The 144,179-nt window shown below is 42.8% G+C and overlaps 2 protein-coding genes across 2 annotated transcripts in view; one reads left to right on the top strand and one right to left on the bottom strand.

Moving 5' to 3' along the window:
• The window catches only part of HBEGF (heparin binding EGF like growth factor), a 20,942-nt gene extending 4,168 nt beyond the window's left edge, over nt 1-16,774 (bottom strand). Inside the window, exons 1-4 of the mRNA XM_034411668.2 lie at nt 14,284-16,774; nt 13,042-13,221; nt 8,178-8,343; nt 2,417-2,572 (exon numbers count right to left, since the gene is read on the bottom strand). Of these exons, the coding sequence (XP_034267559.1) occupies nt 2,417-2,572; nt 8,178-8,343; nt 13,042-13,221; nt 14,284-14,311 (530 nt within the window). The 5' untranslated portion in view covers nt 14,312-16,774. The remainder of the gene's footprint in view (nt 1-2,416; nt 2,573-8,177; nt 8,344-13,041; nt 13,222-14,283) is intronic.
• A 62,406-nt stretch (nt 16,775-79,180) lies between these two features.
• SLC4A9 (solute carrier family 4 member 9) lies at nt 79,181-139,638 on the top strand. Its single transcript, XM_034411669.2, has 21 exons — nt 79,181-79,555; nt 85,280-85,440; nt 87,773-87,922; nt 88,578-88,639; nt 89,249-89,406; nt 100,331-100,418; nt 105,628-105,782; nt 107,144-107,260; nt 107,493-107,667; nt 107,892-108,025; nt 110,514-110,785; nt 112,524-112,579; nt 114,432-114,626; nt 116,870-116,983; nt 126,647-126,808; nt 127,810-127,988; nt 128,363-128,435; nt 129,218-129,286; nt 130,298-130,471; nt 138,208-138,363; nt 139,464-139,638. Exons 1-21 carry the CDS (start codon nt 79,242-79,244, stop codon nt 139,515-139,517), a joined length of 3,018 nt encoding a protein of 1,005 aa, XP_034267560.1. The 5' UTR covers nt 79,181-79,241; the 3' UTR covers nt 139,518-139,638.
• The last annotated feature ends 4,541 nt before the right edge of the window (nt 139,639-144,179 follow it).

The following is a 144,179-nucleotide window of genomic DNA, read 5'->3' as shown; positions in this document are numbered from 1 at the left end:
AGGTGCAAAACTGCAAACAATGGGAAATTTAGGGCAAAAGAGGAGAGTTCAAGATTTTAAAACACAAAAGAAAAAAAGCTCTATTTAACTAGGGAATTGTAATAATTGAGATACTATTAATTGTATATTGTGTTGAAAGCAGAAATGGTTAAGTTGTGGTTTGGAGGAATATATGGGGGAAATTATTTGGTTTATTATTATTGGTAAATATAATTAATTGATTTGTAAGAAATTGGATTGCATGGAAATAATTGGAATATTCATGTTCATATTGATTAATATACAAAAAAGATAGTTATATAACTAATTGATTTATATTAAAATGTTAAATTTGTATTAAAACAACTGTATTACATAATTAACCAATGTGAGGATGGATATAAAAATAGATGACAATGGGAAGGGGTATAATATAAAATAGAAGGGAAAAATTGAATTTGATTAAGATTAGAGATGAGGATGAAGGGTAATATTGTTTTTTTAAAAAAATAGATGAGGAATAAATATGGTAAAAAGGAAATATAGAAATTGTAAATTTAATTGAAATGACTAAATACTGTGTTGGAAGAAATATCCTTCTGGGTTCTGCTCCAAGTGGGGAAAAAGACACTGGAAACATGGAGACTGCTTGGAAAGATGGTTTAATGGTGGACAGGATCACATGGCTTGATGGGGCCCATTGTGTTAGTTTCTGTTGCTATTGTGTTGCAAATGTCCTTTGACAAAGGATTGACTTTCTGCCTCTGGCCCATTAACAAAGGGTGGGGGGCAGGAAGTTGGGAGCTGCTTTGTCTGTAAAATATGCTTCTCCATTTCTCATCCAGGTAGGGAAATATAATATTCTGCCTTTTTAATATTTCCCAAAATATTTCATTCTTCTAGGAAAGGGGTGGGTGGTAACCTCCTACAACTGTTTAAATTTGTGAACCGGCCAAATACTCTGTTCAAAGAAAATACGTTGTATGTTTGTATGTGTGTTTCTAATTATTGCTAATTATTGCTATTTGTTCTCTTTTATTCTTTAAAGTTTAACAATTCATTCTTTATCTTAATATCTTAATATTTGTTTGGGGTTGGCTTTCTTCCCTTTCATCTTTTTTATTGTACAGCAATCTTTCTCCTCAAACCTACCACCTCTGTCTTTTCTTTCTTTTTTACTTTCTCTTCCCCCCTCTTCTTCTTCTCCCTACTTCCTCTTTCTTCCTCTTTCTCCTCCTCTCTTCCTCCCTCTCTTACCTTCACTCCTACTCTAATTTCCCTTCCCTTCCTTCATCCCTCTCTATTGCTGTATCCTTTTATGCATATGGACTACTCAGAGGGCTGAAAAAGTTATTTTTGACTGGTCCTCGCACTTTTGACCAGACCTCGAATTTACGACTGTCCTCACATTTTACGTTTTTTGCCCTATCTTATACCATGTTGAAGAGAAGCAGTTGTGAAATGAGTGACATGTTGTTAAGAATGCTGCACAGGCATAAATGTGAGGATGGTCATAAGTGTGAGGACCAGTCAAAAGTGCGAGGACCTGTCAGAAATGACTTTTTTCAGCCCTCTGAGTAGTCCCTATACATATAGCCATGGCCACCTGGTTACATGACCAGCTAGCCACGCCCACCCAGTCACATGACCTCCAAGCCACACCCACAAAATAAGCCACGCCCACAGAACCAGTAGTAAAAAAATTTAGAACCCACCCTTGAGGAACTGTATTAAAGGGTCGCGGCATTAGGAAGGTTGAGAACCACTGCTATAGATAAAACATAAACCTCTCAGAGAGCCTTAGAAAAACAGAGATTATGCATACATTCTTCCTTCATGAGACCAGATTTCCAAATCATCATAAGTTGAAGGCAGTTCTATGACTCTAATGTAAATGAAGCGGGCTCTGATAGATGACCACTGGATAACTTTCTATTCACTCTATTCTAAAAAGCAATGCATCCGGTTGGAAAAAGTACAAACTCAGCCAAAATCCTTTTGATACTTTTAGGAGGCCTCTAAATTGTCAGAAGAAAGGAACATTCTAATGACATACATCTTAAAGGTTGGTTAGGTCAAGGGTATCCACATGAGCTGTAAGTCATTTATCAACAGAAGATAATTTGAATCTATGCTCCAGTAATGTACAGAAGAATTATGATTGTTTGGCAAGAATAATATGAAACTTTAGTAATTAGGAAATGTCAATTAAATATAACAAATGTATATGACCATATAAACTTCTGAGTTAACAGAATCCTTTGTTTGAAAATGTATAAAACTGGGGTCTCAGGATCATAAAGTTGTTCAAAGCATCATGTAAAAACTGGCTCTGAGCCTATTGCGCAATAAACTGTCTCTGACTAACCTAAGAATGTTATTTGGTCTCACCATTCCACAACAACTCCACACGTCTCAATCCTATTAAACTACTTGCCTCAGCATCAATAATACTGCAATGATGATAAGACACAGGGATGACAGAATCACTGCTGTAACTGCCAGGATAGTTGTACGATCGTAACCATCAAAGCGGTTTTCCACTGGAAGGCTAAGAGCATGGCACCTCTCCCCATGGTAGTCTTCCTGGCATCTAGGAATTAAGAATTTTAAAAATCAATACATGAAGCTTATTCCATAGGGCTGTAAAAACATGTGTTATTGATACATTTTGCTACTTTCATTTAAGTTCAATGAAAGAAAAGCTTTGTTCCCAATGTATAATCCAGTCTCTTCTCCACATTTTTCTTGTTGAGATTTTCAGTTCTGACTGTAATGCACACCCTATGCAGATTGTTTTATATATTGACGCCCTAAGCATACATATTAATTCATTCAAGAGTGAAAAAATATTTACAGTCAACAAATTAATTCTACAAAAGTTTTTTTTCCAGAAGATTTCTGAAAATCTAATTAGGTTTTAACCAGGCCTAGCTGTAGAGGATACTCTTATAAACAGAAGTAATTTGTTATTATTGTCATTTAGAATTGTTATTGTTTTCTTTATTTTATGTGTGTCATTTATAATTCTGTAGAACTGTTATTGTACAAGGAATTTATAAAACTACAGTACAAATGCCAACTTGCAGCTCCACCAGAGGGACAGGAAGTATCAAAACCTTTATAAGGCAGAGGTAGACAATGTGATGCCCATGAACATTAATGTGCCCCAGACACCTCATCGCTTCCCAATCTTTTTCAAATATTATTTTAATATCAAAATATCACGCAGGCATGTAACAAAATAAAGTATTTGCCTCTAGTATCTTGTTAATTGGCAGATAGGATCTGAAGAAGCTAATTCACCTTCCAGCCAATGCCTTTTTCCCTCTGCGGTTAGTCACTCATGATTTTCTCAGAAGCCTGTTTCTCTGGGAATTGGCCACCTCATGAGTTCAACTCTACCTGTTGCATATCCCCCCTGCTGTAAGACCTAAACATTTATTCTCCAATGATCAAAGAATAGGCTTAGCAAGGTTCATAGGTTCATAGGTTGCTGATTCATACTTTCTCACTGATTATTTCTCACTTTATTACTTTCCATAGTAAGAAAAGTTAAAATATTTCTTTCAAACAGAAATATGCTTCCTAAAAAGAATGTATTTGCATGACATGCTAAACCATATTGAGAGTAGACTTAGTTTCAAAGTCACAAATAATATGTCTGTAAATACTTTAATATTTTAAATTCTATTTTTATGGAAATGTTCATGCATACATAAGCAGACACACACGTCAAATTCACATTTGCAACTAGAATGTGAGTTTGCATTTACATACTGTAACATAATAGCAGTAGTAGGGTGATTCATAATGCTGCTTGGTGAGTTTTATAGCATTGTTTGTCCTAATGAAAGGTGTACATTTACATAGAGAGCTGTTGCAGAAGTTTTTCTTCTGTTTTAATTTCATTGTGTGTATTCTTACGTCCCTTTCAAGGTAGGCAAGGTCAGGAAACTGGCGCTATTAAGAGTCTTGGATAATGGTTAGGATATTGTAACAGAATCCTGAAAGCTGTCAAAGCTTTCCCTACTTCAACTTACTGTATACCTGACACAGTCAAAGTGAGGGTAGTTTTAAGATTCTTTCTCATGCTTTCTATTGTTCCAGGACTTGGAAATGAGATATGAGAATATCAAAAGTGGTTTTTATTTTGAAAAGTGACTGGATTGATTTTTGAGGAAAAACAAGATGTTTCGCTTCCTATCCTGGAAACCTCATCAACTGTATTGGATGGTGTTCGAGATGGAAGGACAATTATTGACAATTGAGATTGGGGGGGGGAATAGGTGCTGACAGGATGGTGTGGGGAAATGGAAAGATTGTATGTTCTTTGCAGTCAACTGGTCTTACTCTCTGACAATCATTGTGGTTACTTGGGGTTTTAACTGAGTCAGATGTGTAGAATCTTCTTGGAACAGTCAATAGGATTGTGTTGTAAACTGGGGATAAATTGAGAGTGTCTTATCCCTCCTCCTCTGTTGAGAGAGGGCTGCTCAATTTTAACATAAATGGCCCCCTTTACCCCTCTTTCAAACCAATTGTCCTCTCTATCCAAATGTGGACTTTGCTGGCTTCAAAAGAGTGGCCCCTATTTTCCAAATGCAGATGGACTGATGACTCTTGTCCGGATGGGTTAGATTTCTTATGTTGTGCCATGCACTTGTGAAGTGCTCGCTTTGGTTCAGATGTACAGATCTGCACACGTCTCACTGCATTGCATTGCATATAATACATTGCTCTCTTTGTGTCTAGCTGTTTTATCCTTGGGGTGGACAATGTATTCTTGGCCTTAAAATGTACAGGTATGTGATGTTGATTGAAAATCCTCCAGGGCTTTTAAGATATTCCAGCTACATATGGAATGACAATTTGCTTTGGTTGTTACTCTCTTCCTTGTGTGTAGTAGAGCTCATGCTGGGTCTTTTTTTAGGTTTGATGAAGGCCAATTAGGATATCCACAAGTTCCAAGTTCTCCTTGGTGTGTTTTTCAAAGTAAAAACCATTTTTGATACAACTATGACCAGGATAATTGAGACTCCTCATAGACACAGCTCTGATGAGAGTTAAACAATGCTTTATTTCATCTTCTGGTTCTAGGTATAGAGGTGCAGTGGCAAAACAGACACAATTGTTCCCATTACAACATTTTAACAGCTCCTGGGATAGCTAAAGAGGAATTAGCAGTGGTTCTCAATTTATGGCCATTTATTTAGCAACCCTTCGAAGTTATGATGGCACTGAAAAAAAGTGATTCATGACTAGTCCTCACACTTACGACCAGTATAGTCACAATTGAGGAGTTTGGCAACTGGTATTTATTCATAATGCTTGGAGAGTCCTAGATTCATGTGATACCATTTGCAACCTTCCCAGTTGGCTTCCAACAAGCAAAGTCAATGGGGGAAGCAGGATTTACTTAATGACTGTATGATTCACTTAACATCCATTGCAAAAACCACATTAATAACTACCTTATTTAGCGACTGAAGCTCTATCCCAATTGTGGTCTATCTATATTTATAGTAAAATGTGGCTGAGCAAAGGATTTGCCTGGCCACTATTCATGTGATTTGTGCAGTGACACCCAATAGGAATTCACTACTTTTGTCAGAGTGATGAAAGCTGCATCACAGTATCATACCAGAATTTCAATCCCTCCTATGTGTGTACATGATGCATATGTGGCTTAGAATTGCAGCTTTCTCTGACATTCAAGTCAAGCACTATATAGCTCCAGACATCACTTGTCCATGTTTGTTGCACCAAACCATCTATCTTCATGTCATCTGGCAACCTAAATCAACTGTCATTATAGAATGGCAGAATAATAGAATTGGAAGGTACTTTGGAGGTCTTCTAATCCAACTCTCTGCTCAAGTAGGAGACCCTATACCATTCTGGACAAATGACTATCCAATCTCTTCTTAAAACCCTCCAATAATGGAGCACCCATAACTTCTGAAGGCAAGTCATTTCACTGATTAATGTTTTCACTGACAGAAAATTTCTCCTTAATTCAAGTTTGGATCTCTCTTTGATAAGCTCTTATCCTGTCCTCAAGTGCCTTGGAGAATAGGTTCCCCCTCTTCTCTGTGACAGCTGCTCAAATATTGAAAGACTACTTTCATGTCACCCCCAGTCTTTCTTTTCATTAAGTTAGACATTCCCAGTTCCTGCAACTATTCATTGTATGGTTTACGCCCCTAATCATCTTTGTTGCTCTTCTCTGCATTCTTTCTTGAGTCTCAACATCTTTTTTGTATCGTCATGACCAAAACTAGACACAATACTCCAAGTGTGATCTTACAATTGCAATATAAAGTAGTACTGACACTTTGTGTGATCTTGATACTGTCCCTCTATTGATGCAGCTTAGGACAGCATTGGCTTTTTTAGTAGCTGCAACACATTCCTGGCTCATACTTAAGAGATTGTCCACTAGAATTCCTAGATCCCTCTCACAATTACTCCTGTTGAGCCAGTTGCCACCTATTCTATACTTGGGTTGGCTATTTCCCCCAGCTTGATGGTGTCTTCAAATCTGATGACTCTCTTTCTAACCCTTCATCTAAATCATTTATGAAGAAGTTGAAGAGTATTGGGCCTAAGACAGAATCCTGTAGTATCCCATTGCATGCTTCCCTCCATGTAGATGTAGTTCCATTGAGGACTACATGATGGAACCCTGACATTTGGTTGGATAGCCAATTGTGAATCCATCTGATGGTGGTATTGTCTATCCCACATTGTTCTATCTTAACAAGAAATAGGCTGTGGTCTACTTTGCCAAATGCCTTACTGCAGTCCAAGTAAAGTATATCCACAGCATTTCCCTGATCCACTAATTTAGTCACCTTATCAAAGAAAGCAATAAGGTTTGTCTGATATGATCTGTTTTTAACAAACCATGCTGGCTTCTAGTGATTGTTTTCTTCATTTCTAGGTGCTTACAAATCCACTGCTTCATTATTTTTTCTAGAATTTTCCCAGGTATTGATGTCAGGCTGATTGGTCTGTAGTTTCCTGGATCATTTTTCCCCTTTTTTTGAAGATGGAACATCAGCTCTTTTCCAGGCCTCTCTTGGTTTCCCGGTGCTTCAGGATCTTTGAAAGATATGTGTCAGTGGTTCCAAAATCATATCTGCCAGCTCCTTCAGAACCCTGGGATGTAATCCATCTGGTGTTAGTGATTTAAACTTATCTAGAGTGGATAGGTGTTATGTTACCATTTTCTTGCTGTATTAGTTATGTGTCACTCTTTCCATATTTTATACTTGTCATTTTTGTTTTTCAGTTTATTAGAGAATTCCTTATGCAACCATGCTGGTTTCGTCTGGGGGTCTCTTATTGTTCTTCCTCAGTGGCAATATTGTGCTAGACTGGGATTTTATGATCTCATTTTTCAGAGTTTCCCAAGCTTCTTGGTTGTTTTCCCCTTTAAGATTTTCATCCATGGAATCTCTCCTAAACTCTCTCTAAGTTTAAGATACTAGTTTGACTTTGTTCTATTGCTTGAGTCATCTATCATCTTGGGGTGAGGGAAGGAGGGATAGGGAATATATTTTTCAAATAAATCCAAACCATTTCAGTAATATGTAATCAAAAGAGCATCAGGTTCAGATCCTCTAACTTACAAGGCACCAAAACAGTGCTAATGAAACCCAGATACAGAGACCTGTATTAATATTCTGACCAGTTTCATGCGTACCAATTTTTCCATTCTGAGTAAAAATGTTTCTGGTACTTCTGGTTCCTAATTTCTAAAATGGCTAAGATTGTCCTTCTGAAAGCAAAATTTCTGGACATATTGACAGTTTTTAAAAATCTAGAATCTACATGGCCCACATGATATTTTGGGACCTAATATACAATGAATAGGAAATATAGATCTCTTCTATGGAAGAAAAAAAAAGAATATGACTTTGCAAAGAATACCAAGAAAAACTTCCTGTGCTTTTTCTCAGTAAAACTTTAAGTACTAGATGATACTATAAATTACAGTATGTAAAGGAATATCCTGCTATTCTTAATCTTTTTTTTTTTTTTTAAAAAAGAGTTTCAGTATACAACTTTCCTCTCTTACTATCGGTATGAACTTCTAATTCATTTAACTGGAAAATAAATCTGCAATATAGCTATTGTTTTCCCTGTATGCAATTAACTATTACAGGATATAAATAGTATCAATAACTTACATACAAGATGGAGATTTAAGTTTCTTAATATATTTGCATTTTCCATGAATACAATAATCCTTGTATTTTCCCAAGCAGGGATCTCTTTTCTTTCCCTTTCCTTTTCTCCTTTTCTTCCCTCCGTTATTTGGAGTCACAGGTTCTTGCGGCTTGGACATGAAAGCAACTGGAAAAAGAAGGAAAACACTAATTTTACATTATGTGTTAGAACATTGAAGCATATCCCAGGTATTATAGCTCAAATTAGATTAGGAATATTAGCGCTTGCATTTTTTTCTAGAAAATTAAGTTATGTACCTCTCTCCCTAAAAATGGAGTTTCATCTAAATATTCATGGTAAGATGAATAAGCTATAATCTTGTGTTCTCCCCAAACACATTTTGCAAAATGTCCAAGATCCATGTTGTCATTTGGATACAACCAATATTGCCTGAATGACAGCTGAAGAATTCAAGTAGAAGAATCTGAGACTCACATAAGCACAATGATTCCTATTATCTCTAATCACAGTGCAACCTCAAGAGCTTTCTGGCATTATTGCAATTTTCAGTTATACATTTAGGATTCATACACACATTCAAAACATTCAGAAAAGGCATACAGAATTACATATGCCAAGGTTTGCTTTGTTCATGCTGATCACCACAATGCAAAGAAGCAAGAGATTGTACTGCTCTTTGCCTTTAACTTTTCTGGTTTTTTTCCTAATGCTGTTCACAGTCTTCCTAAAGCAGGTCTACCCCAGTTAACCAATGGCTGACTTATGGCATGCTAAATTTACAGTGGAGTCATACATAAAGTTAAGTTGCTTTTCCCATGCAACATGTTATCAAAAAAAGGACAACATGCATCAAGAAAATGGCAGGACAAGATCTAAAGGAAAATAATTAGTAGGAAAAAAAAGATTAAGAGCCCTGTTTATAATGTTCCTTCTGCAACAACAAAAGTGTATCATTGTGTAAAATTACAATTAAAGTGTGTTGATTTTCATTGTGTAATGGTTCCATGAAACCAAGCTTGAGGCAGAATAGGCATAACACATTCAGCAACATAACTGGCAAAGTAAATAGCTAAGTCATTTACTACAACAAAAAGAAATCATTCTTATTGAGCAAACTTGCAATTGCTCATAACTCCCAATAGGTAATAAAGGTAGGAGGCATGATAAAGAGCAGAGGTGGCACAGTGGTTAGAGTGCAGTACTGCAGCTACTTCAGCAGATCAGCAGATCAAATCTCACCGGCTCAAGGTTGACTTAGTCTTCCATCCTTCCAAGGTGGGTAAAATGAGGACCCAGATTGTTGGGGGCAATATGCTATTTAGTATACTGTCTTTGGTGTAAGCCGCCCAGAGTCCTCGGAGAGTGGGCGGCATAGAAATATGAATAATAAAATAAAATAAATAATAATGATTACCTAATTACCTAATCTCAAAAACACTAAGCAGAGTGGGACCTGGTTTGTGTTTGGATGAGAGACAACCGGGAAGCCCTCAGAAGAGGGAGTTGAAAAAACATGGAAGAAAGCAATAGCAAAGCATTTCTATGGGGTTATCAAGAGTAGATGAGCTTCACTTGAGGAAGTTTTTATTTATTTTTTTAAAACAAGTTTTATTGATTTTTCCTTTCACATACATATTTTATGAGCAGAGTATTTACCGAATCATATCTTATACAACTTGTCACATCCAAATACAATTTACGTATTTCAATTTCTGCCAAAATATTCTTTTTCCCTACTTTTTTATCTTGTCTTAATACCTTATTATACCTTAATACCTTATTATAAAAACAGTATCACCATCCACCCTTCAAATCCTAATTTCTTAATATTATTTCAAGTAATTATCTTATCTTATCCATTGTTAATCATACATATTCTCTTTTAACTTTCATATTAGTTCATTCTTCATCCTAATAAGTTTGAGTATACTCAGGGTTGCCCTTCTACCATTCCATGTCACTTATTTTACAACAATCCTTCTTCTCCTCTCCTCTCTTTTCCTTCCCTCCCTTCTTATATCCTTTTCTACTCTCTTCTTTCCTCCTCTCCTTTCCCTTCTCTCCTTCCCCTTCCTTTCCCCCACTCCTCCTTTCTTACTTGAGGAAGTTTTTAGAGTATAGATCACGCATGTCAAACTCGTTTGTATCATGTGACATATCGTGATTTTTTTGCTTTTGCAGAGCTGGGGTAGACATGGCCTGCACGTTATGCATCCGGCCCTTGGGTCGCCAATTTGACAGGACTGGCTAGATCACTGCTTATCATTCTGACCAGTGGTGAAATCTGAACTGGTTTGCCACCGGTTTGCTGGTTACGCATGCGTGGTGTGCGCCAAGCGCAGGTGCATGTGCAGTGCGCACCAAATGCATGCTGCACACATATTCGCAGTACGCGCCAAACATGATCTGTGCATATGCATAGTGCACACCAAATGCACGCTACATGCATGCATGCACAGTGCACACCAAATGCATGCTGCGTATGCGCATGTGCAGTTTACACCAAATGTGTGCTGCGCACGGAAAAAGGAGACTTGGGAAGGTAAGTAGAACAGTGAGGGGAGGAAACAGCTGTGCCGTGTGAATTAGATTCACTAGTAAGCAGGATTTCCTGCTTTCTAGCAAATATAAATCACACGGCACAGCTGATGGTTGGAAATACCGGTTCGAAGGAACCAGTAGCTTTTTTTTACTAACAGTTCACCCGAACTGGTAGTTTTTATCACTACCAGTTCACCCGAACTGATGCGAACCGGTAGCATTTCACCACTGATTCTGACCCCAGCTATAGATCATTACCTAGTTCAACTAGGAAAGGGTAGGGAAAAGTGGAAGTATTGAACTATTCTATTATCCACTATATATCTATTAGATCTCCAGAAATGTAAATGAAATATATAGCACAGTTCTCAAAAATCAGAAGGAAAGCAGGAGCACTTTGAGTGATTTTTAAAATCTCTGTATGTACACACACACACACCAGGAGTTGAGGACTCTTAATGACTAAAACAAACAGGTCAGCTGAGTAGACAGTCTTAACTATATGGAAAGACTGGATCCAAAGATATGCTGAATAGTCAACCTAGTTAAGAAGAGCAGCTCAGTGTTCTTCCCACACATTTGCTATGACTATTTCATGGGCATCACTATTTGGCAGAAAGCATGCTAGGGTCTCAAGACATAAATAGGCAAAGGGGATGAAATGGAAACCCAAGCTAGACGCCCCCAGATGGTACAATTTCGCCCTAGTGACTAAACTCAGTAAGGTAAGAAGAGCCACACTGTGTGGGACAGGAACTGTGAGTCATTTGTGGATCCTCTCATCAATTGACAGCATTTACAGACTGGAAAATTAATATTTCTGTCTGGACAGACCCACACATAAAGTAATTAACATGTGGGGATAAGCAATAGGTTCTATATGGCCAGGACCATTATTCACCAGCTAATCCTTTCTCAAATTTCCCAGTGACTTTAATTCTATACAGTAGTGAAAATGCCAACTAGGCTTACTTATTTTATTATATTTAAGAATACTGTTGCCATGGAATTTCAATGCTAGAAAATGTTTCCCTTAGATGAAGGAAATTTTGTCAATAGGATGAGGAGGGGGAAGAGGGAGGGAAATACTGATGTCACCAAGTTTGTAGATCCTTAGAGGAAAATTAGTGAAGGAGAAAAAATAAGCCCAAAACATATTACATCTCTATAAAAGTGAGAGCACCAACTAGCAGTAGATTATATATTGTTCTGCTATTAAAAATGCAGAACAACATATATGCTACAAGTGGCAGGATTTGTGGAAAATAAGTGGCAATATTTCACTAGAGCATATAAAGCTGTGGGTGGGAGAAGTAGCAGGTCTAATAACAGATAATTGAAATGTGTGACTGACTCAAATTAGGGCCTCTAGGGTAACAGTTCGGAACATATAAATGAGAAATGGGTATACTGTGTATATACGTAAATGACAATAAACTTTATATATTATGAAATGACTACATTATCAATCCATTCTGACATCAAGCAAATTTCCATGGAAAATTTCATTGCAGTTCCCATGCTTGTTCTTAGGAATCATTCCTGTTGCTAGATTTACAAACATTTAAAGCAGTTCAACAAACATGTCTCATGGCTATCACTGAAATACAGATGCTTTAATTTCTATTATTCTATTATAAAAGTGCAACATATGGACTTGTTATATAGTCCATCCCGAAATATATTTACTTATGTTTACAATTCAAACACTCCCTAGAATTTCCTTGGCTTTTTTCCAGTTCTTTAAACAGAGATAGGATCAAAGACATCATCCACAAAAAATAACACAGTAACATATTTCACTTATTTATTGAATTTATATAGCCTTAAAATGTATTTATAAATTTCAGGTTGCCTCTGCTGAAATCCTGTCTGCCCTTCCCTTTTCATCTATTTAAAACTGAATGAGGTTATTAGGAGCCAATGTTGTCCTTTATAGTAAAATCGTATTCCATAAATTGGAATGATGTCCCAAGGCTTTGAAGATATTCACCAACCAGCATCAGCAATCCCAATTTCTGTCATTCAAAAACCACAAGGGTTCAAAAGTAGGTATGATTATATATACTGATATAAGTAAGCAAAATCAGTAACTGCCAGCCTATGTAAGTAAAATCAGTGATCTCTAGAAATAATAGATATGCTCCTTCTTCAGAGAGCATGCAAGGTTAACAGTCTTTACCAATAATTGGTCGCAGTGATCTTCCATGTACATACATACATACATACATACATACATATATATATATATATATATATATGCTGCTTACAGCTACAGCCATTTGTACAGTAATAAGGAAATAGTACCATTCTGAGCCATACCTTGAGGAAGATCGCTTAAGGTATCTTCTTTGGATAACAAAACATTTTTCTGTCTTATATGTTCCAAAGCTTTTGGGGATGGGCGGAGATGGAGATTTGTCAAGTCATCTCTGTTTTCTCTCCTGGGAGTTTCATTCTGGAGTATGCCAGTCCCCTCCCCATTCACCAGGATGGCACAAACTACAAGTAGAATTAAGGACATTTCAGTACTCTCCGGAAAAAGAAAAAAAAATTAGACATTCTAATATTACCAAATGTTGGAGTCAAAATCTAAAATGATTTAAACAAAGCTGAAATTCATCATGTAATTCTCTCACAGAGCAGCACAAATCAACTTAACATTGCAGGAGGGGCAAAGATATTTATAGAACCATAGTGCAACACAAAAACAAAGGTATGAACAAAACAAGATATAAATGAAGGCCAGATTCACTTACATGTGAATGGCACACAAATGCACTAAGTATAGTAGGTGTTCTCATATTTTCAAAACCACATGCCCAGCAAATACACATAGACAAACATACTCTGCTCCTAGTCCAATTTTGTAACACAAGGACAGCATAGACTGGGATGCTTCCATTCCTCTGGGCAACAATTTGCCTAGTAGACTCAAAGACATAGCAACTAGTGGAAAAACATTCTGATCTGAAAATACTTCCAAGCACCTTTTTAAAATTAGGATAAATTTAACCAACAGAGAATCAACGCTGTTATAAAATTCGTGTAATTTAAAAATTACATTTACATTTACTCTCAATTGTTACATTTACTCTCAAATGTTACATTTACCCTCAAAGGTTCCAGGGAATTCGATAAGGGTAAGGGGACTCAAAACGCATCCCTTTACTATATAAATAATACACCCATCCCAGCGATTCAATGCTATCATATAGCCCCATATTAGCTATCAAAACAAGCTAAATATGGCAGTGGTGGAAAGAAACTCTGACCCGGCAGGCAGCTTCTCAGAAAACAGCCAAGCAACTGTGTGAATGGACTACCAATCATGTTTTATTTTATTTTCGGTGCCATTACCAGGCAGAAATAAGTCTCGTATTCGCTTAGGCGAGAGCATGTATTGCGACCAACGCAACTTTGTAACTTAGAGCTCCCAGCTATTTCGTCCACGCAGCGACCCTTTCACCCTCCTTCCAGGACAAGGCGCGTTCTCGAACATTCACGACCAGGATTTGTGTTTGGGTCCATTCGGGCGCAAAGTCATCCCGTCCCCCTGCTTACCTGCCGCCAGAACAACGCTCGAGATCATCACCGTTCCTGACAAGGCTTGCCAACGCCGCTCGCTTCGCTCCTATCGGGCCCGACGGGGGGCTGTAAAGGCGGGCCTTTTCCTGGACTCGCTTCTTAAGGCGGAGTACGCCAAGTAGCCGGGGCGGGCTTGTCCGGATATTGCGGCGACTGTTCCCGGGACCAAGACAAAGCAGACTCAGCCCCGTGCAGCGCCGACCGCCTAACTGCCAGGCTGATTCGAAGTACAGTCACCCAGCGCCACTAGGAGAGCAGCTCCCAGCTGGAGGGGCCGGGCCAGCCCAGGCAGGGCTCGACAGTGGACGCCACGCCCACTCCCTGGGCGCGAGCGCGGGCCCTCCTGCGGTGCGGTCGCCGGGAAGGAGTTCCTCGCCCTGCCCTCGGGCGCGGCTGCTTCCTCGCCCGGTTCCATTTCGTCTGGGAAAATGGCGCTTCCCCGACTTTTGGGAGGGCCAGAGTCTATCCTTCGCTCTTTAGTCGGTGATCCTCTGAATAGTAGGTGCTACAGGTGGAACTGTCCGCGCCCGCTCGGGTTCTGAGACATTAGCAGTTTCAAGAAACCACACAGTTCAGTTCCCTCGCGGATGTGTGTATCCCTTTTCCCGATTGCTAATACACGTTTAGGTTTTGGTAATTTAAAAATACACTATGCTCTTCAACGACGTCATCTACCAAACCTGGAACGGTCATGGCCTACCTTATCGGGATATTTTCAGCAAAGTGAAATCAGAAAATGTTGGTTACAGACTCTCTAGTCCGGAGTGGTATTTTGTACTGACTTTTAAACTGCTAAGCCAGGATAAAATGACTCAAAGTAATAACCCTTTTACTACAACCTTATAAGGCAGGTCCTGTATCACAGATAGGGTAGCAAGCTTCTGCTGCCACCTCTGCCCCTTTTGGTAATAGTGGGGTTGTGGGGCTGAGCGGACTGGGATTTGATGGACTCATGGGAAGAGTCAGAATTGGATTATTTCTGTGTAACAGAAAAGTGTAGGAGCTTGAAAACACAAGGTAATTTCTTTTACTTAAGATACCTTCTTTTTACTTAAGATACAACCCACTTGTCGCTGGCTGGGGTCATCACACATTTTTCTTCTTCACAGCATGATTTTAGAAAGCCAAGGATATAGATTAACGTTCCTCTGTTCAGTTCATCTTGGATACTTAAGTGTCTTGGCATTACATTACAGGTTTTATAACCACATGCCCAGCAAACTCACACAAACAAACACTCTGCTTCTACTCCAGCTTTGGTAACACAAGTACAGCATAGGCTGGGATGGTTCTATTCCTCTGAGCAGCTATTTGCTTACTCGATTCAGGGACTTAGCAAACCAGGTTTACATGATTCTTGTCCAGCATAGCTCCTTAATGCTGAGGCAGCTAATAATGAGGCAGTCTAATTGGATTTCTCTAGGAAGAAATTCAACACCTCTTTCAAAGAAATGGTTTCTATTCTTCATAAGTAGGTCACAGTGATGTCCTTTTAAAGTAAGTTGTTCTTGAATTAAATGATGCTAATAATTATTATTATGGACCAGACATTCCTTACTTAAGTGGGAGATCATGGTGGGAGGTCATGGTATGTGGATATTCCTTCTTGAAAAGTTATTCTCAGAAAGCATTGCTGGAAGCCTCAATTTCAGTTTCTAATGACTTCTGGCCTGAAAGGTGACTGAGGACTTCTTTGCTGTCTCCATGATACTATGGATGACTTCATCTGGAATTTTGGACTGTTAGCTCATCAGTCTGTGAATGACACACTACCTCTCCAAGCCTAAAACAGCAGGGGAAGTGATTAACTGAGGCAGTCTAGGAATGGTTGGGGGACATACTGACAGGTTGGAGATGTCAAGGATGTTGACCATCTAAAAATTAATTCAATTACTGTTTGATTGGATAAGGTACCACTTTTCAAAAAGAGTAAAGGCTGGCATGTCATGTGTGTATGGTCTGAATTAATTTTTTTTCTTTGCATGCTTAAGTGGTAATAGTTGGAAAGGGCAACTTTTACTAACATTTAATCAATTGCCAACTCTGAGTCATTCAGAAAAAATGTGGTCACTCTGATCAGCCTTGTTTCTGTGCTGACATGGTTTTGTTTCCTTAGCATTCTTCTAATTCCTTTCAACTTTATTGAAAACATTTATTTTGACAGCAACAAGTTTAATTAAAGCACTGGAGAACTTTTACAATCACACATCTTTGTGGCATTTAGGCTGCTTCTAATAATGGTCTTGTCCAGCTCTGGGCTTTCAGTTTCCTTTCCTCATGAACTAACATGACAATGTTTACTTTTTATCCATGGTGAAGTACAATATTTATTAAACCAATTAGATTGTTACACAATTTCTTATTTCCAAGAATTCTTTATCAGATCTGGTGACAAAAACCCAGGAGTTGAGTAGCTCCTTTCCCCACTAACCAATTTTATTAAAAGGCTTTCATGATGTGAACCTCACTTCATCAGCATATTCTAAAATGTTGGAATGTTTCTGAAAAAGAATCTTAGTCAACTGGACAAGTTTTGCTTATCCTATCTGGTGGCGATGGAGGTGGCGAAGCGATCATACTTCTCCGCCCTCATCCCCCTCTCCGCCCTCATTGCGTCCGCAGATAATCGCCCGGTCGCCCTGTTCAGGGTGTCCCGCTCCCTCCTAAATCAGAGGGCGGGGGACGATCCTTTGCAGGGACGCGCCGAGGAGTTTAGTCAGCATCTGCTGGATAAGATCGCTCGGATTCGGGATGGCCTGGACTCTGACTGGGCAGGGGCTGATGGTGAGGAGGCAGCTGGTCTTGTGATTTGGGAAGAGTTTGATCCTGTCACCCCTGAGGAAGTGGACAGGATCATGGGAAGCTTGAGTGCCACCATGTTTGTACTGGACCCGTGTCCCTACTGGCTTGCTTATGCGGCCTGTGAGGTGACACGGGATTGGATCCAGGCAGTAATAATGGCATCCTTGGATGAGGGGATCTTCCCTGCCACCCTGAAAGAGGCGGTGGTGAGACCCCTCCTCAAGAAACCTGCCTTGGATCCAACCAAATTGGATAACTTTCGTCCGGTCTCCAACCTTCGCTTTGTAGCGAAGGTTGTTGAGAGCGTGGTGGCACGGCAGCTCCCATTGGCCCTGGAGGATACAGACTACCTGGATCCATACCAATCGGGTTTCAGGCCAGGGTACAGCACGGAGACGGCATTGGTCACACTGGTGGATGTTCTTTGGAGGGCTCGGGATGGGGGATATTCCTCTTGGATCTTTCAGCGGCGTTTGATACCATCGACCATGGTATCTTGCTGCGACGGCTCGAGGGGTTGGGAGTGGGAGGCACCGTTCTACGGTGGTTCTCTTCCTATCTCTCGGGCCGTACACAAGCTGTGTTGGCAGGGGGGCAGAGGTCGGCTATGAGGCCCCTCACTTGTGGGGTGCCCCAGGGGTCGGTCCTCTTGCCTTTCCTGTTCAACATCTATATGAAGCCGCTTGGGAAGATCATCCATGGTTTTGGGGTGCGGTATCATCAGTACGCTGATGATACCCAGCTTTTTATATCCACCCCAAACCAGCCCAGTGATGCCCTCGATGTGATGTCCCGCTGCCTGGAAGTGGTACAGACCTGGATGGGGAGGAAAAGGCTTTGACTCAACCCTGCCAAGACCGAGTGGCTGTGGGTACTGGCATCTTGTTCCGATCGAGATGTTCCATCGTTGACCATCGGGGGTGAGGTGTTACCCCCTGTGGATAGGGCCCGCAACTTGGGTGTCCTCCTGGATTCACGATTGTCTCTGGAAGACCATGTGACGACCGTGACCAGGGGGGCATTTGCCCAGGTTTGCCTTGTGCAACAATTGCGCCCTTACTTGGACCAAGATGCCCTACGCACCATTACTCACGGACTGGTCACCTCCCATCTTGACTACTGCAACACTCTCTACCTAGGGCTGCCCTTGAAAACCACTCAAAGGCTTCAGCTGGTGCAGAATGACACTCCCATGTTACACCCCTCCTGCGTGGCTTGCATTGGTTACTGGTTGCCCTTCGGGTGAGGTTCAAGGTGCTGGTTATCACCTATAAAGCCCTTCATGGCCTAGGCCCGGGATATCTGTTGGACCCCTTGTAGCCAGCACCCAGTGCATTCCCACAGAAAGGGCCCCCTCAGGGTGCCGTCGGCCAGACAGTGTCGGTTGGTGAACCCCAAGGGGAGAGCTTTCTCTGTGGGCACACCCACCCTTTGGAACCAACTTTCATTGGAGCTCCGGATGGTCCCTGACCTTCACTCGTTCCACTGCGAGTTGAAGACCTGGTTGTTCCGTAGCTTGGACTGATGGGTTTTTTTTAATGAATTTTAAACTGTTTTAAATTCAATTTTAATTTTATATCATTTTAATAAGGAATTATGCATTTTACCATTGTGAGCCGCCCTGAGTCCTCGGAGATAGGGCGGCATATAAATTGCATAAAATAAAATAAATAAATAAATAAAATATATAATATATAATATAAAATATATAATCTAGAAGAGCCAGATAGAAACGGAGATCATTACTTTATATCAACTAGCTAGCAGATTATTGGTTTTTAGACTTGTCTATATTAAAAGATAAATATTATTTATCATTCTCCTCCTCCCTCACCTGACAGAAATTATACTTACCACATATTAGAAGAAATTATTAAACCCTATCAGACTAAAAAGACCATAGTCAGTTTTTATAAATACCTGTTACCAATTAAACAATCTGATATGCAGATTTTAAAGACAAAATAGAATTAAGGCCTGGAGATCCCCAACTTCTATATACTATTAAAAGATTACTGCCTGTAACCTTTAACTGAGTAAAATAGTGCATTGCAGGGCAAAATGTTTGAACCAAGGTATCTCAAATGGATTAATTTACAGAATGTTTCCAAAATTGGGAACCCATGACACTCATAGAATTGAAATTTGGCAAATTTTATAACACATTTTATGATATAAAAAATATCATCAAGCATGTTATGACATAATACAAATGGTCATTAAATATTTTCTGTGATCAGCTGCTGATGTTTGACGGCTATACAGTTCAACACAGGCTACTTTCACGGCAGACGCATCTCTGAATATCTCCCTTAATTTTTAAGAACCTTTCAAGTACGTTAGAAAATCTTCCATTGTTGAAGGCACTGAGGAATCTGGTAAGGGGAGATCTCTGAAACAACCCAAGGAGTCATGGGTTGCCTATGGTAGTTTTATCAAAACAATGAAAAAATGTTTAAATACTATTACCAAAAACCTCACTAGATCTTAGAGTAAGGCTTATACAACAAAAACAGTATTTCAGAATTATTGGACCCTATTTTGTTTGTACAAAAAAAAGGAATGAGCAAAATTATTGTGTTGTTGAAGATGCAACCAGAAAGGTGCTTCATTAAAAAAAATATTTTTGCAATGTCCTAAAGTTATGATGTTTGGTAAGAAATGATTACATATACTAATTTGACTCTGAAATAAATTTTAATATTTTGGGATTCATACTATTCCTTATTTCTTTCCGTGGTGCTTTTAAATCAATAGCATGACTGAAAGAAATCCATAAATTCTTAACCCCCATTTGCCAGATCCAGAAATACTTCCTTTCTTCCAGCTGGATATTCAGGCAATAAGATTGAGATGACTGCTGGGATCGGAGCTTATCACCGACTTGGCTAAAGGCCATCTTAAAATGACTTGCAGCAAGGAACAAAGAAATAGCTATAAAACATTTGTATTTCCAAATCTGGGGAAAGTTCTTGGCAAGCTCCACCCAATACCTACCCTGAAAGAATGTTCCATCACACTTACAGGTATTGACACATAGATAACAAGAAGGTGTGGGAAAGTCCTTTTTATATTGATTAAGTATTCCTCAGGAAATAAAGTATGTTTGAAGTGCTTTTGAGAATACATTAATAAAACAGTACTCTTCCTGCATGTCATATTTGTTGATATAACAAATTATTAATCTTACTGTTAATATTGCTAGCACTGTATTTATATTTATTTATAAAATGTAAAATATAGAAGCAATATAAAAGCATAAAAACAACATAAAAGCTATATATAATTTACATAGAAAATTCCCAATTTCCTAAACACCCAAAATAGTGAAAAGATAAAAGTTTTACAAACGAGAGGTTGAAAGATTTCAATTTGAACAATTCAATTCAAACCTTTATTATCAGAGTACAACATGTGTACAATGAGATTAGCTGAGCCTCCCTTCGTGAACCCCCCCCCCAACACAATACATCTCACACAGGGGTGAAATGTAAAATTTGTTACTACTGGTTCTGTGGGTGTGGCTTGGTGGGGGGGTGTAATGTGACTGGGTGGGCGTGACCAACTTTTTTTTTTATTTTAACTTTTCAAAGCATTTTTTCTGCAAATGCAAAAAAATGCTTTGAAAAGCCTCTGCTGATCAGGAACTCAGCTGGGATTGTCAGAGCCTTTTCAAAGCATTTTTTAAACCACCTCTTCCGCTGAAGAGGTTGCAGAAAAAAATGCTTTGAAAAGTCTCTCTGACGATCAGGCAACTCAGCTGGGATCGTCAGAGAGACTTTTAAAGTATTTTTTTCTGCAACCTCTTCTGGGGAAGAGGTGGTTTAAAAAAATGCTTTGAAAAGACTCTGACGATCCCAGCTGTGTTGCCTGATTGTCAGAGCCTTTTCAAAGCATTTTTTTAACCACCTCTTCCCCGGAAGAGGTTGCAGAAAAAAATGCTTTGAAAAGCCTCTGAGATCCCAGCTGAGCTGCGCGATCATCAGAGGCTTTTTTTTTACTTTTAAAAGCATTTTTTCGGCAGAAGAAGTTGTAGAAAAAAAAGTCTCTGGTGATCGTGCGGCTCAGCTGGGCATGGGGGGGGGCGGGGTGTTATGTCCTTATATGGGCATCCCCGCCGGATTGGCTAGTCCACCAGCGGGAGATTTGAAGATCTGTCATTGGCCGGCTTGCCTGCCGACTCCCTTCATAAGGCGAGCCCGGCAGCACAGCCGGGAGTTCTGTTTTCCATCTTAATAAAGTGCTGGATGGACCACTCGTTGCTCGCGTATTCTTTTCCCTGCGCCAATCTAACGCTGGCGACGAAGGAGCTCTAGAACCACAGCAAAGAACCTCGTGGCACGATCGCCACCCAGCCCGACTCAACAGAGCAAGTCACTGAGCTGGAGTCACTTAGAGCTGATAGCACTAGAACCATGGCAGCACCACAAATCTCGCTGGCACCGTTCAACCCCGATCAGGAGAAGTGGAAAGCCTACATGATTAAGTTCCGCCAATTACTGACCAGCAACGGCTATGAAGACCTGGAGGACAACTGCAAACGAGCCTTGTTCCTGGCACATTGTGGATCGGCAGTCCTGGAGATGGCCATCGACCTCGTGGAACCCCAGGACATTGAGGCCATGGCGTGGAGCGACCTCCAAGACGTTCTCCAGAAACACTACGCTCCAACTGGCACGCCGACGGCGAACAGATTCACCTTCAGCCAATGGAGCCAGCAGGAGGGCAAATCCATAAAGGACTTCGTGGCAGCACTACGGAAGTTGGCTGCCAACTGCGAGTTTGACCACGTGGACAACGCCATCCGAGATTGCATCGTCTTTGGGATGTGGGACATTTCCCTGCAGAGAAAGTTGCTGAGCAGGAGAAAGGTCTCGCTAAAAGACGTAATTGAAGAGGCCACAGCCGCAGAAACATCGGAGGTGGCAGCGATGCGGAAAACCAAGGCAGTCCACAGAATTAAGAAAGCTCCCCAGACCTCATCCGAGGAATCCACCACAGGATCCGAATCGGACGAGGAACTGGCGGTCCATAAGGTCTCCAGACCACCCAGACATGAGACCACTCAAAATGGCTGAGGGGAGAGCTGTGCCAGCTGCAACGGCGACCACGTGAGAGCCAGATGCCGGTGGAGAGATGCGACCTGCCGCCGTTGCCAGCGAAAAGACCACATCGCGGAGGCCTGCAGAGCTCCAGTCTGGGAGAAAGCCAAGCCGGAAAACCGCGATCACCAGAGGACATCCAGACGGTCCTACCAACCAAGGCGCGAGGGAGACGGGTACCCGCGAAGCAGAGCAGTCCACCAAACCACCATTGCCCACACCGATGACCACAATGCCACGAAGTTCATCATGACGGTGCACGCGGAAGGGACTCCATGTGCCATGGAAGTAGATTCGGGCTCAATCTACTCCATTATGGACTGGCAGCAGCTCAAAAAATTGAAACCGCGAATTTCAAAGAGCCAACTGCAGCCGCTACATGCAAGGCTCGTCGATTTCAGCAGAAACCCCATCGGGGTCCTGGGGAGAGCTTAACTGAGCGTCAGCTACCACGGCTTCAAGGGTGACCTACCCATCACCATCGTCAAGGACAGCCGCCCAACCCTGCTGGGAGTGGAGTGGTTCGAGCCTCTAGGGCTCTCAATCAGAGGAATTCATCAAATTTGGCAGGATGAACTCGACAAGCTTCTTGGAGAGTTCAAGGATGTCTTCGATGGCAAGCTTAGATAAATTTTTGGGGAAACCCATTTTTTTCAATTTAGACACCTCAATCACTCCAATTCGGCTCAAGCCTCGCAGGGTTCCATTTGCAGTTCGGCCTAAGGTAGACGCTCAGTTGGATAAATTGATCACCCAAGGCATATTTGAACCGATCGATCATGCTGCATGGGAGACCCCCATTGTGACCCCACTGAAGCATGATGGGTCTGTGCGCATCTGCGCACAGACTATAAATGCACCATTAACCGGGCATTATAGTAGAGCGCATACCCAGTTCCAGTGGTGCAACATCTGTTGCATTCACTCGGGAGTGGGACCATATTCGCGAAACTGGACCTGGCCCAGGCTTACCAGCAACTGCCAGTTGACCAAAAAACTGCGGAGGCTCAGACTATTGTCACCCACCGGGACGCATTTAAATGCAACTGCCTCCAATTTGGAGTCAGCGCAGCCCCTGGCATTTTTCAATCAATGATGGAGCCCCTTCTACAAGGCATTCCAGGGGTGGTGCCGTACTTTGATGATGTACTAATCTCTGGCATCTCCAGAGTTCAACTCTTGGAATGGCTTAGGCTCACCCTGAAGCGGTTCCAAGAGAAGGGCCTGCGTGTGAGGAGAGACAAATGCATCATTGGGGTCCAGGAGGTCAAGTTCCTGGGCTATTTAATAGATAGCACTGGCATACACCCCACAAAAATCTAAGTCAAGGCAATTCATGAAGCTCCGGCCCGCAAAAACAAGCCAGAGCTTCAGGCTTCTTTGGATTGCTAAATTTCTATAGCATTTTCCTCAAACAGAAAGCCACGATTGCTGAGCCACTCCATCGCCTTCTGGGAAAAGCGGCCCCTTGGAAGTGGGGCAGAGCCGAGGAAACCGCTTTCAATAACGTCAAAGGGCTCCTATCCTCGGACAGTGTGCTGATACAATATCACGAGACGCTTCCGCTGGTATTGACCTGCGATGTGTCTCCATATGGGGTTGGGGCTGTCCTCAGCCACCGATTGCCCAACAACACGGAAGCCCCCATCACCTTCTCTAAGACTTTGGCGGCAGCTGAGCGCAACTACAGCCAGCTGGATAAGGAAGCCTTGGCCATAATGGCTGGCATCAAGCGCTTCCATGAATACCTCTACGGGAGGGCATTCGAAATCGTCACGGACCATACACCACTCCTCGGACTATTCGCAGGTGACAAACAAACACCGACATACATGTTGCCCAGGATGACGCGCTGGGCCATTTTCCTCGTCGGGTATTCATACATCCTCACGCACAGACCTGGCAAAGCCATCAGCAATGCATATGCCCTCAGTAGGTGACCAACACAGAAGCCGGTGGAAGACCCCGCACCCACCCTCGGCCTTTTCCACATCAACGGAGACCTGCAGTGCCCGGTATCTTCCACAGACGTGGCAGCCCACACAAAGAAGGAAAAGACCCTCAGACAAGTCATGTCCTGGGTCCTGAGGGGTTGGCCAACAGAAAAAGTGGGCAAAGAGTTCAGCCTGTTCTCAAGGAAGCAGCAAGAACTCTCAACAATGAAGGGCTGCCTACTCTGGGGCGACAGAGTAGTGCTACCGCAACCGCTGCAGAAGAGGACCCTGGAGATCCTTCACAATGGACATCCAGGGATCGTGAAGATGAAGGTGCTGGCCAGGAGCTACGTCTGGTGGCCCACCCTGGACAAGGACATTGAGCAATGAGTCTCCAAATGCACCCCGTGCCAGGAGGTCAGACCAGCGCCAGCACAAGCCCAACCCGCAGAATGGGAGACGCCTAGTGCCCCCTGGTCCTGCATTCACATTGACTTTGTGGGGCCTGTGGCGGGCAAATACCTCCTCATCGTAGTGGATGCATTCTCCAAGTGGCTGGAGGTCATCCAAATGCCCACCATCACCACCAAGGCAACCGTCTGGGCTCTGCGCAGACTCTTCACCACCCACGGCATTCTGGACGTCCTGGTGTCGGACAACGGGCCACAGCTCACCACCAAGCCGATGGAATCGTTCCTGGCCGAGCTGGGCATCCGCCATGCCCTCATTGCCCCATACAGATCGGCTGGAAATTGGCAAGCTGAGAGGATGGTGAGGCTCACCAAGGAAGCTCTCACCAAGATGGGCACTGGGGATTGGCAGGAGAGAATCGATAAATTCCTCTTCACACAGCATATCACCCCGCACGCCACCACACACAGAAGTCCAGCCGAGCTACTCATGGGGAGGAAGCTGAGGACACCATTGGACCGGCTACACCCGCAGTACAACCCCCAAGAACCAGCGAGCGCAACCCGACCGCCGCACACCTTCACCGAGGGAGACCCGGTCTATGCTTTCAACTTCCGTGAGCCTCCGAAGTGGCTGAAGGGCGTAATCAGCCGAACAACGGGCCCGAGGTCGTACCAAGTAGAGCTGGGAGACGGGCAGATCATCAAACGCCATGTTGACCAGCTCCGGGAAAGGTGGAGGGAAAGCAGCGGAAACGGCGGAAACCAACCTGATGAGGTAGGCCTACACCACCCAGATGAGATAGGCCTGCGCTGCCCCGATGAGGTAGGCTTACCACAACCAGATGAGGTAGGCCTGCGCCACCCCGACGAGGTGGGCCTACAACACCCAATCCAGGAAGACCTACCACACCCTGACGAAGTAGGCCTACAACACCCAGACGAGGGAGGCCCCCAATACCCCGGCAAGGTCAGACCGCTCCAAACCGGCGGGGCAGGCCAACTACCACCACCAGAGTGCGGGGACCCCCAATGACAACCACAACAGCCCCAGTGACAACCGAGACCAAGGACCCAGATAAATAAAATAAATAAATAAATAAATAATTTTATTTCTATACCGCAGTTCTCCCGAAGGACTCAGGGCGGTGTACAGCCTATTTAAAAACACAAAAAACACGACAACAATTTAAAATTTAAAATCATTAAATAATTAGGCTCCAATTAAAATCCCAGAAATTTAAAATACCCCAATTTAAAACGTTATGTTAATAGCCCTGCCTGGCGGAACAACAGGGTCTTCAGAGCGCAGCGAAACACCCGGAGGTTGGAAATCTTTCGTATTTCGGGGGGCAGTTCATTCCACAGGGCTGGGGCTCCCACAGAGAAGGCCCTCCCCCTGGGTGTCGCCAGCCGACATAACTTGGCTGATGGCACCCGGAGGAGACCCTCTCTGTGGGAGCGGACTGGTCGGTGGGAGGCTATTGGTGGCAGAAGTCGGTCTCGAAGGTACCCGGGTCCTATGCCATGGAGCGCTTTAAAGGTGGTAACCAACACCTTGAATCGCACCCGGAAGACCACTGGGAGCCAGTGCAGCTCGCGCAGGAAGGGTGTCACGTGGGCGCAACGGGTTGCACCCATAACCACCCGCGCGGCCGCATTCTGGACCAGTTGGAGCCTCCGAGTGCTCTTCAAGGGAAGCCCCATGTAGAGAGCATTACAATAGTCCAATCGGGAGGTGACAAGGGCGTGAGTGACCGTGCGCAAGGCGTCCCGATCCAGAAAGGGCTGCAACTGGCGAATCAGGCGAACCTGATAAAAGGCCCCCCTGGCCACGGCCGTCATGTGCTCTTCTAAAGACAGCCGTGCGTCCAGGAGGACACCCAGATTGCGAGCCCTCTCTGTGGGGGGCAAGGATTCACCCCCAATAGTCAGCGATGGCACCTGCTGACTATATCGGGGCGCCGGAAGCCACAGCCACTCGGTCTTGGAGGGGTTGAGTCTGAGCCTGTTCCTCCCCATCCAGGCCCGTACGGCCTCCAGGCAGCGGGACATCACGTCAAGGGCATCGTTGGGGTGGTCAGGGGTGGAGATGTACAGCTGAGTATCGTCAGCGTACAGATGACACTTCACCCCAAAACCACGGATGATCTCACCCAGCGGCTTCACATAAATGTTGAACAGGAGAGGCGAGAGGACCGACCCTTGCGGCACTCCCCATGCGAGATGCCTCGAGGTCGACCTCTGTCCCCCTGCCAACACAAACTGCGAGCGGTCGGAGAGGAAGGAGGAGAACCACCGCAAAACGGTGCCCCCTATTCCTAACCCCCTCAACCGCTGCAGCATGATACCATGGTCGATGGTATCAAAAGCCGCCGAGAGGTCTAATAGGACTAGGACAGAGGAGCAGCCCCTGTCCCGAGCCCTCCAGAGATCATCCACCAACGCGACCAATGCCGTTTCAGTGCTGTACCCCTGCCTGAAGCCCGACTGGTACGGGTCCAGATAGATAGCTTCATCCAGGTGCCGGGGAAGTTGTCGTGCCACCACGCTCTCAACAACCTTCGCCACAAAACGAAGGTTGGAGACTGGACGATAGTTGGCTAATTCAGCCGGGTCCAGGGAAGGCTTCTTGAGGAGGGGCCTCACTACCGCCTCTTTCAAGGCGGCAGGAAAGGCACCCTCACTCAGAGAAGCACTTATAATCCCCTGGAGCCAGCCTCGTGTAACCTCCCGGGAGGCCAGCACCAACCAGGAGGGACACGGGTCCAATAAACACGTGGCGGCACTAATCTTACCCAGAACCCTGTCCACATCCTCGGGAGTCACAGGATCAAACTCCTCCCAGGTAACATTCTCAAGACCTGCCCTTGTCTCCTCCCGTGGACTCATCCAGTCGGAGTCCAAGCCATCCCGAATCCGAGCGATTTTATCGTGCAGGAATTGCACAAAATCCTCAGCGCGACCCTGCAAGGGATCTTCCCGCACTCCCCCCCGGAGGAGGGAGTGGGTCACCCTAAACAAGGCGGCTGGGCGGTTCTCTGCAGATGCGATAAGAGCGGAAAAGTGGTTAGACTTTGCCGCTTTTATCGCCACTAGGTAGGTCTTGATATAAGACCTCACCTGTGTCCGGTCGGAATCGGATTGACTAGTCCTCCAAATGCTCTCTAGGCGTCTTTTCCGACGCTTCATCTCTCTCAGCTCCTCAGAGAACCAAGGAGCCAGTTGAGATCGGCATCGGGTCAGAGGCTGCAAAGGCACAACGCGGTCCAAAGCTCCAGCGGCCGCCCTTTCCCAGGCGGCCACCAGCTCTTCAGTCGAGTCGTGTGTTAGGGTCTCAGGGCACGGCCCAAGCTCCGTCAGGAACCTTTCGGGTTCCATCAGGCGCCTGGGACGGAACCATCTAGTTGGCTCTGTCTCCCTGCGGCGGGGGACGGCGGTAGGAAAGTCTAGTTGGAGGAGCGAATGATCTGTCCATGACAAGGGTTTAATATCTAGGTCCCCTCTACCAAGATCATTCAACCACTGACCAGAGACAAAAATCAGGTCCAGAGTGTGTCCCCCTATGTGAGTTGGGCCTTGAACTAACTGGGTCAGGTCCATGGCCGTCATGGAAGCCATGAACTCCCGAGCCGCCTCTGACGCCTCACCCGCGGATGGAAGGTTGAAATCCCCCATGACGATAAGTCTGGGGGTATCAACCGCCACCCCGGCAATGACGTCGAGTAGCTCGGGCAGGGTCGCTGCCACGTGGCAGGGAGCCAGGTACGTAGTCAGCAGACCCATCTGCACCCCACGGCCCCACTTTACACAGAGGGACTCACATCCGGCTATCTGAGGAACAGTGGTCTCCCTCGGACAAAGACTTTCCCTAATAATCACCGCCACTCCCCCACCCCTCCCCTGGGCCCTTGGCTGATGAAATGCACGGAAACCTGGCGGGCACATCTCAATGAGGGGGACCCCCCCCTCCTGGCCCAACCAGGTCTCCGTAATACCTGCCAGGTCCGCACCCCCCTCCGAAATAAGATCACAAATGAGGGGGGCTTTATTAACCACCAACCTGGCATTACACAACATCAGCCGCGGACCCAGGGCCTGAGACTCTACACAACCCAGGACACGAGTCACGCATCGGGGGCCGGAGTGCGCAATCGCTCGTAAACAGCGTATGCGCACCCCCGACACTTGATATGGCCCCCTGCGTCCGTCATACCTGCCCCTCCCACTCATTATTTCAATTTCACAGCCCTTCCTGTCATCCCCCTGCTTCCTGGTTAAATTCCCTTTCGCGACCCTCCTGCTGCAACTAATCGACCCATCATCCCGCTCAGTCGCTATCTGGACCCCCCCAGGTCCACTTTTACAACCCCCCTCCCTCCCGGGTCCCCTTAAAATTTTTTTAAAAAATTTACCTAAAAAACCCCTCAACCCCCTCTTCGCTACATGCCATCTCTCGGGGTTCCAAAGCCCATCATCAAGATAGGCCCTCGATAATGTGGAGGGCCAGGCCTGCGAGAGGGGGGAGTCTCGCAGCGCAAGAAGGTCGGCTTTTTGGAGCATCAACCGAACCAAAGATGGGAAAAAGGCCAGTCCGGGGGTCTATCATAGTCCAAAGGGATAACTGAACATAAAGATCACAAAATGTCCATTTGTAGAGCTGGACTCCACTGTCCTCTCACGACAGGGAGAAAGTCCAATGTTCTTTTTCTCCAACGGAGGCTAATAGCTAACCGTCCTCTCACGACGGCCGGTCCCGTTACAAAAGGTTAACGGGAACAATGTTCTATCCTCCCCGTTGGGATACAAAAATCTCTCAGTTCTTTCAAATGGTGTTCAGTCTCTCCTCCCAGCGAGGGCATGAGTGGAACATAGTGGGGGGGGAGTGTCCAGAGCGTAGTAGTTCGTAAGCCCCTCCCCCCATAAAAAGGGGAGGGGCGGGAAGGCAGGGGGAAGGAGGGGGGGGAAACAATATCCCCAGAGGAGGGTAACATCTCTTCCTCTGCTGATCTATAAGTCCAGGCCTCCTCACTTCGGCTTCTCCTCTCCACTCTCAGCAAACTACCACTGCAGTATTCTGCGGCAGACGTCGCACCGGAGCCAGTGTCACCCCCCACCCCAGCACCATAACAGATGCATGGGGGGGGCAACCAGCGCCGCCAACTGGCCTCCACCGCCAGCACCACCTTGGCTCTGTTGTTTTGAGTGGGGGGGAGGGGAGGAGGGGGGGCATCGCCCCACGGCCGTTCGCACCGCCGCCGGAGCCACCGTCCCCCTCCAGCCCCTCTTCTCCGATGGAAAACAGGACCGCAGCTAGATGACTCTTTGCGGCCACGCCAAGCTGCTCCCACCATCGCTGCTACCGCCATTCCCGCTGCTGCTGCCGCCGCCATCACCGCCATTGCTTTCTTGGCGCCCTCAGCTGTTCTTCGGCGCCCTCAGCTGTTTTACGGCACCCTCACCGCCGCCACAACCTCGCGGGGCTCCAGGCAGTTCCATAGCACCCAGGATGGCCTCACAGCGTCACCACCGCCGCCGCCGCCGCCGCCGCTGCCGCTATCAACCCTGCGGCGCTCCGCGGCATCCTTGGCGTCCCCAGCACCCTTCAGGGCCTCTCCCGAACCGCTATCCCCTCGCTCCAACCACGATGTCACAAGGGGAGCGAAAATCCTCCCCAGGTTGGGCAGGGGCTCTCCTCACTGGGGCTCGGGGTCGCAGATGGATTTAGCGACCCTACACCCCCCGAAAGATGACGGCGGACGCCCCTAGCACTGAAACCCAGCCACCGGCGGACAGGAAAAGAGCCATCGGCTTACCGAGTTCCGGGCGTCCAGTCCTGATCAGCAGCGAGTTGCAGCGGCTGAGGCATCATTCCCCGGGGTCGCCGGAGAGTCCCGAGAACCCAGCCGGAGGTGCTGGGCCTGAGCCCGCACACTTGATGGCTGAGTTCCAGATGGTTCCAAGGCGGGAACCGGGAGAGACAAGAGCCTCGTCTACATGGGTCGATAACGAGGCAAGAAGTGATCTGCGCAGGTCAGATAGGACGGGGAGGTGCTCCTCCTACCTGCGCGACTATGTCACATATGTGGCAAATGGAGAGATGGACTAAGAACTAGGAGGGGAGGGGTGTTATGTCCTTATATGGGCATCCCCGCCGGATTGTCTAGTCCACCGGCAGGAGATTTGAAGATCTGTCATTGGCTGGCTTGCCTGCCGACTCCCTTCATAAGGCGAGCCCGGCAGCACAGCCAGCAGTTCTGTTTTCCATCTTAATAAAGTGCTGAACGGACCACTCGCTGCTCGCGTATTCTTTTCCCTGCGCCAATCTAACACGGGGCACAGGGATTTTTGCTACTGGTTCTCCGAACCACCCGCCGCCATCACTACTGGATCGGGCGATCCGGTCCAAACTGGGAGCATTTCACCCCTGATCTTACAGTGAAAGACAAAAAAAAAAAAAAAAATCCCTAGCCCAGTAAATCCTACTAACAAACACTCAGTCCTATTGCACCATGTGAACTTATTGCACATTGTGCCGGCCCTGCAAGTCAATCATACTATGTTGTTGTAGAATTATTTTTCATTCAGGAGTCTGACAGAGACAAACACTGTGTATAGCTGTTCTAATCAAAGTATTTGTCACCATCCTGCATTGCGGAGGGGACTCAGTCACTTTCCGAATCCATCTCGGCATACTGATAGTGGCTAGCGCGATCAGTGCAGATCCAAGCCGCCGCAGCAGTTGTTCTCCATGAACCAGCCTGCATTGATGAGCTGGAAAATAGTGGCTTCTGTGCCCTCTACCAGCCACCAGCCTCAGTAGACAAGCAGGGACAATAGGGATTTCCCTATTCCTTCCCCAAGCGGCAACCAGGGCTCCTTCAGCTGTCAAATGAGCACAGCCCAAAAGCTGCTTTTCAGCCTATGCGAGTGGCAGGGGCTCTAGGGCTGCAGAAAAAGACACCAGAAGGCACCAAAAGGCCATTGAGAAAGAAATGGCCAAGGCTAAGAAGGCTGCAAAATTACAGGGCTCAGGGAATGCTCCCCAGGGAGGAGCTGTCATTTCCCACCCATTTGAAGAGCAACCGTTGCAGCCTTGCAACATAACAAGCCTCTCGCAGCCAGCCTGCTATCACGCCTGGTCACCAGATGGTGCTTTCTCCTATTTCAATGGAGACATTTGGAAATGCTGAGGTTTCTACCAATTCAGACTCTAATCTGTCTGCAACAGGTACAGGAAGCCAAGTTCCTTCCTTGAGGTCAAGGCTAACCCCTGAAGCAACTTTCACCCCCACTGGGCGGAGCTTTGCCCAAGGGAGGATAATGGATCAGAATTATCTGATCATTTAAGAATGGTTATCTCTCAGGCAATAGCACAGGGGATAGCGGCAGGTCTGCAGCAAAGGAGTCAGCCCTCCTCCTTGGCCCAAACCATCCCCCATGGCCAGATCCAGCAATTGGCACCCATGGCGCAAGGGCCCTGGAGAGACTATCAACATGCTCATCCTCAGGATCAATCCATCTGGAGCGCAGACTCATCCTGTGAGGAGAACCAGGTTCTGACTTTGTCAGAGGAAGAAGGGATGGCTCCTGAGCCATCACCCTTCACTGGTCTCGTTCAGCCTGACTTATTCAAGTCATTATTGCACAAGGCCAAAAACACAGCCAATCTGGGAGCTGATCCTGCCCCAGAAACAACGATGGCGCCAGTGGATTCAGGTCATATGCTCTTCTCAGAGCCGACCATTATAACAGATAATTCCCTCGCCCAAGCTCTTTTTGGATGTCATCCAAAGGCAATGGGCCAGTCCAGGAGCGGGACTTCCCCCGACTGGGACTGAAAGGAGGCTCTACAATGTAGCCCCTGATCTTTCAGAGGTCCTGCAAATCCCGACAGTAGATGGCCCAGTGGCTGCCCTAGCTTCAGCCACTGTCATACCCACAAACACAATTGACTGCCTCAAGACAGATGACAAAAAAATGGAAATGGCTCTCTGTAGAACTCACCAGATGGCGGCCTGGACTATAAAAGCCGCAACTGCCGCTTCATTTTTTAATAGACCACCTTGCTCTGGCTTTGCCAGATGCAAGCAAGGGTTCCTCTTGAGGATGTCAGGCTTCACCAAGACATCAGTAAATTGGTGGTTGCTGCTGAGTTCTCAACCGATGCCACCCTGAATGCAGCAAAGTTCGCATCTAGAGCTATCATTTCCTCAGTAACTGCCCGTCATCTTCTATGGCTTCAGCATTGGCAAGCTGATAACAAGAATAATTGGAAGTTGGCATCTGCTCCCTTCATGAGCAGCAAGTTATTCGGGGAGGCTGTAGACCCCATCCTGGCTGAGTCTAAGGACAGGGGCAAGGCTCTGCCTTCCCTGTATAGGCAAATCAACCGGTGTCCCTTGCCCTATTTTCGAAGGCTGCCCCTTCAGCCTTCAGACTCGATTTCAATCAGCCCCAGAGGCTTTACCTTGGTAGACAAAATAGACAACCTGACAGGTCACAATTTCAAAACACAATATCAAATGGCTGGAGCCCAGCGTGGCACACCTGGCTCTCAGGCGATTCTAGAGTACTGTGGCTGGGCAACATGTTCTGGTCTTGACAGACAACGTGGCCACCAAGGCCCACATCAATCGCCAGGGGAGTACCCATTCAAGGTCTCTCATGGAAGAGGCCGAACACCTGGGCCTCTGGGCGGAGACACACCTTCTGTCCATAAGGGCAGAACACATTTCGCGCAGGAGTGGGTTCTACTTACTGTACCTTTACTACCAGTTCACAATGGTAGTAGCTTCTGCGCATGCGCAGATCGCCAATGATGACATCTGGGGCAGTAGGTGGGGCCTCCCGCTGGTTTTACTACCAGTTCTTGTGAACCGGTCCGAACCGGGGGCAACCCACCACTGATTTCAGCAGAGCAACAATGGACCATTCAGAATGGTGCCTACACCCAATCCTATTTCAGGAACTGACAGATCGCTTCGGCGTTCCAGTCCTAGGCCTATTTGCCTCACCTTGCAACATTCAACTGCCAAGGTTCTTCAGCAGGTTTGCGTCACCGGTGGCGGAGGGAGTCAATGCTCTCTGCAGTCTCTGGCCCCGGCCTGGGGGCTTCTGTACGCCTTTCCTCGCCTCCCGCTAATTCCAGTGGTAATCAGGAGAGTGTTGATGGAAAGGGCAGAAATCTTATTATTGCCCCCCCCCCACATTGGCCCAGAAGACCATGGTTTGCCAACCTGGTCAATCTGTCAGTGGCTCGGCCCTGGAGGATACCTCAGGATAGAATCTTCCTCAGCCAGGGAGCCCTCATCCATCCGGATCCACAGTGGCTCCAGCTGACCGTCTGGCACTTGAGTGGAGAGTCCTGAGTCAGGACAACCTTTCTTCCAGGGTCATCTGAACCATACTGGCCTCTAGAAGGCCATCCACCGACAGGGTATATGATGCTATCTGGAACGCCTTTTGCACCTGGTGCTCCAGGACAAACACTGATCCTTCTTCGGTGCCAGTGGCTCAAGTCCTGGAGTTCCTCCAGGAAGGATTGGACAAAGAGTTGACACCTAATACCATCCGTAGGCAGGTGGCAGCACTGTCTTTGGTCTTGTCATGTGGGAGTCTGGAGTCTCTCACCAAACATCCTACCATGCACAGGTTCCTCAGGGGTGCTACGAACTTTCCCATCAAGTTTTTATTTTTTAAAAATTTATACATATCATTATTTATTTTATTTATTTTTATTTCTTAGATTTCTATGCCGCCCTTCTCCTGTAGGACGTGGGGCAGCTCACAGAATAAAAAACATATAACAATAAATAAAAACTAAAAACATCCAAATGTAAAAACCCCAACAACTAAAATCTCATAACAGATCAGGGAATTTGCTGAAAAAGCCATGTCTTCAGTTCAGCGTGGAAAGCGCGGAGGTCGGGGGCTGTCCGAAGCCCAGTGGGTAATTTATTCCAGAGGGTCGGTGCAGCCACCGAGAATGCCCTTATCCTGGGGGCCACCAGCCGACATTGTCTGGCCGATGGCACCCGGAGGAGGGCAATCCTAAGTGACTGCACTGGGCAGTGGGAGGCTGGTAGGAGGTGGTCCTGCAAGTACCCCGGGCCCATGCCACGTAGGGCTTTATAGGTCAAAACCAGCACCTTGAAGCAGATCCGAAGGGCCACCGGTAACCAGTGCAGCTTGCGCAAGAGAGGTGTTTCACGGGAGTAACTGGAGGCTCCCCTAACAACTCGCGCGGCCGCATTCTGGACCAGTTGAAGCCTCTGGGTGCACCCCAAGGGCAGCCCCATGTAGAGGGCATTGCAGTAATCCAACCAAGAAATAATGAGAGCATGAGTGACTGTACGAAGGGCATCCTTGTCTAGGAAAGGGTGCAACTGGTGCACTAGGCGAACCTGTGCAAAAGCCCCCCTTGTCACGGCTGTCAGATGATCCACCAGGGACAGCCGAGGATCAAGGAGGATGCCTAGATTATGAACCCTTTCAGAGGGAGTCAGCAACTCCCCTCCCATCTGAAGTGGTGGGGGTACTAGATCAGGAGACGCCGGCATCCACAGCCACTCAGTCTTGGAGGGGTTGAGTCTGAGCCTGTTCCTACCCATCCAGACCCGTACCGCCTCCAGGCACTGGGACATCACGGAAAGGGCAACACTGGGTTGGTCCGGGGTGGAGATGTAGAGCTGGGTATCATCAGCATACTGATGATACCTCACCCCGAACTACGAATAATCTCACCCAGCGGCTTCATATAGATGTTAAAGAGCAGGGGGGAGAGAACCGACCCCTGCGGCACCCACAAGTGAGGGGCCTCGGGGAGGATCTCTGACCCCCCGCCCAAACAAACTGCGTACGGCCCGAGAGATAGGAGGAGAACCACTGTAAAACAGTGCCTCCCACCCCCAGCCCCCGGAGCCGTCGCAGTAGGATACCATGGTTGATGGTATCGAAAGCCGCTGAGAGGTCAAGTAGCACCAGGATGGAGGAATAACCCCCATCCCGGGCCCGCCAGAGATCATTCACCAGGGCGACCAATGCCATTTCCGTGCTGTGTCTGTGCCTGAAGCCCAATTGGTATGGGTCCAGGTAATCCGTTTCCTCCAGGAATTGTGGAAGTTGGTACGCCAGCACAGACTCAACAACCTTCGCTATGAAGCAAAGGTTGGAGACAGGACGAAAGTTGTTCAGAGAGGCCAGATCCAGAGCAGGCTTCTTGAGAAGGGACGAACCACCGCCTCCTTAAGTACAGCAGGGAAGACCCCATCCCTCAAAGAAGCGTTGATAATTGCCTGGATCCAGTCTCCAGTCACCTCCCTGGTTGCCACAGCAAGCCAGGAGTGACATGGGTCCAACAAACAGGTGGCAGACCCCAATCTACCCACAATCCTGTCCACTTCATCAATGGACACAGGGTCAAAGTCAACCCAGATGTTACCTTCAAGACTTGGTCCCACTTCCGCATCGGATCCCGCCCAGTCAGAGTCCAACCCTGTCTGGATCTGAGTGACTTTGTCTTGCAGAAATTGTACAAAATCCTCAGCTCTGCCTTCTAAGGGCTCCTCCCTCACTCCCTGATTAAGGAGGGAGCGGGTCACTCGAAACAAGGCTGCTGGGCGATTTTCTGCAGACGCAATGAGAGCAGCGAAATAATCACGTTTCGCCGCTTCCATTGCCACAAGATAAGACCTAATATGGGTTCTTAACTGTGCTCGATCAGATTCGGAACGAGACGATCTCCAACAGCCCTCTAGGCGTCTCTTCCGACGCTTCATCTCCCGCAGCTCCACAGAGAACCATGGAGCTACCTGGGATCCGTGTCGGCGGAGAGGCCACAGAGGGGCGATTCGATCCAGCGCCCTGGCGGAAGCCCATTCCCAGGCATCCACCAGGGCCTCTGGTGAATCACAGGCTAGGTCAGTGTCCCAAGCTCTGTCAGGAACCTATCAGGGTCCATCAGGTGCCTGGGGCAGAACCAACGAGTCGGTTCCGCCTCCCAGCGGTGGGGGTTGGCAGATGGAAAGTATAACTTAAGGAGGGAATGGTCAGTCCACGACGGGTTGGATAGAAAGTTCACCCCTACCCCGAGCATTTATCCACTGCCCAGAGACAAAAATCAGGTCGAGTGTGTGACCACCATTGTGAGTTGAGCCCTGTACAACTTGAGTCAGGTCCATGGCCGTCTTGGAGGCCATGAACTCCCAAACCAACTCAGAGGTCTCACCGGCTGACGGGAGAATAAAATCTCCCACAACCATCAGGTTGGGGAGCTCAACCATCAGTTCGGCTAAGACCTCGAGCAGCGCGGGCAGGACTGAAGATACGCAGCTGGGAGACAGGTACGTAATCAACAAAGCCGACTGTACCCCAGGATCCCATTTCAACAGGAGTGATTCACACCCGCCTATCTGAGGGACAGTGACCTCCCTAGGTCTAAGACCTTCCCTTATGTGGATGGTGTGATGTTTGAGTAGCATACATTTCAATACAGATAAACATATTCATAATTATTACATTCCATTTTCCTTATTCCATAATATTTACCCCTATCTTTTACACAAAATTTTTATTTTCATATAAATATTAACAAATATACAATAACTTCTAAACCGATATGCTTTAACGTCCACTGTATTATCTTTCGTTATAATTTAAATAGAATAACCCTCAAGTAGAAAAAATACGAAATTGCTCATCTGTTTTCTCCTGTGCACCATATTTCACCCAATTTTACAACAACAATCCAACTCCTTTCCTCTTCTTTCTCCTCCCTCTCTTCCCTTCTCCCCTCACTTTCTGTCTACTTCCCTCCTTCCTTCTTCTCTTTTTCCCTCTACTTCACTCTCTCCTTCTCCTCTCCCCTCTCTATTTCCCCTCTCTCTTGTTTTCTGCTTCCCTCTCCTTCCCTTTCTACTCTTCTCCTCCCCTCCTCTTCCCTCTCTTCCCCTCTCTACCCTTACTCTTTCTCCCCTCTTCTCCTACTCCCTTCCACTCCACTCCATTTCCCTCTCTCTTTTCGTTGTTGTATATAATATTCCCAATACCTACAGAATATGGTGTATTTTCCAATTAATAGCTCTTTCAACTATAACAATTTCTTAGTTACATTCAAAAATAAAAGAAACAGACTTAATCACTTAAACGTGTAATTGATAATAATAATCATAATTATAATATCATAATATTGATTAATCTTCATGTTAATTTTACACACATCATCATTCTAATATGCAATTACAGTATTATTCTTTTAATACTAACATCACTTCATTGATCAAATAATATACTGTCTGAATAGTAGTTTCTTACATCCTAACATTTCAAGTTTACCACCATTTTCATTCTTTGTATCTATTTTTCATGTTTCTTTTCCTAACTTATTTGTGATACATTGCTTTACACCCTTCCATTTTAAACTTCCACTAATATTCCCCCCCCCTCCACATTATTATATTCAAGGACATGGTACTCTGTTTTGTTATTCATATTCCCATTATTTAACTCTTCCTCTCTGTATATTTTAAAGTTTATTAATATACATAAATATATCTACTTTCACATTACCTACACAATAGTCATATTTTATACACTTTTAATAATACCATCATTCAACCTCTCATTTCCAATTAATAATGAATTCTCATTCATAATTTTCCAGTTTCATATCTATTTGTGGTAATGTTTATCCTAATATTTATATTAAATACCAACTAATTGTCAAGCCTATATCATTCTAATTTTAATACAATTATTAACATATAATCATGACATAACTCTTTTTCTCCCCTTAACTATGATCTCTTATCCACATCCCATCCTTTAATCCTACCTTTCTTTTGACTTGTCTTCCCTGTTTTCCTCTTAAGTCTTTTATACCATCTACTTTGAAGTTTATATTCTGAATTCATAATTTAATTTTTTCTCCTTGCCCTGTATTTTCCCACTATTTAATTTGAAAACCTTCTGCTCTAAATCCTATCATTTCCCTCCAAACCTCTTCCCGTTCCTCCCATTTTAAAAAAAAACCTTTTAAAATGTTTCCCCCGTTTTAATTCCTCAATTCTTATTAATTTTAATAGTGTCTCCTCCTTGTTATCTTCATTTTGCTGGTTTCTCAGTTCTAATTCCCCTTCTGTTCCAACTGATGATTCCATTCTTTCTTTCTTGTCCTGGTCTTTGCTCCTTGTCTCTTGTATACAATTTTCCTGTCTTCTATCTATATGTTCAAATCAGGGATGGGTTCCAAATTTTTTTACTACCGGTTCTGTGGGTGTGGCTTATTTGGTAGGCATGGCTTGGTGGTCATGTGACTGAAGGGGCGTGGCCAACTTAAAGTCACTCACAGCAAGGTAGGGCGGCACCTTGCTGTGAGTGACATCAAGTTGGCCATGGCCACTCAGTCACATGACTGATACTGCAGACACAGGGTGATTTCCTACGTACCTTCCCCCCACCTTGGGCTGACAAAATAAAAGCCTGCCTGCCGAGCAGCCCGAACTGGAAAACGGGGGTGACCCTTCATGTCTAGAAAAACAGCCTTTCTTTTAATCACCTCATCAAACCACAAACGCCTCTGATCAGGACTTTGGTCTCTGACTAACAGCTGGAGGTTCCGGGCCCCCTGTATCTGGAGGGCCATCTCTTGTATCTCTCACAAGGTAGACAAAACCTCACCTGGCCCAGATGTTGCCGTCTGTGGTTTGGGGGTCGAAGACGGCCTGAGTTTTCACCATCCCCCTGCAACTTCCCTACAAACAGAAGATCCGGGTATTGGGGGGGGGGTTTGGGAGTTAAGGGGCCTCAGCGAAGCCATTGACAAAGGCAGAAAGGGGACTTTTCAGTCCTGGGGGGTGGGCAGTGCCCCTCGGCTGCCCTTCCATGGGCTTCTTGGCAAGCAGCTGCCAGGCAGGAGGACCACTGCGATAGGAGTGCTGGGTCGGACGAAGAGCGGAGAAGTGACTAAGGGGGGGGAGAGGAACAAAGCCCTCTCTACGTGGATGCACATAAAAAAGGGGTGAGATTTTGACAAACTTCCCCCCGCCCCAGGGCCAAGAAGAGATTCGCTTCCCTCTCGTCCTCGCCCTCCCAATTTCCAAGAGCCTCCAACTTTGTAGCTACTGATGCTCCTCGCCTCTCCTGTCCTGGAAGTGGAACTGGGTGCCGTTTCCTCCCCGCTTGATGGCTGCAACCTCAGAGCGGGGAGCCAAGCCCTGTCACCCAGGAGAGGACCATGAAGGGGCAAACACACACAAGCCCCTGTTGCCTCCGCTGCCGCTTCTTTTGCGTTGGCTTCTTGCCCCTCTTAAAGTTGATTGTGAAGAGCTGGAAGACACTTCCTTAGATCTCCCCCAAGTCATTGTTAGACTATCAGAGATCTATGAAAACGTCTTCCAGCTCTTCACTATCAACTTTAAGAGCTGCGAGAAGCCAACACAAAAGAAGCAGCAGCAGAGGCAACGGGCTTGTGTGTGTGTGTATTTGTTCCTCCATGGTCCTCTCCCAGGGAACTGCCAGGGCTTCACCGCCTCCTTTTCCTCAGAGGGACTGTCTCTCAAGTCCTTGCGAAGGGACACACACACACACACGAGACGCCCTATCCTGTCACCTCTACTGCTGCTTCTTTTGCGTTGGCTTCTCACCGCTCTTAAAAGTTGATCATGAAGAGCTGAAAGACATTTTCATAGATCTCTGATGCTCCAACAATGACTTGGGGGAGATCTAAAGAAACATTTTCCAGCTCTTCATGATCAACTTTAAGAGCGTTGAGAAGCCAGTGCAAAAGAAGCGGCAGTGGGGGCGACGGGCTTTTGTGTGTGTGTGTGTGTGTGACATCCGGCCACCCTCGCCCAGCACTGCCACTGCCGCTGCCCCTCTCACCTCCAGCACAGCGGCTCTGTCTCCCCGAAGGGCCACCCACCCACCCACCCACTGGTCGGGCCGGAAGCATGGTAGGGCCATGGGGAAGGGAGCTAGCTAGCTGGGACATGCTTGCCTATCTTCCCGGTGGCCCCTGTGGCCAGGCCTGCTTGCCTGCCTTCTTCCCCTACCACTGCCTCTTTTTTCGTCTGCTTACCTTCCACGGCGGCTGGTTCAGAGTTGGGAAGGCAAGCTGACTTGAGTTTTTGGCAGCCCCCCAGCCAGCTGGTGCTGTGGAAAGCAGCTGGCCAGGAAGCCTCCGAAAAGGCTTTTTTGCCAGCCACTTTTTCCGCATCTGCCGTCGTCGCCATGTTCTTTGCGCATGCACATCCCATTGGACTTGCAAGGCAATGGGATGCAATGCACAAAGAACATGGCGGTGATGAACATGGCGGCTGGGTGACCGGTTCAGGGGTGTGGCCAGCCAGCCATTACTACCGGTTCTCCGAACGATGAGATATTTTTACTACCAGTTCTCCTGAACCGGTGCGAACCGAGAGCAACCCATCACTGGTTCAAATATTTCCACCATGTCCTTGTGTAGTTCCAGGATAAGGTCCTTAATGTCCTTAATGTTTTGAATCATTAACTCCATTTCGTTTGAGTCTCCACAATCATCAGTTCAGAAACCAAACCTCCAAGTCAAATTTAAATGTCTCATCAATGTTCAATCAAATCAATTAGTTACTTCAGGGATCCTCCACTCCTCAAGTCATTTTTGTATATCCAATAGTATTTAGGGGTCCCCAGACACAAATTATTTTTTAATATTCCAGTCTCCAGTGATTAGAAGGTAAATATGTATAGTTCAACAGTTATTTACCTTCATTTCAATATTTACTCCCAAGTTGCAAAAGTTCACTGTCATCAGCAGATGGCGATCTTTACTTCACTCTGCTGCCTCTCTGCTTTTATTTTGACTCTGCTGCCGCTCTCCTTTTATTTTAACGTCCAATTTATTTCTCTTGCTTAGTTTAACTTATAATTCCATTACTTATGGCAAATTATTTGAAGAAAAGGTAGGTTTATAGTTCCAGCATCTTAATATGCCTTCTTATTATCATGCCTTTTGTTTTGGGGATTTCATTTCCAACTTAATTTTCTTTTTAAACAAATATTTACTTCTTTAAATTTCTAATATGCTTTTTCACAATAGTTACACACCGCTGTAACAAATTGTTCTAAAAGGTATTCCCCTTAAATTTTAGGAGGGTCTTGCTTCAGCTGTAAATCTTTTCTTACCCAGACGACACACCATTCATTGTTTTTCTGCTCCTGCACAAACTTACAGTTTCTGGATGTTCCCCAGCTTCATGGCAGCCATTTTAACTGATGCTGCTCCTAATCTTCGGATGCTACAAATTTGAGGCCCCCTGTGGTCCACAGGTACCCTACCTGGGACCTGATGAAGGGTTTGAATGCCCTCACTGAGGGACCCTTCGAGCCACTTAGATTGTCTAGCCTGCGCTTCCTCACATGTAAGGTGGCCTTCCTTGTTGCCATCACATCGGCCAGATGGATCTCAGAACTGGCGGCCCTTTCTGTGAGGAAAGAACTATGTATTTTCCACCCTGACAGGGTGGTCCTGCGGTTGGATCCCTCCTTCATCCCCAAGGTGAATTCCTGTTTACATAGGGCCCAGGAACTGATATTGCCTGACTTCTGCCCTGGGCCAAAACACACCCTGGAGAAGAAATGACACACCTTGGATGTGAGAAGGGCCCTCCACATTTATATTATGAAGACTTCTCCCCTAAGGAGGACAGAGTCCCTGTTTTTTTCCTTCTAGCCCTCTACACTGGGACAAAAGGTCATTCCATCGACTGAGGAACGGTGGATTTGGACATGCATTGCCAAGGCGTATGAGCTTCAGGCTCTTCCAGTGCCTCTGAATGTGATGGCCCATTCCACCAGGAGTGTGGCCACAACAGCAGCGTGGGCGACACAGGCTTCTATAGAGGAGGTCTTTCGAGCAGCGACATGGTCCTCTCCATCCCCCTTCATCAGACATTACAAGTTGGACGCCTTTGCTTCGGTCGAAGCGGCCTTTGGACAGCAAGTCCTCCAGAGGATCCACACTAGAGGGGGACTGAGGATCAGACTACTTCCCACCCATAAAACAGGCCGGCTTTGGTAAGTCCCATTCCTGGATTCTCTTTCCCCAGCACCATGGAGAAGGAGCGTCGGTCCTACCCAGTGGTGAAATGTAAAATTTGTTACTACTGGCTCTGTGGATGTGGCTTGGTGGGGGGTTAATGTGACTGAGTGAGCGTGGCCAATTTTTTTTTTTTACTTTTAAAACCATTTTTTCTACAACCTCTTTGGCCGAAGAGGTTGTAAAAAAAATGCTTTTAAAAGCCTCTGATGATCCCAGCTGAGTTGCCTGATCATCAGAGGCTTTTTTTTCTTTTAAAAACGTTTTTTCTACAACCTTTTTGGTGAAGAGGTTGTAAAAAAAATGCTTTTAAAAGCCTCTGACGATCCCAGCTGAGCCACACGATCATTAGAGGCTTTTTAAAAAAAACTTTTAAAAGCATTTTTTCGGCCAAAGAGGTTGTAGAAAAAATGCTTTAAAAAATAATTTTAAAAAAGCCTCTGATGATTGTGTGGCTCAGCTGGGCATGGTGGGGGGAGGGATTTTTCCTACCGGTTCTCCAAACCACCCGCCATCATCGCTACCGGATCGGACGATCCAGTCCGAACTGGGAGCATTTCACCCCTGGTCCTACCTGAACGCTCCTTTTCATGGCGCTGGGAGAGAGAATCCAGCTCCACCCTGACTAACATCTGGTCCACACTCCAGGAGGGGCTCATGTTTTCACAGGTCACAAGCCTTATCATTGCTACGCCTTCGCCAAACTGGTAGGTTACCAGGCAAGGGAGGTGTCACCAAAAATGATAAAAGGCTAAGTCTCCAGGCAGAAGAGAAGAGTAACACCCATTCCTGGATTCTCTCTCCCAGTGCCATGAGAAGGAGCATTCGGGTAGGACCAATGCCCCATTTCACCCCTGCTTTAGGTAACCCTAACTGTAACTGTGCCAAAGTGAAACTAACCTTTAGATGACCCCAACTGTTTTGGAGGGAAATTTAAAACATATTTGGGTGGGCTTTTTCTAGTTCTATGATTGGTTAAGGCCCTGAGGGCCTAGAGTATAAATAACAGGTATTTGGTTCTTGCCTACTGAAGCCCACTACACAATAGTGGTGATGAAGGTGGGATCCTGCAGGGGAGAGAGCTGCTGCTAACTAAGAGACTGAAGTCACTGGGTGATAGGCTGGGTAATAAAGCCCCAGCAGGACTAGTCCTCACCCCCACCTGCCAGCAAGCCACACTGGAGGCACGCTGAAATCACTGGGTTTCATACCAGGTAAAAAGCCCTGGTGAGACCATGCTCCCCGCCCTGCCTTCCAGTAAGACACACTGGAGGCACAGACGCACCTGAGGGATCTGTCCCCAGGACTCCTAAGTGCAGCCCAGCTCCACCTGCAGTAAGACAGACATTAACCAACCACAAGGGCCTTCTCAAAATGGCTAAACTGGGAAGACTTAACGAGTTCAACATTACTCACCCAGAACAGTGGAGCTCATACGTCTCCTGAGTAGACAACTATCTCTGGGCTAACCAGATCATGGACGATGGCCTGAAGGCGGCAACCCTGTTATGTGTCTGTGGACAAGCCACATTTAATATCGCTGAAAACTTGGTAGCACTGGCAAGCATAGAGACAATGGCCTATGCAGACCTCAAGAAAAAATTAAAGGAACATTTTGAGCCTAGACTCTCGGTCATCGCCCGGCACCATGCATTCGAGCAACGAGAACAAAGATCCGGGGAATCTGCAGCAGAGTTTATGGCAGCCGTTCACCAAGCTTTGTGCCAATGTGAGTTTCCTGATCTGGAAGACTGTTTCAGAGACAGGTTCATTTGCGGCCTCAGTAATAGTGAATTACAGCAGCATTTATTCACCATGGAGAAACTGACTTTACAAGATGCATTGAAGGAAGTAATGGCAGATGAGGCTGCTGGAGGGGCCATAAAGACTCTCTGGCCACCAAAAACACACACCAGCCCCACAGCGATCACCAAGAGACTGCAGAAGGCTTGGAGGAGGTCAGTGAGAGTGACGAAATCGACCGCTTTCAGAGAAAGACACCCAGATGGTCATGCTCCACAGAGCAAGTAATTCCCCCACAGAGCTGCGCAAGCTGCGGGAGAAAACATGAAAGAGCAGAGTGCAGATTCCACACAGCTATATGCCGTGCCTGTGGGAAGCAAGGGCACATTGCCAGAGTTTGCAGAGGTTGTCAGGGGGAAACAAAACCTGCGACACAGCAGCACAAGTGGAAAAGGCCCCCAGGACAGAACCGAGTTGAATACTGCTCGGGAAGGTGTAGCATCCAATGCACAGGGGCCCAACACTCCATCAAAGAAAAGATAAAACTCCAACTAAAACTTAAAAGGGTCCCATGCTCCTGTCCATTATATTGTCCACGACTTTCGACCACATTTGCAAATGTAGCCAATGGCGAGTCCCGCTCAAATCATTGAGTTTAGTGCTAACAGACTTCCAGAGTCGCCATGTTCCTGTAAGGGATGAAGATACCATTAGGGTACAATTTAGAGAGTTTGAGATAGTGGTTGTAGGGGCCGTGCACCAGCCTCATAGGACTGGACTGGTTCGAGGCCCTGGGCATCAGGGTAACGGGCATTCATTGAAACCAAATAGCCGATCTAGAAGCGGTATGCCAACAATACCCTGATGTATTCAGTGCTGAGCTGGGACAATACAGAGGGGCATCCATTTCACTCAACCTCGATCCAGCAGTAACTCCAATCTAATTAAAACCGTGCAGGGTTCCCTTTGCATTGAAGCCTAAAATTGATGTGGAACTAGACAAGCTGGTACAACAGGGAGTGCTCTAACCTGGGGACTGTAGCCATTGGGAGACTCCCATAGTGACCCCAGTTAAGCCTAATGGGGATGTTCGCGTCTGCACAGACTACAAGTGCATCAAAAATAAGGCACTACAACAGCATATCTACCCTTTACCAGTGGTAAGCCACATCCTCGCCTCGCTCCAGGGAGGCAGAATCTTCACTAAGCTAGACCTCACCCAGGCCTACCAGTAGCTGCCGGTGGATGACGCTACCACAGAGGCCCAGACAATAGTCACACACAGAGGTGCATTCCAAAGGTGCCGCTTGCAGTTTGGGGTAAACGTAGCACCAGGGTTGTTCTAAAGTATTATGGAACGAACACTGAAGAACATTCCCAGCATCTGCCAGTATTTTGATGATGTCTTGATCATGGGGGAATCAGCGGCAGTCCTGGTGGAACATCTCCATGCAGTACTCCAACGTTTCCATGAGGCAGGCTTAAAACTCAAGAAGGGAAAGTGCCAGATCGGTGTGGAATCCACAGTATTCTTGGGTTTCCGCATCGATGCTGCTGGAATCCACCCATCTGAAGCAAAGCCCCCACACCAAAATCCAAGGGGAAACTTCAAGCATTCCTGGGCTTGCTCAATTTTTACCACTCTTTCTTACCGCATAAGGCTGCTCTGGCAGAACTGCTACACTGCCTACTGGACAAAAAAGAACCCTGGGTCTGGTCAAGCACTCAAGACAAAGCATTCAAGGCAGTAAAATTGTTGTTATCCTCGGACTCCGTACTAGCTCATTTCAACAAAACTCTACCAGTAACACTAGCCTGTGATGCTTTGCCATACGGCATTGGGGCAGTACTAAGCCACAGGATGCCAGATGGTAGAGAGGCCCCCATTGCATACTATTCTAGAATGTTATCATAGGCTGAAAGGAACTATGCCCAGATAGACAAGGAAGCCCTCGCCATAGTGACTGGCATTAAGAAGTTCCACAATTTCTTATATGGATGAACCATCACCATCTTTACGGACCACAAACCTCTGCTTGGTCTCTTCACAGCCGACAAACAGACATCACAGGTCCTGTCACCATGAATGCTACAATGGTCAATTTTCATGGTGCATACTCATACCGGCTAGTCCACAAGCTGGACAAGGAAATGGGCTATACCAACACTCTTAGCCGATTGCCTCTACCACAGACTGAGCCAGATCCGGCCCCAGCTTGTCATAATCTGGTGATCCAGGACCTGCCTGAAGCACCCCTACATGCAAGGGATGTTGCAGCTGAAACAACCACGGACAAAACGCTTAGCTGCATTTTCAACTGGGTATTAAGGGGATGGCCAGAGGCCCGGCCTGGCCCTGAGTTCCAGCACTATGCTTCATGGAAAAATGAACTGTCGGCCCACAAGGGATGTGTGCTGTGGGGCAGCAGCGTCATCATTCCACCCAGTCTTTGCTCCAAGGTGCTGGATTCCCTACATGAAGGGCATCCAGGAATTGTTTGGATGAAGGCTCTAGCCAGGAGCTACTTGTGGTGGCCAGGCCTGGACAAAGACATTGAGAATCAAGTAAGGTGTTACCAGGCCTGCCAAGAAACCTGACCGGAGATGCCACAAGCACATGTGTACCGCTGGGAGACCATGCACATCCCATGGTCTCGCGTTCACATTGACTTTGCAGGCCCTTTCCAGGGGCAGGTGTTCCTGATAGTAGTGGACAGTTATTCCAAATGGTTAGAAGTGGCACCAGTCTCATTGATGACAACAACCAGAGTCATCCGAGAGTTGCACCGGCTGTTCGCCACACATGGTCTGCCAGATGTGATCGTGTCTGACAACAGGGCACAATTCATGGCAGAAGAGTTTCAGTCATTCCTCAATACCAACATGATTCGGCACATAACATCAACTCCATTCCACCCCGTGACCAACAGTCAGCCCGAACGAATGGTCAGGACCACAAAGAAGGCGCTCAAGCAGATGACGACTGGGGACTGGAATCACTGCCTGGCAAACTTCCTCCTGTGTCAGCACATGACTCCCTCTACAACATCAGGTCGCAGCCCAGCGGAGCTGAGGTGGGGCTGCCAGCTCACAATGAAGCTCAACTGACTTCACCCAGACAGAATAGTGGCAGAGATGACTCAGCCAATCCCCCACAGTACTTACAGCTGGGTGACTTGGTCTGGGCCAAGAACTATGGGAGTGGGTCATCTTAGGTGGCAACAAAAGTAACTAAGGTAACGGGTCCTTTGTCATACAAGGTTACTCTGGGGGATAATCATACAATCAGACACCACATTGATCAGTTACGGCATTGGCAACCCAGGGCAGTCCCGGATGAGGATCCCAAGGTTTTATCAGATCCAAGAGAAAACTGTTTCCCTCTGAGTCTGCCTACACCACCTGTGGCCACCTCCAGAGAGACGGAGATACCAAGGGCCATAGAGCCGCCACCACTCACAGGCGACCAAAACGGCCATCAAGACTCTGTCCAATTGGAGATGGACAATACTCCAATTCAATGGGACTTTCCAGTAACATTGTGATGATCCACCAAGATCCGTGGGCCCTCAGCCTATCTCAAAGCCTATGAATGGTGAACAGACTGAGTATATGAACTATCCTAGGGGCAAGGGGTGTTATGTATTGAATGTATATAGTTGTGTTAAAATGAAATTAATCTTTAGATGACCCCAATTGTCATCTAGGGAAATTTAAAACATTTATATTTGGGTGGGCTTTTTCTAGTTCTATGATTGGTTAAAACCCTGAGGGCCTAGAGTATAAATAACAGGCATTTTCCTGCAGTTCCTCAGTTTCCTTTTTGAGTCAATAAATACTGTTGCAGCTATGCTGGTCTGGTTCTTGCCTACTGAAGCCCACTACACAATACCAGGTGCTTGTTATCATCTTTAAAGCCCTACATGGCATGGATCCAGGTTACCTGAGAAACCATTCCACCCTTATCAGACTGGCCTATTCCAACCATGCTAGCAGAGGAAGCATGCTGCATACCCTGTTGGTCAGGGAATTCTGGCTGGTGAAGTCCAAGAGAACAGCCTTCTCTGCCAAAGGTTCCTGCCCTTTGGAACATCTTGCCTCCTGAGGTGAGATTGGTTCCTACCCTTCTGTAAGGGCCTGAGTTGGCTTGGCAAATTTAATAAATAAATAATAAACCATAGAGGCTACTTGGTCATTTTAAACTTTTTGGAGAAGGTGTCGTTCCTTCCAGGGTGATCCTCCATTTGACTAAACAGATGAACCACTCACAAACAGTGTATCTGACTGAATCTCAATTTATTTTCCCTTATTCAACCCATTACACTGCCCAGGCATTGGTTTAAAATGCTGACTCCCTCACCTTTATTAAAAGAAGAACAGGTAAAGCTAGGTATCATCTGCATGTTACTAATAGCTCAGCCCACATTCTTCATAATTTCTCCCAGTGACTTTATGCATTTTAAAAGAATTGAGATTTCAAAAACAGCCCTCAGCAATACCAAGCCATAATTATCATGGATAATATAATCATAATCCCACTCACCGGGAGCTATGCTGGTGGATGTTTAGCTACTAACAGGTTCAACCATACCAGTCTTAGAGAAGAGGCCCAAAAATATAGTCTTTACACAATCCATTTTTAATAGTGAACACACAAAAGAAAAATTCCATAATGGATTGCTCATTCATTGCTCAATCCTTCAATTGCAAGAATTAGGAAAAAACATGAGAATGAAGAATACCAAATAAATGAAATTTTTGAAGAGCAACATAAATTTTTATTAACTTCTCAGTCAGATAGTTATAATGAAAGATATGAAAACATTGAGCAAAAGAAGAAAACATCAGCTCTGGCAGATAAACAGAATAGAAAAAGTTTTCCACTATGAAAAAAGATGAGTACAATATATATTAACTACCATAGTTCAGCAACAATTTCAGGCTATATAATGATAGCCTTCCTCCAGCTATTATCTGATTTCAGCATCTTGCCAATATGATGAAAATTAGTGAAATGCCATATATAAATACAGGCTACAAACCAAATTAGAAATTCTACATTTCCAATCAAGCAATTATATAAGAAAAACAACATAGTTCGGTGTATTCTTAGTGAATTATCAGGGTTTGGCATTATTTCATGCTTCTCTAATCACAAAATAACGAATAAAAAGTTTTTTCCAAAATTAGCCACTCTTAAAAACAGCTATAGAATCCTGGCTTCCATGAAAAACATTTGATTCATCCTTGCATCTCCCTAACGTCAGCATGGATATATCCCAGTGTTTTTAAGTGACACTACCTCATGACATGCTTTCAGCTCATCCCCATTCCAAATCTGAGGCAGCTTGAAGTCACCTTAGCCATTCCAAAAGTAGCATTCTCCCTCTTCCTGCACAATGTGGATGTGATCCAACATGTTTCCTTGATGCTGCTGCTGATGGAGACAGGTCCAGGACTCTGCCCATCTCTCCTTGGTCACACTGGGCTGCTGCAAATGCACCCTCCTGTCTTTAGTTGCTAAGTACTGCCCTCTCCTGGCCTGCAGGAGAGACTGGGTGCCTAGCTTTGGCAGAGACACCTGCCCACCTAATTCCTAGTAAGGTTTTCCCTGGGCTCCTTATTCACACAGCTTTAATGCCTTTGTGAAAGAGTGCCAGGGCTAAAGGGCATAAAAGGTCAATCTAAACTAGGAAACAGTTTCTGCCAGCTGTGTGTCACTGTTTCTGTCACCAAGACATGCATTACAGAGGTTTTTGCTGTTTTTGGCAACAAGGTTTTTTTTTAACTTTTTCCTGCCTTTGTTATTTTTGTAGAGTGGGGTAGCCCCATTTCCCCACTCCTACACCATTTTCCCTCCCCACAGATTAGCAGTGCTGCTGCCCACAGCCTTGTGATGCCAGCATTACCACTTCTTTGTAGCATTTGTTTCCTCACACTTCATTCCATGCTTCTCCTTTATGCCTATAAACTGTTAGCCTGGCTATTTCTGGACAGGATCTTAGTGCTCTTTTAAATGAGCACTAGACCTATGTTCAGAAATAGTCCAACTGACAAGTCACAGGTGTGTTACTGGGGTTTGACAGAGGGCTAATTCTGGTTTTGAAATCACCAGCCTACCCACTCGGCACACATTAAGGAAAGTGATTGGCAAATGTCTTTTCCAAAGCAGCAGCTCACTCTGATCTCATTAATGGAGCAGAGTCAGGCTCAAGCTTTGGGGTGGAAACTTTTATGCTGAAATGAGAGGTTGTACTTTATCTGGCTATCTGGCTGTTCCCTCAGTTTCAGTCTATTTCTGAAGTATCACAAGGTACTAAGATAGCCAAGCAGAGCTTTCCAAACTGAAGACAATGGGAATGTTTAGGACTATAGACCTTTTCCACATGGAAAGCGAGTGCCTGTTACCTCTCTACCAAGCTTATCTGGTGTCAAGCTTCAGTTACAGAAGCAAGAAGTGCAAGCAGTGCAAGCCACATCTTTAGATCAGGAGAAATCCCTAGGGCAATCACATAACAAATTGAACAAATAGTGCATCATTTTCTCTGCAGAAAGGAGAGAAAGAGAGAGAGGGGAGAGAAAGAAAAGGGGCGGGGGAGGATTCTACCATAATTCCTACTTCTTTTTTTTTTTTATTGAAAAAGTTTTAAAACAAACACAATTTCCCCACAACCCCCCTCCCAACCCCCCTCCCCCTCCCCGACTTCCCAGAGCAGAACACAAGGTATTTCTATTGACCTTTAACAATAAACTAAATTGCATAACCAATCATTAAACTAACACCCCCTAAAAAAAATTCTTAACCCCCCATATATAAAATCCTATTTCTTAAACATAATACTTCTAATATCACTTATATAACGCTTATACAAATAAAAGAGATCATTCATAAGCTATTTGATATTTTTTGGTCTGATACTTATTTTGTATATAATCAATCCATCTTCTCCAGTCCTGTATATACCTTTCTTGTGTGTGATCCTTCAGATATGCTGAAATTTTAGCCATTTCAGCTAAATTAGTTACTTTCAATATCCAATCATCAATAGTAGGCAAAAAGTCCTTCTTCCAGTGTTGTGCTACCAACAATCTTGCTGCTGTTATCAAGTTCAAAATCAATTTAGTCTCTGCAACTGTACAGTCCGTAGTTATACCCAGTAAAAACAACTGTGGAGTAAATTTCAGTCTCTTTTTAAGAATATTCTGCATCACCCACCAAATCTTTATCCAAAATGCTTTGATTTTTCTACAAGTCCACCATATATGATAATAAGTTGCATCATCACAGTCACATCTCCAACATTTAGCTTGCACATTAGAATACATACATGATAATTTTTTAGGATCTAAATGCCATCTATAAAACATTTTATAAAAATTTTCTCTTAAATTTTGTGCTTGTGTAAATTTCACATTTCTAATCCAAATCTTTTCCCAAGTCTCCATCATTACTGGCTCTTGAAAATTTTGTGCCCATTTAATCATGCAGTCTTTAACCAGTTCCGTCTCAGAATTTATTTCCAATAAAACATTATACAACCTTTTAATATGCATTTGTTTTTGATCTCTAATTTGTTTTACCAAATTCTCCTCATTTTGCACAAAGCCAGTTTTTTGATCTTCCTTCCATCTAGCTTGAAGTTGACCGTACTGAAACCATGTATAAATTATACCTTCTTCTCTCAGTATATCTAAAGATTTCAAATACATTACCCCCCTTTCCATAATAAGAAGCTCTTTATAGGTAATCACCTCCTGTTTTTGTTCTATACTTATATTTTCTATTGCATGTCTAGGATTTGCCCATAAAGGTATCTTATAATTTAACTTATATTGATATTTTTTCCAAACCCTTAACAAAGCATTTCTTAATATATGAGCCTTAAATACTTTATCCACTTTTTTTGTCATATAACAAATAGGCATGCCATCCATATAACAAATCATAACCTTCTAAATTCAAAATTCTCCCCTCAGTTAAATTAAACCAATCACTAATTTGTGATAAAACCGCTGCTTCATAATATAATCTTAAATTAGGCATTTTGAGACCCCCTCTTTCACGTGTATCTTGTATAATTTTCATTTTTATTCTGGGTTTTTTCCCAGCCCAAATAAAAGTATTAACACCTTTCTGCCATTCTCTCAGATTTTCATCTTTCTTAAGCACAGGTATCATTTGGAACAAAAATAAAAATCTAGGTAAGACATTCATTTTAATTGCTGCAATTCTTCCCAATAAAGACAACTGTAATTTTTTCCAATTTTCCATATCCTTCTGTACCTTCTGCCAAAGAACCTCATAATTGTTTTTGTATAATTTTGTATTTGAAGCTGCAATGTATACCCCTAGATATTTAACCTTTTTAACTATTTCAAAATCTGTTAATCTTGCTAGTTTATCTCTTTCAAGTATAGTCATATTTTTAACTATCATCTTTGTCTTATGTGAGTTAACTTTAAATCCCGATACTTTCCCGTATTGTTCAATTATATCCAATATATATGGAGCCGACTCTATAGGTTGGGATAAGGTAATAACCAAGTCATCTGCAAATGCTCTTAATAATTAAATAAATAAATAATTCCTACTTCTAAATTGACATAGATGTATATTACAAACTATTCTAAAAATACGAATTCCAGGTATATTAGTAAAGAAAGAAGCAGACATCCTGCGAGCTCTGGAACTTAAAAGTTTACTAAGCTTTCATCAGCCATCTGCTGACATCATCAGAGCATTAAACTATCATTACAGAGATTCTGCCTTTATATGCCATTAATCAATTTGGCCCTTGCACGTGTAATAGGCCCTTCCAGCCGTCTCCCACTTGTAATCAGCTGTGTTGTTTTTGCTGTCGTATTGCTGGATGATGGAGGCTTAATTCCTACTGTTTCCTCCCTTCTAGCTTGCTTATCAGAGGGGGATGATGTTAACCTGTCAACCATTGCGATTTGCTGCCTAGTCTGTGACCTCGTGGTCGGCCAGGTTCGTTTCTCATTAATCCTATCTGTTACAGCTTGAGACAGCCCTGCCAGGTTGCTCTGTGTTTGGTCAGGACTAACTATGCTTTCACAGGCTGAGTCTGCATGCTCAAAGGTGGGGGGGGGTGTGTGCCTTTGGTCTCTGCTTACTGATGGAAAGCCCTCTCTGTTCCTCCTGCAGGGTCTTTCCTGGTGTCTCAAAGCCAGGAATAGAAATAGATGTATATTTATATTCACTTTTTTTTTAGGCTTTATATTCTTATTTTCCAACCATACGGCTATAATAAAATTATTTAATTTGATCTGATCAGCTTTGTTGTTCACACAGATAAATCCCTTCACACAAGTTTTCTCCAGTGAATAAAGCAGGCAACACCAACATAGCACTCATGTGCAAATAATCCTTTTTATGCAGATGAGTCTTGTACAGGCTACAAGGCTTACTCACACTTTCTAATCTAGAGAAGCTGGATGAAAACCTGGTCAGTCAAGTCCACATAACAGCTGTTAAAGAAATGTTTAATCACAGTAGATAAGACAGAAAAGGAGAGCATTTTAAATTCCAAGTTAAACAAAATGTGTCTTGATCCACTAATTATTTCTGATATTCAGAATTAGAATCAGAATTGAGCTGGAAGGAATCTTGGAGGCCTTCTAGTCCAACCCCCTTGCTCAAACAGGAGATCCTATAATTTCAGACAAGGGATTGTCCAGCCTCTTCTTAAAAACTTCCAATGATGAAGCACTTACTTTTTGTAACAAAGATTTCCTTGCTTGCATTTTTTAAAAAACCACCCTCAAAACTGAGACACACATCAAGAGGTAAAGTTTTTCAAGTTCCTAATTAGGCAATAAACAATTATTGTATTAGGAAGGGAACATAAACATTAAATCCGTTTGTAAGAACCTCCCTCATTTCTCCTCAGTGTTAAAGCACCCAATAATATAAACATAAGGTTCATTCATGTAGCAATGATAATCTGCTTTTTTCCCATCCTTAAACTGAGAAAAATATATTGGTATAAAATATGAGAGCCCCCTACCTGTGAGTTTATCAGTTCTTCAGCTCTCACAGAATATAAGACTGACTAGTTTCAGGGTAGCAATTGGGGTTTTCTTGCCATCCTTTCCTAACCTGGTCACCACCAATCATTACCCCTCATTGTGAGAGAGAGATAAGGGGGCAAGCACAGCAGACAGGCAGTCTTCCCAGCTTTCTGGGATTCCTTCTTTCCTGTAGATTCACTTAGCTTGAAGAATGTTGAGCAATTAAGAACACGTCTCTAATCTGTTGACTTGAATCCCTGCCAGTGGGAGTCTGGCTCTGCAACAAGCAGCTATCAAAAAGCCAGAGAAAGTTTCCTATTAATAACTCTAAAAAACTCTTTTAAGAGCCACTCCAAGATCATGGATGTGGATATAGTGTGAATATAGTCTTCTTAGACTTCAATAAGGCATTTGACAAAGTAGACCACAGGCTACTTCATGGTAAAATAGAAAAATGTGGGAGAGACAGCTTCACCACTAGATATTCAGTAGTGAGAAAAGTAAGGTCCTACACATAGACAAGAAAAAACAAATTCACAGGTATAGAATAGGTGTTCCTTGGCTCAACAACAGTAACTGTGAGAGGGATCTAGATGTCCTAGTGGACAACCATTTAAGTATGAGTCAGCAGTGTGGAGCAGCTGCCAAAAAAGCCAAATGCAGTTCTAATCTGCATCAACAGAGAGATAGATCATGGTGATAGTACAGCTTTATATCACACTTGTGAGGCTACACTTAAGACTCTAAAACTAGAGTGCAGAGAAGAGCAACAAAGGCAATTAGGGTTTGGAGGCCATTTTGGGTCTAGCACAGCTGCTCCTACATTGTGGGTGAGCCAGTTGTGTTGTATTGTGTTGTGTATGTGTAAAGTGTGAAAGTTGGTTCTTTGGGCTTTTTGTGGCTGTATGAGGTTCCTGCTTGTTGCAGGGGCCATTTTGGATCTAGCACAGCTGCTTTTATATTGTGGGTGAGCCAGTTGTGTTGTGTTGTGTTTTGTAGGTTAAAAAAGGGCAAAGAAGTGACATTGACTTGGCCACACCCACCTGACCAACAAGCCACGCCCTCCCAGTCACCTTACCACCAAGCCCCACCCACTAATTAAGCCACGCCCACAGAACGGTAGCAAAAAAATTTAGATTTCACCCCTGGAAACATATGATAAGAAGCAATCATAAAGGAAATTCAGGGTATAAATATTCACAATATAGATGAATTCAGAGGCATGCACTGAAGCAGTTTCTCACCATCCATCACTTTAAGGAAAGACGGAGCAGCGCAGAACAACTGGAGTGGCGGGCAATGGATTGGGAAGGGAGAGGGAGGATATGGGTTAATTGGATAATTGAGTGATTGCACTGAGGTGGAGCTGTATGCTGCTTAAAGGGTGATGGGGAGCATGGAGCATCAGCTCCAACAAAGATTCCTTTCTGTAACACTTTAAGGTGGTCAGTTAGTACCGATATCAGGATAAACAAACTTGGTTACTGCTTTTGCGTGCTGGGGTATGTGATCTAAGAGCAAAAAAGATGATAAGGAGTTTGGAGGCTAAACCAAATGATGAGGGAACTATGTAAGTCTAATCTAAATGACTAAAGGTGATATAGCAGTCTTCCAGTACTTGAGAGAAAGCCAAAGAGAAGAAGGGGTTGATCTATTCTATAGATAATCAAAAAACAGATCTGCAAACAACTAGACTCAAATAAAGTTATAAGTTATAGTAGACAGCATGGGTTTGTTAAAACAGATCATACCAAACCAATCTTACTTCATTCTTTGATACAGTGACTAAATTAGTAGACCAGCAAAATGCTGTGGACATAGTATACTTAGTTTTCAGTAAGGCATTTAACAAAATGCCTACTTCTTGGTAAGCTAGAAAAATGTGGAATACACAACATCACCACCAGATGAATTTGTAGTTGACTGACAAACTGTACTCAATGAGTAGTCCTTAATGGTACTACATCCACATGGAGGGAAGTAAGCAGTGGGGTACCACAAGGCTCTGACTTAGGCCCAGTACTCTGCAATATCTTCATAAATGACTTAGATGAGGGAATAGAAGGGGAACTCATCAAATTTGCAGATGATACTAAGCTGGCAGGAATAGCCAACACCCCAGAAGACAAACTCAGGATCCAAAAAGATCTTGATAGACCTGAACAATGGGCCTTATCCAACAAAATGAATTAATGTGGAGAAAAGCAAAGTTTTACATTTAGGCAGGAAAAATCAAAGGTATAAGTACAGATTAGGTGAGACCTGGCTCTAAAACAGTAACTGTGAGAGAGACCTTTGAGTCCTAGTCACTTGAATATGAGCCAGCAATGTGCAGCTGCAGCCAAAAAAGCTAATACAATCCTGGTTTGTATAAACAGAGGCATAGAATCAAGATCACATGAAGTATTAGTATTGCTTTATAAAACCCTAATAAGAGCACACCTGGAATACTGCAACCAATTCTGGTCACCATATTACAAAAAAGATGTTGAGACTTTGGAAAAAGTTAGAGAAGAGTAACTAAGATGATCAAAGGGCTGGAGACTAAAACATGAAGAACAGCTGCAGGATTTGGGTTTGGCTAATCTAGAGAAAATAAGAATTAGGGATGACATGATAGCAGTATTCCATTATTTGAGAGGCTGCCACAAAGAAGAGGGGGGTCAAATTATTCTCCAAAGCACCAGAGGGCTGGACTAGAAACAATGGATGGAAACTAATGAAAGAGAAGCAACCTGAAATTAAGGATAAACTTCCTAACAGTGGGGACAATTAACCAGTGGAACAGCTTGCCTTCAGAAATTGTGGGCGGACTGTTACTGGAGATTTTTAAGAAGAGACTGAACAGTCACTTGTCTGAAATGGTATAGGTTCTCCTGCTTGAACAGGGGGCGGACTAGAAGACCTCCAAGGTCCCTTCCAGCGTTATTCTATTCTATTCTATTCTATTCTATTCTATTCTATTCTATTCTATTCTATTCTATTCTATTCTATTCTCCAAAGCACCTAAGACCAGGACAGGAAGTAATGGGGAAAATCTAGAACTAAGAATAAATTTCTTGACAGTGAAAAAAAATCATTGGAAAGGCTTGCTTCTGGAAGTAGTGGGTGCTCAATCACTGGAGATTTTCAAGAAAAGCTATTTGTCCAGAATGGTATAGGGCCGTGATAGCGAACCTATGGCACGCATTCCAGAGGTGGCACACAGTGCCCTCTCTGTGGGCACGCGAGCCGTTGCCCCAGTTCAGCTCTGCTGTGCATGCACGCACGCCTCCTGCCGGCCAGCTTGTGTTCAAGTTTCTGGCGTGCATGCACGTGGGGGCTGTGCGCAGGCATGCGTGGGGGTGGGGTGCATGTAGGGGGGACACGTGTGCATTGCATTTTGGGGGTTCGACTGCACTTTGGGCACTCAGTTCAGAAAAGGTTAGCCATCACTGGTATAGGGTCCCCTGCTTGAGCAGTGGGTTGGACTAGAAGACCTTCAAGATCTCTTCCAATCCTATTATTCTACATTCTTTGTTCTAAGCATGTCATTGCTGTTTTACGAGGACAGACTGACAGAATCTGTGAGAAGAGGTACTGAATGATAATATCAAGAATGTATTTTGGGGGAAAATGGACACAAGAAGAAAAGTGAAAGGAATAGGAGTGAAAAATTGCAGGAAGAGAAAGTATGAAGAAGTGTTCAAGGATAGATGAAAGCATATTACATGATAACAAATTCACCATGGTCTCAGTAACCAATCTAACCCCAGATTGGGAATTCAAAGACTTGCAGAACTCTTGCAGGGAAAGTGAAATATTGTATGACAGAAAAGGGTGTGAATTATTTGAAAGCTCTACCTAGAGCAGGGGTATCCAATCTTGGCAACTTTAAAACTTGCTGGGGAATTCTGGGAGTTGAAATCCACAATTTTTAAAGTTGCCAAGGTTGGAAACTCCTGATCTAGAGATAAAAACTAAAGCAGATAGATATGTCTACGCAGGCAATACTTGATAGGTTGGCAATAGTTGAACAGGTGAGACATTATTGATATCATGTTAAGCTGTACAAGTGCCGGTAGAAAAAGGGTTGGGAGCAGTGGTGAAATCCAATTTTTTTTTACTACCGGTTCTGTAAGCGTGGCTTAGTTGGCGTGGTGTGGCTTGGTGGGCATGGCTTGGTGGGCATGGCAGAGGAAGGATATTGCAAAATCTCCATTGCCACCCCACTCCAAGGGAAGGATACTGCAAAATCCCCATTCCCTCCCCACTCCTGGGGGAAGCATATTGCAAAATCTCCATTCCCACCCCACTCTGGGGCCAGCCAGAGGTGGTATTTGCTGGTTCTCTGAACTACTCAAAATTTTTGCTACTGGTTCTCCAGAAACTGTCAGAACCTGCTGGATTTCACCTCTGGTTGGGAGTATGTAGTTTGTTATGAAGAATGGATATTGAAAGTACCGGTAGCACAAACGGCTAAGATAACACTTCTGCCCACTTGGTTATAGAGGAATGAGAGTTAAGAATGTCAAGAGAAACATAAAAGTAATTCGAATGCAGTGGTAATAAGATAATGTATCTGACAAAACAAGCAACAGAGTCAAGAATGAATAAGTGATGAGGAATGTGGATTGAAAACAAAAGTGAAAGACAAAAAAAAGGTACCTTGGTCCTAATGAAAGAATAGATTCACAAAGCAAAAAATAGGAAGTAAGAGAGAAAATGGAAGATGGAGAAAGTCAAAGTTGGATAGAGTTGATGAGAACCTCAGAGAAAAGACAGGTAACACTTGTTACATATACTGTATGTAACAAATAGCACTATATGGAACCGTGTATGGAGATGGTGGCAATAGGAATGTGTTGCAAGGACAGAAAGGGGTGGAGAGGCATAATTAATGTTGCTGTCATAAACTTATTTCATACCTTCCTTTAGCTTACTATTTCTTACTCCTTTTCTGCTGCATAATGGGAAGTCTTAATGCATAATTCCTTTTACCCTGAAAGGGAATTGGATGTTGAGTAACTAGCTGTACAGATATATGTTTGTCACAACATATTACTTGGATTTTCAAATGCTATGAAATAGTATTCGGAATAACTCTAAGCAGAAAATATGAAAAATATTTAAGAAATGACAGAAGCAATTCCTGAAAAGATACTAATACTTGTAAAAAGTTACTTGGGGAGGGGGGGAATTAACACAGATATACAAGTGTGTGGCATTGCCCTGCCATCTTGTGGTTGCTATAAAATTCAAACTCCCTTTTAGTGATTTTGCTAGTTTAGCATACATTTTTTTCTTTAGTAAAACTTCTTTAGTTTTAGAACAAAGAAATTGAAGATAATTCTTCTCCAAAGACCTGTAGCAACCTCTCAGCTTTTCATGAACAGTTTAATAACAATGGAAGACAACAACAACAAAATGTTCTTGTTACTTTCAGGGTGTGGCATAAAGCATTGCCTATACATTGTAGACTATGCAACTGGGAAAGGGGAAGCAATGGGAGGCTGCCCTGGGCACATAGGCATGAAAGTCTCTGATTATCTCTTGCAGGTCTCTCTAAGATAGGAGATAAAGCTGTATTCCATGAGTATGTTTGAACAGCAGTTTCCAGAAACTAAATCAGGATATAGAGTCTAATCAGGATATAGAGAAAGAATGAGTAGACTGCCACTTCCATCTCTCCTCCAGATCAGCCAGCTGTTGCTAAGGGTGACAACCAGAATAGGAGGTCTTTTAAGTTGGTACCCAACTTCTAATCAAGGCTAGAAAGCTAATATTGATTTTTCCAGTGTTCATGACTCTTATCTTCTTGCAACAAGCAAAGTAAACAATTTGTGTTGGGTGTATATTTCACATTGGTTATATGCATACAAGATAGGCAATCCATCTATGCTGTTGCCCAAAATTGTGGATATAAAATGTTTGTGGTTTTTAATTGCTATTTTGTCATTGTTTCTTCCCTTGTGCTGCTGATCCCAGACTCCCCTTTTGATTTCACACATCAAACATCATACTAATTTCAAATCCAAGTTTTGCGCAATATGTGAACCCAGAGTTGGTAAATATGCTAAGCCATAATGTGATTCACTTGGGTTGTACAAATTTAGCTAAGGTGATTTGGATACATATTGATTATTCTCAGTGCAATTCAGGGGTGAAATGCTACCGGTTTGCACTAATTTGGGTGAACCGGTAGTAAAAAAATGCTATTGGTTCATTCGAACCGGTATTTCCAATGATCAGCTGTGCCGTGTGATTTATATTTGCTAGAAAGCAGGAAAGTGTTCCCCCACCCTCGCTGTTCTACTTACTTTCTTAAGCCTCCTTTTTCTGCATGAAGAATGCGTTTGGCACACACTGCGCATGCGTGAGCAGCAAACCAGTGGCAAACCGCCGAGGATTTCACCACTGCAATTTGTAAACCAAATAATAGAGGACATGGAGATAAAGCTTCTCTGTATAGTGATATTATGAAAAATTAAGTAAGACATGGGGAGGTTTTAATCAGGTCCATGGCTTCCTATTAATAATGGCTTTGAACCTGTATCACCTCTGATCTTCTCTCTACCCCCAAGTCCCTTGGGTATCAGTCAGATGTTTTCTACCTAAATCAAATGTGTTAAGTATTTGTCCAATCACAGCTTTGTTTACATTATTCTTGATACAGTACAGGATATGGCTTCATTCCTACTGACCCAGAAAATGGGATATAAGAGTCCAAAAAGAATCCATTATGCTCCCCTTCCTTTCACACTCATATGCTTACTTGCCAGCCTCTTCAACACAGATAGAAGAATGCCTTCAGAACTGCACAAGTTTGATTTGATTCAGACTTCTTTCCTTCAACATGGCCCATATTGTAAAATACCACATAATCCTATTTATATACAACATGGCATAGGACAGTACAAAACTTTTCAGGGGAAGATTTTAAAAATGCTTATGGGTCAAAGGCCAAGAAGTAGAACTCTTCTATGTAATGCACTTCCATGGGAAGTAGCTGATATATTCAAGGTGCATTCAGTGAAGGCTAGGAAGAAGAATCTGAGAAAACAGGAAAATTGTATCTCAAAAGCATTTGGCAGAAGGAGGAAATATTTAGGCTGATAAAGAGAGCCAGTTTGGTGTAGTGTTTGGGTGCTGGCCTAGAAAACACTTCTAGTCCCACCTTAGGTATGAAAGCCAGCTGGGTTACCTTGGGCTAGTTACTCTCTCACACTCCAACTCACCTCACAGGGTTGTTGTTTTGGGGAAAATAGGAAGTATAAGGAGCATTATGTGTGTTTGCCATGAGTTATTTATAAAAAAAGTAAAGATGGGATAAAAAATAATAAATAAAATAAAGACAGATTAAGGAGATTAAGCATTGTGTAATTTGTGAATTGCCCAAGACATAAGACTACCAGACAGAGACTGAACAATTGTTATAAATCATCCTGTCTCACTTCATCTTACATTGTTTTGTATAGGATCTGTTTCATGCTAGGTGAATTCAATGCATTATTTAGCAGCTTAAGGTCATCTTAGAATTTGTTTTTGTTAGCTTTGTGACATTTGAGTGTTTTGAAATTGTCAGCTGAATTAGTAATTCTGCTGCAACACCAAACAGAAATGTTCTTAATAGGTTATTACTTCTACTTTTTTCAGGTGCTCATGTTTAGCACGTAATAATGCCATTATGTCTCACAGTGAAACATGTTTGTTACATTTGCTGGACACTTTCCATCTTTATTCTTAACCCCACCCCACTCCATGAGATGTATATTGTTTACAATAAAAACACCTGATATTTTGGTGCATGCAAACATATTTGAACTATACACATATGATGGTTTCTTTACACTATCCCTTTGTAGCAATCTTTAGCATTAGCCCAGAGCTGTTTGTTATGTCTGCCTTTGTAGGTGTGTTGTAATTGCACACAGAAGTAAGTTGTTTTATTTTTGGTCCCAAACCAGCAACATCATTTTCAGTACATAAAATGTATGAAATGCAGCTACAGAAGAAAACATCTATTTAATAAGTAAATCTGTAAGAATCTTTTAGTGGATTTTATAAGCCAGCACACAAAATGTAACTATTTTGTATACTATAGCAGATTGCTTGTGTGAAAAAAATGTAAGAAACTTTTAAAAATGTGAATAATCAGGAAGAGCCAATAAAATAAATCTCTCTTTTTCCCCCTCCACCTCAATCTCTCCCAGATGCTTTAGGAATATAGATAATAACCTTTTTACTGTAATATAATGAACTGGATAATGAACTAAATGTGTATGGAGGACTCAAGATGTGAGGAGCATTGACACAAAATACAACTGATCACTTAATTCATTTTATGAAAATATTTTGGAAGAAAAGTTCAAGTGGTAAATGCATAGGAATACTTGCATTTTCTTGTAGATATATCAACAGATCTTTATATATTTATGCACAAAAGACACACACCTCTTATTGAAACTATATATTGTAACTTCACATTGTCAATTTTGGCTAATATGCCACTTGAAACCCCATTTAGCCCAGATGGCTTAATGAAGGTGACTCATGTCCTGATTGCATGGTTGGAGTTGTGGTGGCACAGTGATTAGAATGCAGTATTGCAAGCTAACTCTGCCCACAGCCTGGAGTTTGATTCTGACCCGACTCAGGGTTGACTCAACCTTCCAGCCTTTGGAGGTGGGTAAACTCAGATTGTTGGTGGTAATATGCTGACATTGTAAACCGCCAGTAGGTTCTGTAAAGCACTATGGCGCAGTATCTAAATTCTAAGTGCTATTGCTATTGCATTATTTCACTGGAGCTCACAATGGGGTTGCCCTTGGAGAGGACTTTTAACTGCAGCTGGTACAGAATCAGAGGTGGGTTTCAGCAGGTTCTGGCCAGTTCTGGAGAACCGATAGTGGAAATTTTGAGTAGTTTGGAGAACTGGTAGTAAAAATTCTGACTGGCCCCGCCCCCATCTATTCTCTGCCTCCCGAATCCCAGATGATTGGGAGAAAATGGGGATTTTGCAGTAACCTTCTCCTGGATTGGAGAGGGAATGGGGATTTTACAGTATACTTCCCCTGGAGTGGGGTGGGAATGGAGATTTTACAATATCCTTCCCCTGCCATGCCCACCAAGCCACACCCACAGAACCGGTAGTAAAAACTTTTGAAACCCACCACTGTACAGAATGTAGCAGCCATCCTGTTGATTGGACAACCTGCTGTTTCAGGATAACATTAATCCTTAGGTTGCTGTCTTGGATCCCAGGAGGCTCTCAGGCTTAATTCAAAGTGCTGGTTTATCAGGTAGAACTAGATCATAACATCTACCACCTTGGCAGATTTGAACTTGCTCATCTTGTCTGAACATCTCAAGGTGTTATGGGGAATTACCCTCCCCCAAAGATTGCATATGTGTGTGCACAAGGCTGCATGCCTTCTGTGTTGTAGTTCTCATAAAGCAGAATACACTTTCAGAGATACATTTGGCCTCTTTCCTTTTTGCATTTCACAAGGCCTTTAAAGCCATATTATTCCAATGTACCTTCAGCTTGAATGGTTTGATTCTAAGCATTCCTTGTAGGTGATATGGTATTGCTTTTATTTTATAGATCATTTCTTTTACTACTTTTTTGTTTGCCACCTAGATTTGCAGTTGGTTTGACTGGTTTACAAATATGATGAGTAAATAGAGGGAAATTTCTAGCGGCCTTCTCAAAAAAGGCTTCCCCATGTTTAATCCAGAATATTCATCCTCTCCAGGTTGCAATACTAAAATATGGGTGTTATGTAAATAGGTTTGTTTGGCGGGAAGTTTGAATTAACTGACCCTCAGCTGATTGGCTGACCACTACTGTTGTAAGGTATATAAAGGGAGCTGGCTCCCAGGTTGAGTTGCTGGAGTCTCACCATATAATAAAGAGCTGTGTCACGAACTACTCTGGCTTGCTGCGTCCTCATTCACCCCACTTAACATTGGCGACGAAGGTGGGATTTTGAGGCCAGAAGCAGAGGAGAGCTGAAGCCACACTTGAGAAAGAGCTGAAGCCACGTTCAGAGAGGGGACCGGAGACCACAACAGAATCCAGACAGGCGAGCGAGCGGAGCACAGGAGAATCCCCGAAACGATGTCTGTGTCAGGTTTCGGTGCTATCTTGAATAAACTTCATTCTCAAGCGCAAGCTGTCTAATGAATCATTTTATTTTTAAGAATAGCAGAATCCGACATTTCTGATTCAAATTGCAGCCAAACTGGCCCCTCCTTCCAACCCCCTCCTCTTCCGCTCTCCAACCCCAATGTCCCATTGGCCATCATACAGATCCATCTCTACATCCCGGCACGTTCTTTTCACAGGAATGCAGCCCCCATCCTCGTCTCCCAGGAAACACTATCTGTACATACAAAACTAGGTAAAAGTTCATCTCAGCAATAAATCAAGCTTCCGCTCTTTCTGCTTCAACTTGTTATGTCAGCGCTGGAAGAAAGCCTAATTTGGAACGCTGACATCCGGCCCCTCTCCCTTCACTTCTGTGACATCACCTATCCCATAGGGAAAACACAACAAGATTAGTCTCATCAGCCCCTCCCTGGCTGTGCACCCCCCCTCCCGGCTTTCCCGGGTGGTCTGCATGGAATTTTGCTATAAGGCGATCAGCTTGAATGTTTGCGCTCTTCACCCAGGAAGCCTCTGACAATGGGTAACCCTTCCATTTAATTAAGTACTGAAGGCGCCCCCTGTGCCATCTTGAATCAAGAATCCGCTGCACTTCGTAGTGTGTTTGGCCCCCAACAACCAGGGGCCCAGGGGGTTCACGTGGCATTGGCCTTAAAGTAGACCCTACTACAGGTTTTAGAAGGCTACTGTGAAAAATGGGGTGAATTTTACCCAAAAGCCGTGGCAACTGCAATTGCACTGTAACGGGGTTGATTATTTTTATTATAGGAAATGGTCCTATAAATTTTGGGCCCAATTTCCTGCTCGGAAGTCTAAGTCTCAAGTACTCAGTGGAGAGGTAAACTTTCTCTCCCAGCTGAAATGGTCTTTGGGGAGTTCGGTGCTTATCTGCTTGTTCCTTATAAGATTGAGCCGCCTTTGCCAGCGCCCTCTTAACATTTTCCCAAGTTTGTCTCAACATTGCCATCCAGTCGGTCAAACTGACTGAGGAAGGGGCCTCCCTCGGGTATTCTGGCATGGGAACAAAATCCATACCACTCACTATTTTGAACGGGGTTAGCCCCGTGCTGCTGTGGACAGCATTATTATATGCAACCTCCGCAAAAGATAGGAGGTCTGCCCAATTGGACTGCTGGTAGTCGACGTAGCATCTTAAATACTGTTCTATCATAGCGTTCAGTCTTTCTGCCCCCCCCCATTGGTGCTCGGGTGAAATGCTGAGCTGAGCCCTTGGGATGAACCTATGGATCGTAGGAACTCCCTCCAGAACTTTGCTGTGAACTGGACCCCTCTGTCGGAAATGATTCTGCTGGGGACTCCATGTAGGCGGTAAATGTGTTTCAGGAACAGTTTGGATAACTGACGGGCTGAAGGCAGTCCACTACAAGGAATGAAGTGTGCCTGTTTGGAGAATAAGTCTATTACAGTCCAGATCACTGTATTTCCACTGCTCCTCGGTAGGTCTACTATAAAGTCCATTGCAATCTCCTCCCATGGTCTTGTTGGTTCAGCTACTGGTTGCAACAATCCAGGCGGGCACCCTGGCCTTGTCTTCATCGTGGCACAAATGGTGCAGCTTTTTACATAACTGTCTACGTCCTTTCTCATGTGTGGCCACCAGAACTGCCTTCGTACTAGGTGCAGAGTCTTTAGGAACCCGAAGTGTCCTGCTGGTTTAACGTCGTGGCTCCTCTTGAGAATCAGGATGTGTAAACTCTGTGGGACAGAGAGCTTTGTCCCCCTCCATGCTAGTTCATCTCTTTTTGTCAAGAGATGTTGATTGTCCCGATACCAGGGGTCGGTCAGCGTTTCATTTTTTAATTTTGCAGTTAAGTCACTTGCAAGTTGGCCTTGCTGGTCACGTTGTTGCCATCTGGTGATCACTTGGGCCGCAGCTTGGGTGGAGGGGATGATGGCATTCACTACCTGCTCCCGCTCACTGTTGTATTGGGGCATCCGGGAGAGGGCATCAGCCAGGAAATTTCTCCCTCCTGGGATGTGCTTAAGCTCGAAATTGAAACGATTGAAGTATTGTGCCCACTGCACTTGCCTGGGCGACAGTTTTCATGGGGTTTTTAGAGCCTCTAGGTTTTTATGATCAGTCCAGACTTCAAATGGTTTCTGGCCTCCCTCTAGAAGGTGCCGCCAGGTCAACAAGGCCCACCTTACTGCAAACGCTTCCTTCTCCCACGCCGCCCATCGCCTCTCCGTATCGGTGAGTTTGCGGGAGGTGTAGGCGCAGGGTTGTAGATCACCTTGGTTGTTCTTTTGGAGTAACACAGCTCCTACTGCCACATCACTTGCGTCTGCTTGGATGACAAAAGGCTGTTCCGGATCCGGGTGTTTTAAGACAGGTTCTTTCGCGAACAGTCCTTTTAGCATCTCAAATGCCTGTTGGCAGGTCAGGTCCCACTGTAGGGGTTGTCCTGGGCGAGGTTTCATCGCTGGGCTTCCTGTCTTTAGGAGGTCCATCAAAGGTTTGGCAATCTTCGCGAACGAGGGGATGAATTGTCTGTAGAAATTCGCAAAGCCTAGAAAACTTTGTAGTTGTCTGCGGGTGCGAGGGGGCTGCCATTGTAGAACTGATTGGACCTTGGCTGAGTCCATCTCTATCCCCTCATTTGATACTCGGTAGCCCAGGTAGTCTAGTCGTGATTGGTGGAAATCGCATTTTGGCAGTTTGACATATAGGTTTGCCCGTAGCAGTTTTTTCAGTACTTGGCGGACGAGGGGTATATGTTCGTCTATGGTCTCCGTGTAGATAAGAATATCATCCAGGTAGACGAGGACCCCTTTGTAAAGGTGTTCATGTAAAACTTCGTTTATTAACTGCATGAATACTGCCGGGGCTCCTTGCAATCCAAAAGGCATTACTTTAAACTGGAAACTACCCAGGGGGCAGTTGAATGCTGTTTTCCATTCATCTCCTGCCTTTATGCGTACTCGGTAATAAGCTTCTCGAAGGTCTAGTTTGGTGAAAACCTTCCCTTTAGCTAGGTGGGCTAGCATGTCTTTCATGAGGGGGAGGGGGTACAAGTTGTGTACGCAAACAGCGTTGATACTTCGAAAGTCGACCACCAGTCTCATGGAGCCGTCCTTTTTCTCTTTAAACATGACCGGCGCCGCTACCCTTGGTTTCACTGGCTCAATAAATCCCCTTTGTAAGTTTTTGTCTATGTAGTCCCGCATTTCCTGCATTTCTCGGGGCGTCATGGCATACATTTTAGGTTTGGGTAGTTTCGCTCCTGGGATAATCTCGATGGCACAATCGGTCTCGCGGTGGGGGGGCAGAATGTCACACTCGGCCTCACTGAATACCCCCGCAAGGTCTTGGTACTCCCTTGGGATCTGGTTTGCGTTATAAGCGGTGGTGGGTGCGGCTGCCAATTGCTTTGCTGCACCTTCTGGGAGGGACCCTTGTGTTGGTGGTGTTTTCTTCTGTAGTGGAGGGCTGCTTTGGGGTTTCAGCGTGGGAGGGAATTCTTCTGGTCGGGGCGGCAAGGGTTGGGGCCCCTTTGCTATTCTCAGCCTGCGGGTTCCCTCTTGCCACCAAATGATTGGGCCCCATTTGTCGAGCCATGAGAGTCCCAATATGACTGGTTCTGTCATCTTGGGGGCTATTATGAAGCGGATCGTCTCCCAGTGATCTGCGAGTTCTAGTCTCACGGGTTCAGTCAAGTGTGTGGCGTATGTCCCTCCCACTAGGGACCCATCAACTTGCTCGAAGCGAATTGGTTGTTTGAGCTGTTTAGCTCGGATTCCCAATTTTAGAACTGTGGGTAGGTTGATTAGGCACCGTGTGCTACCCGAGTCTATTAGGGCTTGGAAAGTCTCTTGGGCCCCTGTTTTGGGGGCTGTTAGGTGTATGGGGAAAAGAAAAGGATGGACGGGTCCACTCACCATCGGGTCATCCTCGCCTTCGTCTTCCGTGTCATAGGGTTTGGGGGACTGATCTCCCTCCTCTGGGATTCCTCTGGTTTCGGTCAGATGAGCGAAAAACTCAGGGATTTGGGGAGCTTCCCGCGGTACATGGGTGACGCGCTTGGGCCCTCGTTCCGGTCATGCTTTGGGTGGTCCCGGTCTAGGTGTTCCACATCTTGCTGCTATGTGGCCGCTTCCTCCACATCTGTAGCATTTCAATGGGCTCTGTGGGGCAGTTGGTCTGTAGGAGGGCTGTGATGTTGGGGTTTCTCGTCTGTTGAGTGGCCCCTGGTCTGGTCGGCCTCTCTCCTTTCCCTCTGGCAGTTTTGACGTGTCACTCGCCCGCAGCCCTCTGTCGACTTTTATTGCTACCCGGAACCATTCAGCGAGTCGGTTTGGGATGTCACGATAGGCAGTCACTTGGGAAATTCTTTTATCTAGGCTTGTTCTAAAAAAATACACCAGCAATCGCTCTGGTAGGGGAGGCAGTGTCCCAATGACTCTCCTGAATTCACGGATATGCTCTCTGATGGGCTTCCCCCTTTGCATTAGGTTTCTGAGCTCATCTTCCACATAGGGGTCCTCCTCCTCCTCCTCATAACGGGCTCTCAATAGTTGCAAGAACCCATCCACATCTTGTAGCTGGGGGGCCTTGTATTTGTAGAGTGATGCTGACCACCTCTTTGCTTCTCCCTCCAGCCCTTCCGAGATAGCATTCACTAGGGCTAGGGTAGAGGTGTCCGAACCGCTCTATGTATATCTCAGCTGAATCCAGGAATTGGGCGAGGTTGTCTGGGTCACCATCGAACTTCCCTCTGAACTGGGGTGGCTCCTCCCTCTCTGCCCTCTCCTCTCTGTGCTGAGCTCTGGAGGGCCGGCCTTGGTGTTGATAGTCCTCTGCCTCATCTCTCATCCTGGGGTGGGGAGGTGCTGCCTTGTCTGGGCTTCGCTGCCATTCCCATCCCCAGCTCGCCCTTCCCAATTCACTTAGGGGTTTTTCTTTATCTTTTACATTTGCAAAGGGAATTCCGCCTCTAAGGCTTTTGGCACAGTCCCCGGGTACTTATCTGCCTCACGTTTCTTTGCTTGAAGTTCTGCAGGGAGGGAAGGCGGAGAAAGTTGAACCTTTGTATTTTCCAAGTTGGCTGGAATCACGACCGTTTCTGCTCCTCCCGTTTCTTGAAGCAGGCTTTCCTCCGAGAGCTTGGCTTCAGCCATAGTCCATCCGACCAGATGTCTGGGAGGGAACGGGATGATTTAAACTCAGCCAGCCTGGATTTGGAGGAGAGTTTGGCTGTCTGTCAGGTTTCGGTGCTATCTTGAATAAACTTCATTCTCAAGCGCAAGCTGTCTAATGAATCATTTTATTTTTAAGAATAGCAGAATCCGACATTTCTGATTCAAATTGCAGCCAAACTGGCCCCTCCTTCCAACCCCCTCCTCTTCCGCTCTCCAACCCCAATGTCCCATTGGCTATCATACAGATCCATCTCTACATCCCGGCACGTTCTTTTCACAGGAATGCAGCCCCCATCCTTGTCTCCCAGGAAACACTATCTGTACATACAAAACTAGGTAAAAGTTCATCTCAGCAATAAATCAAGCTTCCGCTCTTTCTGCTTCAACTTGTTATGTCAGCGCTGGAAGAAAGCCTAATTTGGAATGCTGACATCCTGCCTACACCCTGCCAGCACCTTTTGACCCCAAGGAAGAGAAGTGGGGATCCTACATGTCTCGGTTTGAGTGCTTCATGGTGGTGAACGACTTGCAGGGGCTACCGGACGTTCGGAAGAAAGCCCTGTTCCTGAGCCACTGCGGGCCAAGGGTCTTCGATACAGCCGAAGCATTGTCAGAGCCGAATTCAGTCCACAACATTTCCTGGTCGACACTACAGACCCTGCTGAAAGACCACTATGCACCAACGCCATCGAAGTACATCCAACGCTATGATTTCCGGCAACGGCTACAGCAGGAGGGCGAATCGATCAGCGAGTACATCGCTGCCCTGCGTAAGGCCGCAACCCAATGTGAGTACCGAGACCTGGATGAGATGCTCCCTAGAGCAACTAATTTGCGGAGTGAGAGATAGCCGACTCCAGCGAAGGCTGCTTGCGAGGTCAAACCTGACCCTACTCATTGCGCTAGACGAGGCCAGGGCACAAGAGTCGTCAACAAAGGCTGCAGAGAGACTAAAGAGCTCCCACGTAACCAGAACAATGCAAAAGACGGCACCAGTGCACCGAGAAGCCACGAGCACCGCGAGCGAAGGGGAGTCTGAAGAAGAGGTCTACCGCACCGAGCAGTCCCGCACAGCCCACAGGGAGCCCAGAGACAGATGCGCCAGCTGCGGAGGGTCCCACTCACGTCAAAACTGTAAGTTCAGGGACGCCATTTGCCGTTCCTGTGAAAAAAGGGGCCACATCACTTGGGTCTGCAGATCCAAGGCACACCAGAGCTACAAACCACGTGGCCAACCCTTCCAATCAGAGCCGGCACCACACCGAAGGCCCAACAGAGATGGCGGAAACCGGAAGGGCGCAAAATTTGAAGACGCTGGGGCCTACACCATCCGCATCGCAGAGACCTGCACCTTGCCCGGAGAAAAGACCTACACCACGGTCGAGATCGAGGGACGGGAGTGCCAGATGGAGATCGACACGGGATCACCGATATCCATCATGTCGTGGGAAAACCTAAAGAAAATCATCCTCAGCGCACGCAAGCGACAGCTCCAGCCACAGCAACGCAGATTGAAGGACTACCAGGGGAACCGCATACCCGTCGAAGGAAGAGGCGAGTTCCAAGTACAGTACGGGGAGTTTACCGAGAAACTGCCCCTCACCATAGTCAGCGACAACCTCCCAAGCCTCCTGGGCATGGACTGGTTTAGAGCCCTAGGCATGGGATTCACCGGAGTGAGAAACGTTCGAAGCACCCTGAAGGAAGACCTGATGCAGGAGTTCCAAGACGTGTTCGACGAAAGGCTGGGCAAGTATGTGGGGACCCTGATTTTGTTTAACCTCAACCCCAATATTGCACCCATCCGCTTAAAGCCTGGGCGGGTACCGTTCGCCCTGAAGCCCAAAATTGACATTGAACTGGACAAATTAATCAAACAAGGGGTGCTTGTTCCAGTCGACCACGCCAAATGGGAGACCCCAATTGTTACGCCGGTAAAGCCGGACGGATCAGTGCGCATATGCGCTGATTATAAATGCACAATTAATAAGGCCCTGCAGCAGAACGCCTATCCAGTGCCCATCGTTCACCATTTGTTGCATTCCCTGGGCCCCGGCAAGATCTTCGCAAAACTCGATCTTGCGCAGGCGTACCAGCAACTGCCAGTAGATGGCGCTACCGCAGAGGCACAGACTATCGTAACCCACAGAGGGGCCTTCAAGTGCACCCGCTTGCAATTCGGAGTAAGCGTAGCCCCCGGACTTTTCCAAAGTACCATGGAGCGGCTACTACAAGGGATCCCCGGGGTGGTGCCCTATTTTGATGACGTGCTCATTACCGCCGACAATGAGCAGCAATTAAGAGAAAGACTGAGGGGAGTCCTAAGGAAATTCAGGGACGCAGGACTCAGAGTAAAACGAAATAAATGCATGATCGCAGTTCCCTCAGTCGAATTCCTAGGGTACAGGGTAGATGGCACCGGCATACACCCCACAGAAAGCAAGATCAGGGCAATCAGAGAAGCACCCACCCCCAAAGACAAGGCAGAGTTACAGGCTTTCCTGGGACTATTAAACTTTTACGCCATCTTCCTTAAAGACAAGGCAACAGTGGCAGAACCCCTACATAGACTGTTAACCAAGAAAGCCACATGGAAATGGGGGAAGGCTGAAGACAGTGCATTCGCCGGCATCAAAAAACTGTTATCAGCTGAAAGCTTTTTAATACAATACAATGCAACGCTTCCCCTTGTTCTAGCATGTGACGCGTCCCCATTCGGGGTGGGAGCCGTCCTGAGCCACAGACTCCCGAATGGCCTAGAAGCGCCCATTGCGTACTACTCCCGGACTCTATCAAGCGCCGAGCGAAATTATAGCCAGCTCGACAAGGAGGCCCTCGCCGCCGTTTCGGGAGTAAAGAAATTCCACGAGTACTTGTTCGGGAGGGATTTTGAACTAATCACCGACCATCGACCGCTCCTGGGTCTCCTCGCGGGAGATCGACCAACCCCGGCAGCACTATCGCCCAGAATGACACGCTGGGCCATCTTCCTCGCAGCATACTCCTATCGCCTGGTACATCGACCAGGGGCGGACATGGGCAATGCGGACGCACTCAGCCGATGCCCACTACCTGACGGCCTAGAAGACCCCACACCCGGCATCCCCATCCTGCTAATAGACGTTTTGGACTCTGGGCCCATAACATCAGCCGAGGTTGCGAGAGCCTCAACCAAAGACCACGTGATCCGGACAGTCGCAAGTTGGGTCATGAGGGGGTGGCCGGAAAAGACTGGGAGCGGGGAATTTAAACCATTCGCGGGAAAACGGGACGAGCTGACAATGCAAGGGGGGTGTTTGCTATGGGGCGATCGGGTTGTTATTTCTTTACGTTTACGGGAAAAGGTTTTAACATTGTTGCATGAGGGGCACCCTGGGATTGTAAGAATGAAGGGGCTAGCCAGGAGCTACGTCTGGTGGCCCAGCATGGACACAGACATTACCGAGTGGGTGGGGAGATGCCAGCCCTGCCAAGAGTCCAGATCAGATCCACCAACGGCGCCCGTGAGAGAGTGGGAAAGGCCCCAGGGACCCTGGTCCAGGATACACATTGATTTTGCAGGCCCATTTCACGGACAGACCTTCATGGTCGTTGTAGACGCATTCTCCAAGTGGTTGGAGATCAAGCTAATGAAGGCCACTACCACCGACGCAACCATCAGGGAGCTGAGACAGTTATTCGCCACCCATGGGTTACCGGACATCCTAGTGTCAGATAACGGGCCACAATTCACCGCGACACAATTCGAGGGCTATTTAGCAGGACTAGGGATCAGACATGTCCTTTCAGCCCCGTTTCATCCGGCCAGTAACGGACAGGCAGAGAGATTTGTAAGGTCAGCAAAGGAGGCCCTTTCACGTCTAAGCCCCGGAGACTGGCAGGAAAGGATAGATAAGTTTTTAATAGCGCAGCACTCCACACCCTGTACAGCCACAGGCCGAAGCCCGGCAGAACTATTAATGGGACGGAAACTCCGAGGAATACTAGATAGGCTCAACCCCAATTACTCTCCAGAGGTGTTCAAGGGGGGGGGAGAGGAAGCTTAGAGAATTCACCATAGGAACACCGGTTCACGCTAGAAACTATGGACAGGGCCCACTCTGGGAAGCCGGGACAATCACAGAAATAACGGGGCCCAAATCATACAGGGTAGATATGGGGGACGGGAGAGTTTGGCGCAGACACATTGACCAGCTTAGAAAACGGGTGACCACAGACACCGACGACAAGTTAGACGACCCCATCTCTGACCATGACTACCAGCCAGAAGCACAAAACACGAGCCCGAGTAGAGCGGAGGACTTAGCTGAGGATTCTGGTATCCAGCGCCGCCCCATCGAGGTAGTCCAAACAGCCGGAGAAGTCGCCGCCCACGAGGAGGTCCCGGAGGCCTCATTGGCAGAGCAGGGAGAAACAGAAAGTCCCTCCGACCTGCTCGATGCCGCCCCTCCGACTGAACCGCGCAGGTCAACTAGGACTCGTACATGCCCTAGTCACCTGAGAGACTTTGTATGTAAATAACACCCCAAGTGACTTCTGGGAGGGGAGGAGTGTTATGTAAATAGGTTTGTTTGGCGGGAAGTTTGAATTAACTGACCCTCAGCTGATTGGCTGACCACTACTGTTGTAAGGTATATAAAGGGAGCTGGCTCCCAGGTTGAGTTGCTGGAGTCTCACCATATAATAAAGAGCTGTGTCACGAACTACTCTGGCTTGCTGCGTCCTCATTCACCCCACTTAACAATGGGGAAGGATGAGATTTCATACATAAACTAAGATGCTAAATACAGCCCAATGTAGGTTACTTCATTAGAATTATAGCACAGAAGAAAAACCTAAATACTTCCTCCCCTTTTTATTACCTTAAAAGGGAGAGAGAGGGGATGTTAAGAAATATGAAATACAAACAAACAAATGAGATGAGAAATTTAACATCAGTTTGGTCTAATTTGATTCTACCCTATCTGCTAAATGAACAGTGCTCAGATCCAGAAAACACATGCTTTCTCTTGTAAGTTTGATAACAACTATAGTTTTTGGCAGTGATTTGCTCTCCAAACTTGTTTCAATTTAGTTTCTGAATGTTTCGTTACCAGACTACATAACATCAGCAGCAGGATTTTCTTGTCCTATTCTCCTTAGCTTATAAATGTCTTGTGTGCTAGTGTGGTCAGTTGGTCATGTGATTGACTGTTTGTTTGGAGCTATATTTAGATTCTGAGCAGCTGATTGGTTCTCTTGTTCGATCGATCGTTCAAATGGTCTGGTTTCTTACATATTCATATGCTGGATCTATTGAAAAGGTTTTCAAATACAAATTTTTCCCCCTTTTTCCCCCCCCTCCCCCCCCTCCCTAACCCCCCCTCCCCACCCTTCCCCCCCTGTGACTTCTTCGTAACAAAAAAAAACCCTAATTCATAACAGATTACTTACTCCCTCCTCAAAATACTGACCTTTACTTACTAAAAGTATTATAAATCCCCCTTTATCCATACATTTCAGAAAAGAAGAAGAGAAAAAAAACAAAAAAAAAACAAACACATTATACTATAACTATTATAAAATAACTTCTAATTTAGCATAATAGTGTTTTATATCTATACATTATTGCAACAATTCAAAACCACCTTCCACTTTAAAACTATACGATAAGTCCTACTTTAATAACATTTCAAAGCGGGCTCCCCATAAAATCTAATTTAACATTTATTCCACTCTATCCATTTCCTCCACTCCCCTAAATGTATCACTTAAAAATCCCTTTTCTTAAACTAATCAGTCTGTAGCTAGCTTATTCACCCACTGTCTTACAAATTTACCATACACAACAATTCTTGATATCTTTAATTCACTGCCCACACTACTTAAAAATATATATATATATATATTCCATTATATCTAAATAAAAAAAGAAAAGACAATAACTTTAAATTTATAGTCCATATAATATCTTCTTGAAGTCTTTCCACTGGATTGTTAAAACCAACATCCATAATAGGGTAACATAGCTTGCTGATGCAACAGTTTATTCAAGATCTCCAATCATATCTGCCCCCATCAGTAGTAAACATCTTCTTATATATATAAAAGTAAAAACAACCACCCGAGTGACATTATAATTATATTCCATATAATAATAATTGTGGGTTTCATCAGGATTATTAATTTCCATCATCGTATTGGGTAACAACCCGATCTTCTGCATGTCCCAATGTGATTCTCTTGCCTTATAATTCAAGATAATTATAATATATTTATCAACACAAAAAGAAGTTTCAAAGTAGATAATTCAAAACCATCAATTTGAGGCTCTTTCCATGTCCCAAAATTACGGCAATGCAGAGATCTGCCACTATCCTCAGGATGATATTGACCAATATGTCGCCTCCTCTATGTTTTCACATAATCATTCATATTTTAAAATCACTGGCTTCACTGTTGCTTGGGTTAGAAATTTCTATTTTTGTACAACCTATTTCTTTTTTTGTTTTCTTTTTGTGGGTTTGACTTCCATCCTAATTTTTTGTGTCTCGCGTTTCTTTTTTATCCCTTGTATATCCTCTAATTGGTTTCCATGCTTGTCCTTGCCTTGATAAGTCATCACATTAAAATCAGATGGCACTTCTCTCAAATTTGTAGATAATCCAGCTGGGGTATCCGATAAATCCAAAGGCAATTTATCTGGTACAGTCTCTGTCTTTAGTTCCAGCTCCTTCTGCTTATCCTGTATTATATCTGAAGACGTTAAATTCATTTTCAACCTATTTTGATAAAATTCTTCCGCTCTTTCAACAGTATTTAACTGGTATCTTTCTCCTTGATATCTCAATATAATACCAACTGGGACGTCCCACCGGAATTGAATATTTCTCCTTTTTAACTCAGACACCAGAAAGCCAAATTTCTTCCTTTCCATTAATATCTTAGGTGGGAGTTCCTTGTAAATCCAAATCTTTCTTCCATACAATTGCAAATTAGAATTGAAGGAATTTTGCACAATTTTATTCCTAATTTCTTTATCTGAAAAATAGATTACCACATCTCTAGGCAATTGCCTTTGCTTGGCAGTCCAGGAGTTTATTCGATAAGCTCTGTCAATCCTACAAAACACTTCCTCAGGTTGAATCTTTAAAATCCCAGCTAGAAATTCAGAAGATATTTTCCTTAAGTCATCTCTGTTATTTTCCTGCAAACCTCTAAGTCTTATTGCATATTCTGTGAAATTATATTGTATCTTTAGAACCTCTTTTTCAATCCTCTGTTGCAGATTTTCTACATTACCAGACTTTTGGTCAGCATCCATTTTAAATTTTTCTTCTGAACTATAATCCTGAATATTTAACAAATCATTTTCAATTTTTTGAATTCTATTGTCCAATTTATCTTGAATTTCATCCATTTTTGACTCTAGTAAATTAGTATTTGTATCCAACCGAATCATGAATTCTGACACTTTTAAAATTTTTTGCTGCAAAAAGTCAAACTTGGATTTCACCAATTCCTTAGTTTCCTGCTTAAATTTTTCAAGTTGCTGATTCACAATCTCATCCCTTCTTTCAATCTCCTCTAAGAGAAATTCTATTATATTAAAATCAGGTTTCTGGGACTGAAGAGTTAAAACTTGTTCCTTTAAATTCTTAGTGGGGGAATCCCCCCCACCTATTTGCTTGTCTGACTTCACAAGCCTCAGTGCCATGTTTCCGCCTAAGCAGGCTTTGTTAGAAAAAAAAAAAAAAACAAGACAAAAGACTTCCAGCCAGCAACAATCCTCCAGGGGAAAAAGAGAAAAACAAAAACAGGAGCGGAGTTTTGTCTACAAATGTAGCCAGTGGTATTTATTCCGCTACATTGTAATAATAAAAAACGGAAGAACTTTCCCTCTCAAACTCTTCTCCAGCCGCGGCAGACGCCATTTTAAAAAGAAACTTTTTTCCTCTTTCTCTTCCTCTATTCTCCTAAGTAATTTTTAAAAGATAAGTAAAATACTTGCGCTTCAGTATTACAGGTCCAGCTCACATTTTCTTTGAGTAATCTGTCAAATTCGCAGGCTTGCTTTTGACGCCTGGCTCTGCATTAGCAGAGGTCTCCCAAAGCCCGGAGCAGCGGCTGGGGATATGGGGCATCTCATCCGCTCCATCCCAAAAGTAAAAGAAAAACTTTTGGGACTCTGCAGAGAGTTCTACCCACCCCTGCCGGCTCTATCTCCGTTTCCTCATGGGAACGGAGTTTTTTCGAGCCGCCGTTCCGTTGTGAAGGCGGCTCTGACAGGCAGTGGAAGCTGACGATCCCAAAGGAACGTCTGGCGGCGGCCAGCAGCAAACAGGAAGTTTCGCTGGATCTAGATCAATATGCTTGTTAATGTTTGTTAACCAATCACACAACCAACTGACCACACTGGCACACAAGACATTTTTAAACTAAGGAGAATAGGAAAAGAAAATCCTGCTGCTGATGTTACGTAGTCTGGTAATGAAGCGTTCAGAAACTAAATTGAAACAAGCTAAGAGAACAAATCACTGCCAAAATCTAAAACTGAGCTACAAGTATTTTCTATTATAGTTGTTTGGTGTAATGATTAAAGACACTGGATTAGAAAGTGATAAACTTTTAGTTGTAGTCCTGTTTTAAGCACAAAAGCCAGCAGGATGACTTTGGATCAGATACACATGCCCTGCTCCAGAAAGTAGGTACTGTTGAGCCAAGAAAACATGAGTTTGTTCCTGCATTTCTTAAGAGCCAGGGTTGATCTGATTGACCAAAACAGTTGTCCCTAGAAGAATTCACACTGTAAAAAGTATCAATCATCCTGATCTCTGTGAATAGTGTTAATGAGACCATAATTTTATTACTTATTTACTTAAATGTTATGGTCATGATTTGAGCAGGGAGCTTCAGCTTCCCTTATTACATGGATTTAGAGGGGGTGGATCTGTGTCTGGTCTTAGTTCAGCCATCCAGAAATACAGTTATGGCCAGGTAAACATTCCCAGGCAGTTGCCTACATCTCCTCCACATCGGGCAATTCATTGTTATTCAAAGAGCCCCAATTTCTCTACTTTTTGGAAACCTTTCAGCTTTCCCTGCATTACAGGATCAGATGTGTCAGGTTTCTACTCTTTTTTTCCTACCCCCATCTTAACACTTTTCTTGTCTCAAATTTCTCTGCTTCGCAGGACAGCTTGCCCTGTGCAATGCTTCAAATAGTGTACAGTTGTAAACAAGCCTGAGCCTCCTCTATGTGAGGTGAGCAGGCTCTGATCGAATGGGCAGAATGGAGCTGTCTAAGTGAGCTCAGACTGGTCTCTTCAGGGCTGAACCTCTCTCCCTTGCAATATTGTTTGGGGTGGTGCTGCCATTTATTTTTGTGGATCTGGTCTGAACAAGCTCCAGTCCCTTATAAAGGCAGGATGATTTGTTGGCTCTGTTCAGCTTCTGCTCTATTGGGACCAAACAGCTTGACAAAGAGAGGAGTGGGAGGCCCAGAAACAGTGTGCTGAAGGAAGAGTTGTCGGCCCTAATCTCAGAATGTTTGAAACAAGGCGAATGGGTGCAACAGGGGACTGTCTCACAGAAATGACAGGAGATTTAATTTCTCAGTCTGACACGAAGAGCAACTGCAGCAGCGCAGACCGGGCACCCTCCAGCATAAATTCTGTGGTCATCTGCCAAGCAGTTTGCAGAAGTATCTTCAGCTCTAGCACATCTTCAGCAGCTGAAAGGGTTAGGCTGATCCTGAAACAGGAGGAGAAGAATGAAGACGCAAACTGCCCTATACTATTTATACAGCTCTCCGAGCTCTTCAGTACAGCTGAAGGACAGGAATGGAGGCAAACTGCCAGGTAAGTCCCCAGAGACAAAGGTAGAGATAAAACCCATCCTTTACATGCAGGAGGCACTCTTTTACTGGGGTCTAAGTCTAGGACACTTGCCTAGTTGCCCTTAGCTTGCAAGGATGAAATGGTGCTAAAAAGGAGTGGGACTGTCAGAACAAGGCCCTGAATCTGAACACCGGGATCCTATTCAAAACGAAACAAGTTAACTCACTGCATTTTAAAGCTACACACAAAAGTGTTACCAATAAAACCATTTTAATCCAGAACCTACAATTACCCGTCTCCTTCACTGGTGGGAAGTTATGCTGCCTCCCTTCATGTTTCCCTGCTTTTTTCTCTTTGCATGCATAGATGCTAACAGAAGACCTTTCGTCATGTGCACTTCGATATGGGGCAAAGGTGCTCTGGCAGCAGCTCTTCTTTGCTACGTGCCAATAAGTTGCTTTCATTTCATCCCAGTAGTGAATGAGAGATCCTGAAGTCATCCTCAGGCATATCAAATTAAAGTAATAATTCCCTCCTTATTGCAGGCATGTGCAAAGGCAGCCTCCCCCCATTATCTTGGAATGCACTGATTGGGAACAATATTGGCATGATAGGGACTTGCAAGGGGGAACCCAATTACATGTCAAGCTAGATATCTCCTAACTAAGGTATGGATGGACAGCACTGCAACTCAGTGATGAAGAAATTCCCTTAGAGCAGTGAAGTGGCCTGTAAGAGGCAGGATTAGGGAACTGATCTGCCACTGCTTTCCTCCTGGAAATTTTTATCAACTTCTCAAGGTCTGAGCTTATTTAGTTTCTGAACCTAAAAGAAGTCAGATCAGTCAGAAGCTGTCACCTCTTGGAACCTGCAGACTGAATCAAACTGACCTTAACAAGTTCTGTATCAATGTATGTAACTAACTTAAGTTGAACCATCCTCCTCCTCCCCTGTAAGGGTTTTTTAAAACCATATTTAAAAGAGCATAAACCATGAAAGATAAAACACATATAAAGTAGAACACAATTAGTAAGATGCAGATAAGTAAAAAATGTATCTAAAATTTTGGTAATAATATTGTTTTCAATATATCATTAACTGCTCACAAATGCATGGACTTATCATTTTTAAAGGAAACTAAAATTGCTGTTAGATGTAAAACTAAGAAGGCCTGGTTAACAAAATATAAATCATTACCTATAGTGTGAGCTATAATCAATTGGAACAAGACTAAAAATCTGATTTTCCATAAGATTGAAACTTTAAACACAGAAAAACCCTATAATGGAATCCCTATTAAACTGTAGTCAAAAAATGATTTCCATTTAATAATGGAAATTCTAATTCAATTTTATTTATTGATTAGCCCTTTGGGCCATATCAAGTGCAGAATTACAAAGACAAATCATTACAAAGGTTTGGTAAAACAAATTAAGTAAGATTGGAATAACTCGCAATTAAAATACAATTAGAATAAAATACGATCTAAAATAAAATCGGGATAAAATACAATAATTTAAAGTACCATTTAAATATAATTAAATTTATATTATAATGTCACCCCTGCATCTACCCAATCAGTGTTAACTGCTCTTAAAATTACATTGTTAGATCAAGTGATCATTCTTACAATCTACCGCATTTTGCTGCACCAACTTTGTCCTCCTTCCCATCAACTTAGAATTATTTTACATCACATTTTTAAAATGTAAAGTTATTTTCACATTGAAGCATACATCCAGAACTTGGATAACCATTCTTTCAAAAAAGGAATTGAATATTCTTTCCAATAAGTAGCATATAAAACCATTGCGGTACTTAAAATACATAGAAGTAATACCAAAGACAAATTCCTTTTGTGTCCAATCACACTTGGCCAATAAAGAATTCTATTCTATTCTATTCTATTCTATTCTATTCTATTCTATTCTATTCTATTCTATTCTATTCTATTCTAGAAGCAATTCTGTATAATTTGAAGGAATGTCTGGTTTAATAAAATTTAATCAGAACATTACAAAATGCAAATGGAATTCAGCTTTCAAATTTTGTTTAATTCTAATAGGAATTATTTCCGTAAACTTTTGAGTTTGCCACCTTGCCACCAAATGTGGGAAAAAAAATCCAACCTATATTGAATTCCCAACATTTTTAGAAAACTAATTCCTCATTTTAATGATGAAAACTAGAGTAATGTGCCAGTAATAGAACATACTGTACCAATTTACTCTATGTGTACTATTTGGAGAGGGGTTTTTTTGCCCTTCTTTCATTAAAATTCCCATTGTTTCATCCCTATTACTACATTCAATTTTTACATACATTTATAATCATGCAATCTTTGATCTCTTCTGATGCTGAGTCATATTTCAGTAATAGTTTAATAAATTAAGGCCAGTAACTTTTCAAAATTGAACATTAGATTCCCCCAAAATCTCACGTGAAGTGAGACATTAAACCAATGGAAAAAGGGGAGTTGTAGGGAATGATGTCAGTTTTTGGAATTCCAATGCATACACACGAATGCCATCAACTTTTAGGCATTCTAAAGGTTAGTCTAAAGCTATGTTATTCTAACATGTTTCCTTCCTTTCCTTGTGTTCTATGTACAGGTAGTTCTTGACATATGACCACAATTGAGCCCAAAATTTCTGTTATTAAGTGAAACATTTGTTAAGTGAGTTTTGGCACATTTTATGACCTTTCTTACCACAGTTATTAATTGAATCGAAGTTGATGAGTTAGTAACATGGCTGCTAAGTGAATCTGGCTTTTCCATTGACTTTGCTTGTCAGAACGTTGCAAAAGGTGATCACATGATCCTGGGAGGTCATAAATATGAACCAGTTGCCAAGCATCTGAATTTTGATCACATGATCACGGGGATGCTGCAAAGATTGTAAGTATGAAAAGTGATCATAAGTCACATTTTTCAGTGCCATTGTAACTTTGAACAGTCATTGAAGGAACAGTTGTAAGTCGAGGACTACCTGTACTGTGAAATCATTTTCTCCATCTTTTCTATAACTGGATTTCTAATGTGAAAGTCATCACAGTAGACAAAGAAATGGAATTCTATTAGCGTTCTTTTTTTTTTTTAAACATATAAGTATAATAACATTTTCAATTACTATCAGATGTGCAGTGTTTTAACTATTTACATAAATAATACTTGGTGATATTTCAGCTCACTTTTAATCGATATTTAACACACCTTTAGGTCTTTCTTTCATTTTATCATGCAACCACTTGTACCACCTTTCCCACACCATATGATAAACTATCTTCTCATCATTTAATTCATAGGTTAATTTAGTCATCTCTGCGCACTCGAGTATTTTCTTAATTGTAAGCTCTTCTGGTGGTTGAGTTTTCTCTTTCCAGTACTGTGCATATGCCAATCTGGCGGCTGTAATTATATGGATCATTAAATGTATCATTTCCTTTCTATATGGTTTCTTTATTATTCCCAGGAGGAAAATCTCTGGTGTTAGTTCAATATCTTCATCTATTATTTCATATAACCACCTCCTAATTTTATTCCAGTATCCTTTCGCTTCCTGGCATGTCCACCACATGTGAAAGAAGGTGCCTTGACCATGGCCGCATTTCCAACAGTTGGGATGTATATTGGGGTATATTTTTGCTAGTCTGGCCGGGGCTAAATACCATCCATGGAACATTTTGTAATGGTTTTCCTTGTATGCCACCGCTCTGGTCAATTTAAGATTCCTGTTCCATGCCTCCTCCCATTCCCCAAAATTTATATCACGCCCTGTATTTTTCTCCCATGCAATTATTTGGTTCTTTGTGACATCTTCAAACTTATCGTCGCCTAGTAAGTAATTGTATAGTTTTGCCAGGATCTTTTTATTTGTTCCCATCAGGACTTTATCCAATCCATTTGGTCCAAGTTCTAAACCGTATTGTTCTTTATCTCTCTGGTATCTGGATTTTACTTGTAAGTAGGTCCACCAATCTAAGATTATTCCTTGCTCTCGTAAGGTGTCATTTGGTTTAAGCCTCCCTCCTTCGTCTAAAATATCTTTATATCTGCCCATTTTCTCCCTCTCCCATCTATTGGGGTGGGTCAGGGCCTCCATCGTTGAGAGCCAATTTGGGATTTTTTTGTAATATTTTTGCCTGATCTGGATCCATGTTTGTATCAAGGAGTCTCTGATTTTATGTCTATGGAAATGTGTCTTCCTTTTCTTCTCCGTGTCCCAAATGTGGGCGTGCCACCCTTTTTGCAAGTCATGACCTTCTAGGGTAAGTATCCTCTCATTTTCCAAGGTGATCCAGTCTCTTATCCAAACTAGCTTAGCTGCCCTGTAGTATGTTTGCCAATCCGGGAGTCCAAATCCGCCTATGTCTCTTTTGCCCCTTAAAATTTTAATGGAAAATCTCGGTTTTTTCCCCTCCCATATAAATTCTCTGATGATTTTGTCTAGTTCTAGAAAGAATTTTTTATCTAAATGTATCGGTATATTTTGGAATAAGAATAATATTCTGGGGAGGATGTTCATCTTAATTGTGGCTATCTTGCCCAAAAGTGATAGTCTTATTTTTTTCCATCTGTCTAGGTCTTGTTTCATTTTTCTAATTAGGGGGGTATAATTACGTCTTTCAGGGTCTATTAGCGTTCTTTGTTATGTTGCATAGAGTAGATTCATCCAGGTGAAAAACTCATTCTAGATCTGAAGATGCTTCATCAGCTTTGGTGTGCTGAAATACACCCAACTTTCTTTTTAGTATTAAATATTTCCTTTTCCTTTTAGATAAGGTGGTGGACAAGATGTTAATGGACATTTTGACCCCTGAGTAACAATAGCACTGGTGCAGAAGTAAATGATGGGTAGGATACACAACTAGAACTGCACAGCACTGTGGCAAATGCATATGTGAAAGGTTCTGACTGGAAAATGTCCCAGTGGTTTTGGTGAGAAGAAGCTTGGCTTGTTTCTATGCCCTTGGTACAAACTGTCTGTAGTCACACAAACTGCATAATAGCAAATTAGCTCCAGCTAATCTACAAAGTGTGCAGCCAGACACTCCAAGTAGCCCTTCCCTCAGCCAAGCATTGGCAGTTCAGCACCTCAACCACTGTTTTTAGAAACCAGCCTGGCCCACTGCTGTTTCAATGAAGGTCAACTGCTTGCTGTTGACCTCAGCTGAGCTGTGCGACAAAGGTTCAGTCTTGATGTCAGGCAAGAGATTTTGCACTCAGACATGTTAGACCTCCTATTGATCCTACCCCAGTCTCAATGATAATATCCTTCCCAGGGCCAGAACACAATCAATCAGGGCAGGATGGGACCTTATTGTTGCTAATGTCTTTGGAAGGGGCAGATCTTTTCTCCTGATTCTTCATTGGTTTATCAATGGTAAAATAGATGCCTAAGGTCTATTTGTGGGGAGGATATTCTAAAAAAATTACTAGTAATTCAGCAAATTCCTGACAGATTTCTTTAGAATGACAGTGTTTTGGTAATTACAAGAAAGGATCCTAGAAATGCCCATGCTCAGTTTAGAAACTTCCTCTTCCTTGAGCTTGAGAGATGGGAACCCCCCCCCCCAATGATATATAGTATATTTATTTGAAAAGTAATGCTTTGATGATCCATGATCTGGTGTGCTATCAAATTGGTGTCAATTACTAGTGATCGATAAATAAAAAATGGAAATATAAATTGTCCTATGAACAAGGGATTTAATTACTTCTTTAATTAAGGTATTTTATTGCAGGTGGATAAAGTTTGAAGAAAAAGTAGAAGATGGAGGAGAACGTTGGAGCAAGCCTCACGTCACAACTCTGCCCCTTCATAGTTTGTTTGAACTTAGGACCTGTATAAGAAAAGGAGCTGTTCTTCTAGACTTGGAAGCTGATAATTTTAAGCAAATAGTTGGTATGTAGAAGTGTAAGGGAAAAAAATCTCTCCTTCATGAGGCATCTTCTATTCTGGAACAAAATCAACTTCTTCAATGAAAACATTACTTTCTTAATTAGTGTTTGGCTCAGTGTAAACTTTGGCATTGCATGGTTTATATACTGATTTAACATGGTTTATTTCTGGGCTTCTGCATTGATGAAGTTCTGCTGAAGTAAAGAATTTAAATGTTTTGCTTAATTTCAGATAAGTTTATATGCAATGAACCATTCAGCTGAACATGGCCATTTATTCTGATCAGTTAAGGAAAATTTGAATAGGAGAGAGAGGATCTCAGTATGGTCTCTCCCTAGTTCTTTAGGGGAGCTTTACCGTTTGCAAGGGCTTCTCTCAATGTAGAAATTAAGAAGAAATAGGCAATTATGCAGCTCTGTCAAAGTGAAAATCCAAGACCTGTATATAATTCACTGTTGGAGCTGGGAAAGTGAGTAGGAATTTCATTTCATTCTATCAACAGTCACTATTGTGCTGTATCATTAACTAATTCAATAAGTTACTTTTGGTTGGATCCATTTGATGTTCATTTTTCTACAGTTCCATTTAAAGCTTTGCATTTACTTATGTAATATTATGCAAAACTTTAATGGTATAATGGAAAAGAAGTACACAGGAAAGATACACTGAGAATTAGTTTACAACTGAGATTTTTTATTCTTGTCACCTGCAAACTTCTCTGTTCACTCAGAGCAAAATGCAATCCTCACAATGACAGGGAAGAGCCAGAAGAATAATTTTCCCAGCAGCAGCAAGAAACAAAATGACTCAAGAATCTTGAACTTCCAGTAGCCTTGTATCTCAGGACACCTTCTTGTTCCCCTTCTTGCTTGTTCTTGTGCACTGTTAAATCCTTCTACCACTTTTTCTAAAGAAGCAAGGGATGATGGCTCTCTCACTTTTTTGCATGGAGACACATATGTTTCAGGCAAAAGTTAACATAAACTTGGTTGGAATCCTCCAGTTCATTTACTTGGGCAGTATTTAGCAGAATGTATGTATATGAATAAACCCGTTAAAATATCTAGCCATGGATGCTTTAAAAAGCACAAGTACTTTCCTCAAAAATATGCATGGTATGAAATGTCGGATTATGTGAATTATTTTCTTATAAGGAACAAGCAAGCTAACAATAAATACAGCCTAATCAAGAAACCACCAAAAACATTCCCATGAACACTGATAGGGCAAGCCACTAGAACATAAAATGATAGCAGAACCCACTCCTTTCTAGCACTGATGATGTTACCTAGTTTGGCAATGAAATGACTGCAAGAAAACAACTATGCTCAGAAAGCACCAAGGGCATATTTCCTTATGGTGAGAGAAAAAAAGGAAAAAAGAACTGTTCTTGTAGAAAGTAGGCTAAAGCCTTCAGAGCACAAAGAGAGAGAGAGAGAGAGAGAGAGAGAGGAAAAACTGAGGAATTCCCTTACTTGCCATCTCTGTTTCTAATGCCACTAGGATAAGTAAAATAAAATATGCAAAGTATCTATGCTTCTTGAGTTGCGTAGTCAACACAGCATGCTATAGTGTATTCTCAGGAACTAGAAAGACAATGTAATCTGTCCCAAATCAGAGTTACAAAATTTTTTTCAGTCTGCTCCATGTCAATCCAGAAGCAGTCCTATTCAAACATGTCTCCAGACCCACACTGTGATTTGGAAAAACAGAAACACCCTCATCTCTAAAGAACTAGTTTGCTTTACTGTACTTTATTATTCTAATCAAATTTGATGGAAAGCCATGGCATGCCAAACCTACATAATGGGTTTGCATATCACATTAAGCCACAGTGAGGTTTCTTTGGCTTTGGCTTAGAAAGTTAAACAAACCTCAGCAATGTGTTTTTAAACCATAGCATAGTCCATTGTGGAAACTCCTCTTTGCGGTTTATTCAGTATAAAATAGATACTACAGCATGTAAATCAGGCAATGAGTCTGATTTACAACAAATGGCGCAGGAAAGTTAGATACATTTCAGAAACTCCATCCTACTGTGTTCACTGGGGAGTATTTTTCCTGTTACACTAAATCTTAACAGTTGCAAGTTTAATTTAGTAAGGGAATCTATGCTGTTATTGAAATTGTTGGATTTCCTTACCTCCAGTTGAATCAGTATATGGATTTATTTCTATTTTATTAAATAGAATGCTATTAAGAGTTAATTAGCTCTATACTAATTAACATAGAGTTTTTGATACAAAATGCCTTTCAATAAAGTTGAAAAGGTAGATACGATTGCAGAAAAGAAAGTGATTTAGTAACTTCAACATGTGTTCATTTTATGTTCAAGAGAAAGTGATTGAGATCCAGATAGAGAAACAGGCCTTCAAGACGGAACTCTTGAAGAAACTTACCTATGTCTTACTCCTCAAACCTTATCATCATGTAACCAAATCTCAACTGAAGATGCTGTTTGAAATGGGCGTGTCCCCTTGTGCTGGTAAGTAACTAGCATTTTTTTTCGTACTGCCAATTCAACTATGAAGCTTAGATGCTATGTAGCTACCCCCTCTTGTGTCAGACATAAGCAGCAGGAAAAATTCCATAGTTTAACACTAATGTTTGCCTGTTATTGGTAGCAGTATAGCATTTGCTCCAACTTTGATCAGCACATTTTAAAACTATGCATCCCATGCTAATCTATTCTAAAAAGTATTCTTCCCAATTTCTTGTCCCTGAAATTACAACATCAAGAAATAAGCATGCATTATAGAGATGTCCCTAGATACCTAGAGCATTGACAGAATGGAATGGAAAGGACTCTCCAATCAGAAGACAGAGTGCAATAAATAATTCTTACAATGCTAATATACAACCTGGACCTTTTGCAAAATTAGGCAAAAATTCTGAAGGCAGATGAATGTGAAGATGGTAAAGCAGAAAGCAGTACAAATTGAAGTAAGCAAGAATAGCATGTGCAAAGGTTCAGTATGTTGTTAAAATGATTATAAATTGGATTAAAATAATTAAAAAGACTTGAAGGTTATAATTAATTGTAATTAAAATTGCAATTAGAGTGGAAGTAACATAATATTTAAGCTACACTATATATGAAACATCATTGATCTTTTCTTTTTTTTAAAAAAATGTTGCAGATAGGGCTAACAGACATTCAGATGCAAAGTGTGAGGTCTCAGAGGTACCATTAATGGAACAGGTAAGCAATGGTGTTAAATGTAAAAATGGTGAGGGGGAGTGATACAAAGGTGGGGCTATCAAGTGAAGAATGTTCCTATAAGACACCCAAACAGCAAAATTAGACACAATGGTCCAATGGTCTAACTAGAGCGTGCGATCCCATTGTGAACCGGTAGTAAAGGTAAGTAGAACCCACCCCTGCTTGTAGGTTACATTTTCTGAAGCTGACATACAGTAACTCGAAACTGTGGTTAAATAAACAGTCATAAGTCAAGGAGTACCTTATATCAATATATCACTTTATAAAAATTCTCTTTGAGTGAAGAGCTTTTTCTGTGCTGTTCACAAGGCTTGCATTCTTACTTCCTGTTATAAATGAAGTACAATTAATGATGATCAGGCTGTGTTAATGGCAGTGGAGGTTGACAGCATTTTCTCAGGAATACTCAGAAATATTCTAGTATCTTGCTGTTGTTTTCTGCATTCTGGAAATTTGCCAACTCTGATGAACTGCATCTGATGAAATAAGCAATGGTTCACAAAAGGTTATGGCGTTTAATATAATTAGTCTGAAAATTAGTCTCCTACTGGTTTTTGATTTCTTGTTCTTAATTTCCTTTCACTGCAGGTAAAAAATCGGTTTAAAAAGAAAATTCCAGCTGGAACCGAAGTGGCCAACATTCTTGTAGGAGAAGTCTCTTTCCTAGAAAAGCCCTTCATTGCTTTTGTACGCCTGCAAAACTCAATGCTTCTTGGAAGCTTGACTGAAGTTGCTTTTCCTAGCAGGTAATCCAGAAAGAATAGAAAAGGGGTCAGATTATCTTTGTTAAAGCCTTCTAGTGTGTCCCCTTGTGCTGGTAAGTAACTAGCATTTTTTCCTTACTGCCAATTCAAATATGAAGCTTAGATGCTATGTAGCTACCCCCTCTTGTGTCAGACATAAGCAGCAGGAAAAAGTCCATAGTTTAAGACTGATGTTTGCCTGTTAACTAATTCTAGTGGGTAGCAGATTTCAGGCCAATACTGTATACTTGAATGGAGTAATTTGTTAATTAGCATCAAGCATCTCAGATCAAGCTACCTTTGGAAATTAACAGACCCAACTATCTTCTGATATATAACCAGAGGACTTCAGTCTGCTCACTCACCACACTTAAACATTCAGTTGTGGCAGTTGGATGTTGCCTAAATTAATTAGTATATCAGCCAGATAAAATGTGTCTGCATCAATGCATCTCTGCTTCCTAGTCTTCCATCCTCCAAGTGATTAGGTATGTTCAGAAAGAAGCTATGGGGAATGCTTAATTTGAATTCTTGCCTTGTGCAATGATTGGACCTAATATGATTTTGATCATTTAAGTGATCCTTTTCAATTTCTGGCCTTTCTGAAATGTTGTTCTTAGTGCGTGGAAGCACAAGCTAAGTTGCTGTTCATATCCCAAGCCTAACAGACATTGGCTGAGCTCACATTGGCTGGGTTGGCTGAGTTTTGGGACCCGGAGAGGTGGCATGTGAAAACTAGGGGGTTGAGGGGTCTTTTACTCAAATTTTTAGTTAAATTTTTAAGGAGTTCTAGGGAGGGGGAGAGTTTGATTGGAATGGGGGTTGTGGGCATGGGGGATAGCCCACTAAGGGGAGGGGCAGGCCTGGCAAGAAAGCACGGCGTGGGAGGTGGGGATCCCGGGGTCGAGGGGTCGAGGGGGGAGTCAGAGTTTGTCCGGATAGTGCTTTGAACATCACTACCGTGAGTGGGAGGGGTAGATATGGCGGGAGCAGGGGGCCATATCGAATCAGGGGAGTGCACACCCACTGTTTACGAGTGGTGGTGCGCTCCGGCCCCCAAGGCTCCACCTGTTCCCCAGGTTGCACAGACCCTCAGGGCCCGGCCCTCCAGCTGATGCTGTGCAATGCCACGTCCGTAGTAAATAAAGCCCCCCTCATCTGTGACTTAATTGGTGAGGGGGGAGCGGACCTGGCAGGTATTACGGAGACCTGGTTGGGCCATGAGGGGGGGGTTCCCCTCATGGAAATGTGCCCGCCAGGTTTCCTTGCATTCCATCAGCCGAGGTCACAGGGCAGGGGTGTGGGAGTAGCGGTTATTATTAAAGAAGGTCTGAGACCGAGGGAGGCCACTGTTCCTCAGACGGCCGGCTGTGAGCCCCTCCTTGTGAAGTGGGGTCATGGGGTTCAGATGGGCTTGCTGATCACATACCTGGCTCCCTGCCACGTGGCAGCAGCCCTGCCTGAGCTCCTCAACGTTATCACCGCAGTGGCGGTTGATACCCCCAGACTTATGGTCCTGGGGGATTTCAACCTGCCATCTGTGGGTGAGACATCGGAAGTGGCTTGGGAGTTCATGGCTTCCATGACAGCTATGGACCTGACCCAGTTAATTCATGGCCCTACCTACACGCTGGACCTGATTTTTGTCTCTGGACAGTGGTTGAGTGATCTTGAGATAGGGGATATAGTCACCGAGCCCTTGTCATGGTCAGATCACTCTCTCCTTCGCCTTGATCTTCGAACCGCTATACCCTGTCGCAGGGAGGCGGAGCCGGTAAGATGGTTCCGCCCCGGGCGCCTGATGGAACCTGATAGATTCCAGATGGAGCTTGGGCCATTTACTGAGGCTCTGGCACACGCCTCGACTAGGGACCTAGTGGCTGCCTGGGATAGGGCGGCCTCTGGAGCTCTGGATCGGGTCGTGCCTTTGCGGCCTCTGACCCGGCGCCGATCTCGCCTAGCTCCTTGGTTTACTGAGGAGCTGAGGGAGATGAAGCGCCGGAAAAGACACCTAGAGAGTAGTTGGAGGGCCAGTCTTTCTGAATCCGACTGGACACTGGTAAAATCTCATATTAAGAATTACCTAGTGGCAATAAAAGCAGCAAAATGTACATATTTTGCTGCTCTTATTTCGTCATCAGATAATTGCCCAGCCGCTCCGTTTAGGGTGACCCGCTCCCTGCTCCACCAGGAAGCGCGGGAGGACCCCTTGGAGGGTAGAGCCGAGGATTTTGTTCAATATCTGTATGACAAAATCACTCAGATTCGGGAAGATCTGGACTCCGACTGGGTAGTTCCAGGGGGGTTGACTGAAGCAGGTCTTGAGAATGTTATCTGGGATGAGTTTGATCCTGTGACCCCTGACGATGTGGACAGGATTCTGGATGGACTGAACGCAACCACATGTTTATTAGACCCGTGCCCTTCCTGGTTAGTGCTGGCTTCCCGGGAGGTGACGCGAGGCTGGCTCCAGGGGATTATAAATGCTTCGTTGGGTGAGGGTGACTTCCCCGCCACCTTGAAAGAGGCGGTGGTGAGGCCTCTCCTCAAGAAGCCTTCCCTGGACCCGGCAGTGTTGGCTAACTATCGTCCGGTCTCCAACCTTTGCTTTGTTGTGAAGGTTATTGAGAGTGTGCTTGCGCGACAGCTCCCCCAGTACCTGGATAAAACGACGTATCTGGATCTGTTCCAGTCGGGCTTCAGGCCTGGGTACAGCACGGAAATGGCATTGGTCGCGTTGGTTGATGATCTCTGGAGGGCTCGGGACAGGGGCTGCTCCTCTGTCTTGGTCCTATTAGACCTCTCAGCGGCTTTTGATACCATCGACCATGGTATCATGCTGCACCGGTTGGAAGAGTTAGGGGTGGGGGGCACTGTATTACGGTGGTTCTCCTCCTTTCTCTCCGACCGGTTGCAGTCTGTGTTGGCAGGGGGGCAGAGGTCAACCCCGAGGCCCCTCATATGTGGGGTGCCACAAGGGTCGGTCCTCTCGCCCCTTTTGTTCAACATTTAAGTGAAGCCACTGGGCGAGATCATCCGTGGTTTCGGGGTGAAGTACCATCAGTACGCTGATGACACCCAGCTGTACTTCTCCACCCCGGACCACCCCAACGATGCCCTTGAAGTGATGTCCCGGTGTCTGGAGGCCATGCGGATCTGGATGGGGAGGAAAAGGCTCAGGCTCAACCCATCCAAGACTGAGTGGCTGTGGTTTCCGACGTCCCGATACAGTCAGTTGACGCCATCGCTGACTATTGGGGGCGAATCGCTGGCCCCCACGGAGAGGGCTCGCAACTTGGGTGTCCTCCTGGATTCACGGTTGTCTTTAGAAGAGCACTTGATGGCTGTGACCGGGAGGATTTCTCATCAGGTTTGCCTGATTCGCCAGTTGCGTCCCTTTCTGGATCAGGATTCCCTACACACAGTCACTCATGCCCTCGTCACTTCCCGCCTGGACTACTGCAACACTCTCTACATGGGGCTCCCCTTGAGGAGCACGTGGAGGCTCCAACTGGCGCAGAGTGCGGCCGCGTGGGTGGTTATGGGAGCAATATGGCGCTTCCGTGTGACACCTCTCCTGCGCGAGCTGCATTGGCTCCCGGTGGTCTTCCGGGTGTGCTTCAAGGTTCTGGTTACCACCTTTAGAGCGCTCCATGGCTTAGGACCTGGTTATTTACAGGACCGCCTACTACCACAAGCAGCCTCCCACCGGCCGGTACGCTCTCATAGAGAGGGGCTCCTCCGGGTGCCGTCAGCTAAACAATGTCAACTGGCGGCCCCCAGGGGGAGGGCCTTCTCTGTGGGGGCACCCACTATCTGGAATGAGCTCCCCCCAGAGATACGGAGGATCCCGGATCTACGCACTTTCCCCCGTGCTCTTAAGATTCTTCTATTCCAGCAAGCCGGCCTGGCCTAATTTTCTCCCCTGTTTTAAAATTCTTTTACATTGACTTCCGGTTTCCTTGTCTTCGGCGACGGCGGCGCTCTTTGAAGCTCCGCCAGCCCCGCCGCCTGTAGAGCCGCCTCGCGATCGAGAAGCGGCTCGAAAACTTCAAAATCCTGAGGATTATTGGAGGAGAGATAGCAGGGTACAGGTCGAGCCCCTGTAACCCCCCAGGGAATTGTTTCTGGGGAGGAAACAGGCGCGGCTCCCTTCCAACCTGCTGAGACTCCGGGCGGCGTGGGACGATTCTGCTTCTGCAGAACAAGCCGGCTGCAGGAAACTTAAAGCGAAAGAACCTGCTTTAATAAACAGCGAAACTACCTGAATCCTGAAATTTGGAAACGCAAGTATTAGCACTTTGTTGACTTTTCAATCTGAGAAAATGCGAGTGAGTGAAAGTGCTTTGAAAAAACATGGCGCCTAGCTTCAGAGTTAACGAGCCAGCGAGTGTGGATTGGTGAAGTTACTTTGTTTTGCTACAAAGTTTCCAAGTTGCTACTAAGCTGCCTTGCTTGTTACAAGAGAAATAACTCGGAAATTTTTTCCCTTTTCAATATTGGACTTTGCTTTATTTTAACCCTTGTTTGATCAAATCTGGGGGACTTTTTTAGAAGTCTTTGTGCAGGAGGGAAAGGAAAAGGAACCTCCCTCTTTAGAAAAACTAGATCACGAGCCAGGATGGCTTCAAAGAAGCAGGAAGGGAAGGCATTAGGGGGGGGATCCCCCACACACAAACAGCAAACGCAACTTCCCCCTGCTCAACAGTTACAAACTCAGAAAAAAGAATTTGATGTGGCAGATTTAAAAGAATTTATTTCTAAAACTTTGGATGATAAATTTCAAGAATCACAACAGGAACTTCAAAAATCACATCAGGAATTTCTGCAGGAAATTAATGAAATTAAAGACATGGTGAAACAGAACCAAATTATGGTGACCAAAAAAATATCAGAAGTGGCGTCTGGCCTGGCAGATTTTATTGGGAAAGTTGATTTTAAAGTTGAAGAATTTAAATCAGAAGTTAATGTTAGGATGAAAGACAATGATTATAAAATTGATGAAGTTGACAATAAAATGCAGAGAATTGAAGATGAGATTGTTATGATACAATTCCGGGCGATGGAATTTGCCATACGGCTTCGGGGAATTCGAGAGGAGGAAAGACAGGACTTGAGACAAGTTTGCTCTGAAGCCCTGGCTAAGATTCTACAAGTTAATCCTGATTTGGTATTTCATAAAATAGATAAAATTTACAGAGTGAACTCTTGGGTGGCCAGGCAAAGACAATTACCCAGAGATGTGGTCATATACTTTACTGAGAGAGAAATTAGAAATGATATCCTGCAAAAATCTTTCCACACCTCTATACAAGTGGGGGGCTCACGGCTTGTAATTTTTAAAGAGTTACCTCCTAAAATGCTGAAAGCTAGAAAAGAATTTGGTTTTCTTGTTAAGGAATTGAAAAATTTACAGATACCCTTCCGGTGGGATGCACCAGCTGGGGTAATTTTCAGATATAAGGGAGAAGGATATCGGTTGAATACCGTGGAGAAGGCGCAACACTTTTACAGTACTATTCTTATGGAAAGAACACCATCTCCACGTACATCTACAGTTCTGGAGATTAAGGAGAGTGAAGAGAGGCAACTGAAAGAACAGTCTAAGCAGGAATTAGAAAACGTGCAAGGTGCAGAAGGAGGTATTCTGAGTGAGCCATCGCTGGATTCTTCTCCAATTTTGGATTTGATTCAGTTGACTGAAGTTAAAGATCAACGTATAACTAGAGCTCAATCCAAGCTACTTAAACAGAAGCAACAACAACAACAGGAAAGACAAGACAAGAAGGCAGTTAAGAGCACTGCACAAGAGATTGGCGCTATGGGAGGAGCGAGATCGAAGCTTGTGGATGAACTTCAAGCATATTGCTCCGCGCTCCATGAAGAGGTCAATGACCTTTAAGTGTTTATCTTGGAATGTCAATGGGTTGAATTCAGCACAGAAAAGGAAAAAATTATTTACATATTTGAAACAATTTAATAATGATATAATATGTTTACAAGAAACGCACATTACAACTCAAGATCAAAAATATTTGATAAACTCAAAACTAGGAGCACATTATATATCTTCAACTTCGCAGAAAAAGAATGGTGTGGTTATTTATGTAAATAAAAAATTAACAGCAAAAGTTATAGAAGTAGATCAAGATGGTAGATTTGTAGCAATTGAATTGTTTACAGCAAATGGACAAATTCTTTTGATTGGAATTTATGCTCCCAACCAACAACAGGATTATTTTTACAAGATGTTACATACTAAAATATTGCAATGGGACTACAGATCTATTTTAATTATGGGAGATTGGAATGGAGTAATTGATTCTAAATTAGATAAAAAGAGCTTGGCAAAGTCTAGAATTAGATTACCACAGACCTTTTTTGATATGAAAGAAGATATGGAACTAAAAGATGTTTGGAGAATACATAACCCAAATGAATTGGATTACACTTTTTTTTCTGATAGACATAGATCTTTTTCTAGGATTGATTTTATCTTGTTGTCAAATGATCTACTTGTTAAGACAAAAAGAACAAAGATTTTTCCAAGAATTTTGACTGATCATAGTCCTGTATGGATAGAAATCGAGATGGATAAGGTTGAGAGACGTTCTTGGAGATTAAATGAGAACCTGTTTAGATATGAAAAAAATATAATAGAACTTAAAAAGCATTTGAAAGAATTTTTTGAAATAAATTTGAATAAAGGTACCCCAGTTGAAATTGTTTGGGATGCAAGTAAAGCTTATATGAGAGGGGTACTTATCTACATGAATTCTAAACATAGACTGTTCCGACAAAAGAAAAGATCTGAGTTGGAAATGGAAATAAAGAATAAAGAACAGTTACTTATTAAAAACCCAACAGATGAAAGAATACGAAGTGCTATAAAACTTTTGAAAGATCAATTCCAAATGCTTATGGCGGAACAAGTTGCAACAAGTTTACAATACGCGAAGCATAATACATTTTGCAATGCTAATAAACCGGGCAGATGGTTGGCTTACACATTGAGGAAAAAACAAAGTATACGGACTATTGATAGTATTGATATTGGAGGGAAAGAAATCTTTCAACAAAAACTAATTAAAGAAGCTTTTGTGGATTATTACACTAAACTATATGCCAAAGATGAGGTGCAGAATGGACTTATAGAAAAATATTTAAAGGATAAGAGAGTTACAAAAATTACTGATCAACAAAAGGAAAGAATGAATTATCCTATAACAGAGGAGGAGATAACAGCAGCAATTAAACAGCTAAAAACAGCCAAAACTCCTGGCACGGATGGTTTGACTGCAGTGTACTATAAAACTTTACAAGCTGAAATGGTGGGACAACTTAGAGATTTATTTTGCAATATTCAACAAGGGGGTAAAATACCCCCATCCTGGACAACTGCTTATATATCTTTGATACCAAAAGAACAAGTTGGTCCTAAAAAACCAGAGAACTACAGACCAATATCTCTTTTGAATACAGACTATAAAATTTACGCGAAGGTATTAGCCAACAGGTTGATGCCAGTAATCCAAAAGGTGATTCATGAGGACCAAGCGGGATTTATTGAGGGTAGATACATGAAGGACAATGTAAGGCAAGTAATAGACTTATTGGAATATCTTGATAAGAATAAACAGATTTCTGCAGTGCTGGTTTTTTTGGATGCGGAGAAGGCCTTTGATAGAGTGGATTGGAATTTTCTACTAAAGACTTTAAAAAAGATGGGCTTTGGGGACCAGTTTACACAGGCAATCTCAGCAATTTATCAAGAGCAAAAAGCACAGATTATTATTAATGGAAGTTTGACGACAGAGTTTAAAATTGAAAAAGGAACAAGACAGGGATGTCCGTTGTCCCCACTTTTATTTATTTTAACATTGGAAGTCTTGCTAAATACAATACGGGACTCAAAAATTTTGAAAGGCATAATGATAAGGCAAGAGGATTATAGAGTAAAGGCATTTGCAGATGATCTGGTGGTTACCCTATCACAACCAATGGAATCAATAATCTTGATGAACGACATTATACAAGACTATGGTAGAGTTTCAGGTTTCAGAGTGAACTCAAAAAAGACTAAAATGATAGTCAAAAATATGACACAAGATCGTAAATATGAGTTTGAAAGGAGGGCAGGTTTTGAAATTGTACCTAAGGTAAAATATCTTGGAGTTCAGGTTGCAGAATCAAACATGAAATTGTTTCAAAATAACTATGAGGTGTTGTGGCGAGAGGCTCAGAAAGACATGGAGACTTGGAAAAAGCTGCAACTGTCTTTACTTGGAAGAATAGCAGCAGTTAAGATGAACATTTTGCCAAGATTTCTGTTTTTGTTTCAAATGATTCCGGTGCTTAAAAGTGATAAACAACTGAAAGTTTGGCAAACTGGACTTAATAAGTTTGTCTGGAACGAGAAAAAGCCGAGAGTGAAATTGAAAATTATGCAAGATGTTCCAGAAAGAGGAGGCCTTAAACTTCCAAACTTACAGTTATATTATGATGCAGCAGCTTTAACTTTAACAAGTGACTGGTTTGGAAGTAAAAAGGCTGGAATATTGAATGCAGAAAGTTTTGATCTTGAATTTGGATGGCATGCTTACCTATTTTATGAGGACAAAGTTGATAAAGTATTTAAAAGTCATATACTTAGAGACTCTTTGATGAGAGTTTGGAAGAAGCACCGACTCAAATGGGATTATAAAATACCGCTATGGCTGGATCTTGGTCATACCTTGTGGAATACAAATATAATGTCACTCGGGGGGTTTTTATACAAAGAGGTTCTTTTTACAGATGCGGGCAGATGGCAGTTGAAGACATTGCAGACACTGTTGGACGAAGGGATTAATTTAACCTGGTTACAATATAATCAATTACAACTGAGATGGAAAGAGGACCAAAAAACTGGTATTATGTTGCATGAGGAAGACTTGGTTAGACATATAAGAGAGAAAGGTCCAATGCATATTAAAAGGCTTTACAATGTTTTGCTAGAAAGGGATTCAGAAACGGAATTAGTTAAAGATTGTATGATTAAGTGGGCACAAAATTTTGAAGAACCAGTGATGTTGGAAACATGGGAAAAAATTTGGGTTCAGAATGTTAAATTTACACAGTCGCAGAATTTGAGGGAAAATTTCTATAAAATGTTTTATAGATGGCATCTAGATCCTAAAAAGTTGTCATGTATGTACCCTAATGTTCAGCCAAAATGTTGGAGATGTGAATGTTTGGATGCTACGTATTATCATGTTTGGTGGACCTGTAGGAAAGTTAAGGCTTTTTGGATAAAAATATGGTGGGTCATGCAGAATGTTTTGAAGAAAAAAATTCAATTTTCTCCACAATTGTTTTTATTGGGCATAGTTAAGGGTTTTACACGGGATGAAACAAAATTAATATTGTATATGATAACAGCAGCAAGATTGTTGATAGGTAAATATTGGAAGAATGAAGCTTTGCCTACTATCGAGGAATGGACTTCGAAGATGGCCAGTTTTGCAGAGATGGCGAAGATTTCAGCATATTTAAAAGATTGTTCACAAGAGACTTATGAATGGGAATGGAAAAGGTGGATAGAATATGTTCAGAACAAATACCAAATTAGAAAGTATCAAATAGCTTTTATTTGAAAACAATGTATTAGAAATATTTTAATATAAAGAGACAAAGAGGGAAAATTATGTAGGGGGGTTCAGGTATATATATCAGTGTTATTAGTTATGAGTACATAATAGGGAAGTCTGGGGGGGGGAGGGTTAGGGAGGGTTAGGGAGGACGGGAAGTTTGGGGAGGGAGGTGGGGGGGTGAAAAAAAAAAGGGGTGAAAATGTAATTGTAAAACTTTTGCAATAAAAAAATAAAAATAAAATTCTTTTACATCAAAATTTTAATTTGTTTTAAATTATTGGGATTTTTTTAATTGTCTTGGGCTAAATTATTTAATCTGGTTTTAATTATATCTTTTAACTTTTGTATTTATGTATTTTAATTTGTGACTGTTCACCTCCCTGAGTCCTTCGGGAGTAGGGCAGTATATAAATCTAATGAAAGACAAAGACAAAGACAAAAAAAGACAACACAAGACTTATTGAACAAGCCTGAGTTCACACATAATGTAAATAATAGAATAGAATAGAATTCTTTACTGGCTAAGTGTGATTGGACACACAAGGAATTTGTCTTTGGTGTATATGCTCTCAGTGTATTTATTTATTTATTTATTTATTTATTTATTTATTTATTTATTTATTTATTTATTTATTTGTTTGTTTGTTTATATTTATTTATTTATTTATTTATTTATTTATTTATTTATTTATTTATTTATTTATTGGTTCGATTTATATGCTGCCCTTCTCCGGAGATTCAGGGCAGCTTACAATGCGTTAAGCAATAGCCTTCATACTTTTTGTATATACCTGCTTAGTAGGGCTTTCAGCCCTACTCTTTTTTATACAAAGTCAGCTTATTGCACCCACAATCTGGGTCCTCATTTTAGCTACCTCGAAAGGATGGAAGGCTGAGTCAACCTTGAGCCTGGTGAGATTCGAACTTGCAGTAATTGCAGGCAGCTGGTGCTAGTTAACAGCACTTTAGTCTGCTGCACCACCAAGGCTCTTATTGCATTCTTCCTTGTGATTATATGGCTGTTTAGACAAACAGACTCAAAAGTTCTTCCACATTAAGAATGGACTCATCAGTGCAGTAACCAGGCATCTAAACTCTGTTTTCCATTCCAAGTCTTCCAATGCCTCCCACTTTCACAGTTATTTAGCTGTGTGTAGGATTCTGGTCTCAATGTTCAAGGAAAATGAGCATGGGCTGTATTTATTACTGACTTCCTTACTTTCTTGTACACTGCCCATTCTCAAAGGCTCTGCATATAGTGGTGCCATTTATGACTTTTGTGTACTTGTTTTTAGATTCCTCTTTATCCTGTTGGGTCCTAGAGCCAGACTGAAGGCCTACCATGAAATTGGCAGAGCAATGGCAACTCTCTTAACAGATGAAGTAAGTTTGGTTGCTGCTGAACTTCCTTTGTCAAGTTAGGATAGAGTAGGATGACATTAATGCCTAAAGGGGAAGACAGCAATTGTTCAATATGTCCAAGACCAAGACTTCTAGTTGCCAAGTAAAGGAGTAGATTAAATCTGGCCATAGAAGGCTTGTCTTTAATTTATTATTCCATACTTCCTTGTCTTGCTAGATTTTCATTCAAACTGTGGTATGAACAAAGTCTGATTTCTTCAGCACTGGAAGCAGAATAATATAATTTAATAAATCACAAGTCATCCTCCATTCCATTTCTAGTATAAAAAAATTAATTCTAGAAGCAGCGAAGAGCAATAGCAAATATCTTTTTAACAGGGGAACGTGACAAACACAAGATTTGGCTTGAAACCTGATTCAGAAAATTGTCTAATTTACCTTTGACTGATTAGGAGGCTAATGAATTTGAGTTAAAAGTTGAATCTAAATCTCCTTTCAGAAATCTGAAAGTTTATGACTCCCACTCTGTTGTTTGATATTTTTATTTATTTATTTATTTTTATTTATTTTTATATGCCGCCCTTCTCCCGAGACTCAGGGCGGCCTACAATGCGTTAAGCAATAGCCTTCATACTTTTGTATATTTTATACAAAGTCAGTTTATTGCCCCCACAAACCGGGTCCTCATTTTACCCACCTTAGAAAGGATGGAAGGCTGAGTCGACCTTGAGCCTGGTGAGAATTGAACTCGCAGTAATTGCAGGCAGCTGGATGTTAAATGCTGCCTTAGTAGGAGGCATTAGCCTCCTACGCCACCCAGGCTCCTATCTCCTATATCAAAAATAAAAAGCTTTTCGTGGGGAAAAAAGCATTTGCAGGAAAAGCATTAAATATATATATATTTCTATATTTTAAGGGTCGTGGATATTAAGAAAATCAAACATTTAACTCATTATAAACTATTAACTCTGCTTGGTATACATAGGAGATATTTCTCAAAAAATTCTTTAACAGCGGAGATGAGATGCAGTCTTGGACAGAGATTGGTTTTGAAATCAGAGGCCACCCTTTAAATAACATCTAGATCACTAGAAGAACTCCGAGATCCATTCCATATGATTCTATGAGTCAATACTGTAAGAATGAAACTGGTCATGTAGTCAGTAGTGTGTTTCAAATCCCAGCGCTACCGGTTCGCTATTGGTAGCGTGCAGGTGTGCACGCTTGCTTTGCAGGCGTGTGGCGCTTCTGAGCATGCACAGAGCATTTTTGATGATGTTTGGGCGGATGAGCAGAGCCTCCCGCTGCCGCCACTACTGATTCGCCCAAACCGGGGTAAACCTGGAGCAACTTACCACGGCATGTAGTACCTCTTAGTATTCAGTAGCTAATATAACATCTAAATCGCCCTTTAGAAGAAGGCAGTTTTTGCAAAAAAAACCATCCAATATTGAATCAAACCTCTAGTATGAGGATAAATATAGAAAAAAAGGAAGGTGCACTGGCATAGCTCCATAAGTTAGACATGGTATAAAATTTGGACAAATGAAGCATGGAATTGGAATTGATTTCTCAACACATGTTTATATAATTGTAAATATAAAGGAACTCATATACTCAACCTGAATCAGAAATGAAGAACCTGTATTTAGATCAGAAGTCTAACTACCCAACAGTTATGTAAACAAATATCAAACATCAATTCAAGAATAGATAGTACTTTAATCTCACTTAACTTTTGTTTACATATTAACAAATACACAACTGAAATTACAATCAGTTATGTTTCACTACTGTTAGGTATTTATAATCCATTGCCTTCATTACCTTACAGTTTAAAATAGAGATTAAATGTTTTCTTTCTCAAGAAAACAATTACACAGAAGCAAAATTTTATTATATAAAACATCATGAAAAAATTATCAAAAAATATTTCAGAAGTGTGACCAGTAGTAAAATTTAAAATATCAAATAGCAGTTTTTTAAAAAATGGACACTGTTTGCAAACCTGATGAAGAATATTTACATATAAAATATTAAGAGTTTTTAGGATTGAAGATATTAAAAGTGAGACTTAGAGAAATGTAATCATTTTAAAATGTAGGTATTATGACTTTGGAAATCATTCTTCAATTTTTTTAATTTTTGTGATTAGAAAAATATAAATCTCATTCTACTAGTATAAAAATCAGGCCCCAATGAGCAAAGGAAAATATTCATATAATGCTTTTTATAGAATAATTTTCCAATTATGGGTCTAGTATCATGTGATATTAAAATCACTCATTATTTTCATTTGTTATTCCAATGGCTAATGGCTCTGAGCATCTATAAATCAGGTTATAAACATAAAAGTATAAAATCAAAATCCGAACATATATCAACCTAAATAAATAGGAAGAACATCACTTCATGTCCAATAGCAAAGGAGCAACATTGCAATAACTTGAACCCAGCCTTCTTGGATGGGCACCTATTCCCAGGAAACGGCAGTCTTGCAGATATTTAGGATCTGAGCTATATAGGACTTTAACAATAACTACCAGCACCTTGAATTGTACCCAGAAGTCACCCTGCAACCCTTTGTACCTCTGGAAATAGCAAGGCCATATGAGCATGTTATGTAAACCATTGCATTAGCTGCCATTTCCAATTGCTCTTCAAAGGTAGCCCTATTAGAATGTGCTGCAATAATCCAGGCAAAGCCAATTGCTTACACAATCTGCCTAACCAATATTATTTCATAGTTGCTCTGTACTGTTTCACCTGCTATTTTGCAAATTTGGACAACCCAGATTCTTTTTGCAATAACTTTGCAAAAGTTTGGTCTAGTGGTTAAGGCATAAGGCTAGAATGCCAGAGACTGTGAGTTCTACTCCTGCCTTTGCCATGAAAAGCAACTGGGTGACCTTGGCCCAGTCACTCTCTCTCAGCCAACTTACCTCACAGGGTGGTTGTTGTGAGGACAATAGGAGGAAGAAGGTATCTTCATTGCCTTGAGTTATTTGTAAAAATAATAAAGGTGAGATATAAAATTTTAAAAAACCTTAAATGGGTTAAAAACTTGATTGGCTATGTATAATCCTAATTTCCCATTACATATACAAAAAAAAAAGTGCTACTTTTAGACTCAAATTTATCCTATAGTATAAAAATGTCATGTGAAGAAGGGTCAAAATTTTATAACCATCTTAATAATTTCCAGATATGACTTGCAGCTTTTACAATAAGGTAAACATTATTGTAGTAGAAGAACATACAATAAGGTAAAGGTTCCCCCACACATGCATGCATGCATGCTAGTTGTTTCTGGCTCTAGGGGCGGTGCTCATCTCCGTTTCAAAGCCGAAGAGCCAGCACTGTCCGAAGATGTCTTCATGGTCATGTGCCGGCATGACTCAACGCCGAAGGCACATGGAGCGCTGTTACCTTCCCACCGAAGGTGGTCCCTATTTTTCTATTTGCATTTTTTACGTGCTTTCGAACTGCTAGGTTGGCAGAAGCTGGGACAAGTAACGGGAGCTCACACTAGGGATTTCAACCACTGAACTGCCAACCTTCTGATTGACAAGCTCAGCATCTTAGCCACGGCATCCCTCAAAAATACAATAGACTGTAATAAAATATATTATATCATGTTATGAAAAGGAAATTTAATAATTTTCTAATTGGAGCTATAGTGCTATTTTTACTTAAGCATCTGCATTCCATTAAAGCAATTAAAATAAATATGTATATCTACTGCTAAAAGTGAAAGACATGAAAGTAGCAAGTAAAAGTTTCCATTAACTGCAATTTAGGTAAAAATAATCTAGGAATCTTTCCCCATACACTCAGTGGCATTTAATTGTATTGATTTTCTTCTGGGATAAAAAAGATGAATTTATTGTCATAAGTTTCCTGTACATAACTATTCCCCTAACATTAAAAGAATTTAAACAATTAAAATTCCAATTATTTCAAATGTCATAGATGCCTTAAAACATATAGATAATACATCAGTCTTGCTTCCATTATTTGAATTTCAGTGAAACATAATACTGTATGTCATCTCCTTAAGATAGCAATTTGTATTTACCGTACTTTTCGGAGTATAAGACGCACTTCCCCCCCCCCATAAAAAGTGGGTGGAAATGTCTGTGTATCTTATACAGCAAATGTTGCCAAAGCCCCACCCACCCTTCAGCCCCCACCCTTCAGCCTCTGTCTCCCAGCAATTTACCTCCTTGCAGCAAAGAGCAAATAGTGTGGTCAGCTTCAGCACAGCCTGATTTAGCACCAGCAGCTAATTGGCGGTTGTTTGGCCTCCCAGAATACAGCCTATCAGCTGTTCCAGGCTGCGGGGATCGCTGCCACCCATCGCCACCATCGCCGCCCATCACCGCTGTCACCTATCGCCGCCTCTGTGCATCCCATTTTTGGCCCGTTCCAAGTGGCAGGATTAGGTGGCGGTGGCAATCCCTACTGCCTAGAATGGGCCAAAAATGGGATGCAGGAAGGCCAAAAATAGGGCGCATGGAGGCGGCGATAGGTGACAATGGCAATGGGCGGTGGCGGTGCCAATGGGCGGTGGTGATCCTCGCAGCCTGGAATTCTGGGAGGCAAATCCAACCTCCAATCAGCTGCATGTACTAAATCAGGCTGTACTGAAACTGACCATGCTGTTTGCTGTTTGCTGCAAGGAGGCAAATTGGTGGGAGGCAGAGGCAGATTTTTTTTTCGTTTTCCTCCCAAAAGCTAAGTATGTCTTATACTTCGGAGTGTCTTATAGTCCGAAAAATACAGTAATTCTAGCTATTCAAAATGTCTTCATTTTCACGAGTTCTGTGAAAAAGCATTCAACCCCTTCTGGATTTTCTGGATTTTTTTGTACTTTTGCCACTGAATGTTATGAGATCTTTTTGTAGATCCTACTGAAAATTTGAATGAACAAATGCATCAACATTTGGTTCTTGTTTCTTTCATTGCTGAAAGAGGAAAAAGGAAGGATTAAATCAAATAAATGAATGAACAAATGAAGTTGTACCAGATTTGTTACTTTATTGCATAGTTTTATAAATTCTGTGGATTAAAACCTGGCAATCCTTTTTCCAAGTCTTTCTCTCAAGCTATGTAAGATGAGCTGTGGTCTGCTTTGCTAAACCAAGGAAGCCATTTCACAAAGCTGTTTCCTCTTACCGTGCTATTCCTGCTAAAAGGAATACCTAGAACTAATGATATTGCCTTCTAGCTTTTTCAGAGAATTGCTTGGAAAGCAAAAGATACTGAAGACCTCATTGCAGGAATTGATGAGTTTCTGGATGAGCTGACTGTCTTACCACCAGGCAAATGGGATCCAACCATTCGAATTTGTCCCCCAAAAAGTTTGCCCTCACCACATAAAAGGTATCTTACTGAAAAGAGATGCAGATCGCATTTGACAAAACTAAGGAAATCTAATTAAAATTTAGGTGGAAAGTTGTACTATTACATGCTTTATCTGGATATAAATCTATATATTCCCCTTTCTGGACCGGGACGCCTTGCGCACAGTCACTCACGCCCTTATTACCTCCCGGCTGGACTACTGTAATGCTCTCTACATGGGGCTCCCCTTGAAGAGCACTTGGAGGCTCCAACTGGTCCAGAATGCGGCCGCATTATGGGTGCAACTTGTTGTGTCCATGTAACACCTCTCCTGCGCGAGCTGCACTGGCTCCCAGTGGTCTTCCGGGTGCGATTTAAGGTGCTGGTTACCACCTTTAAAGTGCTCCATGGCTCAGGACCTGGGTACCTATGAGACCGCCTTCTGCCACCAATAGCCTCCCACCGACCAGTTTGCTCCCACAGAGAGGGACTCCTCCGGGTGCCGTCGGCTAGGCAATGTCGGCTGGCAACACCCAGGGGGAGAGCCTTCTCTGTGGGGGCACCTGCCCTTTGGAATGAACTGCCCCCGGACATACGCAAGTTCTCTGACCTCCGAGTTTTCCGCTGTGCTCTTAAAACCCTGTTCTTCCGACAGGCAGGGCTAGCTTCATAATTGAGTTTTAAATTCAGAATTCATAAATTTTTGGGTTTTTTAGCTAATTGGCCTTGAATGTAATACTTTTAATAATTTTTAAATTTAAATTGTGATATTTGTATTGTGTTTTTACCTGGCTGTACACTGCCCCGAGTCCTCCGGGAGAGGGGCGGTATAGAAATAAAATTATCCTATCCTAATTATCCTATAAGCATCTATACTTATGTGTTGCTGAGATGCTCCATTTTCCCAGCTCTGTACCTGTTGCTGAAAAAAGTGCTGTTCCTCCACTTATCAATCTGCAATCCTAGCTGGCTGAAGTTATGAAAATGTCACAGTTTCCGTTTATATCCAGAGAATATATTTGTGTCACTCATGATATGCAACTTACTTAACCATATGAGAAATCTGTTTTCTCATGCAGTTCGACTATTTCTTAGAAACAAGATCATATGAAGAAGCATGTGGCTCTGCTGTTTTACTTTGATACACTATGATAAGACGATAATAAAATTCCCTACAGTGCTACTTCAGAATATATATGAATCCCACATTGGCTTTCTCTGATATTGTGTTTTGATGCGTTGCATAGATAGTGAGTTGCATTGGAAGTAACAGAAATAGCTCGAGTTTGGTTGTAAGAACCAGAATATGATATTTAGCTCAGAATCAGTCACCATCATTATAATATGGCTTGTGTGTACACAAAATATTATATACTATACTATCCCTGTTACATCCTCAGGATCTCCATGCGCATCCGTGACTGGAGTCCTCATGCTAATGGAAACAAATCTGTTGTGGATGACCGACAGGCTCATGGGCACCAGTACATAAGTGAAGAGCTGGAGAAGACTGGAAGGTAAAACTCACAGAGGTTTGGCTGGGGAAATTAAAGCATGGAGGTCTCTCTCTTCATTGTATAGCTGCAGGGGAGAATCATACTGTCCTGAAAAGAAAGTCAAGTTGAATTCTCTTCTATCCTTTCCCCAAGGGTACAAGTTTAGAAAGAAATATAAGTTATCCAAAGTACACATATACAGTATACATATACATATACATTTAAAAAAAAATTAAAATTCCTTTTCTTGCAGGCTATTTGGAGGGTTATTAAAGGATATCCAGCGAAAAGCTCCTTGGTATGGTAGTGACTTCTCTGATGGCCTCAGCATCCAGTGTCTCTCAGCCATCCTTTATATCTACCTGGCTACAGTCACCAACGCAATCACCTTTGGAGGAATGCTTGGAGATGCTACAAATAACATGCAGGTCTGTACAAAAAGCTGGTAGCCTACAATCCTTCCATTACTTTTCCTCACTGCATCAGTCTGCATTTCTTTAGTTTTATATACATTCCTACCAATGTTTGTAGGCAAACAGTTTCATATTGTTATGTAGTTATGCCATTTGGCTGACTTGTATCCATCATTTGAGAGCTGGTATGCTGCTAATGTTCAACCAACCAAAGCCGTGTGCTTCCTCATATGATCTAGGGTGTCCTGGAAAGCTTCCTGGGTACTGCCTTCGCTGGTGCATTTTTCTGCTTATTTGCTGGGCAGCCTCTCACCATCCTGAGTAGCACTGGGCCTGTCCTTGTCTTTGAGCGTCTTCTGTTCTCCTTCAGCAAGTAAGTAGCACTTCATATTGGTATGCATGTTGGGAGCAAGCCCTCATGAATTCTCTTTCCTTGAGCCTTATCAAGGTGACTCAGGATCATATAAGATTTGCAATGCCTGTGCCTGTTGTCTAGCCAATACTCATGCTTGCAGTTTGGATCTGTCATTCTGTCTTACCACCTCTGACTTGAACACTGCTACTTGTTGGTAATTTAGAACAAAACATAATTGCAGTAAAGTCAAAATGGATTTAATATCTCACACAACATTTTAGTGATTGATATACCATATTTTTCGGAGTATAAGACGCACCTCCCTTTTTTGGTTTTTTTTTTTAAGTTTTTTTTTATTTTTTAGACAAACACACATACAAACATACAATATATTTTCTTTGAACAGAGTATTTGGCTGGTTCACAAATTTAAACAGTGTTTAGTCATTTCAGTTAAATTTACAATTTCTATATTTCCTTTTTGCCATATTTATTCCTCATCTATTTTTTTTAAAAACCAATATTACCCTTCATCCTCATCTCTAATCTTAGTCAAATTCAATTTTTCCCTTCTATTCTATATTATACCCCTTCCCATTGTCTTCTATTTTTATATCCTTCCTCACATTGGTTAATTATGTAATATTACAATTGTTTAATACAAATTCAACATTTTAATATAAATCAATTAGTTATATAGTATTTTTTGTACATTAATCAATATGAACATGAATATTCCAATTATTTCCATGCAATCCAATTTCTTACAAATCAATTAATTATATTTACCAATAATAATAAACCAAATAATTTCCCCTCTTATGTTACTCATTTTCACATTTTAAACTCTCCCAATAACCCACATAGTTTTGCCCATATAATTCTCCAAATCACAACTTAAGCATTTCTACTTTCATCACAATATATAATTAAAAATATTTCAATCATTACAATTTCCCTAATTAAATTTAAAAATGTTCTAGCTGTTATCCAAGCTACAATTTAATCCTTTTTTACTTTCACCACCATATACCATTAAAGGTATTTCAATTGTTACAGTTTATACTTATTCATATTTCTAAAAAAAATAAAAAAAGATCTCATTTCTTTTTCTTTTTCTCCCTTCCCATTTTTATTTTTGCCTTTTTCATTCTCCTTTGTTTCTTTTGTGTTTAAAATCTTGAACTCTCCTCTTTTGCCCTAAATTTCCCAGTTTGTACCTACCTTTTTTGGTGAGGAAAAAGAAGAAAAAGAAATCTCCCTGTGTCTCTGCCTAATTTTGCCTCGCTGCAGCAAACAGCAAACAGCCTGCTTTACTTTCAGTTTCGTTTTCAGCATAGCTTGATTAGTACAAGGAAAAGAAAATCTGCTCCAGCAATTTAGCTCTTTGCAGCAAGCAGCAGAATCCTGCGCAAAACAGCTGAGAGCAAATCAGCTGAGAGTCGGGAGATGATCTAATCAACTTGTGCTAATTAGTCTATCCTGAAGCTGAAAGGAGCTGTTTTTTCTTGCTGTTTGCTTGCAAGGAGGTAACTGCTGCGAGGCACAGGCCAAAGGGTGAGGGCCAGTGGGTGGACAGAGCTACATTCGGTATATAAGACAGCACCTAAATTTTCACCCCCTTTTTGGGGGTACAAAGGTGCATCTTATACTCCGAAAAATACGATACATCCAGGTCAACTTGCTTTGATAAATCTTACTAAGGTATGTCAAACCAGGCTATTCTGCAAGAGTGTTAAGTGGAACATTTATAAGGCTGGTTTAGCCAATCAGCTTGCAGCAAGAAAATCACCAAGCTTCTCTTTCCAACATGATCGTGCAAATTAATTCTGAACTGGTCAAGTGGGAGGATACCAAATATGACAGCAAAGCCTTGCTCATCCTTAAAGTTCATTCTTCCCTTAAATAGAATCTTCCCATTATAATAGGCTATATAGTTAAACCATCCAGCAAGACCAAGAATGCACTAGTTGGGTGTAATAAGAGTTGCATTCAAGCACTTCGGAAAGTTAAGCTTGTAGGAAAGGGTGCTCTTGTACAAACATTGTCAATATATCCTGATAGTGTGTTCTGAATATTCAATGTATTCTGATAATGTAACTAAGAAGAAGCAGTGACTCCTGAGCTCCAACACTGAAGAAAAGGCATGTTCTTCCCTAATGGAGGCATTCCACTGCCCTCAATTTATTCCCTGAAATCATTTGATGGTTGCTATAAAAATTGATACTGGCACTTCATTTCACCCTTTTTTGGTAACTTCCCAAATAGGCGAGTCAATCTGCAAGGCAATAAAAGCCAGTTACCAATGGGAATTCATTATTGGTGATTGAATCTGGTCTCTTAATAGGCAAAAGAGAGCCACTCTAAGGGAAATTCTTCAGTTTAACCTGAGATTTGGGGGTAGTCCTGCTAGAAATGGATTAATTGTCTGGCTAAGAGCTCAGGCTTCATTTTAGAAAACTAACCTGCTTAGAAATCTGACTGTTTTGGCTCTTCCCTCCTCTCAGAGACCACAGCCTGGATTATTTAGAATTCCGCCTCTGGATTGGCTTGTGGGTGGCCTTCTTTGGCCTTATCCTGGTGGCTACTGAAGCTAGTTACTTGGTGCAGTATTTCACACGCTTCACTGAGGAAGGCTTCTGTGCCCTCATCAGTTTCATTTTCATCTATGATGCTGTGAAGAAGATGCTGTCCCTGGTGGAACATTACCCTGTCAATTGGGAGTATAAAATCAATGATATCACCTTGTATAGCTGTACCTGCCGTCTGACTGAGACAGGTAATATGAGCAACCAGTGATGTTATGGTGAGAGGATGGGCTAGTGATAGTGATCTTTAGATGGCAAGTCATCAAGAATTCTTAACAAATACATGGAAAAGTAACTGTTAACATATTTATAAATTATAATATACAGGTAGTCCTTGATTTACACAGTTCATTTAGTGACTGTTTGAAGTTACAATGGCACTGAAAATGGTAACTTATGATCATTGCAGCATCCCCATGGTCACATGATCAAAATTCAGACACTTGGCAACTGACTCATATTTATGATGGTTGCAGTGTCCCGGGGTCATGTGATCACCTTTTTGTGATCTTCTGACAAGCAAAGTCAATGGGGAAGCCAGATTCACTTAACAACCATGTTACTAACTTAAAAACTGAAGCAATTGACTTAACAACTGTGGCAAGAAAAGTGGTAAAATGGGGCAAAATTCACTTAATAACTGCCTCACTTAGCAACATAAATTTTGGGCTCAATTCTGGTCATAAGTCAAAGATTATCTATAACACACACACACACATATATACATCATAACTTCAAGACAATTAGCAACATAAAATAAAAAGTATAAAACAACTGTAAAAAAATGAAATCTATTTCAAGTACAAACTAAACTGAATTTAAAGATTCCACCAGTGGTGAAATTCAGCCAGTTATATCCAGCTCAGGCGAACCGGTAGCACCGGCAGCGGGAGATTCCACCCACCCGCCCGGACATCATCACGTCCCATTTTTGATCCTCTACGCATGTGCAGAGGTGTTGCACACGAGCGTAGCAAGGACACACACCTGAGCACTCACATTTGCGAACCAGTAGCGTAGTAAGTAAATTTCACCCCTGGATTCCACCAGTGCTTGGGGCAACGTAGCGTGACCATGCATTACAAATCTTAATAAGTAAGAAAATATTTACAAGTAGGTATTAAAAATGCAACATGGGTATTTGTCAAATATAGCTGAGATATCAACCCATCCCATCCCCAAATCTTGATGCAATCAGTAATACCTTGTTTCAGATAGTCACCAACATACTTCTGGGTTGATCTTCAGTGGTTTATTTTTATGTTTTCTCTGTCTTGCACTTGTCCCTGTTAGTAGATCAAGGCAGCCTAAACCAGTCCCCCAGCTGACACATGCCAACTGGAAGTGCTAAAAGGGTTCTCCCATACCTCAAAGAAAAGCTCTGATTGGCCTAAGCAGCCTAATTGGACTTGAAATCATCCACACAGAAAAGCAGGTACCTGCACAGTTTGATCCACTTCTATCCAAGTATGTTAGTCTCCTGCATTTAGATAGTCCCTAGCTTTATAAGCAAAGGTTCCTCTGTTTTACATCTTTCAGTCATTTTCTTTTTGGAAATCCAGTATTTCCTTAATGTTCTGAGTAGAGGCTGGAGAATATAGTTTGTGGATATAGCTAGATTGCAGTACCAGTCCCCTCTTCTATGATATGCTACTTTTCTGGTTTGTCTTGCATTGTTCTTTTTAAATATCTTTAAATAACAATGTCCACCTAACAGCTGGCCATGCTGCAACCAGTTTTTAGAGTTATGGCAAGAAACAATATGCATCTTTATTATGTTACCAACCTGTTTTTGAACACATATTTAAGATGCCACAAAACAGACATCCAAAAATTCTGTCAAGTTCTTGCTTTTTCTTACCCTCTCCGGTCCTTGCATTGCACAAATCAGAATGAACTGCTGATATCTTGGATGATTGTTTCTTGCAGACAACTCCTCTGTCCTGAACCAGACTCTGTTCCCTAATCTCAGCAGTTTTGAACAGGTAACAAATAAAATTATTTTCATTTATTAAAATGACTGGACAGGGGAAACCTTTACTTTTGTTTTTAATACTGCATATAGGAATGAAAGATGAAGCAAAACCATATATTGTATGTATTGCAAAAGGCCAGGCAACCACTAGATGGAAACAAAGGAATACAGTATACAAGACTTGGCTACTACCCTAGAAAAGAATGGAAACTGAGATATAGGAAGGGCATAGCATGTTGTGATTAGCATATTTTGTGCAGATGAGATTCTGTATCTCTTGGAGTACTGCAGTCTTTTTGCATGATAACTGGGATGTGTTGCCCTTTTGGTTGTTGTTGTTTTGCTGCTGAGGACTTCTCCACCATTACTGCTGCTGATTCTGTATCATTTGAGAAAGTCACAGCCACATACATATCAGAAGACTATATGTACCAGTAGTGTTAGAAGCCAAAGAGCACACAGATATTTTTTTAAAACAGTCTCCTTTCCTAGCATACGGAACTCGCTACGCAGATTGACAGTAGGTTGTTAAAAGTGAAATTCCAGATGATCAGTGAGGACAGGTTCTCATCCTATGCTGAGACTATCATGCAGAAGCTGAGAAAGACAGACTCGGGGTTAACCTGCAGTTGCAGCCTGATTAGCTCTCTTTTTTCTAAGCTCTACTTCCTGCACTGAAGAAGTAGAGCATGTGTTCTTGTGGCTCCTCGACCTTTTTGTGCTTTCCACCCAGTTTACCCAGGAGTGAGAGAACCTGGGAATTAGACTGTACCTGGCACTGAATTCCTCTTGAAGAAAGCTATAGGGAAGGGAGGACATGTAGGCTGCTGCCCCATTTCTTCCTTGGGCTCATCTTCTGAGGGTTATATTAGGCTTATCTATTGGCAGATTCAGAAAATGTTCCTAGTGGTTTGTATGTGAAACACATAAACACGTGATAAACCCCTAAAAACAGTCTTAAAAATTGGCCATACAGGTCCTTGATCATTTATTTAGTCATTCATTTATTCATTATTCATTTGGAAACTATTCAAAGTTACAACAGCACTGAAAAAAGTGACTTATGACTGGTTTTCACACTTACAACTTTGCAGCACCTCTCTAGCCACATGATCAAAATTCGAATGCTTGGCATGTATTTATGATTATTGCAGTGTCCTGGGATCATTGCAACCTTTCGACAAGCAAAATTAATGGGGAAACCACATTCACTTAACAACTTTGTTACTAATTTAATAACTGCAGTGATTCAGTTAACAACTATGGCAAGAAAAGTCATACAGTGGGGCAAAACTCAACAACTGTTTTGCTTAGAACCAGAAATGTTGGGCTCAGTTGTGGTCATAAATCAAGGATTACCTATAATGTAATATTGTATATTATGTAGGTTAGGCAGGTATGCACTTTGTTTGTTTGTTTGTTTACTTTTTTGTTTTACTGTTTGTTTGTTTACTTGCTTAATCTAAACATGGGGAACATTTTTTTAAAAATGAGGCTAGATTAAAAACAGAGAAAGCAATAATCCAATACAGAATTTAAATGCCTTAAAAATGTAAATCAGTTATGACACAGGACAAAATACCAGCCACATTCCCACAGCAAATGAAGATGGCAGCATATTAACCTGTGCTTGATCAATGATCCCTCTTCCACTTTAGCTAATAATATAATTTTCTCTCATATTCAGCTGCAACTTGACCCAGTCTGGAGTCTTGCAGACTGGTTGGATTACAGTTTCCTGAGTTCCCAGCTTGTTTAGGCCACTGGAAAAAGTCTAAATATTTTCTTAAGAGTGGCGGTGTATACTCATTACCTGGACAAACAGGGATCTTCCTCTGAGGCCAATCCTTTCTTTTTCACAGCAATCAGATGTGGAACCTGGGAACTGGTCCCTCCTGACCAAGGATCAGTGTATGCAACTAGGGGGCCATCTAGTGGGCAACAGTTGCAACTACATGCCTGACATCACTTTCATGTCCTTCATTCTCTTTCTGGGAACAGTGTTCTGTGCTATGGTCCTGAAAAAATTTAAATCAAGTCGCTATTTTCCCACTGGTGTAAGTAGCTATCTATCCTATTCTATCCATTACATGTTGATTGAATTTATGAAATAAATCAATATTTCCTTCTTGTGAGTAAGCTTGTATACGTACTCTGTCTTCGTGTAATGGCTACCCTGCAACATGTTCAAGTAGTACCCGAATTATCCTACAATATGATGGGAGCTACAGTTAAACGTAATGGAAAATACCAGGACAGTGATGGCCTACCTGCATAGTAAAAAAGTAGAAACTTGCAGGAAATAGGGACGAGGTAGAGAATGGACATAGAGGAAAAGATCATGGGTATGCCTCCTTCTTCCTCATTCACATTCCCTCTGTCTTTATTTCTCAGAGCTCCCTTCCCATCTCATCAGTTTGATTTTCCATTCTTACCTATCTTGATTCTCTCTTTGGGTAGAAAGAGAGTAGAGAACGGTAAAGAAAAAAGTTGTATGTTCTGTACTAACCTATGGATTGAAAAGTTTATGTGATGAATAGCTGCTGATTGATGAGAAGTGTGTTCGATTGCTTATTGTGAGTGATTGTGATTGCCTCCTGCTGGGCAAGCAGGGGTTTCTTCAGGGACTATAGAAGATACATAAGGCAAACAATTCCCAGGAGCAAGCTCATTAAAATGGCAGATGGTGGGCTGGCAGGTATTTGGGAGTACAGATTGGATTTTAGCAGGGGTGAAATTCAGCCGGTTCTATCCGGCTCGGGTGAACCGGTAGTGGTGGCTGTGGGAGGCTCCGCCCACCCACGCAGATGTCATGACATTGCTTTTTTGTGACATTTTAAGTCTCTGTGCATGCGCAGAAGGCTTTGTGCATGCATGGATGATGGTGTGAGCAAAGCGAGCCCGCATAGTGCGCACACATTTGCGAACAGCTAGGGAACGTAAGTGAATTTCACTCCTGGATCTTAGTTAATGTTATTTCCAGGAGCATGTAGATTTAAAATGGATTCAGAGTTCTGTTTTTAAACTTTAATACAAATAAGAATCTCAGACTCAAAACCAACTTTATCATCATCTTCTTCTATCATGCATCTATTCATCACTCATTGAAAAGCATACAAGAGAAACAAAATAGTAGTAATCACAACAGCTAAGCATCAGACGTGACATGCACGCCATCACCCAGGATTGTTGTTTTAGCTCCCAAAAGCCTTTGCAAACTTCTTCTGAAGCCATTCAGTCTTTGCCACATGCAGTATATATTCACTTCATGATTTGTAGAAATGAAGAAATATGTCCCACATTGGGGCTTTTTAGTATAAAATATTTTAGTCCTGCATAATTTTTGAAACTCTAGTAGTTACTTGAGATGAACTCTAAATTGTTATATTTGTTTTGTGAATTTTATGCCTTTTTTTTTTTAAATGAAAATTTGCAAATTTGCAAATGACTCCAAGCGGTGGCAAATAGCCAACATCTTAGAAGATAGGCTCAAGTTCCAGAAGGATTTGACAAACACTAGACTCTGTGCAACAAAATGCAGTTCAGTGGTGAGAAAAGTACAGTCTTATGCTTAGGAAAGAAAAACCAAATGCACAGATATAGGATAGGTAGTACCTGGCTCAACAGGAGTAACTATGACAGGGGTCTAGATGTTCTAGTGGATAGTCAGTATGAGCCAGCAGTGGGCTGCAGCTGCCAATAAAACAACAATGCAGTACTAGACTTCAGCAACAGAGGAATAGTATCAAGTTCACATGAAGAACCAGTACCGCTTTACACTGCACTGGTAAGATCACACTTGGAATACTGTGTCCAGTTGTGGTCACTATGATACAAAAAAGATGTGGAGACTTTAGAAAGAGTGCGGAGAAGAGCAACAAAGAAGATAAAGGGTCTGAAGGCTTAGAGCACATACTAAAGGGTTATGGGAACTATATATGTCTAATTTAACAACAACAAAAAAGGACTACGGTGATTTGATAGCAGTTTTCTAATATTTCAAGGGCTGTCACAGAGAAGAGGGGATCAGCCTATTTTCCAAAGCACCTGAGGGTAGGAAAAGAAGTAATGGATGGAAACTTATCAAGGACTTATCAACCCAGAATTAAGGAGAAATTTCCTGTCAGTGACAAGAACAGTGACTTACCTCCAGAAATTGTGGGTGCTCCATCACGGGAGCTTTTTTAAGAGATTGGACATCCATTTATCCAGATTGGTATAAGGGGTTGAACTAGATGATATCCAAGGTCCCTTCCAACTGTGTTGTTCTATTCTGTTATTCTGTTATTTCACTTCTTAGGTAAGGAAGCTAGTGGGCGATTTCTCCATTATTCTGGCAATCCTCATCTTCTGTGGAATTGATGCTGCTCTTGGATTAGAGACACCAAAGCTTCTTGTGCCAAACACATTCCAGGTAAGATTAGTTCATATCAATGAGACAAAAGAGCTCTTAGCTCAGCCTTAGAATAGCCTCCTTCAAGCTAATCTCAACTCCTGATGACTTCATACCTTTAGTCACTTCCAGTTACTGCAGATTTCTAGGCAACATTACAGAAATTGTTTATATTGTCTACTTTTGTCAGGCATTTATTGATGTTCCAATTTAACGTACAACTCAGAGTATTTCAGGTACATGCTTCTATGGAATGTTAGAAAAGTAAGCAGATGGTATTCTGCTGTGATTATATAAAATGTAAACAATCTGCATCCATGTTCCATACTTGTTCAGTTGTCCATACAGACCAGTTGGTAATGCAGCTATTTCTTGTGTAATCCTTAACAAAACAACTCTGTATGAATATTTTATTGGTAGAAAAAGGCACTTCAATTTAAGTAAGTGTAAAGTAACCCACTCTTGTTAACAAATCCATTACTAGAGTCTAAAATAAATAACCATGAAAGAGAAGTTCAGATAAGTTCATAGTCTTTACTGACTATATAACAGCTGTAAAAAGGTTAATTTCTCATTGCTTACCCATATGTCAAAATGATTTATAAACAAGTTAAAAAGTACTTAGTACCAATCCTTGAAGTTTATTTATTTATTTATTTATTTTATCAAATTTATATGCCGCCCTTCTCCCGTAGGACTTGGGGCGGCTCACAGAATAGAAACAACATAACAATAAAATAGTGCTAAAACAAGCCAATTTAAAATCCCCAGACAATTAAAACCTTGCGGCAGATCAGGGAATTTGCTGAAAAAGTCATGTCTTCAGGTCGGCGCGGAAAGTGCGGAGGTTGGGGGCCGTCCGGAGCCCGGTGGGTAACCCATTCCAGAGGGTCGGTGCGACCACAGAGAACGCCCTCATCCTGGGGGCCGCCAGCCAACATTGTCTGGCCAACGGCACCCAGAGGAGGGCAGTCCTATGTGAGCGCACTGGGCGGTGGGAGGCCGGTAGGAGATGGTCTTGCAAGTACCCCGGGCCCATGCCATGAAGGGCTTTATAGGTAAGTACCAGCACCTTGAAGTGGATCCGAAGGGCCACTGGCAGCCAGTGCAGCTCACGCAGGAAAGGTGTTACATGGGAGTAACGGGAAGCTCCTGTAACAACCGCGCAGCCACATTCTGGACTAGCTGGAGCCTCGGGTGCACCCCAAGGGCAGCCCCATGTAGAGGGCATTGCAGTAATCCAACCGAGAAATAATGAGAGCATGAGTGACTGTATGGAGGGCATCCCTGTCTAGGAAAGGGCACAACTGGCGCACCAGGCGAACCTGTGCAAAAGCCCCCCTTGTCACGGCCATCAGATGATCCACCAAGGACAGCCATGAATCAAGGAGGACACCAAGATTACGAACCCTTTCAGAGGGAGTAAGCAACTCCCCCCCCCCATCCAAAGTGATGGCGATACTAGATCATGAGATGCCGGTATCCACAGCCACTCAGTCTTGGAGGGGTTGAGTCTGAGCCTGTTCCTGCCCATCCAGACTCGTACCGCCTCTAGGCACTTAGACATTATGGAAAGGGCATCCCTGGGTTGATCAAGGGTGGAGATGTACAGTTGGGTATCATCAGCATACTGATGATACCTCACCCCGAAACTGCGAATAATCTCACCCAGCGGCTTCATGTAGATGTTAAGTTCTCCACTATTTACTTCACTCATTGAGAAACTCTTCATTTATTTGCTTTTTGAGCTTTTAAACAGCAGTCTATAAAAACACAGTATTAGGGTTAGGTCCTCTTATTCCATAACTGCTACATTTACTCAAGAGCCAATGTAGAAGAACTTTGTCTAAACCTTTTTGAAAATCCAAGTCTTTTCAGGGCCATCTTTGTTTACATTTTCAGTTGTTGCTCTAAAAAAAACTTGGTGAGGCAGGATTTACCTTTGTGGAATAAATGCTGATTTTCATTCAACAAGAATATTCCCTTTATGTACCTTGTTATTTTTTATTATAGTTTCTACCTATTTAACTGGAACAGACAATAAATTTCCTATATCTCCCCTGGGCCCCTTTTTAAAATTGATGGCACATTAACTACATCCCACAATGACATTCCCTGGCACTGGGCCTGCTTTGAATGCCAACTTATTTCTTGCTAAGTCAGCAATTTCACATTTATATTCTTTAGGAATCCTAGAGTGAATGCTATTAGGACCAGGTGATTTTTTTAGAGTGCAGTTTCTCAAGATATCCCAGAGCAGCATTTTGTAAAGTGTGTTGTATGGAACCCTAGGGTTCTCCGAGAACTTGATGAGGTTCATGATAAATTGATATGAGAGGGGATGTTAACTTGCCCCATGATATTTGGCTTTTAACAGGCAGATGATTCTGTTATAGGATCATATATTCAATCTCAGAGCATAGATAACTGATGTTTGCCTCAACAAACAACTCAGTAATGGAAGCAATTGTTTTCTAACTACTTTGTTACGGCATATTCTCCAAACACATTCAAGACACATCCATTCATATGCACGCAATATAGCTACAAAAAGGAAAGAACAAGAGGTAGGTGGAGAGAGAGAAAGGGACCGAGATCTTCTCCTCTACTGGTCATGTGGATAAAAGAGTGTTGCGAGATTTTAAGAGTTCCTTAGGGGAGAATTTCAACATTTCAACACCATATTTTATGGTTTATATTATTCACAAGTCATGGAATCTGTGCTGATTGTAACTACAAGTGTCAAGTTTCAAACTTTGTTCTGGCCATGTATCTTTCCATCCTATTGTGATATATCAGTTCCTTAAGGGAAAAAAATATTGGGTCAGGGTTAAGCTTGTAAAATGTTTTAATCATAGTTGACTGTCAGATGAGAGGGGGGTTGGGTCACCTATTGCCGGATCGAAACAGCGTTTTACTCCCACCACTGCCATGAGAGGGCAGTGAGGTCTAGTGAACTCCATCTAAATCTGGCATCCCTCTCCTTTGGATTATTACATCAGTGAAATGGACCCCCTGGCTATCGGCCATTGGCTATTGCCTCTTCCTGATATCGGATGTATTGGACGAATGAATTTCGTGCACTGCGAGATTCCCCCCTCTCGCAGGCCTGGCCCTCCACGTTATCGAGGGCCTATCTTGATGACGGGCTTTGGAACCCCGAGAGATGGCATGCGGCAAAGAGGAGATTGAGGGGTTTTTTAAATGGGTTTTTAATCAAAATTTTAAGGGATTCAGGGATGACCAGAGTGCGTTTGGGGGGTAACCCACCAGGGTCAAGGCCGGGCCCGGCGGGGGGCTGCGGCATTGGGGATGCAGGGTCGGATACTAGGGAGGGGGCTAGAGCTCAATCTAGTAAGGGCTATTTAATTAGTACTGTGGGTGGGAGGGGCAGGTATGGTGGAAGCAGGGGGCCATATCATGTTTCGGGAGTGCGCACTCGCTATCTTCGAGCAATTGTGCACTCCGGTCCCCAATGCTTCTCTCGTTCCCCAGGTAGCACAGAGCCTCAGGGCCTGGGCCACTGGCTGATGTTGTACAACACCAGGCCCGTGGTAAATAAAGCCCCCCTCATCCATGATCTTATTCAAGAGGGGAGAGTGGACCTGGCGGGTATCACGGAGACCTGGTTGGGTCCAGAAGGGGGGGTGCCCCTTGTTGAAATGTGCCCACCAGGTTTCCGGGCATTCCATCAGTCGAGAGCCCAGGGTAGGGGCGGGGGGGCGGTTATTATTAAAGAAAGTCTATGTCCGAGGGAGACCACTGTACCACAGATAGCCGGGTGTGTTGTGGCCCCGCCCTCTGAGCCTGTCCCATCGGAGGAAGAAAGCTCCGAGCATGAGGAAGAGGAGTCAGCCAGGCCTCCCTCTCCAGGCCCCTCCCCTCTGGCACTGTCTCAGGTGCCGGCCGAGGGAGAGGAGATTAGCAGGGAGACAGGTGGCTTGGATGAGAGCGAGGGAGAGACATCATTCCTGGACGCATGCCTCCGAAGGCGTGATAAACGATTGCAGCAGCTCAGGAGGCGTGCTAGGGATTAGAACTGAGTCACTGGACCACACCCCAGAGACTATATAATACAGGGTGGTGGCCAGCGATCCCTGTGACGAACAAAAGTAAACCTTGGATAGTCACTAAAGCCTCGTCCAGAAACTGCTGAGAGGAATATTATTCTGTTTGGACTTTTGTACGCTAAGTATCTTATCTTTCTGTTTTGTGGAAATAAATGCACTTGGCAGACGGTGTGTAAATCGCTGCCAAGTTGGAGATAAAGACCTAGGTGTGTGCCAAAGTGTTTCCTTAACCCTCGGCTGGCTGTGTTTGTGTGTGTGTGTGGACGGGGACAGATCAGGGTGTGAGTCCCTCCTTGTGAAGTGGGGCCGTGGGGTGCAGATGGGCCTGCTGATTACGTACTTGGCTCCCTGCTGCGTGGCAGTGGCCCTGCCCAAGCTGCTTGACGTGATAGCCGGGGTGACGGTTGATACCCCCAGGCTTATGGTTATGGAGGATTTCAACCTGCCATCTGTTAGTGAAACGTCTATGGCGGCTCGGGAGTTCATGGCTTCCATGACGGCCTTGGACCTGATCCAGTTAGTTCATGACCCTACCCACATAGGGGGACACACTCTGGATCTGATTTTTGTCTCTGGTCAGTGGCAGAGTGATCTGGAAATAGGGGATCTAGTCATTAAGTCCTTGTCATGGTCTGATCATTCTCTCCTCTGCATGGACTTTCAAACCGCTACCCTGCGCTGCAGGGAGACAGAGCTGACTAGATGGTTCCGTCCCAGGCGCCTGATGGACCCTGACAGGTTCCTGATGGAGCTTGGGCCATTCCCTGAGGCTCTGGCTCATGGCGTGACTGAAGAACTGGTGGCCGCCTGGGATAGGGCAGCAGCTGGCGCTTTGGACCGCATCGTGCCTTTGCAGCCTCTGACCCAGTGCCAATCTCAGTTGTCTATCTGGTTCTCCGAGGAGCTGAGGATGATGAAGTGCCGGAAAAGACGCCTGGAGAGCGAAGGGAGGGCCAGCTGCTCCGAATCTGACTGAACACTGGTGAGGTCTCATATTAAGATCTACCTAGTGACGATAAAAGCGGCAAAATCTAATTATTTTTCCGCTCTTATCAGGTCTGCAGAGAACCACCCAGTAGCCCTGTTTAAGGTGACCTGATCCCTCCTTCAACTGGGAGCAAGGGAAGACCCCTTACAGGGCAGGGCTGAGGATTTTGTGCAATTCTTGCATGACAAAGTCACTCAGATTCGGGAAGGCTTGGACTCTGATTGGGTAGATTCGGATGGGGTGACGGAGGTGGGTCTTGAGAATATTATCTGGGAGGGGTTTAACCCTGTGACTCTCGAGGATGTGGACAGGATTCTGGGTAGGCTTAGCGCTGCCACATGTTTATTGGACCCCTGTCCCTCCTGGTTGGTGCTGGCCTCCTGGGCAGTTACACGAGGCTGGCTCCAGGGGATTATTAATGCTTCTTTGAGTGAGGGTTTCTTCCCGCCTTCTTTGAAAGAGGAGGTGGTGAAGCCCCTCCTCAAGAAGCCTTCCCTGGACCCGGCTGTATTAGTGAACTATCGTCCAGTCTCCAACCTTCGCTTTGTTCCGAAGGTTGTTGAGAGTGTGGTGGGCGACAACTTCCCCAGTACCTGGATGAAGCTGATTATCTAGACCCGTTCCAGTCGGGTTTCAGGCCTGGGTACAGCACGGAAATGGCATTGGTCGCATTGGTTGATGATCTCTGGAGGGCTCGGGACGGGGGTTGTTCCTCTGTCCTGGTCCTATTAGACTTCTCAGCAGCTTTTGATACCATCGACCATGGTATCATGCTGCGACGATTGGAGGGATTGGGAGTGGGGGGCACCGTGTTGCGGTGGTTCTCCTCCTTCCTTTCCGACTGTATGCAGTTTGTGTTGGCAGGGGGACAGAGGTCGACCTCGAGGCGCCTTGTTTGTGGGGTGCCGCAAGGGTCGGCCCTCTCGCCCCTTCTGTTCAACATTTATGTGAAGCCGCTGGACAAGATCATCCATGGTTTCGGGGTGAGGTTCCATTAGTACGCTGACGACACTCAGCTGTACATCTCCACCCCAGACCATCCCAATGATGCCCTTGACATGATGTCCCGGTGCCTGGAGGCCGTGCGGATCTGGATGGGGAGGAACAGGCTCAGACTCAACCCTTCCAAGACCGAGTGGCTGTGGTTCCCGGCATCCCGGTATAGTCAGCTGGCTCCATCGCTGACTATTGGGGGTGAGATCTTGGCCCCCTCAGAGAGGGCTCACAACTTGGGTGTTCTCCTGGATGCGCGGCTCTCTTTGGAAGAGCATATGACGTCTGTGGCCAGGGGAACGTTTTATCAGGTTTGCCTGATACGCCAGTTGTGTCCCTTTCTGGACCAGGATGCCCTGCGCACAGTCACTCATGCCCTCGTCACGTCACGTCTGGACTACTGCAACGCTCTTTACATGGGGCTCCCCTTGAAGAGCATTCGGAGGCTCCAACTGGTCCAGAATGTGACCACGCGGGTGATTATGGGTGCGACCCGTCGCACCCACGTGACACCTCTCCTGCGCAAGCTGCACTGGCTCCCAGTGGTCTTCCAGGTGCGATTCAAGGTGCTGGTTATCATCTTCAAAGCGCTCCATGGCTTAGGACCGGGGTATTTATGAGACCGCCTTCTGCCATCGATAGCCTCCCACTGGCCAACTTGCTCCCACAGAGAGGGGCTCCTCAGGGTGCAATCGGCCAAACAATGTCAACTGGCGACACCCAGGGGGAGAGCCTTCTCTGTGGGAGCACCAGCCCTTTGGAATGAGCTGCCCCTAGATGTACGTATAATCCCCGACCTGCGCACCTTTCGCCTTGCCCTGAAGACCCTCTTATTTCAACAAGCCGGGCTGGCCTAACATAAATATGAATTTTGAATGGGTGTATGTTAGTTTTATTGGGTTGTTTTTAAATCTTGGGCCGAAATTATTTAATTGTTTTTTAAACTGTTTTTAAATTTTATATGCAATGTTTTATCTCGGCTGTACACCGCCCTGAGTCCCGCAGGAGAATTATTATTATTATTATTATTATTATTATTATTATTATTATTATTATTATTATTATTATTATTATTTGTGGGCCAAATTTTTGTATATTTGATTTTAAGGGTTTTTTAAATTTTGTAATTTATCTGTCTTTTAATATGGCTGTACACCGCCCTGAGTCCTTCGGGAGAAGGGCGGTATAGAAATCTAATAAAAGTTAAAGTTAAAGATCCCTAAAAATGATACTACCATTCAATTGGAAGAAGGGGGAGACTTGGATTCTATTTAATAGCATTGCCTGTGTCAATAGATACTTTACAACCTTTATCCTGGCACCAAAGAGCCCTGAGATCCTCTTAATGTAGAGGAATGTTTATAATAGCCATGTGGGTTGTTTCACTTTAAAGGATAATGGTGTGAATGCATGGTTGCTCGGGTTCTCAGGGAAACTAGTAAAGAAAACATCTTCACACTTGTGTATTTAATAAAACTAAACTAAACTATTGGCTAAAATCTACATTCTGACTTAAAGGGAGGGGTCTCTACCGCTTTAATCCTACTTGTCTTGCCTAAGGGTACTCAGATCTTGCTTTAAACTGGGTTGCTATCATTTCTGCTTAATAAAGGGATCCTTTTGAACTATTATGTTTCAAGAGTTTTTACTTTCTTAAGTTGGAAGGAGAGGATCACCAGGATGATCTATCATGTCATGTTTGGTATTAATGAGGCATCTGCTACTTTTAACATTTTGGACCATCAAATATTCCTGTCACAATTTTCTTTAGTAGTGTTTTGCAGTGCAGTGTTCTCAACCTTATCTATTTGCCTGATATTTTCTTTCTTTGGATTTAAAGATATCATTTTCTTATTTTGAATTAGATTTTGACTAAACTTGAATGTTAATGCCTTGTTTCCCCAATTTATGATCTTTCTTTGTAATCCATTTAAGTAGGGCAATCTAGTACTCATTAAAGCCTTAATTGTAAAAGGATATCTAGATACAATGACTTAACAAGTGCAACTATTAAGTAATTACTAATCCAAGACTAATATAAGTGTAGGAAAACTGAGGTATAGACCTTCACTCCATTGGGGCTTCTTTGCAATCTGGTATTCACCCTGATAATGATGCTATTCATGTGAACTAGAGGACCATGGCAGAGTCTGAAGACGGTATCTATGATAAAAGTGTCAGAAGTCAGTAATTGGGCTACCATATCTGGCCTGCAAAATTCAAAAAGCGACTAGATTCATCAAAATCTCTGTGGCTATCTAGCAATTACCTGAATTTTAGCAGCCCCAATATGGTAGCCCTACATATATTTTGTGCCAAGTCATATAAACTGCTGACATTAGCTAAGAAATTATTTGTTAACCCAACCTTAATTCTGCTTGAATTTATGCCCTGTGATTCTTGCTGACTTGTCTTTTAACTTTATAGTTCAATATATATAATTACCTGGTTTTTGATCTTTTAAAATATCAAACTTCCTTTGGCAATATAATAATGCGAGTGCAGGTAATATATTTTATAAGTAACTATTTCTTTTTTTTCCCTCTTAAAATTAAGAGAGAGATTTCCTAATTCTGATAAGAATGTTTAAGCCATTGAGTTCTGGAACCAAAATGATTGCTACATCATTGTACTTTGTATGTAAAGTACAGTAGTAGCCAAAATTGTGCAAACTTTTTGGGAAAAGTGTATTTTCTAAAACTAGCTAATAACACCACTTTTTTTTGGAGTAGTACCATAAAATTATATAAAATTATATATCAATGGAAAGATAATTTAATCAAGAATGTAATGCAATAACTTTTATGAAGGATTTGCTATTAGAATAGCAGTTACAGTATAAAGAAGAAAACATGTAGAAAAAATAAGATATACAAAAATTATCACGTCAGTTAATACTTAATTGAGTAACCTTTAGCATGAATTACGACCTTAAATGTCTTCCCATGGAGTGAATCAAGTCTTTTAGTTCTGCAGCTGTTATAATGTGAAACCAAGATTGAATGATTGCATCTATTAACTGGGTTTTATTGCTGGGTCGCTTCTGACTAACAAGTTTCTTTAGTCGGCTCCATAGATTTTCAGTTGGGTTAAGGTCTGGGCTATACCCAGGCCATTCCAGTAGTGGAATATGATTATCCTGAAATTCCAAAAAAAAAGTGGTGTTATTAGCCAAACCTCAAAAATACACTTTTCCCAAAAGGTTTCCACAATTTTGGCCACTATTGTATATGCTCTATATTTTATTAACATAAAGTACACTCACAAACACACTTACAGTATTAGGTACACATATTATTGTATACAAAGTATATTTCTATTAATTATAAAGTACATAAAGCTATTTTAAAGCTGGGGACATAAAATGTACACAAAACAAATGCATTTATCAAACAATTCCATTTTTGAAAAATCAGATAACTATAATAATTATCCATAAAATTGAAACAATCTTTCTACAATTTAATCAGCTGGAGCTATCATTCAGACTTGATAGTTTCTTTCTTGATTAGACAAGAATTAAGGTGCAGATATACTTTGCCAAATACTTTAAGAGGCAATGCTTATCTGTTTGCTATCTACTCCCAACTCATCCTGTGGCTTGCTAACTTTTTCCAATTATTCCCTCTGCAGCCTACAAATCCCAAACGAGACTGGCTTGTGTTTCCATTTGGAGCAAATCCCTGGTGGATATACTTAGTGTCTTCAGTACCTGCCATTCTAGTTATCATCCTCATCTTCATGGATCAACAGATAACAGCTGTCATTCTCAATCGCAAGGAATATAAACTGCAGGTCAGTATTTGGTTGGGCTCTGTAATGTAGTAATGCTTTAGTTTATTGGAAAATCTCTCTTAAACACACAGATATTGAACCATAAACTGAGGAACACCAGAATAATTGTTGAGACTAAACTTGTGTTTCAAAGACAATTATGTAATAAACAGGTTTTTAAAGCCAAGTAAGTTTATATGGCATGTTTTCATATAATCTGGACTCATCTTTAAAGGGTTTTATAGAGCATATTGGAAATGGTTTAAAAAGGGGCTGCATACTTCATCCATTCTGCCTTCCAGGCTTATTTATTTTTAAAAGGAGGAACAAACTTAGCATATTGCAGATTGTTCATTTTGCTCTCTTTGTGTTATTTTTCACTACCATAGTTGCTGGTGTGAAGAAACCCATGCTTCCTTATTTGTAAAAGCAAATATTGGAAGAAAGGAAGAAGATAAAGCATTAGTTACCAAAGCAAGAAACAGAAATAAATACGTTTCCAAATTTAGTAGGCAATATATAGCAATAGGAATAGCACTTAGACTTATATACTGCTTTACAGTGCTTTACAGCCCTCTCTAAGTGTTTACAGTGTCAGCATATTGCCCCCAACAAACTGGGTCCTCGTTTTACCGACCTTGGAGGTGAAGGCTGAGTCAACCTTGGCCTCATGAATTTTGAACTGCCAAATTGCAGCAGCCAACAGTCAGCAGAAGTAGCCTACAGTACTGCATTCTAACCACTGTGCCACCAGGGCTCATGTAGAATTTCTTAGTACCATATGCAACATTTTTTGTTTTATATTCCTAAGGAAATGGTATTGATGTACGAAATCTTACATAAAATTCTCTAACCCTAATTTCACTCTAGGCAGTGAAATTCTGGAAACATAATCAATTACACAACTTATAAAAATGTTATTGTTCCAAATCAGTTAAAGGAGTCATAGTCTAAAATAGAAAACTTTACCATGCATTATCCAGCCCACATCTCCTAGTGCTATCTCCAATGTTCTCTTGCAGAAAGGGGCAGGATTTCATCTAGATTTCCTCTGTGTTTCCCTGCTGATGATTGTTACATCGTTTATGGGCTTGCCCTGGTATGTGTCCGCCACAGTCATATCTCTGGCGCATATGGACAGCCTTAAGAAAGAAAGCACTACCAGTGCTCCAGGAGAACAGCCAAAGTTCCTTGGAATCAGGTATTGGAAGTAGATCGCAGTTTTAAGGATTCAAAAATGGAGGTTTTATTATTTGTCATTATTCTCTATATTCTACACTAGCCTTCTCCAACATGGAAATATATACAACATTCAAAATCAATATTCCTGCAAGCTATGCTCTCTTTGGGATTTGAAGTTTTAACACATTTGGAGAACACCAAATTAGGGAAGACCATATTAAATAGTAGGAAATGATTGATTGGGCCCCACCCCATTTTGCTGGATAACATAATGAAGGCACTGGGTGGGATTGGCAGATGACTGATTTAGGAAGATTGGGATTGATTTAGGATTTATGGGATTGGCAGATGGCTGAAATATGAAGGCCTAATTTAGAAATACTCTTCTTACAGGGAGCAAAGAGTTACAGGATTGATGGTCTTTATTCTCACAGGATTGTCTGTGCTTCTTGCTCCGGTGCTCAAGGTGATTTTTAAAAAGTATTCGTATAAGTATTTAATGCATAGATCTGTTATTTCATTTCCCATTGTTCATGTGAAGTTTTGATTTTGCTGTCTAAAATACTTTGGTAGCAAACTGAATTCAGCTGCCTGAATTTCAGCCTAATGTATTGCTGGAAAGTATTGGGACAGAAAAGGATTGGTTATGGGATTTGTTCTCATTTTCATGGATTAGAGTGAAAAATGCAGACCAGCCAGGTGTGTGATTGAGATTGTTTGATTTCTCTTTGAAGGAATGGTTCCACTGTATGCTGCATTGAGCAGAACCCTATTCTTCAAGCACTGTGCTTTTGGGTGCCACAATTTGAGAGACTCAGACAAACTGGAACAGCTACAGAGAAGGGCAACATAAATCAGCAGGAACCTGAAAACACAATATTACAAATATTAACAGAAAATACTACACAGGAAATACACTGAGGGGAAAGGGGGGTTTGGAAATCATGTTCCTTAGATAAGCTGTGACATATATAAACTTTCTATCCCTCTCTGCTTTGAAAAGTTAAGGGAAGGCTGACTGAATAGACCATTTTGATAGCCAAATTCTTACAGAGAAAGATGACCACAGGGAAGGGAAAAATACCTGAAGAGATGTCATGTAAAAGAAGGCAGAAATGTTACTGTTTAGTATCCCAGTGAAGGACTTGAAAAAGCAAACACTGGCAGTGATGTTTTACTGACTTTAAAGACAGTCTTTTGTGACTCATACTTTAAATGTGATTAATTTTCTTTCTTTCATATCCCAAGTTTATCCCAATGCCTGTGCTGTATGGCATTTTCTTTTATATGGGTATATCTGCACTTAGCAGTATTCAGGTGAGTGCAAAAAAGTTGTAGAAATACATTCTGCAGTGTTGGGGAGGATGAAGGTTAATTCAATCAGCAGAGTATATAGTATTTTCTAAGACATATACAGTAGTCTGAATAACGCGGGAAGGCTCTGTCTATAATTAAGGTCTCCTGGATGTTTGTGTGCTCCTTTTCAAGAAGTTGTGGTTTTTTTTTTTTTACTTGCTTGTTTTGTGTCTTTGAAGCAGTTTTGACTCCTGGCCACTGTCTGGACTAGCCCCTGTAGTTTTCTTGGCCAGATTTTCAATAGTAGTTTGCCACTGTCTTTTTTCTATGGCTGAGAAGGAGCGACTAACCCAAGGTCACCCAGATGACTTCATACCCAAGGCCAGATTAGAGTCACGGTCTCTGGTTTCTAGTCTGCTGGGTTAACTACCAAAAAGAAGCCCGCAGTGCTAATAAAGCAGAAGAGAAATGCATGCAAGAGGTACTTTTAAAAATAAAGCTGGAGCTCAGAGCTAATGTGTAAGGAGAGGGGCCAGATTAGCCCTTGATTCACTTACTATTCCCGATCTGTAATTTCAATTGTAAAACGTGGAGCAAGCCATGCTTAGCCAAGCAACCCTGAAATTTATTGGAAATTCTCTTTTTACATCTTAGAGCTAATATAAGTAACCCAATTCCAGGCAGAGATGAAATATTCATTCATTTATTTTCCTATGCCTCACTCTGAGTGGCTTATAAATCTCCCCAAATGGTAATATCATTAAAACATAACAATGCGTAATAAGTAATCAGCAATGTGTAATAAGTAATATCTCACATCAGCATGTGAGGTATTACTTATTACACATTGCTGATTACTTATTACGCATTGTTATGTTTTAAAATCAAAAGAAACTCAAAAGACTCCTTCAGCTCCCAGGAGCCCCCTGAAATAACTTGGGCAGGTCCAAACTGATATCAGAGAGAGAAGTGGGCAGCCATTGATTCCTACTGGGGAGCTTCCACTATATTTCTTGCTTTCATTTTTTCCAGTTCATGGAGAGACTTCAACTCTTGTTGATGCCTGCTAAACACCAGCCAGACTTCATTTATCTACGCCACGTTCCACTATGCCAAGTGCATCTTTACACCTTCATTCAGATCTTCTGCCTTGCTGTTCTGTGGCTTATTAAGTCAACTGCAGCTGCCATTATCTTCCCTTTAATGGTAAGAGCCCTTAGACATGAATGTCTTGTAGTATAACCATATATTATGGAGAGAATGAGTGAATCTGCCCAATATCTTTTCCTATGTACAGAAAAGCCTTTTATTGTCCACAGCATTCTACCTCCTATTACAGACTTGTACAATCCTAAATTTACTCAACTGGAGAAAAACTAATTTCACCTAGCCATACCCATTTATTGTCAGTTATTTTCTGAATATGTATCAGATATACTGGATTTTTTAAAATATACATTAATATTTTACATTGATATTTTGAAATAAACATTCCATTGTTTTAAAATATCTGTTCTATCAGATTTTTAATTCAAACCTGAATTTTAATCTTGATGTAATTATTAATGTTTTAAAATGTTGTAATTATTTGTTTGATTGTTCATACACATGTTTATATATTGCATATTTCAAAGGATGCAAAGCAGTTTACTGTATAACAAAAGAAGGAAATACAAATGTATAACCAACGACTCCAAACAAATACAAATAATGATCAGAATAAACCTCATACCTAAGGCAGCCTTTCCATGTCTGGTTCAGTAGTGGGCTCCACTTACCTTCACTACCGGTTTGGAATCAGGAGTGTGCATGCGCATGCGCATGCGCTTGCTTTGCTTGCATGCAAGGCTTCTGCACAGAGCGTCCGTGATGATGTCTGGGCGGGTGGGCGGAGCCTCCCGCCACCACCACTACTGGTTCGCCCGAACTGGTAGAAACCCACCACTGGTCTGGTTACTGTACAGTACAAAACAATCCTCAATAGTTTTTTAAAAGTATTTTAGAAATATTTTTACTGTAAAGGGCATTGTGTAACTCAGGAGACAAGGTGTCCTCAAAAAGGGCTAGATCAAGACATAGTAAAATAAAGGTAAGGTAAAGGAGTCTCTGGGGATTTTACTCTGCTAGTCATTGCCAACTATAAGGGGCAGTGCTCATCTTCAAGGCCACTGTACCAACACTATCTGAAGACATTTCTGTGGTCATGAGGCCAACATGATGTCATAGAGCGCTGTTATCTTCCCAGTTTAATGGTATCTATTTATTTGCATTTGCCTGTTTTTGAACTAGTAGGTTGGCAGAAGTTGGGGCGAGGATGGGAGTTCATCCTGTTGCATGGCATTCAGGTCTCCAGTCAGTTTCCAGCCAACCAGCCCAGCATCTTAACCACTGTGCACCATGCTACCCTTAGATCAACCACTTCAGAATGGGGCATACAATCATCTTCTACAAGGGAGAACTCAGTGGTGGGCTGCTGCCGGTTTGGACCAGTTCTAGAGAACCAGTAGTTCCGATGATCAGCTGGCCCCGTCCACCTACCCCCACCCTATCCTGTCCTATATTTCCTTCTTTCTGGCTCAGCTGATTCACGCGGCACAGTTGATTTCCGTGCCTCTGCTGTTCTACTTACCAGGGCTGCCATAGAAGGTAAGCAGCTGAGCTTCAAATTGCTGTATTTTGAATGCTGCACACATGTGCATCAGGCACTCTTGTGCACAAAGTGCGTGCTCACAGAACTGGTTGTTAAACCGGTTGCAGCCCACCAGTGGGAGAACCCAACTCTTTCTTTCAAAAAAGAGATGGTCTACCCATATGACCCAGATAGGTTATCATTTTGCTCACAGGTGGCAGAGTTCATGCCATTAAGAGACTGACCTCATTCTTGACCTTCACAAATTAAAAAAAAATGCTAGATAGTCTAGTAAGATGTTGCCTGGCCCCCACCCAAGTAGTTCCCAACTCTGAGTGAAAATGAATAATTCTATCTGTGAAACAGGTCCAAATGTCACAGCAATCTGCAAGAGGATTGTCACCTCTCTTTTTTTCTAAAGGAACAGGTAATCTTAAACAGAGTCACTGGATGTGAATCTACATGTACACTAAACATGAAAAATGCTAAGTATGTTCTTAAATGTGGTTATGGAACTTCATTTGGTCAAAGTGACTTTATTTTCTACCATTCTAGGTGTCTATTCATTTTATCTTCTATAGCTCCTTGGTTGGAGGCAATCTCATGTTAAGGCATGTAATAAAACTACTCATAAGACTAACAATATGCACAAAACTAGAAAGCAAGCTGACATGGCAGAAAACTGATAGTAATATTAATCTTGAATCCATATTGAGGTAAAAGCCAGGTCTAACTGACTGATGGCAACATCCCTGGCCTCCCTCAATTAGCTTTCTGTGATGCAAACCAGATCTGTACATACATACATAATTTCACCCCACATAATCCTATGGCACCAACATGCATTCTCCAACAGCATCCTGAGCCAATAACACCTAGCCATCCTATTATTTGGTCAAAGGGGAGCAGAAGTACCAAAAGTATGGGGACCTGCAACAACTTGCCATCATGCCTCCTGTGTCCATAATGCCTCCTGTGACTCATCCCCATAGAAATATACTCTTCTATCACATCAGCTTCCTAGGGCTCACCCCAAAATTCAGCCCAGGGATGACTACTGTTATTATTTAACAGATTAACAGAGTTGGAAGGGACTTTGTAGGTCATTTAGGCCAAACCCCCACCCCCCAACCAAACAGGATACCATACACCATTTTTGATAAATGGCAGTACAATCTTTTCTTGAAAGTCTCAAGTGATGAAGCTCCCACAACTTCTGAAGGCAAGCTGTTCCTCTGGTTGATTGTTCTCACTGTCAGAAAATTTCTCCTTATTTCCAGGTTAAATCTCTCCTTGTTTAGTTTCCATCCATTATTCCTTGTCTGCCCTTCAGGTGCTTTAGAAAATAGCTTGACCCCTTCCTCTTTGTGGCAGCTGCTCAAATATTGGAAGACTGCTATCATATCTCCCTGGTCCTTCTCTTCAGTAGACTAGCCATGCCCAGTTCCTGTAACTGTTCTTCATATGTTTTAGTCTCCAGTCCCCTAATCATCTTCTTTGCTCTTTTCTGCACTTTTTCTAGAGTCTCAACATCTTTTTTTATAGTTTGGTGACCAAAACTGGATGCAATACTCTAGGTGTGGTCTTACTTATCTCTATAGTGGTATCAGTACCTCACGTGATCTTGATTGTATCCCTCTGTTATTGGAATTTAGGATTGCATTGGCTCTTTTGGCTGCTGCTGCACACTGCTGGCTCATATTTAGCTGGTTATCCACTAAGACTCCAAGATCTCTCTCACAGTTACTGCTATTAAGCCTGGCTTCACCCAGTCTATATGTGTACTTTTGGTCTTTCTTGCCTAAGTGTAGGACTTTACTTTTCTCTACATTGAATTTCATTTTGTTAGATAGGGCCCAGTGATCAAGTCTGTCAAGATCCATCTGGATCTTGAGCCTATCTTCTGTGGTGTTGGCTATTCCTGCCAGCTTAGTATCATCTGCAAATTTGGTAAGTTCCCTTTCTATTCCCTCATCTAAGTCATTTATGAAGATATTGAAGAGTACTGGGCCTAAGAACCTTGTGGCACCCCACTGCTTACTTCCCTCCATGTAGACCTAGACCCATTAAGGTGTACGGTTTGTCAGCAGTTGCGAATCCATCTGGTGGTGATGCTATCTAAGCTTTTTTCTAGCTTACCAAGAAGTAGGTTGTGGTCTACTTTGTTGAATGCTTTGCTGAAGTCTAAGTATATTATGTCCACAGTATTTCGCTGGTCTACTAATTTAGTCACTATGTTGAAGAATGAAATAAAATTGGTTTGGCATGATCTGTTTTTAACAAACCCATGCTGATTGCTAGTTGTTACTTTACTTGTTTCTAGATGTTGGCAGGTCTGGTTTTTTTATTATCTTTTCCAGTATCTTCCCGGATATTGATGTTAGGCTGATTGGTCTGTAGTTTCCTGAGTCAGTTTTTTTTTCTTTTTTGAAGATGGGAACCACATCAGTTCTTTTCCAGTCCTCCGGTAGTTCCCTGATGCTCCAGGATTTTTGAAAGATGATGTGCAGTGGTTCTGAGATGACCTCTGCCAGCTCCTTTAGAACTCTGGGGTGTAATCCATCAGTCCTGGTGATTTGTGTTCATCAAGATAAGACTGGTGTTCCCTCTCTCTCTCTCTCTCTCTCTCTCTCTCTCTCTCTCTCTCTCTCTCTCTCTTTTTTTTTTTTTTGCTTATTTTAACTTTTATTTCTAGTCTGTCTTTTACAGTTATGTTTTTAGTAGGTTGGGCTATAGTTTCTTTTTGCGTGAAGACCGATGCAAAGAATGAGTTAAGCAGCTCTGCTTTCTCTCTGTTCCCCGTTACTTCCTTGCCGCCTTCTCTCTTTAGTGGACTGACTGTTTCTTTGATTTTTTTTCTTGTTATTTATATGTTGGAAGGAACTTTTTTTTTATTATCTTTGACTTTTGTTGCAAGTCTTTGTTCATTCTGAGCCTTTCCTTTCCTGACTTCGTCTTTGCAGATTCTGGCTATCTGCTGATATTCTGCCTTAGTTGTGTGTTCCTCTTTCCATTTTTTGTACTTGACTTTTTTGTCTTTCAATTTGTCAGAGAGATCTTTGTGCAGCCATGCTGGTTTCTTCTTGGATTTCTTGTTTTTCTTTCTCAGTGGTATTGTGCTGGTCTGGGCTTTTATGATCGTACTTTTCAGTTTCCCAAGTTTCTTGAATTGTTTTCCCTTTAGGATTTTAGGAATACTTAGGGATCTTTCCCAAGTTCTCTCTGAGTTTATTAGAATCAGCTCTTTTAAAATCTAAGACTCTGATGTCATTATGTTCTATTGCTTGTGTTGAATTCTAGTATGACATGGTCACTCTCACTCAAGGTTCCTGCAGTTTCAACTCCCTCTATCACTTCTTCTCTGTTTGTAAGAATTAAGTCCAGTATGGCTGTCCCTCTAGTTCCCTCTTCTACCTTTTGGACAACAAAGTTGTCAGCAAGGTTGGTTAGGAACCTATTTCATTTCTCATTTGGTGCAGAATTAGTTTTCCAATTGATATCAGGGTAATTGAAGTCTCCCATTACTATTGTAGTGTGTTTCCTACATATATTTGTTAGTTTGTTGGCAAAAACAAACATCTATTTTTCTGCATGATTGAGTGGTCTACGGTATGCACCTATGGGCCAGTGGTGAGTTGCTACCGGTTCACCCCAGATTGGGCGAACCCGCTAGTGGCAGTGGCAGGAGGCTCCACCCACCTGCCCGGATGCTTCAGTGCATGCGTAGAAGCTTCTGCACCTAAGCATCGTACGCACGAGTGTGCGTGCACACCCGAGCGAACCGGTAGCAAACTAAATTGAAACCCACTACTGCTATGGCCATGTCATTCTTTTTTTCCTTTATATTAGTCCATATGCATTATAGGAGGTTTTCTTCTTTTGTTTCATGCATTTCTGTAGCAATATAGTGATCCTTTACATACAGTGCAACTTCACCTCCTCTTTTAAGGGGTCTGGGTTTTTTGAACAGTTGGTATCTTTCTATCAGTATGTTCCAGTCATGGGTTTCATCCCACCAAATTTCTGTTATTTCAACTATAACCTATCTACCTTCATGTATTAGTAGTTCGAGTTCATCCTGTTTGTTCCCCAGACTTTGTGCATTTGTATATAGGCACTTGAGATCTTTATGTCTGACACCGGGTATGCTTTCTGTGTCTCTTATTTGGTGTTTGAGTTTGTCTTCCTTCCCCTCCCTTTTTACTTCATTTTTTGACTTGCTTTCTAGGGGTTTTTGCTTGGAATTAGGTCCTGGAGATCCTAAAGATTGGTCACCCTCCCCCCTCAATTTTAAAACCCTCCTGATAAATTGAGCCAGTCATTTTCTGAAAACATTCTTCCGAATCTTTGTGAGGTGTAACCCATCCCTTGCCAGTAGCCCATCGTGGAGGTAATGCAGACCATGGTCCAGGAATCCAAAGTTTTTTTGGTGACACCAACCCTTTAGCCAGTGGTTCACTTCCAGAATTCTTTATTATTCTCTTACCGGATGTTGTCCTTTCATTGGCAGTACAGATGAAAAAAACTACTTGTGCACCTAAGTCCTTGACTTTCTTGCCTAGCTGCTCATAATCATTCAATATTGTTTTCAAGTCCTTTTTTGTGTCAGTTGTCCCTACGTGTAGTAGTAGAAAGGGTAGTAGTCTGTGGGTTTTATTACTTTGGTTAGGTTCTTGGCCACATCTTTGATTTTAGCTCCAGGGAGACAACATACAACTCTGGATAGACTGTCTAGTCTACAGATGGCAGGTTCTGTTCCCTTGAGAATTGAATCTCCTATCACCAACACTCACCTTTTTTTCCCTAGGAAGGTTTGGGGTATTTTTCTATCTATCACCGAAGCATTTGATGGTGTTACTTTTTTAGGTACATTTGATGGTGCTTCTTTTCTATCTGTCTGCATGTTTTCTTCTAGTGAGAGTCCATGAAATCAATTGCTTAGCACCAGTGGGGCTGCATCAGAGGGGTTTTGTACTAGGTTTGTGTTTTTTCTATGAGTGACATGTTTCCATCTGTCATCTTCTTCCTCTCATCTTTCCTATCACCCATCTCCTCCCACTTATCCTTAAAATTTATATTGACTGTTTCCTAGTATGATTTGATTGCTTATTTGTTCCCTATGACTATCATTAAGTGTTGTACCTTATGATTCTTGATGAATGTATCTTTTCTTTTATGTACACTGAGAGTGTATGCACCAAGACAAATTCCTTGTGTATCTAATCACACTTGACCAATAAAGAATTCTATTCTATTCTATTCTGTTGTTCTATTCTATTCTATTCTATTCTATTCTATTCTATTCTATTCTATTCTATTCTATTCTATTCTATTAAGAGATAAATTCTTTTAGAGGTTGTTTGATCATTATTATGTGCAATTTGGGCATATTCTTCTTGCAAGGTTTGGGGTTTCTCATTTTGTGGGTTGAGTTTCAGAGTGGTTAGAGTTTCCTCTAGACCCTTTACTTTTTCTTCTAGGAACTTGATTACATTTGGTACATACATAGTTTGGGTATTCTATGGGCATACGTGTATACATGGAACATGTTCATCATCTGAATGTCTATGCCACTAATTCCCATATATTCTAACTGCAGGATGCAATCAATCAATCAATCAATGAATAAATAAATAAATAACCCACATCATTCTGTTCATCTTCCTATAACAGGATGAAGTTAAGCTAAACTTCTGCATCCCTAAAATACTTTCTGCAGAGGCATTTTTACAGCCCTTCAAAAACTAAATGAAAGACTGAGTATCTGAGGGGTGAGGCAGGGGTGAAATGCTACCAGTTCGGGCCGGTTCACCTGAACCAGTAGTAAAAAATGCTACTAGTTCACCCAACCAGTAGTAAAAAAAGTAAAAAAAAAGTTCTGACGATAAGCTGAGTGATGCGTGATCGTTGGAACTTTTTTAAAAAAACTTTTTTAGCACTTTTTTTACTACCGGTTCTCTGAGCTGGTAGTAAAAAAATGCTTTTAAAAGGTAAAAAAAAAAAAAAGGTTCCGATGATCATGCAGCACAGCTGTGATCATCGGAGCCTTGTTTTTTTACCTTTTAAAAGTAATTTTTACTACCTATTTGCTCGAGCCGGTAGTAAAAAAATGTTTTTAAAAGGTAAAAAAAAGGTTCTGACGATTGCGCAGCACAGCCAGTTCTCTTTTTCAACATTTCAACTGTAAACTCCTTGGACATTTTTATGCATTTTTATATTCTGCAGTGATGTTGTATATGCAGTAATAATGTTATTTAAATTATTAATAATTACAAGCAGACTAATTTTATGTGATGATTATCTCACCTTCTAGCTACTGGCTCTAGTAGGTATTCGGAAGGCAATGGAATACATCTTCTCTCTACAACATCTGAGTTGGTTAGATGATAATATGCCAGAAAAAGACAAAAAAGAGGAAGAAGAAAAGCTGAAGCGGATACAAGATGAGGATGAGAGTGACAGTGAAGATGTGAGCATGGTTAAAGTTTGGTGGATGAACAAGATTGGGAAAGGGCTAAACTGGGTAGTAATTAGAAATTCTTTCTGCACCACCATCTCAAAATCCCAGTGTAAAATACTGAAAAGTAAGATGTGTAACTTGTTCATGGGCAGAGAGTTCCTATCACTCCCAGGCAAATCCTTCAGAAGTCACTTTCAGAATGATGGAGCTGTAATCTACAGTATATTAGTCTAGAATTAGCACATTAGGTCAATCCCTGTTTTGAGGTCAGAGAAAATTAGTTAATCAATATTGGCCATAATTAAACTACATATAGTTGTGGGATTGTAGGATCTAGATTTCCTTTCATATTTTTGCTGTCATTTACAATATTCAAAAGCATGTAATGTGCTGTGTTTGCACATCTGAATAAGATGTTCTCTCATTCACAACATGGGCATAATATCCTTTGGGAGGATAAAATGGTGGCATTTCTGTAGGTAGCCTCTTGCAGCCTTCAGTTTTAGCTATCAGAAGATATACTTGCTTGGCTGGTTATCAGCTTGGATTTTGTTTTTATGTTTATCACCCTAACTTTTATCAGCATTCCTTTCAGGGCCAATATTATTTTGATTTAGCAGAGTAATAGCTATGCCCTTTTTCTGGATAATATTAACCGCTGATGACTAGCTCCAGCTCCTAGGTACTCTTCACTGTTTGCTTCACAAACAACTCACAAGATACATCCTTTGTTTCTTACAATCGACAAGATACCATAACAGAATAACTTGGAGGTCTTCTACCCAATCCTCTGCTCAAGCAGTCTCTCTTCCAGGACTGCGCCCGCAGACTGTAGTTTTCAGCAAAGTAGGACTGTTGCAAATCACAGTTAGAAAAAAGCTAGCAATTGTCTGGAATGTAGATTAAGTATTTCCAGATACTACAGACTGAGGGATAAAATATCCTTTCTGCAGAAAGGATCTCTCAGTAAGGTGACTTTTTCTCCACTATATCTTTGTCTCTTCAGAAGTTATAAAATCATTTTCTGAGGGTGGAGGAAAATACATCAAAAGCATGAGCGAGTACATATATTGCTTCTCTCCTTCTAATAGCTGTTTCTTTGATTTTAGTCTGAACTTATGTACCAAGAAAAAGGACCAGAAATCAATATCTCTGTGAACTAGATGAAGAGATATCCATCAGCTGACAAGCCAAAGATGAACATGGACAGTACATAAGAATATTTTTAAAGAAGGCATAACTTACTGGGAAGTTTAGACTAAATAGAGAATAAGATGTTTACTATGAATATGAAAGTCAATCAATTGTGGGACTATTCAGGTGAAAAGAACTTGATCCTTAACAGTTCCCATTTCTTGCTGTTGCACAAAGAGTTTGGAAGTGAGGAAAAAATACACGCGAAGAGAAAAAACTGGCTGCCTCAAAAATCTGGTTTTATTAGGGTAGCAAAGCAAACATCCTGCATTTTACTCTTCCTCACATAGGTTTTGCCAGATTCATTCTTACCTAAAAAGATGCTATGATACAAGCTTGCCAATATTGCCATTGGCAATATTGTATCACTGTGATTGAAGGCAGAACATACAAGCTCTCCGACGGTGGCACTTAGCAACTTAGCCAGAGATACTAAGGCAGATACAGCCCATGTATGTCTGATAAGGCAGATCTCCATTTCTGGCCTGAGGAACAAGGAACATCACTGTTTTATTTTTCCCCTGTGCATGTACAAGCAATTGTAGTTAAGTAATTCCTGTTGATGCCATCACTTTTTGACGCTTGGATATGTTTGTATCTCATATGTTTGTATCTTTGCGGCCTCTGACCCGACGCCGAACCTGCCCGGCCCCTTGGTTTTCCGAGGAGCTGAGGGAGATGAAGCGCCGGAAAAGACGCCTAGAGAGTGGTTGGAGGGCGAGTCGCTCCGAATCCGACCGAACACTAGTTAGGTCTCATATTAAGACCTATCTAGTGGCGATAAAAGCGGCAAAGCGTAACCACTTTTCCGCTCTTATTGCATCGGCAGATAACCGCCCAGCCGCCTTGTTTAGGGTGACCCGCTCCCTCCTACATCAGGGAGCACGGGAGGACCCCTTGCAAGGGCAGGCTGAGGATTTTGCACAGTATCTGCACGATAAAATCGCTCAGATTCGGGAAGGCTTGGACTCTGACTGGGTAGATCCCGGCGGGGTGACTGAGGCTGGTCTTGAGAATGTTACCTGGGATGAGTTCGACCCTGTGACTCCTGAGGACGTGGACAGGATCCTGGGGAGATTAAACGCAACCACATGTTTATTGGACCCGTGCCCCTCCTGGCTGGTACTGGCCACCCGGGAGGTAACACGAGGCTGGCTCCAGAGGATCATAAATGCTTCTCTGAGAGAGGGTTTCTTGCCTCCCGCCTTGAAAGAGGCGGTGGTGAGGCCCCTCCTCAAGAAGCCTTCCCTGGACCCGGCCGTTTTGGCAAACTATCGTCCGGTCTCCAACCTTCGCTTTGTTGCGAAGGTTGTGGAGAGTGTGGTTGCGCGACAGCTCCCACAGTTCCTGGATGAAACCGTCTATCTAGATCCGTTCCAGTCCGGCTTCAGGCCTGGGTACAGCACGGAGATGGCATTGGTCGCATTGGTGGATGATCTCTGGAGGGCTCGGGACAGGGGTTGTTCCTCTGTTCTGGTCCTGTTAGACCTCTCAGCGGCTTTTGATACCATCGACCATGGTATCATGCTGCGCCGGCTGGAGGGACTGGGGGTGGGAGGCACCGTGTTGCGGTGGTTCTCCTCCTATCTCTCTGACCGGTCGCAGTCTGTGTTGGCAGGGGGGCAGAGGTCGACCTCGAGGCGCCTTGCTTGCGGGGTGCCACAAGGGTCGGTCCTCTCGCCGCTCCTGTTCAACATTTATGTGAAGCCGCTGGGTGAGATCATCCGTGGTTTTGGGGTGCGATGCCATCTGTACGCTGATGACACTCAGCTGTACATTTCCACCCCAGACCACCCCAATGATGCCCTCGAAGTGATGTCCCAGTGTCTGGAGGCCGTGCGGGTCTGGATGGGGAGGAACAGGCTTCGGCTCAACCCTTCCAAGACCGAGTGGCTGTGGATGCCGGCGTCCCGGTATAGCCAGCTGGTGCCATCGCTGGCTATTGGGGGCGAGTCACTGACCCCCACAGAGGGGGCTCACAACTTGGGCGTCCTCCTGGACACACGGCTGTCTTTAGAAGAGCATATGACGGCCGTGGCCAGGGGGGCTTTTTATCAGGTTCGCCTGATACGCCAGTTGCGCCCCTTTCTGGATCGGGACTCCTTGTGCACAGTCACTCATGCCTTGGTTACGTCACGCCTGGACTACTGTAACGCTCTCTACATGGGGCTCCCCCTGAGGAGCACCCGGAAGCTCCAGCTGGTGCAGAATGCGGCCGCGCGGGTGATTATGGGAGCGATGTGGCGCTCCCACGTAACACCTCTCCTGCGCGAGCTGCATTGGCTCCCGGTGGTTGTCCGGGTGCGCTTTAAGGTGTTGGTTCTCATCTTTAAAGCGCTCCATGGCTTAGGGCCAGGGTATTTGCGAGACCGCCTGCTGCTACCGATAACCTCCCACCGGCCAATACGCTCTCACAGAGAGGGCCTCCTCGGGGTGCCGTCGGTCAGGCAATGTCGGCTGGCGGCCCCCAGGGGGCGAGCCTTCTCTGTGGGGGCACCCGCCCTGTGGAATGAGCTGCCTCCTGGAATACGATTGATCCCGGACCTCCGGACCTTCCGTAAAGCCCTGAAGACGTTTTTATTTCATCAAGCCAGCCTAGCCTAAATGGTTTTTAATTGGGATTTTAAATTTTATGGATTTGGGGTTTTAAATTTGGGTAGCCAATAATTTAATTCTTTTAATTATCTTAACTTTTGCATTTGTATGTTTTTTAATTTTGGCTGTTCACCGCCCTGAGTCCCTTCTGGGAGAAGGGCGGTATACAAATTAAATTAATAATAATAATTAATAATAAAGATTGCTTAATAGGCTGAAAACGTGTCTTTCACTCTCTGGTATTAGTTGCTGTTATAGGAGCAGAACGATAAATTAAGCAAACACAGCAAAAGACAACTGAGGGGACATGTTGAAGAAATTCAGATATTACACAAAATTGGTTCTTCTTACAGATGCCTTCATCTTGTGGATATTACCTTATCTGTTTTATAAGCTGCTTGGAAGACCTTTGATCTGGAAGTCATCTTATAACTACTGAAGAGGATAATAATAATAGCATGCACATGCATTTCCTTGCTTACGCTGTACATTTAGTATTAAATGACTTTCAGGAAGTCATATCCAATCACATATTAGTTCCCTGTTATTTTTCACCATTAGCTGATTCATAGCATGTATCATAAATACAGAATGTGAGGTTCTTGATATGCAGTTTGGAAGTTATATACAGAATATAAACAACTAATACTGAATGCACAATGAAACAATCAAATCACTTTTCTTCTTTACATACAAAATTTCAAGCTGTTGCCTTTAAGTTGTGCTTCTTGATAATTGGAGGAGGAGAAGGCAGCATTTTCAGATGTTTTCATTTACACAATATATGATGGGTCTCATAAAGATGTAAAGCAGAGTTAAATGTTTTGAGAAATTTAAGCACAAACTGAAAACTGCTTAGGCATTCTGTGACATTGCTTGTACACTCAGTTAAGTATGGGTTAGTTAGGTATGGGTCATGTATTTATTGCTGGTTTATTATATAACCTGAGTTAATCTGCTGATGAACAGAATTCATACAACACATTAACTCAGCATCAATGTATGAATCCAGTCTGTGTCCCTCAGATGTATTTTGCTGTGGCATGCCTTTATTTATTCATGAAGCAATGGTTATTTCTGGGTTGCCTGCATTATTTAAAACTCCCTAAAGTTATGCTAAATAAAATTTGTAAAAGAAATATTGTTGCAAAATTTCCTTCATTTCCTAGTATATTTTGAATTCTAGTTCTTCCTAGTCTTCCTCATTATTTTTTTTCCTGTTGGAGAAATTCATAGTGGTTATCAGAAATGCTTGTTGTGACCCTTCAGAAATTTGTCCAGTTAAGTGTTAACTTTGATTTTTCAGAAAACCTTTCATCTGTAGATGATAAATGCAAGCAATATGTTTCTTGCACTGAGTAAGAAAGGCCTGTGAAGCCATGGTTGAATTCTATTTTGCAGTATATTAAGATTGATTTTGCAAAAACAAAAGTAAATTGTGAAAGCTCTTGAAAGTTCTTCTTACAAAAACCATGTTGACGATGCTTACTTTAATGAATAATTTGTCGTCATCAGCTATTCAATCGTGTCTGACCCTTGGCCACTCCATGCCCCTCCGTCCCGGACCCTCTCCATGGTCATCCCGGTGTCATTCTTTATAGTGTCCAGCCAGCAGGTGCTAGGGCAGCCTTTTCTTCTTTTTCCACTGATCACTTCCAGAATGATTGACTTTTTGAATGAGTCAGCTCTCATGAATAATTATAATACATTAAATCCAGTTCTTTTATCTTTCAAAACACAGATCTAGTTACTATTGAAAGAAACAATAAGAAATTATACCCAGAATCATTATTTTAGCAACAGGCTCCTTAAAAACCTTAATTGTAGGTAGATCTCAACTCACAACCACAATTGAGCCCAACATTTCTGTTGCTAAGTGATAGATTAGTTAAGTGAGTTTCTTTCTTTCTTGCCAGAGTTGTTAACTGAATCACTGCAGTTGTTAAGTTAGTAACACGGTTGTTAAGTGAATGTTGCTTTCCCATTTACTTTGCTTATCAAAGGGCTGCAAAAGATGATCACATGACCCTGGCCAG

Source organism: Pantherophis guttatus, chromosome 3 (genome assembly GCF_059756535.1).
Source record: "Pantherophis guttatus breed Tessera chromosome 3, ASM5975653v1, whole genome shotgun sequence".
NCBI classification, from domain to species: Eukaryota; Metazoa; Chordata; class Lepidosauria; order Squamata; family Colubridae; genus Pantherophis; species Pantherophis guttatus.
This window is presented reverse-complemented; position numbering and strand designations above follow the sequence as displayed.

Coding starts and splice junctions, on each gene's coding strand:
- SLC4A9 (XM_034411669.2), top strand. CDS start 79,242: ATGTTTGAAACAAGGCGAATGGGTGCAACAGGGGACTGTCTCACAGAA. Junction 85,441..87,772: donor TAATTTTAAGCAAATAGTTG/GTATGTAGAAGT, acceptor TTTATGTTCAAG/AGAAAGTGATTGAGATCCAG. Junction 110,786..112,523: donor CTGCCGTCTGACTGAGACAG/GTAATATGAGCA, acceptor TGTTTCTTGCAG/ACAACTCCTCTGTCCTGAAC.